Source organism: Lolium rigidum, chromosome 3 (genome assembly GCF_022539505.1).
Source record: "Lolium rigidum isolate FL_2022 chromosome 3, APGP_CSIRO_Lrig_0.1, whole genome shotgun sequence".
Classification (NCBI taxonomy): Eukaryota; Viridiplantae; Streptophyta; class Magnoliopsida; order Poales; family Poaceae; genus Lolium; species Lolium rigidum.
Genome location: NC_061510.1, coordinates 81,325,407 through 81,469,585, shown reverse-complemented (window position 1 = coordinate 81,469,585; position 144,179 = coordinate 81,325,407). Strand labels below are relative to the sequence as shown.

Below are 144,179 nucleotides of genomic sequence, written 5' to 3'. Positions count from 1 at the left end.
GACCTTTTGAGGAAGATATTCAAGACCCCGAGTTGAAAAAAGAAGTCGAGAGTGAAGATGAAGAAGAAGTGGAGGAAGACCCGCGTGAATACCCGCGTGCCACCGTCGCAAGCATCGTGGTGGTGGCGAATCCGTTCAACCCCAAGAGAAGCGCACGGATTAGCACCGAGGAAAGGTTCCACGTCATTTCCTAGCTCCAAGGACATCTCCTCCAGGCATCGACAACCCCTTCCATACTCTAATTCATAACAGTCAAATTGAAAGGATCCCTGATGTCTACGGGAGCTTCTATTCTTGTAGACAGTGTTGGGCCTCCAAGAGCAGAGGTTTGTAGAACAGCAGCAAGTTTCCCTTAAGTGGATCACCCAAGGTTTATCGAACTCAGGGAGGAAGAGGTCAAAGATATCCCTCTCATGCAACCCTGCAACCACAAGGCAAGAAGTCTCTTGTGTCCCCAACACACCTAATAGGTGCAATAGTTCGGCGAAGAGATAGTGAAATACAGGTGGTATGAATGAATATGAGCGAGTAGTAACGGCACCGGAAAATAGCTTGCTGGCGTGTAGTTGATGGTGGTAATATGGTAGCGATAGTAACGCGATAAAACGAGTAAACAAGCAGCGATAGCGATATTTAGGAACAAGGCCTAGGGATCATACTTTCACTAGTGGACACTCTCAACTTTGATCACATAACAGAATAGATAAATGCATACTCTACACTCTTGTTGGATGATGAACACCATTGCGTAGGATTACACGAACCCTCAATGCCGGAGTTAACAAGCTCCACAATTCAATGTTCATATTTAAATAACCTTAGAGTGCATGAAAGATCAACATAACCAAATAGATCACATCAATACCATCATAATGATAATTAACTCCACAATCTACAAGAGATCATGATCATAGCCTACGACAAGAACCACACGGTGCACACACTAGTCACCTTTACACCATGCGGGAGGAATAGACTACTTTAATAACATCACTAGAGTAGCACATAGATGAATTGTGATACAAAACACATTGCAATCATAAAGAGATATAAATAAGCACTTCACTACGCCATTCATACGGTGAATAAGTATTACGTGAAATATAGCCTAAGAGACCCACACGGTGCACACACTAGTCACCTTTACACACGTGGGACAAGGAGTCTCCGGAGATCACATAAGTAAAATCCACTTGACTAACATAATGACATCTAGATTACAAGCATCATCATATGAATCTCAATCATGTAAGGCAGCTCATGAGATTATTGTATTGAAGCACATAGGAGAGAGATTAACCACATAGCTACCGGTACAGCCACGAGCCTCGATGGAGAACTACTCCCTCCTCATGGGAGACAGCAGCGGTGATGAAGATGGCGGTGGTGTTGATGGAGAAGCCTTCTGGGGCACTTCCCCGTCCCGGCGGCGTGCCGGAACAGAGACTCCTGTCCCCCAGATCTTGGCTTTGCGATGGCGGCGGCTCTGGAAGGTTTCTCGTACCGTGGCTTTTTCGTCTCGGGGTTTTAGGTCCAGGGGCTTCTTATAGGCGAAGAGGCGGCGTCAGAGGGTCGAAGAGGCGGCGACACCATAGGGTGGCGCAGGCCACACCCAGGCCGCGCCGGCCTATGGTCTGGTGGGCCTGTGGCCTCCTCTCGGTCCTTCCCGGGTGTTCTGGAAGCTTCGTGGAAAAATAGGATGCTGGGTCTTGATTTCATCCGATTCCGAGAATATTTCCTTACTAGGATTTCTGGAACCAAAAACAGCAGAAAACAGGAACTGGCCCTTCGGCATCTCGTCAATAGGTTAGTTCCGGAAAACGCATAAATATGACATAAAGTATGCATAAAACATGTAGATATCATCAATAATGTGACATGGAACACAAGAAATTATCGATACGTCGGAGACGTATCAGCATCCCCAAGCTTAGTTCCTGCTCGTCCCGAGCAGGTAAACGATAAACAAAGATAATTTATGGAGTGACATGCCATCATAAACTTGATCATATTGTAAACATATGTAATGAATGCAGCGATCAAAACAATGGTAATGACATGAGTAAACAACTGAATCATAAAGCAATGACTTTTCATGAATAGCACTTTCAAGACAGGCATCAATAAGTCTTGCATAAGAGTTAACTCATAAAGCAATAATTTAAAGTAAAGACATTGAAGCAACACAATGGAAAATTAAGTTTCAGCGGTTGCTTTCAACTTGTAACATGTATATCTCATGGATAATTGTCAATGCAAAGCAATATAACAAGTGCAATAAGCAAGTATGTAAGAATCAATGCACAGTTCACACAAGTGTTTGCTTCTTGAGGTGGAGAGAGATAGGTGAACTGACTCAACATAAAAGGTAAAAGAATGGTCCTTCAAAGAGGAAAGCATCGATTGCTATATTTGTGCTAGAGCTTTGGTTTTGAAAACATAAAGAGAGCATAAAAGTAAAATTTTGAGAGGTGTTTGTTGTTGTCAACGAATGGTAGTGGGCACTCTAACTACCTCATCAAGCAGACTTTCAAGAGCGGCTCCCATGAAGGATGTTATCTCTACCAGCAAGGTAGATCATCCCTCTTCTCTTTTGTTTACACATGTACTTTAGTTTAGTTTTTCTTTATTTATGGATGACACTCCTCCCAACCTTTTGCTTACACAAGCCATGGCTAACCAAATCCTCGGGTGCCTTCCAACAATCACATACCATGAAGGAGTGTCTATTTGCAAAATTAAGTTGCTTACCGATGAATCGGAGCAAAACATGTGAAGAGAATTATTAATGCAAGTTAATTAATCGGAGCTGGGAACCCCATTGCCAGCTCTTTTTGCAAAATTATTGGATAAGCGGATGAAGCCACTAGTCCATTGTGAAAGTCTGTCAAAAGTAAATGACAAGATCGAAAGATAAAACACCACATACTTCCTCATGAGCTATAAAACATTGACACAAATCAGAGGTGATAAATTTTGAATTATTTAAAGGTAGCACTCAAGCAATTTACTTTGGAATGGCGGAGAAATACCATGTAGTAGGTAGGTATGGTGGACACAAATGGCATAGTAGTTGGCTCAAGGATTTTGGATGCATGAGAAGTATTCCCTCTCGACACAAGGCTTAGGCTAGCAAGGTTATTTGAAACAAACACAAGGATGAACCGGTGCAGCAAAACTCACATAAAAGACATATTGTAAACATTATAAGACTCTACACCGTCTTCCTTGTTGTTCAAACTCTTTACTAGAAATTATCTAGACCTTAGAGAGACCAATTATGCAAACCAAATTTTAGCAAGCTCTATGTATTTCTTCATTAATGGGTGCAAAGTATATGATGCAAGAGCTTAAACATGAGCACAACAATTGCCAAGTATCAAATTATCCAAGACATTTTACCAATTACTACATGTAGCATTTTCCGTTTCCAACCATATAACAATTAACGAAGCAGTTTCAACCTTCGCCATGAAAATTAAAAGCTAAGAACACATGTGTTCATACGAACCAGCGGAGCGTGTCTCTCTCCCACACAAGCATTTATTCAAACAAAAACAAAAACAAGAAACATACGAGACGCTCCAAGTAAAGTACATAAGATGTGACCGAATAAAAATATAGTTTCAAGAGAAGGAACACGATAATTTGTCGATGAAGAAGGGGATGCCTTGGGCATCCCCAAGCTTAGATGCTTGAGTCTTCTTAAAATATCCAGGGATGAACCACGGGGGCATCCCCAAGCTTAGACTCTTCACTCTTCTTGATCATAGTATATCATCCTCCTCTCTTGACCCTTGAAAACTTCCTCCACACCAAACTCGAAACAAACTCATTAGAGGGTTAGTGCATAATTAAAAATTCACATGTTCAGAGGTGACACAATCATTCTTAACACTTCTGGACATTGCTCAAAGCTACTGGAAGGTAATGGAACAAAGAAATCCATCCAACACAGCGAAAGAGGCAATGCGAAATAAAAGGCAGAATCTGTCAAAACAGAAGTCCGTAAAGATGGATTTTATTGAGGCACAAGACTTGCTCAAATGAAAATGCCCAAATTGAATGAAAGTTGCGTACATATATGAGGATCACTCACGTAAATTGGCATAATTTTCTGAGTTACCTACAGAGAATTAGACCCAGATTCGTGACAGCAAAGAAATCTGTTTACGCGCAGTAATCCAAATCTAGTATCAACCTTGCTATCAACGACTTTACTTGGCACAACAAAACACAAAACTAAAATAAGGAGAGGTTGCTACAGTAGTAAACAACTTCCAAGACACAAATATAAAACAAAGTACTGTAGCAAAATAACACATCGGTTATCTCCCAAGAAGTTCTTTCTTTTTAGCCATTAAGATGGGCTCGACGAGTTTTAATGATGCACTCGCAAGAAATAGTATTCGGAGCAAAAGAGAGCATAAAGAGGCAAATTCAAAACACATTTAAGTCTAACATGCTTCCTATGCATAGGAGTCTTGTAAATAAACAAGTTCATGAAGAGCAAAGTAACAAGCATAGGAAGATAAAACAAGTGTAGCTTCAAAAATTTCAGCATATAGAGAGGCATTTTAGTAACATGAAAATTTCTACAACCATATTTTCCTCTCTCATAATAACTTTCAGTAGCAACATGAGCAAACTCAACAATATAACTATCACATAAAGCATTCTTATCATGAGTCTCATGCATAAAATTATTACATAAGCATAATCAATTTTATTAGTTGTAGTGGGAGCAAATTCAACAAAGTAGCTATCATTATTATTCTCATCAAGTGTAGGAGGCATAGTATAATCACAACAAAATTTACTCTCCATAGTAGGTGGCACCAAAAGACCACTATCATTATAATCATCATAAATAGGAGGCAAAGTATCATCAAAGAAAATTTTCTCCTCAATGCTTGGGGGACTAAAAAGATCATGAAAACCAGCTTCCCCAAGCTTAGAACTTTCTATATCATTATCAACAATGGTGTTCAAAGCGTTCATACTAATATTACTACCAGCATGCAAATAAGATTTCATAGGTTTTTTAATTTTTGCATCAAACAATCCATGTTTTAAATCAGAAAATAGAATAAGAAGCTCATTCTTGTCCATTATGCCAAACTAGTGTAAACAAGAAACAAAAAGATGCAATTGCAGGATCTAAAGGAAATATCTTCGAGTACTTACAACAGCGAAAATAGCTTAGTAGTCGAGATCCGGAGTGTGAGTACCTTTTACCTTTCCTCCCCGGCAACGACGCCAGAAAATAGCTTGATTTCTACGGGAGCTTCTATTCTTGTAGACAGTGTTGGGCCTCCAAGAGCAGAGGTTTGTAGAACAGCAGCAAGTTTCCCTTAAGTGTATCACCCAAGGTTTATCGAACTCAGGGAGGAAGAGGTCAAAGATATCCCTCTCATGCAACCCTGCAACCACAAGGCAAGAAGTCTCTTGTGTCCCCAACACACCTAATAGGTGCACTAGTTCGGCGAAGAGATAGTGAAATACAGGTGGTATGAATGAATATGAGCAGTAGTAACGACACCAGAAAATAGCTTGCTGGCGTGTAGTTGATGGTGGTAATATAGTAGCGATAGTAACGCGATAAAAACGAGTAAACAAGCAGCGATAGCGATATTTAGGAACAAGGCCTAGGGATCATACTTTCACTAGTGGACACTCTCAACTTTGATCACATAACAGAATAGATAAATGCATACTCTACACTCTTGTTGGATGATGAACACCATTGCGTAGGATTACACGAACCCTAATTGCCGGAGTTAACAAGCTCCACAATTCAATGTTCATATTTAAATAACCTTAGAGTGCATGAAAGATCAACATAACCAAATAGATCACATCAATACCATCATAATGATAATTAACTCCACAATCTACAAGAGATCATGATCATAGCCTACGACAAGAACCACACGGTGCACACACTAGTCACCTTTACACCATGCGGGAGGAATAGACTACTTTAATAACATCACTAGAGTAGCACATAGATGAATTGTGATACAAAACACATTGCAATCATAAAGAGATATAAATAAGCACTTCACTACGCCATTCATACGGTGAATAAGTATTCTGTGAAATATAGCCTAAGAGACCCACACGGTGCACACACTAGTCACCTTTACACACGTGGGACAAGGAGTCTCCGGAGATCACATAAGTAAAATCCACTTGACTAGCATAATGACATCTAGATTACAAGCATCATCATATGAATCTCAATCATGTAAGGCAGCTCATGAGATTATTGTATTGAAGCACATAGGAGAGAGATTAACCACATAGCTACCGGTACAGCCCCGAGCCTCGATGGAGAACTACTCCCTCCTCATGGGAGACAGCAGCGGTGATGAAGATGGCGGTGGTGTTGATGGAGAAGCCTTCCGGGGGCACTTCCCCGTCCCGGCGGCGTGCCGAAACAGAGACTCCTGTCCCCCAGATATTGGCTTCGCGATGGCGGCGGCTCTGGAAGGTTTCTCGTACCATGGCTTTTTCGTCTCGAGGTTTTAGGTCCAGGGGCTTCTTATGGCGAAGAGGCGGCGTCAGAGGGTCGAAGGGGCGGCGACACCATAGGGTGGCGCGGGCCTCACCCAGGCCGCGCCGGCCTATGGTCTGGTGGGCCTGTGGCCCCCCTCTGGTCCTTCCCGGGTGTTCTGGAAGCTTCGTGGAAAAATAGGATGCTGGGTCTTGATTTCATCCGATTCCGAGAATATTTCCTTACTAGGATTTACGGAACCAAAAACAACGAAAACGAGAGCCGGCCCTTCAGCATCTCGTCAATAGGTTAGTTCCGGAAAACGCATAAATATGACATAAAGTATGCATAAAACATGTAGATATCATCAATAATGTGACATGGAACACAAGAAATTATCGATACGTCGGAGACGTATCAATCCCCAAGGCAGTATTGCCTAGTAGTTGGGATATGGATCGTTCTAACACTGCAGGAAGGATGAAACCTGAAGCTAAGGAGTGGGGAAACAACTCTAAGAGTTGGGACTCACCGTCTGACATACTTCTTAACCGCGTTGAGCACAACTCGGAGTTGATCCGCAACCTCACTTACGAGATTGATGAGCTAAAGGAGCTTGTTAAGATGCTTATCAAGAATTCACCACCACCACCGAAGGAGTAATTCATCATTGGTATTGGCACCCCTTTGGTTTGTTCCAAGCTTGGGGGGAGTGCCGCGGTATCACATCATCACTATATTTTACCTTTTTACTAGCAAGTAGTGTCATATCATGAGTAGGGAAGTTATCATATAAGATGGTTTGCAGTGTGGAAGTATCTCTCTTTTAGTTGGTTATCTATGTATCCCTTGGTGTGGGTTATCGTTATGAAATATTAATGAGAAGTTTTATCATTTACTTTTTGCACACCTTATTTTAGTTTGCAATTTCTGTTATATGATTGATCTTGTTATTAGTATTGACATCACTTTGGGAGCATCAAGTAAATCTATTTAGTTTTGGCAAACTTAGCATTGGTCAACAGCAACAATACTTTGAGGCTTAAGTAGAAAAGATGGAAATACATGTAGATATATTATTTCATTATCTCTCTTTCTTTTTAGCTAATGAGTTTAGTATTCTGAAGTTAAAATTATTTGTGCTTACAAGGAAGATGCATGATTGTTTCTATCACATGTATATTTGTTTGTTTCCCTCAACTCTTATGCTTGCTAACCAACCTTGCTAGCCAAAGACCTGTACTGAGAGGGAATACTTCTCGTGCATCCAAAACCTTAAACCAAACCTATGCCATGTGTGTCCACCATAACTACCTACTATGTGGTATTTCTCCGCTATTCCAAGTTAATACTTCATGTGCTACCTTTAAACAATTCAAAACTTTATTACTCCTTATTTGTGTCAATGTTTTATAGCTCGTGAGGAAGTATGTGGTGTTTTGTCTTTCAATCTTGTTGGGCAAAGTTTCACCAATGGACTAGTGCCACATCCGCTTATCCAATAATTTTGCAAAAAGAGCTGGCAACGGGGTTCCCAGTCCCAATTAATTAACTTTCATTAATAATTCTCTTCACGTGTTTTGCCCTGATTCATCAGTAAGCAACTTAATTTGCCAATAGACACTCCTCCATGGTATGTGAAATGTTGGAAGGCACCCGAGGATTCGGTTAGCCATGGCTTGTGTAAGCAAAGGTTGGGAGGAGTGTCATCCATAAATAAAACTAAAGTACATGTGTAAACAAAAGAGAAGAGGGATGATCTACCTTTCTGGTAGAGATAACGTCCTTCATGGGAGCCGCTCTTTGAAAGTCTGTTTGACAAGGGGGTTAGAGTGCCCACTACCATTCGTTGACAACAACAAACACCTCTCAAAACTTTATTTGTATGCTCTCTATATGATTTCAAAACTTAAAAAGCTCTAGCACATGATTTAATCCCTGCTTCCCTCTGCGAAGGGCCTATCTTTTACTTTTATGTTGAGTCAGTAAACCTATTCCCCTCTATCTCAAGCAAGCAATTGAGTTGTTGTGATCCAACCATTTATATTGTGATCTATTTAATCATGTCTTTTATTCTTCCTTGTTTAGTACAAATTTTATCTGAATGAATATGACTCTGAAGGTTATCAATGATTATGAGGAGATTGTTATGACTGAGCATGTAAGATCTGCCATATAAGCTCTAGTATAAAGGCTTTGCTCGAAAGATAAGTACAACCTATTAATTGTTCTTTGACCAAGAACGAAGTTTGCCATCACCAATTATGATTTCCTATGCACCTTTATTTGTGATTTCCCTTTACTTGTCTCAAGTTGAGTTATATGAGGAAGTTGTTTACTAGAATGTCTTGTGCAAATTAATAAATGTGATGCTTCTTGTCCGTATTTTATTTATCGACTCTTCACTCCATAAACATGTGGTCTTGTTTACTGAGTTCAGTTTCGCTTAGGGACAAGTGAAGTCTAAGCTTGGGGGGAGTTGATACGTCCATTTTGCATAACTATTTTATATCACAATTTACTATTATTCATTGATATATTTCATATTTAGAGATGATACTTATGTTATTTCACCTATTTTGCATGTTTCATGATTATTAGAGAATTACTCACCGGAGTCAGGATTCTGCTGGAAAAAGCACCGTCAGGATAAAATATTTCCGAAGATCAACAATTGACGGAAAATATACCGAAGCTCCTATTTTCGCAGATGACGGAGCCAGCCAAAAGGGGGAGCCGAGGAGGGCCACCATGGGCCCTCCCCATAGGCCGGCGTGGCCACCAGGCTAGGCGCGCCGCCATGTGGGGAGGGGGCCCACGACCCCCCCTCGGCCATCTCCCCTTCGCGTACTTCATCTCCCGAAAACCCTAAGGCGTAAGGGATCATCGAGAATAGACACAGCCGCCTCTGCGGGGCGGAAAACACCAGAGAGAAAAGAGCTCTCCGGCAGGCTGAAATCTGCCGTGGAAATTCCCTCCCGGAGGGGGAAATCGTCGCCATCGTCACCGCCATCGAGCTGGACTTCATTGGTATCATCATCACCATCATCTCCACTGCCGACACCATCATCTCCAACGCTGCACCTCGTCTCCATTTGTAACATCTAGGGTTGAATCTTGATTATTTCATAGGGGAAACTCTCCCGGTATTGATTACTCCTTGTTATTGATGCTATTGAGTGAAACCATTGAACCAAGGTTTATGTTCAGATTGTTATTCATCATCATATCACCTCTGATCATGTTCCATATGATGTCTTGTGAGTAGTTCGTTTAGTTCTTGATGACATGGGTGAAGTCTAAATCTTAGTAGTGAACTATGTTGAGTAATATTTAATGGTTTGATATTTAAGTTGTGGTGTTATTCTTCTAGTGGTGTCATGTGAACGTCAACTACATGATACTTCACCTTTATGGGCCTAGGGGAATGCATCTTGTATTCGTTTGCTAATTGTGGGGTTGCCGGAGTGACGAGCAACACGAACCCCCGTTGGTATATCGATGCATGAGGGATAGCGGGATCTCGAGTTTAAGGCTCGTGGTTAGATTTATCTTAATTACTTTCTTGTATTTGCGGATGCTTGCAAGGGGTTTAATCACAAGTATGTATTAGTCCTAGGAAGGGCGGTGCATTAGCATAGGTTCACCCACACAACACTTATCAAAACAATGAAGATTAATCAACTATATGAAGCGAAAGCACTAGACTAAATTCCCGTGTGTCCTCAAGAACGTTTGGTCATCATAAGTAAACAAACCGGCTTGTCATTTGTGCTAAAAAGGATTGGGCCACTCGCTGCAATTATTACTCTCGCATTTTACTTACTTGTATATTATTTATCTGCTATATCAAAACCCCCTGAATACTTGTCTGTGAGCATTTACAGTGAATCCTTCATCGAAACTGCTTGTCAACACCTTCTACTCCTCGTTGGGTTCGACACTCGTATTTATCAAAAGTACTACGATACACCCCCTATACTTGTGGGTCATCAGCGCGCCGAAGAACATGATGGCGTCGTTCCTGGGGACGCCGTGCCATTGGCGAAGCTGCTGACATTTTCGCTGAGTCCAGCGAGCCGAGCCTCTGGATAAGGCCAGAAACCATGGGCTCGCTGGTGGCGGTGATGAAGCCCGTTCGGAAATGATCCTCAGGCGGCGCAGCTGCTGGCCCCATGGTGGGCGCCAACTGTCGTCGTGGTGAACAAACAGATTCCATGGGTACACTTATGTTGGGGCAAAATGCACTCCGAGGGATCCGGAGGAGGGGGAGATGAAGATGAAACAAACACAAACACATACGATCTACCCAAGTTCAGGGCCCTCGTGAGGAGGTAACACCCCTACTCCTGCATGTTTGTACTATATGAGCTCAATAAGGAACTATAATGGTCTTATTCTAGCTCTTGGCCAGAGGAAGAATATAAAGTCTAGAGGGAAAAGTGTGATGAAGTATAGAGCTAGTGGGAACCTCCCGCGCAAGGGAGCTTCCCCTCTCCATATATAGTGGAGAGGAGGCTTACAAGAGAAGGAACTAGGTAAAAAAGGGGAATCTTGGCCTACATCAGCAGGTCTTGGATTGTAGCAATGACCCTCAGCCTGTGAAGTCCTTGCCTGTGTCTTCTGTGCGCTGACCTCTGCTGGTCTGCACACTATAGTACCTTCGTCATCTCTGCACCCTGGCTTCAGTTGGAAGCTAGCGGGGCTTCGTCATAAAGTTGATCTTGCATATCTCCTCAATGTCCTGGAGTAACAGGACCAGATCTTTGACCCTGGGACCGGTATATGACCGTTGCCGCTATGCCGGATCACACTATAGTTTTATCCGGACTAAGCCAGAGCTTCTCCTCTTTCCTTCCTGAGACTTTGGCTTAACCTTGATTCATCCGGCTTAGTTCATGCCGACATCTCTTATTCCGGTATACCCCTCCTGGTATACCGGACCGTACAATCCAGGCGACCTTTAATCTGGTCGCCCTTATCTTGATGAATATTAGACTTGTCCAGATTACTTATGTAAACCGGTTTCTAGCCACTTGACTCAGGCATGTTCGCCATACTCTTGACCTACCGGGGGTCATCCCCCTGACATAGCCCATATGCTCTCAAGGTTCCCTCCGGTTAGCCCCTCTCGGGAGTTCCCCCTATACGTCCAGAACATGCCAACGTGCCGTCAACGCATGTGCATGTAGCCGGACGCACCCGGGGGTACAACATTGGATCAAACAACACCCCACCATGCGAGATTACACACAATGTGTTCACACAAAAGTTTTGGAGGCATTCCCTCCCTCTGAGGTTCGATTTCCAGGGAAACCCTAATTTGTTGACCACGCGGTCTACAACATTGACTGGGCAACGGTGGCGTATCCCCAGTGGACTTATGCATCCATTTTAGCTTGGTTAGAACAAGGGGGTATGTGGTGAAAAGGGTCAGCCCATATGTTCTCAAGGTTCCCTTAGGTTACCCCCTCCCGGGAGTCCCCCTATACGTCCAGAACATGCCTACGTGCCGTCAGCGCATGTGCGTGTAGCCTAACGCACCCGGGGGTACAACATTTGATCAAACAACACCCCACCGTGCTAGTGTACACACCATGTGTTCGCACAAAAGTTTTGGTGGAATTCCCTCCCTCTGAGGCTCGATTTCCAGGGAAACCCTAATCTGTTAACCGCGTGGTCTACAACATTGACTGGGAACCAGCGGCGGCTCCCCGGTGGAATTATGCCTCCATTTGAGCTTAGTTAGGCCATGGGGGCATGTGGTGACAGGGATCATGCCTATTTGCTCTCCAGGTTCCCTCTGGTTAGCCCCTCCCGGGAGTTCCCCCCTATACGTCCAGAACATGCATATTTGCCGTCAGCGCATATGCGTGTAGCCGGACGCACCTGATAGAAACCACTCATAATATATAAAATAAGGATCACAAACATATTGAATTTAAAGAAGTAGATACACAATAACGATACACATAATAACTAGACCCACACACGAACCAAAACACTTAAAGAACTAGACCCACACACGAACAAAACACTCAACACTCGGTCGACACACGATGAGCTAGACATCCGGACTCGACACTGCCATTACTCGACAAACACATACTAATCAGTTGTCGAAATTTTCCTCCTTGATTGGGATGACCTCTGAAGCGGTACTTGGGAGGTTTTCCAGCCACCATTCATCATCATGCGACCATGTCGACGCCTCTCCTTTGGCGTACTCCGCTTCATATTCGGCCCTCCTCTCCCGCTTTCCCACCCTCTTCTCTCTCCTCACCGACTGCTTCTCGTTCCAGAATGCGCACGTGGCCTGGACCTTTTCGGGATGGTCTCTGCGCCACTGCGCCATGAACTTCTCGTCCGCCTCGGTGATAGCAATCCGCCGCTGACCATCGATGTACCGCCGCGCTCCCCCCTCTAAGCGAAGTTGCTGCACACGAGCGAGACTCTGGGCGTCCGTCAGAGACCTGACCTCCGGGAAGTTCATTTCGTTGCGCGACCGGGCCAACCTCCACGCCACAACGTCGTATGCGCGGGCAGCAGCCTCCTTCGTGTAGAAGGTGCAGAGCCACACATGCACACCACCGACGGTGATTTCATCCGTGAAATGGCCCGCAAGCCGCTTGCGAATGCCGAGGGAGCCCGTGTTGCTACGACGATGAGGAGCCATCTCAACGGCAGCGGAGCTCAGAGGATTCTGTGGTGGTGTTGGAGGAGAGAAGTGCTGCTGGTGGTGTTGTGTTGGAGGATAAGACATGGCTATATATAGGGCTGCAAGGGGCTGAAACGGTGGGAATACTTGGCGGGAGAGAATGGGCGCGAAAAAAATAGCGGGAAAACATGGCAGGAAATAAAGGGCAGGAGAGAACGAGCGGGAAACCTTTGACGGGAGAAATTAGGCGTGACCGATGGCATTGCCGTCGGCATAGCTTACATGAAATGTGCTGATGGCAATGCCGCGGCACAGGTTAGCGCCGTTCTCCGCTACGGCGGTATTGGCAGCCCCACCGGCCAGAGACTGTGCCGACGACTGCCCTCGGCACAGCCGAGGTTGTGCCGATGGCCTAAACGTACTGGACCGAGGGCTGCCGTCAGCACAACCTCCGATGTGCCGATGGCTGGCTTCGTGGGCCTACGTGGAGATGATCTGTGCCGACTGCCCTGATATTTTACCGTCGGCACAGATCCTGTCCATCGGCACCTTGTGCCGTTCCCGTAGTGTATCTCCACTCCAAATATACTATGTTTTGGAGAACATAGTAATTTCAAAACGTAGGCCATAGTTGATTAATGCTTGTGGCAAAGCTTGCCAAAACGTCTTACAAAGTGATCCTATATATGCGACACACAAGCAAGATATAAACAAATATACAATTTTGGTAGTTTGCAAATTCTGTACGTTAATCAAATGGTAATTTACTAAAGTTAGAGGAACATTATAAAGCATGATGAGAAGTCAAGATTGAACGGCAAGAGGATAACGTAGCTAGATAAGGCAGGCACCGAATACAGATGGGTTAAGTTAGTGTATCTTCCCACCGACTTTATGGATGGATCGATCGGACACTAACTTCCTAGCTTGTTCTCCGAGACCATGCAACTAACGCCTAATGGCATCGTTACTTCGTTAATTATACGATTTGCATGTCCACCGCCACGTACTACTACTTCCCTCGCTCTATATGATCATCCCCACTAAGCGTAGCATCAAGGACTAATGGGGATTATGGGGTACTCATGAAGGTTATTTAATTAAGGCACCACCGTCATTATCCGTCTAATCCTGCGTGATGGGGCGTACTTTTCGTACCCTGTTGACAGTTGCGTTTGTCAAAGCTTATGCTTAGAGCAATTCCAATAGTGTAGCCAGCTGCTAACTATAAACCAAGTGCCATGTTATCTATAGCTAACTTAGAGCCCATATATACAGTAGTGAGCTATAAAGATGTAGTACTTTATCAATGTATGGCCCACCTTTCACTCTCACAAAGTGCCTGGAAGCACGTGCTGTGAAGCTGGCTCTTGCATAAGAGCCCACTCTTCTTCTCTCTCCTCCTCTCTCTCCTCTAACTAAGCAATAATATATTATTTTAATCTTTATAGCCAGCTGACTAGAACTTATTGTACTTACTCTTAATTAGCTAATTAATAATACTCCTGTAGCTACCGTCTACGACAAGCCTTCTTAACAAAGACTCGTGGTTTTGAAGTGGGAATTTGAAATGGAGCATGCACTTTCCTTGTACACACTGCTTGTATTATCTTCATATTTCAATCATTAGAACGAGGGCAGCTTCCGGTTCTTTGCTACCTACTTTCTTTTCCTCAAAAGAAGATATCTTCGGCTTCTATATCGATAGATGCACACAAACATATTTGTGACAAAGTTATCATGCAAAGCTCACAAGGGAAAAAAAGAACAGGGACAAAGTTCGGCAAAATTAAAATATGACACGGTTATGAGGCATAATTTCAGTTACTAGGTTGCCAGGCATACTGGTTGAAACTACCCTTAGTAACCATCTCCAAATAGTTACACCCATAGTGCGGACACCCCATACATGTGTGGGCTGAATAGAAGACCACAAATGGGCCCAATGAGTGGCCTTGAGAACAACCTCCACTATCTGAAGTGTACCTAATACACAAAGCTTGTAATATCATTGGACGTATTACAATCATTAGAACCATGACAACATCAACCTCTTACTCCGGGTGTGCCTGTTAAACTGAGACAGAGGGAGTACTACCAACTCCAAGGTCGTCAAAGGTTTAGTGTGATATAATTGACATACATATTCCTTTGTCCCTGTTGGCTATTGCACCTAGCTATTAACTCTCATTTGTTTCTTATTGTGGTTGTAGTGAAAACCGACATTAATTTTTGCACAGTCATAAAATAAGAGATACTTGTTCAGGAAATGAGAATAAGAAAGCATTCTAGTTATTAGGAGGAAAAAATAGCAATACTCATAAAAACCTCGGTGAGTGCAAGTGGACTACTCCGCATTCATATAACCTCCAAATCCGGGGGAGGAGTACACAATGGGTGATCATTGACTAGCTAGTAGTCCGTTCGTTCATATGAATAAGGAACACACTTTTAAAGGATTAACTTTGTTAAAAAATTGAGCAACTATATTTCAATTGTGTTGCTCAGTATTGATAATTTTTGGTTCATCTTAAACACATTCTATTGATATCAATTTTTTTTGTCAAATAATCCTCATATACTTGGACTACTCTCTGATCAAACTTAAATCTTGATAAGTGTATGCATCGTATTCATAAAAATGGATGGAGTATTCGCGAGGACTATACGTGCAACATCCGAGAAAGTCAGGCGCTTGTCCGTGAAGATTTGCTTGTTCCTCTCCTTTCATATGTCTATATAGAATCTTCCCTTTGCCTGAACAGGCGCCTGGGAGGCTGGGAGCCACCTCCTAGCAGGGGAGCAATTATTTTTAAAAAAGTAAAGTTTTATGATAACTGGCCGTGAGGTACATTTCAGGCTCTTAGTACTATTGTACGAAAAAGATAGAACTCAACGACATCGAGTTTACTAAGTTTTCTATAAAAAATATCTGATTACTTGTTGTGTGAGTGGAAGAGAAAAGTAGATGGCGGCGGAATGGGAACTACACAACAAAAACGGGAGATAGACCTAATGATTCAAAAATTTGCTAGAGAAACTGACACATGCACGTAGGTCATGGAAACATAGGGAGTATAGCACAAGAAATTATGAATATGATTTTGTAGGGAAAATAAATGATGTATTTGGTAGCACTATGTAAGCATGTTAAGTTTTTTTTAGAAGGAAATCATATTGGGGTTATTAGAAAACATGTACTACTTTTAATCAATACAAAATAAAATATATATAAGGGGTAATATGCAAAAAAAATCAATCTCAAAGGTACATGCGGTGCCATATTAGGACCACACCATTGAGTGACAAATTAATTTATTAATACATGACTACACTTTAAGCCTCATCATGAATTAGTGAGTTATTTGGTACCACATGGTTTACAAGTGACCACTGGCATGCATAGTTTTCAATATCACTTACACATAGCTTGAAATTTCTGTTACGAAAGCAAGTGTGTAGGTTAATTATGGAAAATTAATAGTACTGCGAACATTAGGGAAGCATGTGGCTAGAAAGATGAGCAGGACACAACCGAAAGATCGAAGTGGCAGATAGTATATCATGATCAGCATCATTGCAGAGGGGGCCATGGGTCATGCAAGAAACTAACACGCTAATTATTTCTGTGCACGTGAACTTTTGCTACTATGACAACCATGATATATATTAATTATGAGATAACATATACTCCGGTACCATGGACGACATCAGTTGCGCCACGTGTATCGCTGCACCAACCATGTATTATAAAAGTGAAAAAAAGTGTTTTCCAACTTTTAGCGGACAAATAAAATGGTCATTCAGATGCAACCGTGGGCTAATATTGGTGGAAGGATGGCATAGCAGTGCTTGTCTGGCAAAGGGAGGATGAAAAGAAACTCTAAAATACAATGCTCGACAAATGAGGTAGCACTGATAATCAAAAGGAAGCTAGCAAGGAAAGGGCCTGACTTATGTTGGTCCATTAGTGCATCTATTTGCATCATGGCTAGCTGCCTGCTAGCAGTACATAACACTTGACTCATCTTTCTTGCGTACCAAATGTCATGCCATGGAGCCTTAGGTAGGCTGATTGCCCCTCATCTCCACCCACACCCCATTAAAGCAACAAACAAAGTGGCAAATTTAAAACATAGGTCGAGCTTATTTGCAAACACTCATAATTTATATTTCAAAGTTTCAAAATTTTCAAAACAAAATTCTGGATATAGCCAATTGTGTATACTATAATGGTGTAAATCTCAGTGCAAACTACTTCATATTCTAGGCTACACAGAAATGACAAATTTTATAGTGAATAGTGCATATTTCAAGAGTATAAAATTTATTAGATTTTGTTAATTTTGTGTAGCCTATAATACAAATTTGTTCGCATTGAGATTTCACATCATTGTAGATAAATCATTAGCAATCTATAGAATTTTGTTTTGGATTTATGTAAAAATTTGAAATACAAATTTTAAGTGTTAGCTAGAAAATAAAAAGCTACATGTAGCTCGGTCTTCAAAACGCCACACTCAAAACAAAGTTCCTTGTATACAATCTAGTACCACCTCGGTTTTAAAATACAAGGCATATAAATATGTTCAAGAGTTAGATATTGCAAAGTTGACCAAAATACGAAATAAATATCAACATCTACGATATTTAATATGTACACCAACAAACTATTTTTTTTTAGTCATCGATCTATTGATATGAATTTTGTATTCTAGATGCTATATTTTTGTCTATAAATTTGGTCAAACATATAGAATCTTGACCTTTGACTAAAATTGTATGCCATATAGCATTTTATAACGGATGTGGTATTTGGAAAAAAGATGATCAACGTCCCATTAGCTAGATATTAAATGGAATTTTGGTATGCTCGTCATTGAGAAGGGGTGGTGTGAGTCCATGGTGACTAGCTAGGGTTCACTTCTAGGGCTTTGATCGGTGCCATTGCGCTACATGTGTTCACGAGCTTAGAAACAAAGTCACAGTAACGAGAAGGCGGCCTTCAAAAATGTCCTTTTCACTTGAGTAGTGCTCAATCATAGACACATATAAACCACTTTTTTTCTCCAAGACCCTAGGGGAGCTAGAGCTGGCAAGTTACAAACTTTGCACGTGCATGCATGCACCCGGCCAAACCAATTATGTATCCGTTTGGTAATATGCTCACACAGAGCCCACGGTTGTTTTCATGTGTTACAGCTGAAACTTATAGAACTTCTTCTGTATAGGTTTTTACGTAAATTTGTGTACAAACAAATTATGACGTACGTTCTCTCTCTTGTATTTTCTCCACGGGAGAATTAGAATATGTTTAGATAAATCGGTATCTAGACAAAGCCGTGGCACTTATATTGAAACTGGGATAGTATAGTTGTCCATCACAGACTACATGATACATCTCGCACTCACATACGTCCGGGGTGTTGTATCCATGCATGCGTCAAGTGTTGAAAAGCCACCGACTTTTTGGGATCTTAATTTGAGCAGGAATAATAGTGAGCTTATAGCTTGTTTACGTGTTATTTTTTCCTATATTGAAGAGAGCCGTGAAAAAAAATGAGAGGAGTGGCTCTCATGCAAGAGTCAGCTATTACACGTGCTCATAGAAAATTTTTGACTGTGAGAGATGCGTCTCTGATTTTTCATGTGGAAAGTGATGCTTTGTCTCACATCAGTCATGTAATTATATAGTCAGCCCAGTAGATCATATTTAGTTCACAATTATAGGGATTTTTCTGAATCAAGGGGTAGACTAAATTAAGGAGAATTAAGGAGTATATGTAATCTTTTCATCAATATATACAATAATGAATTGTAAAGAAGTACCACTTTACTATGGCCGACATGCGACAACCCACTCTCACAAAGTGTATCATAGCTCGGTGCTAGAAAAAGTACAACTTTATTTATAGCCCACAATCAACTCTCACAAGAGTGTGTTGGAGTCTGTGCTAGAGCTGACTCTTGGCTTACAATCAGATTGTTTTCTCTCTCCTCTCCTCTTCTCTTTCTTCCAACTCAACAAATATATAATATTTAACATTTATAGCTACTCTCTTCGATTCATACTATTTGCCACTAAAATAGATGTATCTATAATTAAAATGTGTATAGATACATACTACCTCCATTTCAAGGAATAAGCCGTCGTCGTATTATGTGCTTTTTGTTTGACCAAGAATTACTTCTAGATAAAGATTGTTTGTATAAAATTAGTATCATTAAAAAGTTCTTTACAATACGAATCCAACGATACTAATTACATATAATATAATCAAGACTTTGTTGCTCAATTTTTATGATTAAAGTTTGTTTTAAAAGACGCGTGCGGTTTATTCTTTGAAACGGAGGTATTATATATTAGTGTCAAGTAATACTACCTCTGTTTCAAAGAATAAGGCGCACACGTATTTCAAGACGAACTTTGACCATCAAAATTGAGCATCAAATCTTGATAATATTATAAGTAATTAGTATCATCGGATTTGTATTGAAATTCACTTTCTAATGATAGTAATTTCATACGAATAACCTTTATATATTTGAAGTAGTTCTTGATCAAACAAAAAGCACGAAAAACGAGGGCGTCTTATTCTTTGAAATGGAGGGAATATGAATTAGAGAAAGTAGCTAAGACTACTCACAATGGAAGTATCATAGGTAGTATCATACATTTCATGCATACAAAATGCTGATGTGGCAGTGCAATTAAGGATGAGGAGTATCATAGGTAGATACCGTATCATAGCACATACTACTAGAAAATTTTAATGTCAAGTAAATCTTGTACATATATTTGCATTGAGATTCTACAAATCAATTAATATAAAAAGACTATGATACTAGTATATGATATCATGCATTATGAAGATAGTAGCATGTAGTAGTACAGAAATTCAATTCGGCTCCCGGGTGCGTATGCTCCCTATACAAAAAAATCATATTTTGATATGTCGAAAAATTCGGACAAAAAATTTTACATGTACATCTCCATAATATATGAATGTTTGTCAAGTTTCACGAAAAACCAATATTTTTTGTGATCTATGTAAAAAGGAGAAAGTTTATCTTGTGAAAAGCATTATTTTTAGCACTGAATTTTGTCTTTTTTACACACGTCACATGATAAGTCGATTTTTTATGAAACGACTTTGTAAGCGCGTAGCACATAAAGATGTACGTGCGGATTTTTTGTTAAATTTTTTTAAAATTTAAAACATGTGCAAGATGCATTTTAAAATATAGGGAGCATATGCACCCATGTTCCAAAACATCACTCCCGTAGTAGTATCATATGCATGATACTTCTATATGATACTATATATGCATTGTGACTAGTCTATTATCATTCTATTGTCCTATCCAGGCAGTCGACTCTACTATAAGTTTTTCTCTTATATATTAGTCATGCATCAAGTCCCGAAAATGCTAGCCCCCGATGTTGTGTCTCCTAGATGCTTGGGCGCTCGTGCAACACACTCGACACCTTGTAAGCAAGGTCCCACAAGAGTACACGTAACCACTCCCTTTCTTTTGCGGAAGTCACACGTAGCAACTTGAAAGCTGAAACTTTTATGGATATGCATGGTTCATCGCGGACACAGATTCACATCAGCATTGCGACACTAGTACACTAGACACGCAAGTCATATTCACGGACCACGACTACCAGCTCCTGAACTCCAAAGTCTCCAATGTTCCAACCAATATGGACAAAAGGATCTACGTGCCCAACAACCCACTTCATCATCGGAACAAGTGTCACGACACAGCGTTTCAACAAAGAGGACCCATGCATACACACATTGACCAACTCACTTGTCCGGCCGTGTGGGCGGCACCGAAAACGGTGGAGCAAAAACATATCCGTTTCTTGGTACAGCGAAGATGATCAAAAGGACGGTAGCTATGCTTTGATATTTCTAAGCTAGCTCCCCCTTTTAATCGCTTTGGAATTTGAAATCGATCGAGTCATTGCAGGCGGCTTAAAAGTTAAAAGATGACCCGTTTGCAGCAGACCGACCAACAGTGTCGTGATTGGGATAAGCTAAGCTAAGCTCAAGATGGTCGTGTAGGGCATCAATGCGCCGGACACTTTTGCCGTTTTTGGCAACAGGTGTAGTTGGTGAGCGGCTAGCTTAGCTAGGAGATGGGAAGCTGATGAGGTCTTTGCAAGGGCTGTCCATGCTTTGTTTAACATGTGTGCATCGACAAGCTTTCGGTTGCTTTGTCCAAAACGGAAACTGTCGTCGTGCCCCCAAAACAATGGGGGGCGGGAGATGATTGATGATTGAAAAACAATGGAAGCATAGTAACGGCACTAAGATAGATAAAATTTTGCATCTCGTTTCTCTATTGTAAAGAACGTATCTCTTTGGTGGTTTTGTGGTTGGTTATAAGTACGTACGTGGAGATCAGGTTCGGACAATATTATGTTAGAGTTCTCTTTTCTAAAGAAAATTAGTTTTATGTTGACGGATGCGCGTTGACATACACAACAGATACCTAGCCGACACTTGTCCTGAAACCCACAACCAGGAAAACACAAAAGTGCGAGAGAATATGGACAATACTTTGCTCCAGTGTTATCTCTCTATCTTTATATTTCATAAAGCAAACTTCCACTAACATTTATTAACGATACTCTATCTCTCCGCCCACAAGCTACCCTCATCATCTACATTTTTGCCATCTAATTGGTCATGGCATCTTTTTTTAGTTGTTTGACTGGTGAGATCATGTCATTTTGTTATGCAATTACACAATTTAAATCATGTGTAGAGCACAAGAAGTAGTTTCATTCATAGTTGTCTCAACAAACCAACTGAGTTTCTCTTGCTACCGTTTTCAGGGATGAAAATCATGTACTCCGCTCAAGATGACGAACTCTATCATGTGTAACCGCTAAAGATATTTGCAAAAAACAAAATGCGGCAACATGCACGACATCTCTTGATGCAATTCATATGCACCATCATTTTCGTTAGGTTGTTGATTTCATCTTATCTACGGCTTCTTTAAATAATTTGCATGCAGTATCGATCAGGTATATTTTGAACCATGGCAACCTTTAGTTGATCAAATGCTCACAAAAAAATATTGATTAAATTTCCACTTTCGACTATTCTAAGCAATTTAATCTTGCATCCTCCTGTTAAACAATTTCATGTTTGAGGCGTCTTATCTACTCTTTAATTTACAGAAATACTTTTTAAAAATATTTTTATTTTTGTACATAAAACCCGTAATACAGCAAAATACCAGTATACTAGTGTGAGACCATAGCCTACAAATTTTCGATCAGTATCTGAGTGCCGTTATAAGTTTTTATTGCATATCCGAAAAGTGGAACTTAACGATGGTGCAATGTAGGGTTAGAGCCTAGCTAGCAGTAATACTGATCCATGATTATTCCTGTAGTAATATGTTATCCTGTCGTGTGGGAGGAAGGCAAAGATGATGAGGAGGGTGCAATCAGCACAACATGACTCATGCATGCATGCACCAAATTAAGTTAGGTTCAAGTTTCCAAACTAATCAGAGCAAAACGATATTGCTACTCCAACTCGCTAGCAGAGGATCAATTTGATTATGCGTTTGCTAAAGCTTTTACCAGCATGTAACCATAGATTTTGAGTTGTTAGTAATCATACTTTATAACTTTCTAATCGGCATAAAGAATCTTTCAACGCATCATGATGATTACTTAATTTATACTGGTTCCAGTTCCTAGATGGATGGATGAAAGTTGAGTCCGAGTCAGAGCCACGTATCCGATATACCTGTCTGTACCTTAGATATATAATGAAATTGGTTTGGGACCTAGCAACTAGTTTAGTGTCCTATATATATGGTTCTCCGAAAGAATTCATCAGCAACAACAAGGCTTGCACTTTAGTTTGTTAGCTAGCAGCCTAGCACGGCTGCATGGTGCATAAAAAGTAAATATCTAATTAACTCCTGCACGATTAGATTAGATTTGCGGTGAGTGCTCAAAAACTAGGAAGCAAACATAGTGGCCTACATGCAATGGTCAATTTCTGCAGACTCGATCGGAATGGGATTGATCTTTGTAAAGGAGAAGAACGAGTGCTATATATCAAACGCCCGACAGGTTGAGAGCTTGACATAACATAACGGTAGAGCATGCGTATGCGAGCCAGGTATTTGACTGGTCAGAGAATTTTCTGGGACATGGACTAGAAGGGGCAGCGCACGTACGTACATTCCTTTTACATCGTTTCTAGATGTTTTTGGCACACATGCAACTGTGTCACTTTATGGTCTTTTTATGGGAAGACAGAGGTTGGTCAAACTGAAATACAGAAAGGGCCAGTGAGAAGCATGCATGCAAGAGGAAATCGCATAGGTGACCGAGTCCTAGAAGCTAGACCATGCGTGCACCGCCAATGGGAGAAGGAATCTCCTTTGCTTGAAGTAGCAGCAAGTAGTTGCATGCAACCGACCCAACCGAAGGAGCAAGCAATAGTAGGCATTTCAAACTAGTCCTTGGACCAGTCCACTCACACAGGCTAGGCCGGCAGAGCGAAGAAAGAGATGGAGATGGCAATGGCCAATGACGGAATGATCGAGTGACAAGGTGCACACATGTGCAAAAGGCGCGGTGGCTGCTGATTAGCTAGGTCTCCATGGAGATGGAGGTGTGGATGGAGATGAGCCAACCACGTCGTGGCTGACCTGGAGGCCACCGTGGTTTGGGTGGGCGTGAGTCGGCTTCAGCCTGCGAGCCGACAGCGGTTGCGACGTACGGTGAATGGCTCGCAGTCAAGGCCAGTACAGTATGATCGAGCGCGCGCTTTGATCATCATGCGCCGGAGGAGACAGGCCCCTGATAGCAACCGATGCGGAGGCGCACGTAGTCGTCGCAATCTTGATTTACGTGAACTAGTGTAATGATCTCGTGTCTATATGCATGTAGCATCGTTGCTTCGATGTTGGATCTTCTAGATCGGAGATCCCGGAAGCCAAGGTGATGGAGAGATCGCCGGTGCGACAGCGGCGACGCTGACGTATATGCTGCTCGATCGTGAGGCGGCGTGAGTCTTTGACCGAGACCAGGCACGACGGGAACGTACGGCGGAGAAGATCGACGCGCTCGCTCGCTCGCGCGCAGGCACGGCGTGCGACGGTGCGTGCCGGGGACGTCGCGCGCGCGGGGGAGGCGAGCGGAACCGTGCACCAGCAGCAGCCTGGGAAGCAATCATGTTGACCGATCCACCCACAGCACACCCGTGCGTGATAGAGGCGGAGCGCGACAGCCCGCGATCGAGGCCCAATCGTATCGTCATCCGACTCGCCACGGTATCGTCATGAGACCGACGCACAGCCCGCGCGGCGCGCCGCGGCGTCACGTAACGGCCCAATAATAATGCCACTACCGCGCGCGGCCGTGGATGCCGTCGCGCGCGGGAGCTGCGACCGGCCGGCGTGGTCAGAGTCCAGGGACGGCGAAAGACGTCGTGATTGGCGATCCAGGGAGCCGGGTCGCCGGGCGGCGCCGTCCGCCCGTCGTTGCGTACCGTGCGCGGCTGCCTGAGCGCACTCCCGGGACGAGCCTCCACTAGCTTAACTAGGCCTTCCACTCTCCACCCCGGCCGGGGCACATAACATTCTCCCGCCTCCGTGTCCGTGGTCGTATCAGATGAGCTATGCCACGATCGACTCATTCTCAGCCGGCGTTTCCCTAGCTAGGTGCAGGCGCCGTCTCTGTTTGTGTACACACACGCGCTGACGCCGGCCGGCACCACGCCGGTGCACTAACCCACTCGGGTTTCGACTGGTTTGAACTCTCCCAACTTACCAGTGTGAACGTCATGTTTGTGCGTTGGTCTCTCAACTCTGCTCCATCTTCTAGCTAACGTGACCAGGTCATCCTTTGCAGCAGCTCAACCCCCACTGCGGTACACATCTCCTCTGCGTCACCAGTGATGAACCAGGTGTACATGTATCACGTGTAGCCGTGTAGCTCGGTTTCTACGTTTTTTCAGCGAATATTATGCAAGCATCTTTTTTTCTTTGAGAATGCTCGCAAGTCGCAAGCATGTGGGAGACGGCGACACGACGCATAAAAGGATCGCAAGTGGGCCGTAAACACGTTTGGTTCCTTGCCCATTTACTGAAACGTGCACATATGTCGATCTGGCCCAAGATATTGGGCTGCCAGCCCAGCGACTCCATGTTAACCTTCCCTGCTAAGCCCAGCCATTTAATCTCCGCAATCCCATTTTACACCTTAGCCCAGCAATAGTGTGTGCGGATCATCTGGATGTAGTTTCAAAATTCATAGCATTTCTCCAAAAAAAAAACACCGTTTTGGCTCTAGTGTTGACGTGGGCATTACCCTTCGGCTAACCGATATTGCCCTACCCTATACGATCTAACTGAAGACCCATGAAGGTATTCCATGGTAAGATGGGCCACTTGGATGTCGCAGCAGAAGATTCCTTGACAGGCAAGACAAGGAAGGAGCCGAACGAGGAAAGTTTAGAGCTAGAATTATTCTAAAACTAGTCGTACTCGGTTAGACCTCTTGAGACCTGGCCCCCTATATAAAGGCCAGGAGAGGGGCTGCCGAGGGACATAATCAATCTTAGCAATCGTAGCCACCAAAAGTCTAGAGCTAGGTCATCATAGCACTTAGCCTCTCGACGAGAACACAGCCAAACCCTTCGGCACCCCATTGTAACCCAATATCTTCATAATCAAGATCGAGACGAGGCGAGGACGTAAGGGTTTTACCTCATCGAGGGCCCCGAACTCGGGTAAATCGCTCTCCCCGCTTGTCTGTAAACCGATGTCTCGTATCAGCTTGCAGGATTCCATCAACCCTAAGCCCCAATCGGAGGGCACTGCCGAGGAGTACCCTCGACAATTGGCGCCGTCTGTGGGAACCCTGTCGGCACAAGATCGGTCATCGGCAGATCCAGCCATGTCATCGGCAGCTTCATCGACACCGTCATCGCCAATTCTGGGAAGCCCGATTCGATTCGGTTCCTACGAATTCACCCCGCATAGCGACTCGTCTCGCTCAACCTTTTCTGATCTACAAGGAAACATGGAGATGACCTTCGGCAGTGTCCACTACAACGTCAACTCGGAAGGCGTCCTTCGGCTGCTAGAACCACTCGCCTCCAGTTCGACAGGTCCAAACGCGTCGTCATCACTCGACACAGTCGGCTGGTCCGACGGACTCAACGAACTCGCCCGCGCCATCGACTCCTCGTTCGACGTCTCCTATGTCGGTTGGATCTAACGGCCCCACATCTTCGGAGATGACCTCGTACTACTGTTTGAACTGCGATACCAGGCACGGGCTAGGATCAAGCGACACACCGTTCATCTGCAATGCCCAGTACTCCTCGGGAGAGGACAGCGTCGACAGCATCGTCCAAGGCACCACCCGAAGGACGGCTGTAAGAGCAAACTTTAAACTCCATGTTTTGTGTGTTTGATGACAACACTTGAGATATCTCACCGTGTGCCTTGAGTATCATTGTTAGATTTGCAAGAGCACGGTGACCTCGCCGGACGCGTCAAGATCGGAAGAGCGAAGCGTAGTTGATAGGTTTTCTGGTTTTGTGTGTGTTTGGCGAGGTAACATGGTTGGAGAGAAAAAGGGAAGAAAACCAGATTTAGACAGGCCGGTACTACCGGTACCTGTAGCGGTAGTACCGCTACCCCTATAGGTACCGCCCTCGGTACCGCTCTGAATCTGCACTGATTTCGTCTCCCAGAACACGTTGCGGTACCCCTGCGGTACACGGGCGGTAGTACCGCTCACGAGCGGTAGTACCGCTCCCGGTACCGCTAGGTACCGTAACCGAAGTTACTGGTCGTACCGCCACAGTACCGCTCCGGTACCGCTTTGGATCCGATAAGGTTTGGACCCTATTGTGGTACCTCAAGCGGTACCTCGTGCGGTAGTACCGCTCTGCGTCCTTTGACCGGATGCGGGAGGATTTCGAACTCAGAGCGGTAGTACCGCTTTCAAGAAGCGGTAGTACCGCTTAGGCCAAATCTGGACATAACGGTTGCATTTGGAGGAGCCTATTTAAGGGCCCCTTCTTCCCCAACTCGTTTTTATCTCTTCCCTCTCTCTCTCCTCCATTGTTGCTGAGCTTAATTCTTGAGGATCTCCCTCCCCATCCAACCAATCTTGCCCAAACTTTGAGGAAGGGTGGAGGAGACCCCGATCTATAGTTCTACCAAGAGAGATTTCACCAATACTAGCTATTCCTTAGTGGATCTTGGTGGTAGGGTTCCTTAGTGGGGCATTGGAGAAGAGTTCCTTTGGTGGAGCCTTGGAGGAGCTTCTTGGTGGAGCCTTGGAGGAGCTTCTTGGTGGAGCATTGGAAGAGTTCCTTTGGTGGAGCATTGGAGATGGGTTCCTATGGTGGAGCATTGGAGATGTGCAGCTATGGAGTCTAGCTTGGTGATGTACTAGCTCCATAGGGTGTTGGGAGCATCCTTGTGTGTGGAGCTCGCCCCAACCTTGTGAAGGAATCACCGCCTCGACCGGTGCCTTAGTGGAAGAGGGAGAGCACCTTCGTGGAGCTCTCTCGAGGAAGAAGGTGAGGCCTTCCTTCGTGGTGTGGCCTTCTAGTCTCTTGTGTGAGACTAGCACCTCCTCAACGCAGACGTACTTCCTTTAGTGGGAGGAACTGCTGGAAACAAACCTCGACTCGCCTCGCGCCCCCGGTTGTCTCGCTCCTTACTCTCATTATCTTGTTGATTCCTTTACTTGTTGCACTTGTCCGATATTCATTGTAGGATCACCCCTATTGCTAAAGTTCACACCTTTACCTTCCGTTGCCTAAAAATTGAAAAAGACTAAAACTTGCCGTAGCGCCATTCACCCCCCCCTCTTGTTCGCTACGATCCATTCAAGTGGTATCAGAGCAAGGTTTTCTTGCTCGGGCTTTACCGCCTAAGAAATGGCCGAACAAGAGGCGGATAAGAATGGGTCACCTTCCCTTGTGCCACCCGCTCCATCATCACCCATCGATTCCACGACGGCTACGTTGGATGACCTCAAGAAATTGGAGTCATCCATCGTTGCCCAAATGAAGCGATGATGATGGAGTTGATGGTACAAAAACCAAACCTTCCACCAAAAGCAAGTGCCGAGGATCCGCCACCAAAAGCTAACACCCTTCCTCTTGTTGATTTTGTCGCGGAAGCGACAAAAGATCTACAAAAGGAAGGGCTTGCGGATACCGGCACTTCAACAAAAGGGAAGGATGATGACACACCGGTATCGGAACGTCTTGGGGGTTATCATGCGGTGCCACCACCAAGTGATTACACCATCAACGTTCCGATACCGATGCCGCATATCTTGTCGCATGGTTCACCACCGTCTCTTGAGTCAAACAACTTTGAGAATTGGCAATTCCTAATGCGTTCACATGTGCGCAGCGCTTCTACCGAGCTTTGGCGTATCATCAAGGAGGGCTATTCACCACGAGATCCCAAGAAATTGACAAGGAGAGATGTGGTGGATGACCAACTCAACGCCACCGCCATCAACATGATTCATATGGCCATCACCCCCAAGGACCGCGCTCATATTCGCTCGCTCAAGACCGCCAAGGAAGCATGGGACAAACTTGAGAAGCTCTTCCTCGGCAATGCAAGCATTCAAAGCTCTCGCTTTGATGAAGTGAACAATATGGCCGACAATTTCGTCATGGTGGAAGGCGAGACCCCCGAAGAAATGTATCGGCGCCTCATCGCTCTTGTCGTGCAAATGCAAGATCTTGGAGCAACGTTTGTGGATGACCATTGGATCAAGCGCAAGTTCTACAACGCTCTCCTCCCTTATGAGGAAGTGAAGTTAACGGCCATCCGCCAAAACGCCTCCTTCCGTGCTATGACATCCGACGAAGTCCTTAGCGAAGTCATCGCTTTGGACATCTCCAAGAACAATGCGGAGGATCTTGTTGCTCGCGCCCACAACTCCCGCAAGCCCAACCTTGCATTTAAGATGAAGGTGCATGAAGCTAGTGAAAGCGATGAGGATCCCGTCGAGTGGGGATCGGAGGATCTCAAGGTCAACTACCATGAGCACATGGCTCTTGCCGCCAAGAAGTTTTGGGATGGTAACATGTCCCGAAACACAAGACCAAGAAGATCACGTGACTCTCCAAGAAGACTCTCCAAGAGCCCAAGAGAAGGGACCAAGAGAAGAACATGCTACAATTGCGGTGACAGGAATCATTTTGTCGCGGATTGTATGTTTGAGAGAAGAGAAGATTATGGTGGAAAGCTTATCCCAAAGGATAGGTACAAGCCACTCTCCAAAGGATTCTCCAAGTTCTCTCCAAGGTCCGATGACGACAAGGTCTCCTCCAACAAGAAGCCTAGAGCCTTCACCATTCGTGAAGAGTACACCTCCGATGAAGATGGGGAGCATGAGGACAAGCGCTCCAACAAGGAAGGAGAGGGAGTGGCCGCCATCGCCATTTCCACTCCCTCCAATTCTCTCTTCGACTCTCCTAATGAGAACCTCGTCACCAACAATGCTCGGTGCCTTATGGAAAAGATATCCACGGAGGACTATGCTTCCGGTGGCGCTAAATGGGTGGTTGATAGTGGATCCACAAGTCATATGACCGGAAGCAAGGATATTGTTGTCGACCTTGCGCCTTCTCTCTCTACCGTTTCATATGGCGACAACACGTGCTCAAAGGTATTGGGTCTTGGCAAGGTGGTGGTAACACCCAAAATCTCACTTGTGAATGTCCTCCTTGTCGAGACCCTTGGTTACAATTTACTCTCCGTTCATCAAATTGCTCGTATGGGTTTATGCACATTCTTTGATGAACATATGGTGGTCCTCTTGTGGAGCAAGACACTCAATGTAGCTTTTGTTGGATATGTAGAGAACGGTTTGTATGTTGTTGATTTCTCCGGAAAGACAACGTCTTCCACTCTTTGCCTATTCGCCAAAGGTGACAAGGGTTGGTTATGGCATCGCCGACTAGCCCATGTCAACATGAGGACTTTGCAAAGTCTCCACAAGGGTGGCCACATTCTCGGACAAAAAGAAGATGTCTCTTTTTGTAAGGATCGTGTTTGTAGGGCTTGCGTACAAGGAAAAATGCATGGAGCTCCTCACAAGGCCAAGACCATCATTTCTACCACAAGATGCTTGGAGCTCTTGCATGTTGATCTCTTCGGTCCACCATCTCATGAAAGTCTTGGAGGAAAGAAGTATTGCCTCGTCATCGTTGATGACTATTCACGCTATTGTTGGGTATTCTTATTCAAGTACAAGAGTGAGACTCAACGGACCATGATGGAGTTTGCCAACCAAGTTCAACGCAAGTACGACAACAAGATCCTCGCAATAAGGAGCGACAATGGAACGGAGTTCAAGAACTACACATTGGATGACTTCCTCGGCGAAGAAGGAATCCAACACCAATACTCCACGCCATATACTCCCCAACAAAATGGGGTCGCCGAAAGGAAGAATCGAACCTTGATCGAAGCCGCTCGAACCATGATGATGGAATACAAGTCCAAATACAATTTTTGGGCGGAAGCTATCTCTACCGCTTGCCATGCTACTAATCGCCTCTACTTTCGCAAAGGTCTCGAGAAGACACCATATGAGATCCTCACCGGAAACAAGCCTAATGTGTCATACTTCAAGGTCTTCGGATGCAAATGCTACATACTTGTCAAGGACACGCGTCTATCCAAGTTTGATTCAAGAGCTCAAGAAGGAATTTTCGTTGGCTATGCTACGGATTCTCACGCCTATAGAGTCTTCAACAAGTCAAGTGGACGTGTTGTAGAATCTTGGGATGTGACGTTCGATGAAGATGATAGATCCTTGGAGGAGCGAACACTAGTAGGAAAACCCTTATAGGCGAAGCTTAGTTCTGTGGCGCACCGTTTTGAGTGCGCCACAGAAACCTATTTTGTGGCGCACAAAGCTCGGTGCGCCACAGAAATAGCTAATTTTGTGGCGCGGCAGCCGACCATGCGCCACAAAAACTTGGCGAGCCCCACAACCTGTCACCCCCAATTATCGGTGTACGTATTTACGTGGCGCACGCGGTGCGCTGCGCCGCGAAGTACTGTTTACGTGGCGTACTTGCTTTGGTGCGCCACGGAGTAGTTGATTACTGTGGCGCACTTATTACGGTGCGCCACGGAGCTAAGGAACTTAGCTATATCATCCCGTGCCCTCCCCGCCCATGCTGTTCACCTCGATCCGTACCGCGCGCCTCTCCCCTCTCCCCTCTCCTCACCGCGCGCCGCCATGGTCGGCGCCATCGCCGTCGCCGTCGCCGCCGCCTTCCTACGCGAGGGCCGCCTGCCGCCACGCTCCTCCCATCCCCGCCACTGCGGCACAAGCTGCCGCTACGGCGAGGAGGGCCGCCGCGAGGAGGGGCCGCCGTCGCGTCAAGGTGGAGGAGCCGCCGCGACCTCCACCCTTGCCGTCGTCGTCGGTGAGCTCCTCCACAAGCTGTTGTTGTCGTCGGTGAGCTCCCTCCCTCTTCCTCCCCTCCCCTCCCTCTTCCTCCCCGCGCGAGCACAACGTGCTCGGCGAAATGCTTCGCTACTGGATGTATTGCTGCTTGTTGCTCTGGATGCATTGCCCCTAATCGTTTTGCTTCATATGGTGTTCATATGCATTGCTACTGCTTGCTAGTGATGCTTATTGGAGTGTTCTATATGTTGTTACGAACCTGTACAATGTGACAATGAAATTGTTACAGAGCCGTACCTGTATATGGTGTTCATATGCATTGCTTGCTGCTGCTAGTGATGCTTATAGAAAGATGTGACAATGAAATTGTCTATGCTTATAGAAATTGGAGTGTTCTATATGCTTATAGAAATTGTCTATGCCTCTCGCCTCTGCCTCTCTGTACTTGTTCTATAAATCCTTGTCCGAACTCTGTACAAGGTAATGCGAACTTGCTCACTTGGTATTGCTTGCTAGTTGGACATTTGGTTGGTTTTGATGCTACTTGGTTCATTTAAATGCATGAAATGCTACTATGGTATGCTACTTGTGGTATCCTTGTGAAGAAAATGATGGATTCTTGTGAGCTTATGGTATGCTACTATGCTACTTGTGGTATCCTGGTTGCCTCCTTAATTGATGCCCTATGATCCAAATTACTATATTATTGGATTGAGTGTTATGGCTACTGCTTGTTTGCTCTCCAAATTACCAAGTGATGAATATATAATCCCTTTGGAGCATCTGCCCCATGCTATATATGTGTATTTGACCATGCTTATGATGGATTTCTTTTAAGGACTCTAGCTAGATTAGAGGGGAAAAGTTGCTTGCTTTGTTGCCTATGATAATGGATCATCAAATGTTTCCCTTTGTCCCTGGTTGCCTCCTTAATTGATGCCTTATGATCCAAATGACCCAAGTCTTGCATGATCCCATTTATCCCTAATGTTGCTTAAGATGAATAAATTCCCTCTAATCACCATTTGGAGATCAAGACTAGTTCTTGATTTCCATTAGCTAGACTCCAATATTAAAAATTTCTCCCAAATATGGAGACAAACATTTTAACATTACCCCAATTGATGCCTTTGTCCCTGGTTTCCTCCTTAATTGATTCCTTATGATCTATTTCTTGTTGGCTTTGATGAAAATAGAGATATCCACGAGTAGGGGATCATGTAAATGAATGCCACTCGTGGTATCCTTTGAAGAAAAAGGATCGTTTCGATGGTTTTAAAAGGCTAGGTGGTGCTAGGTGATTCGGTTGGCTACCAAGACTTGTCTCATCACGGTTAGTTGGGATATGCTATGTGTTGTTGCTTGTTTAGGCATATCTATCACTTACTTGGATTTCTTGGTTCTTGATTGGCCTCTCTTTTGCAGCATCACTTGGTCTATATACCAAGTGATGAATAATCCCTTTGGAGCATCTGCTCCATGCATGCTATGTGTGTTTGTGCATCTTGACTTATGTTCCCTATGATAATGGATCATCAAATGTTTCCCTTTGTCCCTGGTTGCCTCCTTAATTGATGCCTTATGATCCAAATGATCCAAGTCCCTTGCATGATCCCATTTGTCCCTAATGTTGCTTAATTAAGATGAATAAATTCCCTCTAATCACCATTTGGAGATCAAGACTAGTTCTTGATATCCATTACTACTGTCAACACATGTGTTTGCATGTGTGTGTGAAGCTGCTTGTAGTGTCACTTGACTATTCAAGTTTCAATGTTGGTTACTTTTCCTCTAGTGCAAGAAATGGTTGAGCGAGATGTTTATCCACTTGTTGGCCTTTATTCTTGGGTAGCTCAAAGTGTCATGCACTTACTGGATCATCAAATGTTTCCCTTAATTTGTCCCTGGTTGCCTCCTTAATTGATGCCTTATGATCCAAATTACTATATTATTGGATTGAGTGATATGGCTACTTCTTGTTTGCTCTCCAAATGCTATATATGTGTATTTGACCATGCTTATGATGGATTTCTTTTAAGGACTCTAGCTAGATTAGAGGGAAAAAGTTGCTTGCTTTGTTGCCTATGATAATGGATCATCAAATGTTTCCCTTTGTCCCTGGTTGCCTCCTTAATTGATGCCTTATGATCCAAATGACCCAAGTCCCTTGCATGATCCCATTTGTCCCTAATGTTGCTTAAGATGAATAAATTCCCTCTAATCACCATTTTGGAGATCAAGACTAGTTCTTGATTTCCATTAGCTAGACTCCAATATTAAAAATGTCTCCCAAATATGGAGACAAACATTTTAACATTACCCCAAGTGATTTACTTGTCGATGATTAGATGGTTGGTCGATCACTCGTACACTCGGGGGTGGAGCAAGTGAGGCTTGGTGTGATGGCACAAATATCAATATCTTGTGCATCCTACTCGGCCTCACTTACTCCATCTCTGGATGTTAATATTTGTTTCGACCAACAAAGTATGAGGCATTCCATTTAGTTGATACCACTTGGCTCTTTCTTCCATTTTAGTGCCGATGATTAGAATGTTCGGTCAAGCTGTACACTCCGGGTGTCGCTAGTGAGCCTGGTGTGATGGCACAAATATCAATCTCTTGTGCATCCTACTGGCCTCACTAACGCCATCCCGGGATGTTCATATTTGTTTCGACCAACAAAGTATGAGGCATTCCATTTAGTTCATACTAGCTACTTCTTAATTGCATTGGCCTTTCTTCCATTTTAGTGCCGATGATTAGAATGTTTGGTCACCTATACGCCGCAATATACTTTGTAGACGAGCCCCCTTTCCTCGGCCGCCGTTCAGTGAACGAGTCCTTGATGAGACAACAACGCCGACATGCCTCTCCGGCGCAGCACCACTTTTCTTCTCTCGCCGTCCGGTACGTGAACGAGTCCTTAATGCCAAGACGGTGCCAGCCTCCCTAGCATCATGCCGACCCTCGTTGTCGCGCTTCAGGCCGTGTCGATCATGCGCCTGCACTCTTCGCCTTCTTGCCCGGTGAACTAATAGACTAATCGTTGGAATAAGGAAGCCGATGACGGCCGATCGCAATTTAATCTTGCGACCGGCTGTCATCGGTTTCCTTATTCCAACGATCAGCCTATTGGTTCACCGGCAAGAAGGCGAGCTGATGCAGGCGCGGACACACGGCTTGAAGCGCGGCAACTCGGCCCGGCATAATCGCTGAGGCAGGCCGGCACGGTCTTTGCATCAAGGACTCGTTCACTGGACAGCGAGGGACTGGCGTGGTTCTGCGCCGGAGATGCGGATCGGCGTTGTTGTGTCGTCAAGCACCCGTTGACTGAACGCCGACCGGGAAAGGGGCCCTTCTGCAAAGTATTTGTGTTGACCAACAATGTATGAGGCACATATTCTATTTTGTCATTCCATTTGCTTTGAGATTTTCAAAATGCCGATGATTAAAATGTTTGGTCACCGTACACTTGGGGGTGGCGTAAGTGAGCCTGGTAAGATAGCACAAATATCAATCTCTTGTGCATCCTACACGGCCTCGCTTACCCCATCCCTAAATGTTAATATTTGTGTTGACCAACAATGTATGAGGCACTTATTCCATTTTGTCATTCCATTTGCTTTGAGATTTTCAAAATGCCGATGATTAAAATGTTTGGTCACCGTACACTTAGGGGTGGCGTAAGTGAGCTCGGTAAGATAGCACAAATATCAATCTCTTGTGCATCGGACTTGGTCTCATCGACGCCATCTCTAAATGTTAATATTTGTGTTGACCAACAATGTATGAGGCACTTATTCCATTTTGTCATTCCATTTGCTTTGACATTTTCAAAATGCCGATGATTAAAATGTTTGGTCACCGTACACTCGGGGCGGCGTAAGTGAGCTCTGGTAAGATAGCACAAATATCAATCTCTTGTGCATCGGACTTGGTCTCACTTACACCGATCCCACGAATGTTAATATTTGTGTTGACCAACAATGTATGAGGCATTTATTCCATTTCTCTTGTGCATCGGATACTTGTTGGTCTCACTTTCTTCCATTTTCATCATAGTAGGAACTGGATGGAAGGACCCCGATGCAAGCGAGCTCGGTGGGTAGAGATGACGGAGCAAAGGAGGAACCGGATGAAGACTACTTTGTATCTCGAAATTGTGAATTTTGTATGAATTAAGAGTTGTATGCAAAACATTTGACACTTGCCACTATATATGTATCTCGATCGGGCTCTAAGTAATGTGATGATGATGTCTATGTTATATCACGTGCAATGTACATGATATTTATATTATATCTGAATGTTGACTGTATATAACCTGTGTATCTGTATTGTGTATACGTATTGCTGTGTATAAACTGTATATGTATACCAGGCAGCACAAAATCGTGTATAATACAAGCAAATTCGTGGCGCACTAAGAAGCAATTCGTGGCGCACCCTTTTCGTGGCGCACCTAAGAACAAGTGCGCCACGTAAACCTTATTTTTGTGGCGCACAATCAGGTGCGCCACAGAAAGCTTATTTTTGTGGCGACGTTTCTGTGGCGCACCACCCGTGCGCCACAGAATCAAATTTTCGTGCGCCACTGATGAGGCTTTTCCTACTAGTGGAAGTGCTTCTTGTGAGAAAGGAGATGCAATTCCCCCGGATATCATAGGAAGGATGGGTGTTGGCATTCGCCTACCTCAAGAGCTACCCTCTATGAGTACCGGGGAAGGACCAAGTTCCACCCAAGTGGAGCCATCTACACCACAAGGCCAAGCTTCTTCCGTTGATCTAACAAATGCAAGTCATCCTCTACAACAACCTCAAGTTCAACCTCAACCTCAAGATCAACCTCGACATCTACAACAACAATCAAGTCCAAGTTCACCACATCAAGCTCAAGAACAACATACACCGCAAGCTCATCTACCTCAACACTCATCAAGTGACCAAGGTCAAGCTTCAAATTCTTCTCCGAGTGGTTCGGGGACAATCTTCATGGACAATAATATTCCCTATACCCCCGAGCCATCCGGATCTCATGACAAAGTTGCCTCTTCTAACGACAATGGAGGTCAAGGCGAGGACCTAAACCATGATGAAGGCGAAGAGGACTCACAAGAACTATCTCCTTTAGCCGACACTCGCCGTGAAGACCCTACTACAAGACACTTGCGTCTCAAGTCTCATTCCTTGCAAAACATCCTTGGTGATCTAAAGAGAAATGTCACCACTCGGAGGCAACTTGCAAACTTTTGTGCGCACCATGCTTTTGTCTCTAAGGTGGAACCACTCAAAGTAGATGATGCTCTCAACGATCCCGATTGGTTGAATGCTATGCAAGAGGAACTCAACAACTTCAAGAGGAATGATGTATGGACTCTCATGAAGCGACCCGATCATTGCCGCAATGTTATCGGCACCAAGTGGATCTTCAAGAACAAGCAAGATGAAAGTGGCACGGTCATCCGCAACAAAGCAAGATTGGTGGCACAAGGCTATTCTCAAGTCGAAGGCGTGGACTTTGGTAAAACCTTTGCACCCATTGCAAGGCTAGAGTCCATTCGTATCCTTTTGGCCTTTGCCTCACATCATGGCTTTAAGTTGCAACAAATGGATGTTAAGAGTGCTTTTCTTAATGGTCCTCTACATGAGGAAGTGTATGTGAAGCAACCCCCGGGGTTCGAGGACCCCCATTTCCCGGACCATGTCTTCAAGCTCAAAAAGGCCCTATATGGTCTCAAACAAGCTCCTAGAGCTTGGTATGAGCATCTAAAGGAGTTGCTTGAAGACCGTGGTTTCGAAGTGGGGAAAATCGATCCCACTCTTTTTACTAAGAAGGTCAATGGGGAGCTTTTCGTATGCCAACTCTATGTAGATGACATCATTTTTGGCTCTACTAACACAAAATTCAATGATGAGTTTGCTATGTTGATGACAAATAGGTTTGAGATGTCAATGATGGGTGAACTCAAGTACTTTCTTGGGTTCGAGATCAAGCAAATGCGACAAGGCACCTTCATCAATCAAGCGAAGTACCTCCAAGACATGCTCAAGCGCTTTGATATGAAGGGGGCCAAGGGGATTGGAACTCCAATGCAACTCAAGTGCCAACTCACTCTTGACGAGGCCGGCAAGGCTGTGGATACCAAGCTCTACCGTTCGATGATAGGTTCGCTTCTCTACCTTTGTGCCTCTCGCCCGGATATAATGTTAAGCGTTGGTATGTGTGCACGGTTTCAAGCAAGTCCGAAGGAAAGCCACCTTGTGGCGGTCAAAAGGATCTTTCGATATTTAGTTCATACCCCACACTTCGGATTATGGTACCCAAGGGACACGGACTTTGCTTTGATTGGCTTCACCGAATCCGATTGGGTGGGCAACAAGATTGATAGGAAGTCTACCTCCGGAGCATGTCACTTTCTTGGAAGATCTTTGGTGTGTTGGTCCTCGAAGAAGAAAAATTGTGTCTCCGTCTCCACCGCGGAAGCCGAGTATATTGCCGCGGCAAGTAGTTGTGCTCAAATCTTGTGGATGAGGCAAACCTTGCGGGACTATGGACTCGAGTATAGCAAGGTGCCTCTCTTGTGTGACAATGAGAGCGCAATCAAGATCGCCTACAATCCGGTTCTTCATGGCAAGACGAAGCACATTGAGATAAGGAACCACTTCATCCGGGATCACATTGCTCGCGGAGATATTGTACTATCCTACATTAGCACTGATGTCTACGTTCCCCCTCCTTTCCTGTAGACAGTGTTGGGCCTCCAAGAGCAGAGGTTTGTAGAACAGCAGCAAGTTTCCCTTAAGTGGATACCCAAGGTTTATCGAACTCAGGGAGGAAGAGGTCAAAGATATCCCTCTCATGCAACCACTGCAACCACAAAGCAAGAAGTCTCTTGTGTCCCCAACACACCTAATAGGTGCACTAGTTCGGCGAAGAGATAGTGAAATACAAGTGTGGTATGAATAAGTATGAGCAAGTAGCAACGGTGCCGCGAAAAGTGCTTGGCGTGTAGTTGATGGTGGTGGTATTGCGACGAGATAGTAACACATGGATGAGTACGAAGTAAACAAGCGAGTAGTAACTCAGCGAGTAGTAACGCAGCGAAGTAGTAAACAAGCGAGTAGTAACTCAGCAGTATTTAGGAACAAGGCCTAGGGATTACACTTTCACTAGTGGACACTCTCAACATTGATCACATAACAGAACAGATAAATGCATACTCTACACTTTTGTTGGATGATGAACACATTGCGTAGGATTACACGAACCCTCAATGCCGGAGTTAACAAGCTCCACAATAATGCTCATGTTTAAGTAACCTTTAGTGTAAGATAGATCAACGCTACTAAACCAAGTACTAGCATAGCATGCACACTCGTCACCTTCATGCATATGTAGGAGGAATAGATCACATCAATATTATCATAGCAATAGTTAACTCCATCAATCTACAAGAGATCATGATCATAGCATAAACCAAGTACTAACACGGTGCACACATCGTCACCTTTGCACACATGCAGGAGGAATAAAACTACTTTAATAACAAATCACTAGAGTAGCACATGGATAAATTGTGATACAAACATGCTGCAATCATAAAGAGATATAAATAAGCACCTCACTATGCCATTCAATGAGTAAGTATTCTGTGAAATATGGCCTAAGAGACCCACACGGTGCACACACTGTCACCTTTACACACGTGGGACTAGGAGTCTCCGGAGATCACATAGGTAAAACTCACTTGACTAGCATAATGACATCTAGAGTACAAGCATCATCATATAAATCTCAATCATGTAAGGCAGCTCATGAGATTATTGTATTGAAGCACATAGGAGAGAGATGAACCACATAGCTACCGGTACAGCCCCGAGCCTCGATGGAGAACTACTCCCTCCTCATGGGAGCAGCAGCGGTGATGAAGATGGCGGTGGAGATGGCAGCGGTGTCGATGGAGAAGCCTTCCGGGGGCACTTCCCCGCTCCGGCAGGTGCCGGAACAGAGATCCCGTCCCCTGCATCTTGGCTTCGTGATGGCGGCGGCTCTGGCAGGTTTCGTGGGTTTCGTCAATTGCGTATCGGGTTTTCTGATCCAGGGGCTCTTTATAGGCGGAGAGGCGGCGCGGGAAGGTCAAGGGGGGTCCACACCCTAGGGGCGCGCCCCCTTGGCCGCGCCGGGTAGGGTTTGGTGGCCCCGCGCTCCCTTCTCCGATCGGTTCTCGTGTGTTCCGGATGCTTCCGGTGATTCTAAGATCTTTGGCGTTGATTTCGTCCGATTCCGAGAATATTTCGTTACTAGGATTTCTGAAACCAAAAACAGCAGAAAACGAGAACCGGCACTTCGGCATCTTGTTAATAGGTTAGTTCCGTAAAATGCACGAATATGACATAAAGTGTGCATAAAACATGTAGATAACATCAATAATGTGGCATGGAACACAAGAAATTATCGATACGTTGGAGACGTATCAGCATCCCCAAGCTTAGTTCTGCTCGTCCCGAGCAGGTAAAACGATAACAAAGATAATTTCTGGAGTGACATGCCATCATAATCTTGATCATACTATTTGTAGAGTATATGTAGTGAATGCAGCGATCAAAACAATGTATATGACATGGGTAAACAACTGAATCATATAGCAAAGACTTTTCATGAATAGCACTTCAAGACAAGCATCAATAAGTCTTGCATAAGAGTTAACTCATAAAGCAATAATTCAAAGTAAAAGCATTGAAGCAACACAAAAGAAGATTAAGTTTCAGCGGTTGCTTTCAACTTGTAACATGTATATCTCATGGATATTTGTCAATGCAAAGCAATATAACAAATGCAATATGCAAATATGTAAGAATGAATGCACAGTTCACACAAGTGTTTGCTTCTTGAGGTGGAGAGAAATAGGTGAACTGACTCAACAATAAAAGTAAAAGAATGGTCCTTCAAAGAGGAAAGCATCGATTGCTATATTTGTGCTAGAGCTTTGATTTTGAAAACATAAAGAGAGCATAAAAGTAAAGTTTTGAGAGGTGTTTGTTGTTGTCAACGAATGGTAGCGGGTACTCTAACCCCCTTGCCAGACAAACCTTCAAAGAGCGGCTCCCATTTTATTTTATTTTTGGATGGCACTCCTTCCAACCTTTCTTTCACAAACCATGGCTAACCGAATCCTCGGGTGCCCGCCAACAATCTCATACCATGAAGGAGTGCCCTTTTATTTTAGTTTTATTATGATGACACTCCTCCCAACCTTTGCTTACACAAGCCATGGCTAACCGAATCCTTCGGGTGCCGTCCAACAATCACATACCATGGAGGAGTGTCTATTTTTAGTTTGTTAATTTGGGACTCGGGAATCCCATTGCCAGCTCTTTTTGCAAAATTATTGGATAAGCGGATGAAGCCACTAGTCCATTGGTGAAAGTTGCCCAACAAGATTGAAAGATAAACACCACATACTTCCTCATGAGCTATAAAACATTGACACAAATAAGAGGTAATAAATTTTGAATTGTTTAAAGGTAGCACTCAAGCAATTTACTTTGGAATGGCGGAGAAATACCATGTAGTAGGTAGGTATGGTGGACACAAATGGCATAGTGTTGGCTCAAGTATTTGGATGCATGAGAAGTATTCCCTCTCGATACAAGGTTTAGGCTAGCAAGGTTGTTTGAGGCAAACACAAGGATGAACTAGTACAACAAAACTCACATAAAAGACATATTGAAAGCATTATAAGACTCTACACCGTCTTCCTTGTTGTTCAAACTCAATACTAGAAATTATCTAGACCTTAGAGAAACCAAATATGCAAACCAAATTTTAGCATGCTCTATGTATTCTTCACTAATAGGTGCAAAGTATATGATGCAAGAGCTTAAACATGAGCACAACAATTGCCAAGTATCACATTACCCAAGACATTATAGCAATTACTACATGTATCATTTTCCAATTCCAACCATATAACAATTTAACGAAGAGGAAACTTCGCCATGAATATTATGAGCTAAGAACACATGTGTTCATATGAACCAGCGGAGCGTGTCTCTCTCCCACACAAGCATGATGTAATCCAATTTATTCAAACACAAACAAAAACAAAAGCAAACAAACAGACACTCCAAGAAAAAGCACATAAGATGTGATGGAATAAAAATATAGTTTCAGGGGAGGAACCTGATAATGTTGTCGATGAAGAAGGGGATGCCTTGGGCATCCCCAAGCTTAGACGCTTGAGTCTTCTTGATATATGCAGGGGTGAACCACCGGGTGCATCCCCAAGCTTAGAGCTTTCACTCTCCTTGATCGTAGTATATCATCCTCCTCTCTTGACCCTTGAAAACTTCCTCCACACCAAACTCGAAACAACTCATTAGAGGGTTAGTGGACAATAAAAATTAACATGTTCAGAGGTGACACAATCATTCTTAACACTTCTGGACATTGCATAAAGCTACTGGACATCAATGGATCAAAGAAATCATCCAACATAGCAAAAGAGGCAATGCGAAATAAAAGGCAGAATCTGTCAAAACAGAATAGTCCGTAAAGATGGATTTTATTAGGCCACCAGACTTGCTCAAATGAAAATGCTCAAATTGAATGAAAGTTGCGTACATATCTGAGGATCATGCACGTAAATTGGCATAATTTTCTGAGCTTCCTGCAGGGCAGTGGGCTCAGATTCGTGACAGCAAAGAAATCTGGAACTGCGCAGTAATCCAAATCTAGTACTTACTTTTCTATCAACGACTTTACTTGGCACAACAAAACACAAAACTAAGATAAGGAGAGGTTGCTACAGTAGTAAACAACTTCCAAGACACAAATATAAAACAAAGTACTGTAGCAAAATAACACATGGGTTATCTCCCAAGAAGTTCTTTCTTTTTAGCCATTAAGATGGGCTCAGCAGTTTTAATGATGCACTCGCAAAAGATAGTATGTTGAAGCAAAAGAGAGCATCAAGAGGCAAATTCAAAACACATTTAAGTCTAACATGCTTCCTATGCATAGGAATCTTGTAAATAAACAAGTTCATGAAGAGCAAAGTAACAAGCATAGGAAGATAAAACAAGTGTAGCATCAAAAATTTCAGCACATAGAGAGGCATTTTAGTAACATGAAAATTTCTACAACCATATTTTCCTCTCTCATAATAACTTTCAGTAGCATCATGAGCAAAATCAACAATATAACTATCACATAAAGCATTCTTATCATGAGTCTCATGCATAAAATTATTACTCTCCACATAAGCATAGTCAAATTTATTAGTTGTAGTGGGAGCAAATTCAACAAAGTAGCTATCATTATTATTCTCATCAAGTGTAGGAGGCATAGTATAATCACAACAAAATTTACTCTCCATAGTAGGTTGTACCAAAAGACCACTATTATAATCATCACAAATAGGAGGCAAAGTATCATCAACGAAAATTTTCTCCTCAATGCTTGGGGGACTAAAAATATCATGAAAACCAGCTTCCCCAAGCTTAGAACTTTCTATATTATTGTCAACAATGGTGTTCAAAGCGTTCATACTAATATTACTACCAGCATGCAAAGAAGATTTCATAGGTTTTTTAATTTTCGCATCAAACAATCCATGTTTTAAATCAGGAAATAGAATAAGAAGCTCACTCTTGTACATTATGCCAAACTAGTGTAAACAAGAAACAACAAGATGCAATTGCAGGATCTAAAGGAAATAGCTTTGAGCACACACACAACGGCGCCGTGAAAAATACTTTACCCGAGACCGTAGTATGAGAGCCTTTTACCTTTCCTCCCCGGCAACGGCGCCGTGAAAAGTGCTTGATGTCTACGTTCCCCTCCTTTCTCGTAGACAGTGTTGGGCCTCCAAGAGCAGAGGTTTGTAGAACAGCAGCAAGTTTCCCTTAAGTGGATACCCAAGGTTTATCGAACTCGGGGAGGAAGAGGTCAAAGATATCCCTCTCATGCAACCCCGCAACCACAAAGCAAGAAGTCTCTTGTGTCCCCAACACACCTAATAGGTGCACTAGTTCGGCGAAGAGATAGTGAAATACAGGTGGTATGAATAAGTATGAGCAGTAGCAACGGTGCCAGAAAAGTGCTTGGCGTGTAGTTGATGGTGGTGGTATTGCAGCAGTAGTAACACAGTAGTACAGTAAGCAAGCAGTAGTAACTCAGCAGTAGTAACGCAGCAGTAGTAAACAAGCAGTAGTAACTCAGCAGTATTTAGGAACAAGGCCTAGGGATTACACTTTCACTAGTGGACACTCTCAACATTGATCACATAACAGAATAGATAAATGCATACTCTACACTTTTGTTGGATGATGAACACATTGCGTAGGATTACACGAACCCTCAATGCCGGAGTTAACAAGCTCCACAATAATGCTCATGTTTAAGTAACCTTTAGTGTAAGATAGATCAACGCTACTAAACCAAGTACTAGCATAGCATGCACACTCGTCACCTTCATGCATATGTAGGAGGAATAGATCACATCAATATTATCATAGCAATAGTTAACTCCATAATCTACAAGAGATCATGATCATAGCATAAACCAAGTACTAACACGGTGCACGCATCGTCACCTTTGCACACATGCGGGAGGAATAAACTACTTTAATAACAAATCACTAGAGTAGCACATGGATAAATTGTGATACAACATGCTGCAATCATAAAGAGATATAAATAAGCACCTCACTATGCCATTCAATGAGTAAGTATTCTCGTGAAATATGGCCTAAGAGACCCACACGGTGCACACACTCGTCACCTTTACACACGTGGGACTAGGAGTCTCCGGAGATCACATAGGTAAAACTCACTTGACTAGCATAATGACATCTAGATTACAAGCATCATCATATAAATCTCAATCATGTAAGGCAGCTCATGAGATTATTGTATTGAAGCACATAGGAGAGAGATGAACCACATAGCTACCGGTACAGCCCCGAGCCTCGATGGAGAACTACTCCCTCCTCATGGGAGCAGCAGCGGTGATGAAGATGGCGGTGGAGATGGCAGCGGTGTCGATGGAGAAGCCTTCCGGGGCACTTCCCCGCTCCGGCAGGGTGCCGGAACAGAGATCCCGTCCCCCGGATCTTGGCTTCGTGATGGCGGCGGCTCCGGCAGGTTTCGTGGGTTTCGTCAATTGGTATCGGGTTTTCCGATCCAGGGGCTCTTTATAGGCGGAGAGGCGGCGCAGGAAGGTCGAAGGGGGTCCACACCCTAGGGGGCCCCCCTTGGCCGCGCCGGGGTAGTGGTTTGGTGGCCCCTGCGCTCCCTTCTCCGGTCGGTTCTCGTGTGTTCCGGATGCTTCCGGGATTCTAAGATCTTTGGCGTTGATTTCGTCCGATTCCGAGAATATTTCGTTACTAGGATTTCGAAACCAAAAACAGCAGAAAACGAGAACCGGCACTTCGGCATCTTGTTAATAGGTTAGTTCCAGAAAATGCACGAATATGACATAAAGTGTGCATAAAACATGTAGATAACATCAATAATGTGGCATGGAACACAAGAAATTATCGATACGTTGGAGACGTATCAAGCACCAAGGAGCAATTGGCGGACATCTTCACGAAGCCCTTGGATGAGAAGCATTTCATTGAGTTGAGGCATGATCTAAATATCATTGATCCATCGAACTTTGCTTGACCGTCGTGCGCACATACCACTCCTAACCTTTATATCTAGATGAAAGGCATGCATGGACATAGGGGGAGTGCGGTTTAAATCCATTGAGCTATCACTCCCCCGATAATGCATAAAGAAATCCAAAACATTTGCTATTTGTCAATTAAGTGACTTATGAGCTTCATGTTTAGTTGTAGTTCGTGAGTCCTAGATACATCTACGCGACCTCACAACTACTATACTCTTACACAGTGGCTTCGGCCACCAACACTCCCTACTTGAGGGTTTTTCGGTTCTTCGTAACCTTGTTTTGTCTTTCTTCTTTTCTTTCTTCTTCTTGTTTTTGAGAACCTCCTTCAAGCTTGTGTTCTCGTGATTTTTGCAAGCTTGGTTGTATGTTCTTTTTCTCCATCCTTCTAGTTTCGTTACCCTCTTTTTGGTGTTCCGATGCCAAAGGGGGAGAAGTTCCTAGGTGGATGGGGACCTTTGTTGTTTGTAGCCATTTGGTTCTAGTCGCTTATCTTGTCTTGGCTACATCAACAACCCTATGGAGGCATCCTATTGTGAGTTTGGGTATTCACAAGGCTATGGTATGATAATTTCACCCAAATCTCCGTATATCATCTTATGTTGCCTCCATTTTGTGCATGTGCTAGTTGAACATGTCGTATATCTTTGTTGCATATGTGATAGATTTGTAAAAATGAGGGGGAGTGGTGTCTCTACAACTTGTGTACTTGTATTCAAATACATATTCATGATATGCACATGTGTAGGGGGAGCTCCGTCTTGTTTTTGCAAATCTAAAGTATCTCATCATAATATCATATGTTATTGCCAACTCTTGTGTTGTCATCAAACACCAAAAAGGGGGAGATTGTAAGAGCAAACTTTAAACTCCATGTTTTGTGTGTTTGATGACAACACTTGAGATATCTCACCGTGTGCCTTGAGTATCATTGTTAGATTTGCAAGAGCACGGTGACCTCGCCGGACGCGTCAAGATCGGAAGATTGAAGCGTAGTTGATAGGTTTTCTGGTTTTGTGTGTGTTTGGCGAGGTAACATGGTTGGAGAGAAAAAGGGAAGAAAACCAGATTTAGCCAGGCCGGTACTACCGGTGCACCGTAGCGGTAGTACCGCTACCCCTATAGGTACCGCCCTCGGTACCGCCTCCGAGTCCGCACCGATTTCGTCTCCCGAACACGTTGCGGTACCCCTGCAGTGCACAGGGCGGTAGTACCGCTCACGAGCGGTAGTACCGCTCCCGGTACCGCTTAGGTACCGTAACCGAGTTACGGTCCTACCACCCTGGTACCGCTCTGGTACCGCTTTGGATCCAATAAGGTTTGGACCCTATTGTGGTACCTCAAGCGGTACCTCGTGCGGTAGTACCGCTCTGCGTCCTTTGACCAGATCTTGGAGGATTTCGAACTCAGAGCGGTAGTACCGCTTTCAAGAAGCGGTAGTACCGCTTAGGCCAAATCTGGACATAACGGTTGGATTTGGAGGAGCCTATTTAAGGGCCCCTTCTTCCCCAACTCGTTTTTATCTCTTCCCTCTCTCTCTCCTCCATTGTTGCTGAGCTTAATTCTTGAGGATCTCCCTCCCCATCCAACCAATCTTGCCCAAACTTTGAGGAAGGGTGGAGGAGACCCCGATCTATAGTTCTACCAAGAGAGATTTAACCAATACTAGCTATTCCTTAGTGGATCTTGGTGGTAGGGTTCCTTAGTGGGGCATTGGAGAAGAGTTCCTTTGGTGGAGCCTTGGAGGAGCTTCTTGGTGGAGCCTTGGAGGAGCTTCTTGGTGGAGCATTGGAAGAGTTCCTTTGGTGGAGCATTGGAGATGGGTTCCTATGGTGGAGCATTGGAGATGTGCAGCTATGGAGTCTAGCTTGGTGATGCACTAGCTCCATAGGGTGTTGGGAGCATCCTTGTGTGTGGAGCTCGCCCCAACCTTGTGAAGGAATCACCGCCTCGACCGGTGCCTTAGTGGAAGAGGGAGAGCACCTTCGTGGAGCTCTCTCGAGGAAGAAGGTGAGGCCTTCCTTCGTGGTGTGGCCGTCTAGTCTCTTGTGTGAGACTAGCACCTCCTCAACGCAGACGTACTTCCTTTAGTGGGAGGAACTGCGGGAAACAAACCTCCCCGGTTGTCTCGCTCCTTGCTCTCATTATCTTGTTGATTCCTTTACTTGTTGCACTTGTCCGATATTCATTGTAGGATCACCCCTATTGCTAAAGTTCACACATTTACCTTCCGTTGCCTAAAAATTGAAAAAGACTAAAACTTGTCATAGCGCCATTCACCCCCCCTCTTGTTCGCTACGATCCATTCAACGGCACACCACCAGGTTTATGCCGCCAATAACACGGGAAACACAAGGAACAGGGGAGACGGAGATCACACCCCCCGCTCCAGCAGACGAGCAAGTTTTGCAAACAGCGCCAGTAACAACAATAGTGACTACACCATCGCAGAGGAGGGGTGGGCAGCAGCCAAGGCAGCCGTGCTTAACAACACACCGCTCCCCGCAGGAACCTCGGTTGGAACCCTCAACGCTTATCGCTCTATATTGGAGAAAAACCGGGAGCGCCTATCGAAAGAGCAAGCCACCCTCGAGAAACGCCTATCCGCTGCAGACCAATCCAGTGAGCGATGGAGAGGCTCACGAAGAAGTGCCTCTCGAAGCACTCAAGGAGCAGGCAAGCATCGATCAAGGTTATCCAGGCTCTCGGAGGATGACGCCAGAGAAATAACGTCAAATCTGACCAAGTCTTTTATGACCACGGACACCGCGGGCATGTCGTGGCCAAAAACTGTCGCAGGAGCGACCGCCAATCTTGCAGCATACCTTATCAACCAGCGCCCTGAAGGTTCTATGGCCCAGGCTCACCGAGGTGCCTTAGAAAGTCTCGCAATATTGGGAGACAACCTGGTCCCGCGGAAGGAAAAGTCCACGTTACAGGCCAGCGGCTCAAAGCATCATGCGAGAGATGCTCGAGACGAAATCACCCAGAGCAGAATCGGCAAAGCAAGGCGACGACGCGTCGCTAGGGAGGAATATGACAGTGACTCTTCGGATCAGAGCCAGGAATACGACGGCGAGCTAAGGGGGGCCGATTGTTTAAGCTACAAAATCCGCGAGGCGAAGCCACCCAAGAAGTTCAAACCTACCCCTACTAACGCCGCCAAGTACGATGGACAACAGGAGCCGAGGTCCTGGATAGACGACTACTTGCAAACCGTGATTCTGCACAAAGGAAACCAGATAGCAGCAATGCAATGCTTGCAGCTTTACCTGAAGGACTCAGCACGAGATTGGTTAAGAGGCCTGCCGAAGGGTTCCATCAAGTCATGGGACGATTTGGTAGACGCTTTCGTCGCCAATTTCCAAGCAACATAGAAAAAGCCCGTCGGGATTGAGGAATTACGACATTGCCAGGAGAGAGCAGAAGGAATCAATGCGCGCATACATCGGGAGATTCACCAAACTCTTAAACGCCGCCGAAGATGTTTTTTTCGATAGAGCAATCTACGCCTTCAGCGATGGCATCCGACGTGAAAGCTACATAGAGGAGCTCGGGCGCAAGAAACCAAAAACCATAACCAAGTTAATGGAAATCGCCAACAGCTAGGCTGATGGCGAGGACAACGTACGGAAGCCGCGACAGCACAGTGATGACGAAGACGATGACCAGCCGAAGCACGACTCGGGTGGACGAAGAGATCGTCATAAGAAAAGGAAAAAACCGCAGTTACGACGACAGCAACCTAGTAGCCGCAGGATACTCTGATCGGCAGGTTGATCGGTATGACGACAAACGAGACGATCGGCAGGACGGCAATCGGAACAACTCTGGAAACCGTAGTAACTACAAACCACGACCATAGAGGACCCCCAAGCTACCCTACGCTGAACAAATAAACGCTCCTTGCTACCTGCACTCGTACATCGACTCTAAAGACAACAAAACGAAGTCAAGTCACCTGCTCAGAGACTGTAGGCAATTCATTGAGATGCAGGAACTCATGCAACAGCAGCCGCAGCCACCACCACCACCACCCCCACCGCAGCACCAGGTCCAGCAGGCGCAGCCTCATCAACCCAATGAGGCGTTTCCACCACCACGTGGGCAGATGAGCATGATCCATAGGACGGGTGTCTCAAAAAGAGAAATGAAGAAGCTCACCCGAGAAATCAACCTGGCAGAAAGTATTATGGCAAACATCCCTGAGTATGTCGAGTGGTCGTCTCAGAACATAACGTTCAGCCGAGCAGATCACCCGATGACCATACCAAAACCAGGACACGCTGCCTTGGTAGTCGAGGCGCAAGTAGGGGGTTCAAGATGAGCAAAGTCTTCATGGATGGTGGAAGCGGACTAAATCTGATATTCGTCGACACAATCAAAAGTGTGGGGATCACCATGAAAATGTTGGAGGATTCTGACACCTGTTTCCATGGGATTCTCCCTACTTCGCCGGCGTACTCTCTTGACAAAGTTTACCTGAACATCGTCTTCGGCAAACCCGAAAACTTCAGGAAGGAAAAGATCGAGTTTGAAGTCGTGAACTGGGAATCACAGTACCACGCTATACTCGGAAGACCAGCTTATGCCAAGTTCATGGCTGTACCGCATTACGCATACCTCAAGCTGAGAATGTCTGGGAGCAACGGGACAAATGTCACGGTCTATGGAAGTTTTTCACGCTCAGACAATTGTGATCGAGACTTTCAGAGGATTGCCGCAAAGTTCGGATACAAACAGGAAGTCACAGATCTCCGTTCCAAGCCATCGCCACGCGACAATAAGGAAGAAAAGCGCGACAGGGAAACGAAGCAGAAGTCAGCCGACCTTGCCCCAGAAGTATAGGCAGTAAAAGCTTCGGCAGTTGATGACACAGCAGTCATAGGAGAAAGCAAGACACTGGCAATCGCCATCGAGACACCTAGTGAAATCAACGAAGCCTCAAAAACCACTAACGTGGTGGACAAGCCGGAAGATAAGAAGAACCCTTTCCTTGCTTAAAAGTAGATGAATAGCATTCAGTGTTTTCCTTTATTTTCAACAGGGCTCTCTTTCTCTCGCCCTTTAGTCCCGCACTTACCTTATTAATGGGAACTTAAGTTTTGATTTCTTGATAAGCATTGCAGTAATTCAGAGCATTTAAGCCGCATCACCGTGAACCTTGCCTACGCCCCCTAGCAAACGACGGTGCAACGTAGTACGCGGCAAAAGATCGTGCTCCAAAAAAAAGCCTCTTCGAGTGCTAAAGGATGCAATATAAAAAAGGGTGCAAACCTTTCCCTCGGCTAAAGATGCCTCTACGAGCGCCGAAAATAGCAAGAGTTTGTAAATACACATAATACAACCCACGTTCGATATTTCACTTATGGAAATATCAAAGAACAACGGGCTCATCGGCAGAGTTAATGCTCCCGATATATTCGGGAGCTACTATCAAAACATACATCGGTTGAAAGCAAAGTTGCACATACAACGGTTTTAGCAAGACCTGCAACACGAGCTGATCACTCAAATAATTTGCTGACCAACGAATACACATACATCTAAACGAGCAATTAAGATTTGCTCCTTCAAAATTTGCCAACGGCATTAATACGGTAAAAGTACATATACATGTATCTACCAAATAAAAAGTCTCGACTACGCACTCCAAACACTTGGATGAAGTAGCCAAAATATCTATTGACAAAACAAAACTTAACCCTGAATTACCCTTGCGGAGCTTCTCTTTCTTCAGGTACCTTCGAATCCTTTTCAAGCTTGTCGACAATTATATTGGCGGGCAACAATACCTTCGGGTACAGCGTCTCCAAATCGCCAACGGTATTAGCGATAGTCAGCAGATTTGCCGAAGGATAAAGTGCAAGGACAAGGGCAAGTGTAAATCTAGCCCCTGCAAAAACCTGAGCTCGCACCAGGTCTCGAATCTTCTTGGTATTCCCAAACTCAGACATCAGAGTCAGCAGCATAGGAGGGACCGCGTTTAAGGGGAATGATGTCTACGGGTGCTTCTATTCTTGTAGACAGTGTTGGGCCTCCAAGAGCAGAGGTTTGTAGAACAGCAGCAAGTTTCCCTTAAGTGGATCACCCAAGGTTTATCGAACTCAGGGAGGAAGAGGACAAAGATATCCCTCTCAAGCAACCCTGCAATCACGATACAAGAAGTCTCTTGTGTCCCCAACACACCTAATACACTTGTCAGATGTATAGGTGCACTAGTTCGGCGACGAGATAGTGAGATGCAAATGATATGGATGAATATGAGTGGCAATAGCAATCTGAATAAATTATGGCAGCGAGTAAACATGCAACAGAACATTAAACAAACGGAGTTTCGATGTTTGGAAACAAGGCCTAGGGATCATACTTTCACTAGTGGACACTCTCAACATTGATCACATAATAAAACCACTCTACACTCTCTTGTTGGATGATGAACACCACTAATTGAGTAGGGCTACAAGAGCACCTCAATGCCGGAGTTAACAAGCTCCACAACATTCGATGTTCATATTTAAATAACCTTAGAGTGCATGATAGATCATTGCAATTACACCAAGTACTAACATAGCATGCACACTATCACCATCACACTATGAAGGAGGAATAGATCGCATCAATACTACCATAGCAATAATTAACTTCATAATCTACAAGAGATTATGATCATAACCTACACCAAGTACCACACACTGTCACCATTACACCGTGAAGGAGGAATAGACTACTTTAATAACATCACAAGAGTAGAACATAGACTAATAGTGATACAAAACTCATATGAATCTCAATCATGTAAGGCAGCTCATGAGATCATTGTATTGAAGTACATAGGAGAGAGATTAACCACATAGCTACCGGTACAGCCCCGAGCCTCGATGGAGAACTACTCCCTCCTCATGGGAGACAGCAGCGGTGACGAAGATGGCGGTGGTGTCGATGGAGGAGCCTTCCGGGGGCACTTCCCCGTCCCGGCGGCGTGCCGAAACAGAGACTCCTGTCCCCCAGATCTTGGCTTCGCGATGGCGGCGGCTCTGGAAGGTTTCTCGTACCGTGGCTTTTACGTATCGAAGATTTAGGTCAGGGACCTTTAAATAGGCGAAGAGGCGGAGTCGGAGGGCTGATGAGGCGACGACACAGTAGGGGGGCGCGGCCCCCCCTCTGGCCGCGCCAGCCTCTCATCTGGTGGCCCTGTGGCCCCTCTCTGGTGGCTCTCGAGTGTTCTGGAAGCTCCGTGGAATTCTAAGATGCTGGGCGTTGATTTCGTCCGATTCCGAGAATATTTCCTTACTAGGATTTCTGAAACCAATAACAGCAGAAAACAGCAACTGGCCCTTCGGTATCTCGTCAATAGGTTAGTGCCGGAAAACGCATAAAATCATCATAAAGTGTGAACAAAACATGTAGGTATTGTCATAAAACAAGCATGGAACATAAGAAATTATCGATACGTTGGAGACGTATCAGCATCCCCAAGCTTAGTTCCTGCTCGCCCTCGAGTAGGTAAACGATAACAAAGATAATTTCTGAAGTGACATGCTATCATAATCTTGATCATACTATTGTAAAGCATATGAGATGAATGCAGCGATTCGAAGCAATGATGGAGATAATGAGTAAACTAATGAATCATATAGCAAAGACTTTTCATGAATAATACTTTCAATACAAGCATCAATAAGACTTGCATAAGAGTTACTCATAAAGCAATAAATTCAAAGTAAAGGCATTGAAGCAACACAAAGGATGATTAAGTTTCAGCAATTGCTTTCAACTTGTAACATGTATATCTCATGGATAGTTGTCAACATAAAGCAATATAACAAGTGCAATAGGTAAACATGTAAGAATCAATGCACCGAGTTGACACAAGTGTTTGCTTCGGGATAGAAAGAATAGGTAAACTGACTCAACAATAAAGTAAAAGATAGGCCCTTCGCAGAGGGAAGCATTGATTACTATATTTGTGCTAGAGCTTTTCATTTTGAAAACAAGAAAGAATTTTGTCAACGGTAGTAATAAAGCATATGTGTTATGTATAAGATATCTTATAAGTTGCAAGTCTCATGCATAGTATACCAATAGTGCTCGCACCTTGTCCTAATTAGCTTGGATTAACACGGATTATCATTGCATAGCATATGTTTCAACCAAGTGTCACAAAGGGGTACCTCTATGCCGCCTGTACAAAGGTCTAAGGAGAAAGCTCGCATTGGATTTCTGTTATCACCAGAATTTGACCAAGTCAGAGGTGGGCCGCGATCAAGATGGACTTGAAGAATCTACATGGAAGAAATATGTGAATCGGCCTTTATACGCAAATTTTGGGTTAGTTGGCCCGTGTATCTTAATATAGTAGATTATGTATCAGTTTAGCAGTTAGAGTTTTATCCGTGCACGGTTTAGTGCACGCCCACATTAGAAAGTCCCCTGGACTATAAATATGTATCTAGGGTTTATGGAATAAACAACAACCAACGTTCAACACAAACAAATCTCGGCGCATCGCCAACTCCTTCGTCTCGAGGGTTTCTACCGGTAAGCACCATGCTGCCTAGATCGCATCTTGCGATCTAGGCAGCGCAAGCCTATCCCCGTTGTTCATGCGTTGCTCGTGCTGAAGCCTTTTTGATGGCGAGCAACATAGTTATCTTAGATATGTTAGGGTTAGCATTGTTCTTCGTATAATATGCTATCGTAGTGCGACCCTTGCATGTCTAGCCGCCCTTACACCTATCTTAGGTGTAGGGGCGGCACCCCGCTTGATCATTATTTAGTAGATTCGATCCGTTACGGTTGCTCCTTGATTCTTCAAGGATTAGTTTAATATCCGCAATAGTTAGGCCTTACAAAGGGTTGGAGGATCCGGCGGCGTGTAGGGTGTAGTTTGCTAGCCCTAGACGAGGACGTTCCGAGGATCAACCTCGTGTTGGGTTTTAGGCCCTGTCTAGGATCGGCTTACGATCACCGTACGCGAGCGCGAGGCCCAGTCGTGAGTAGGATGATCCGATTATGCGGTGAAAACCCTAAATCGTCGTAGATCATATTAGCTTTATCTTGATCAAGAAGGACCACCATATATTCGTACACCTTGTACGAATCATGGGTGGATCGGCTCTTTGAGCCGATTCACAGGATAACCTGAGAGCCGATCGAGGCTCGTATTTAACGTTTACGTGTGTGCCCTGCAGGAAACTAAGCGAGGCATCATCCACACCTTCCGACCAGGTATAGGTCGGGTGGCACGCCCTTGCGACAGCATCGGGCGCGTGACCAGAAGGCTTTGCGGGCCGTCGCTCAGAGGGACTGGGGCCAGCCGCAGCCCTTAGTTGTTCCCGGCTCTCCTGTGTTGCCAGTCATTGCTCGACGGTGGGTTTCTGACGCCAACACATTCTGGCACGCCCGGTGGGACAATCTTCGACATCCATCGCATCGCCATCTACATCTGAGATGGCGGAAAGCACTCCGGTCAAGTACGAGGATCTGGTCGACGAGCTCAAGAAGAAGCATGACGAGATCAAGACAGTCCTCAAGGCCGAACTCATCGGCTCCTTTGAAAAGACCCGTTCACACGATGTCAAGCTCCATTGGAACACACGTCCGTGGCCTGGCGTCAACATGGTGGATCTCAGCCACTCCATAAGGGAGCCAGAGTTCTCCTTTGGTATCAACATGGCAGGGCTTGCAAGCCGCCATGGCAAAGATGAAGCGGTAGCCACTCCCGTAGCAAGGATAAAGAGGAGGCCGATCCACGCGACCGGCCCCGAGATGACGATAGACGGTACCTAACCGAAGAAGAAGTGAGAAGCATGCGGTACCAACGTCCACTCTCTACACCTCACAACGGATATGGGCAGCAGTATGACCGACGTCGACGCTACGACGTAGATGATGGGAGGTATCGTCGGTTTGATGCAGAGGACAGAGGGTATCGCCAGCATAATAAGAACGACGACAGGTACGATCGTCATGCGAGAGGGAGGTCAAGGGAGCAGGATGACGTGGATAGGCACTGGGACTGCCCCTTCTTCAGACACTGCTGGGATTCAGGAATGAGCCGATTGCCCACAATCGGCAATTGCCCAGAATGCAAACAAAGGAAGAGGGACGCAGCTAACGTGTCCGTGTTCGAACGCCTAGGGCCTCTCCCGCCTCGGAACAGACAGGTTGAGCCTGCTCGGGTAGAAGATCTCGAGGAACTAGAGGACGATGATGAAGAAGACAAGTATCATCGGCCAAGGTGGTGTCCTGATGGGCTCAGCCGTTCCCAGAAGCGAAGGGTTCAGCGACTACGTGGATTGGAGGAAGCTGAAAGGCTATACCTACACACGTTGAGGAAGGCGCGGCCTGACTTGGCCGCTAAAATTCAGCGAACCCTGGACGAAGAAAGTCGGCCACAGAGAAAAGAGTGGCGCCCGAAGCAAAGGAAAGCCGATGACGAGACATCGGCTGGCACAAACATGGTGTTCATCCTTCCAGCGGAGTTTAGTGCTCCAGGATTTGACGAAGCATCAGTGGCACAACTTGACTGCGGCCCACGGCCGGTCATCTTTGAGAAGCCACGAGAAAGAAGCTACAGGCATCTAAAGGCCCTATACTTGCGAGGTTACATCAATGGGCAGCCTGTCAACAAGATGTTGGTGGACACCGGAGCGGCAGTTAACATTATGTCATACTCCATGTTACGTCGGTTAGGACGCTCCAGCTCGGATCTGATCAAGACCAACGTGACACTGAGCGATTTCAACGGACAAGCATCTGACGCACAAGGTGTTCTGAGTGTGGATCTGACCGTGGGGAGGAAAACTGTCCCTATGACGTTCTTCATCGTCGACAGCAAGAGTACCTATGCTGTCCTACCAGGGAGAGATTGGATCCACGCCAACTGTTGCATTCCATCCACGATGCACCAATGCCTAATACAGTGGGATGAAGATGAAGTAGAAGTCGTCCACGCAGATGATTCGGCCGAAATTTCAACGGCTGGCATGAATGTTTGGGAGACATCAGGCCAAGAACCACTCTCGGGCATCAATTTGGACGACTGCGAGCGCATCGACGTGACGAAAAACGGGGTTAGGCTGGTTTTATCCACCGGCCTGACCGTGTAACAAAAGCAACATCGATGAACGGACGTGGCGATGCCGATCCAGACGATCGGCCCCAGGGATTTATGGAGGAACATTGCAAAAAACCTTCATCGAGCAAGCAACGTGGAGGCCGATTCCAGCAATCGGCCAAAATTATCCTCAACGTACGTTTTGTCTGTGTTCGGCGTTGATCCAATAGATGCCTGAAAAGCCGATACCATCAAATTACTTGACAGAATCGGCTCGGGGGGCACCCAGATGGACAAAACACGAGGATATGCAGTAAAAGTGTCTTCCTAATACCCAGCAGTTCAAGATAATCTTTGATGGGTATTGAAGCATGGGGGCCGATACATAAATCGGCCAAATTCAAATTTTTTTAAAACGCAGCCGATGCATAGCCATCGACTCAAGAGGTATAACTGTTATGAGCAGAGTGACCAACGCCAAGAGCAGCCCGGACGTGCAGATCAGGTTAAGGGTGGGTACATCAAATCCGCCAAAGGAAAGAAGCCGATCTAACCTGCAAGGCGCGAGAAGTGGACTGAAGGAGCTCGGGGGGCAGCTCACCCTGAAGGTTCTCTGCTCTGGGGAGCCGATTTTGTTAAAATCGGCTGGCTCTGCGTTATAACTTGGAAGCCTACGGTGGCACGTTTGGCTGGATCACTACTTGTCTCGCCTTGACTAAGGCTCGGGGGGGCAGCTTGCCCTGCAGGACCCTTTGCTATAGGAAGCCGAGTTTGTTGAAATCGGCTGGCTCTGCATCTCAACTAGTTTGAGGGGTGGTTGCTGCAAGAAAACAGAGCAGAATTATAAATATCGCTGCGGACTATCACAAGGGAATTTGTGGACAAGTGATGCCTGTTCTGCAGAAGTGGCAGCTTCGGCTTTCGAGTCGATTCAGCAACCGTCCTAAAGTTTTCCTGAAGGCAAAGGGGATCTGGAAGGGGGAGATTCGGCAGAAAAGTGTCTGAAACCATTTTTCAGGAGTTTGCCGTTAGATCTATCACTACGCTCAGTGACTGCGGATTGGATCTGTTCGATTGGAAGTTTGGGGATCTGTATTTGAGCAGGGTTCGCAAGTTACCGTTTGAGGAGGTCGAAATTTATCGTAAGAAACCGATGCGTTGCCGTCGGTTCTTTGAGCGGTGATCAAATTGACAATCGGCAACATCAGTACGAAGGGAAATCGGCAAAATCGAGGGAAGTTCTTCATGACAAAAGGAATTTTTCATTGATACTAAGATTTCTTACAAAGAGGAGCCGATTGCCCAACAAAAAGGAAACAGATTGTTACCACTAGCCCTATGCTAAGTGGTTTCTGCTCTAAAAGCCGTCGCTGTCCTCGTCATCACCGCCGTAGCCGCCGCCGCTGCTGCTGCTAGTGGGCTCCTCGTTGCTGCTACTGTAACCTCCAGCGGAGGCTTCTTCCTCGTCATCATCATCGTCCTCATCTGACCAAGCCCAGCCACGGATGCGCTTTGGCGGCGGTTCGTCGGAGGAGGTGTCGTCCTCCTGTTCCTTCTTCGTGTCGGAGGAGACATCTTCGTCTTCGTCATCCTCTTCTTCTTCTTTGGTGATGGAGGTGAATTTACCCCGGAAGGGAGGGTCGTCGTCATTACTCTCCGCCGCTAGGTCCCCGTCAATCAGGGATCGGAGGTCATCCTCACCGTCAGTCAGGGGCATGGCGCCGTCTGACCAGACGAGGTCCTCGGGTCGGCCCTCCGGCACGAAATCGAAGTCCCACTCCTGCTCGTCCCAATGCTTGGGGGCGCGTCTATCGTACGCTTCCGTTTGGTCGTGCTCTGGGATCGACTTGCTTGAGGAAGAGGATTGGAGAGAAACGGAAGAGGAGGAAGAGGACGACATTGCCACAGGAGAAGAGGGTTTTTTGGTGCCGACAGCTAGAACAGAGGAAGGGGATGAGGAGGATTGATCAATCGGCACGGTTAAATAATGAGGAGCCTAGTAGAAATTTAATGCCATTGCAGTTTCCGAGGAAGTGATGCTAAAGCTATCAAATTTCGCAGAGGAGTTGAGAAGACAAGGTGTCGTGATGAAAGATGCTGCAACGGTTTTGCTCTGCCACGACATGACCCGACGAAAGAAAGGCATAATGATTTTGGAAATGTCATTTCCAAAACCAGGGGGGCATGTGTTATCACCAGAATTTGACCAAGTCAGAGGTGGGCCGCGATCAAGATGGACTTGAAGAATCTACATGGAAGAAATATGTGAATCGGCCTTTATACGCAAAGTTTGGGTTAGTTGGCCCGTGTATCTTAATATAGTAGATTATGTATCAGTTTAGCGAGTTAGAGTTTTATCCGTGCACGGTTTAGTGCACGCCCACATTAGAAAGTCCCCTGGACTATAAATATGTATCTAGGGTTTATGGAATAAACAACAACCAACGTTCAACACAAACAAATCTCGGCGCATCGCCAACTCCTTCGTCTCGAGGGTTTCTACCGGTAAGCACCATGCTGCCTAGATCGCATCTTGCGATCTAGGCAGCGTAAGCCTATCCCCGTTGTTCATGCGTTGCTCGTGCTGAAGCCTTTTTGATGGCGGGCAACGTAGTTATCTTAGATATGTTAGGGTTAGCATTGTTCTTCATATAATATGCTATCGTAGTGCGACCCTTGCATGTCTAGCCGCCCTTACACCTATCTTAGGTGTAGGGGCGGCACCCCGCTTGATAATTATTTAGTAGATTCGATCCGTTACGGTTGCTCCTTGATTCTTCAAGGATTAGTTTAATATCTGCAATAGTTAGGCCTTACAAAGGGTTGGAGGATCCAGCGGCGTGTAGGGTGTAGTTTGCTAGCCCTAGACAGGAAGTTCCGAGGATCAACCTCGTGTTGGTTTTTAGGCCCTGTCTAGGATCGGCTTACGATCACCGTACGCGAGCGCGAGGCCCAATCGTGAGTAGGATGATCCGATTATGCGGTGAAAACCCTAAATCATCGTAGATCATATTAGCTTTATCTTGATCAAGCATGACCACCATATATTCGGACACCTTGTACGAATCATGGGTGGATCGGCTCTTTGAGCCGATTCACAGGATAACCTGAGAGCCGATCGAGGCTCGTATTTAACGTTTACGTGTGTGCCCCTGCAGGAAACTAAGCGAGGCATCATCCACACCTTCCCGACCGGGTATAGGTCAGGTGGCACGCCCTTGCGACAGCATCGGGCGCGTGACCAGAAGGCTTTGCGGGCCGTCGCTCAGAGGGACTGGGGCCAGCCACAGCCCTTAGTTGTTCCCGGCTCTCCTGTGTTGCCAGTCGTTGCTCGACGGTGGGTTTCTGACGCCAACAATTTCTCGTTTTTGATTATTCTCAACTTAGACATCCATACCGGGACAACATAGACAACAGATAATGGACTCCTCTTTAATGCATAAGAATTCAACAACAGTTAATATTCTCATAAGAGATTGAGGATATATTGTCCAAACTGAAACTTCCACCATGAATCATGGCTTTAGTTGGCGGCCCAATGTTCTTCTCTAACATTATGCATACTCAAACCATTTGATCATGAAAATCTCCCTTACTTCAGACAAGACGAACATGCATAGCAACTCACATGATATTCAACAAAGGTAAAAGTTGGTGGCGTCCCCAGAAACATGGTTACCGCTCAACAAGCAACTTATTAAGAGATAAGACACATAAGTACATATTCTTCACCACGATAGTTTTTAAGGCTATTTTGTCCCATGAGCTATATATTGTGAAGACAAAGAATAGAAATTTTAAAGGTAGCACTCAAGTCATGTACTTTGGAATGGCGGAGAAATACCATGTGGTAGGTAGGTATGGTGGACACAAATGGCATAGTAGTTGGCTCAAGGATTTGGATGCACGAGAAGAATTCCTCTCAATACAAGGCTAGGCTAGCAAGGTTGTTTGAAGCAAACTCAAGTATAAAAGGTGCAGCAAAGCTCACATATGAACATATTGTAACTATTATAAGACTTTATATTGTCTCCTTGTTGTTCAAACACCTTAACCAGAAAATATCTAGACTCTAGAGATCAATCATGCAAACTAAATTTTAACAAGCTCTATGTAGTTATTCATTAATGGGTACAAGGTACATGATGCAAGAGCTTAAACATGATCTATATGAGCACAACAATTGCCAAGTATCACATTATTCAAGACATTAAACCATTTACCACATGCGGCATTTTCCGTTTCCAACCATATAACAATGAATGAAATAGTCCAACTTTCGCAATGAACATTAAAGATAAAGCTAAGAACACATGTGTTCATACGAAACAGCGGAGCGTGTCTCTCTCCCACACAAGCATGAATTTATTCAAACACAAAAAAAAAAAAAGCACACAGACGCTCCAAGTAAAGTACATAAGATGTGACCGAATAAAAATATAGTTTCAAGAGAAGAAACCTGATAATTTGTCGATGAAGAAGGGGATGCCTTGGGCATCCCCAAGCTTAGATGCTTGAGTCTTCTTGAAATATCCAGGGATGAACCACGGGGGCATCCCCAAGCTTAGACTCTTCACTCTTCTTGATCATAGTATATCATCCTCCTCTCTTGACCCTTGAAAACTTCCTCCACACCAAACTCGAAACAAACTCATTAGAGGGTTAGTGCATAATCAAAAATTCACATATTCAGAGGTGACACAATCATTTTTAACACTTTGGACATTGCACAAAGCTACTTGGAAGTTAATGGAACAAAGAAATCCATCCAACACAGCAAAAGAGGCAATGCGAAATAAAAGGCAGAATCTGTCAAAACAGAACAGTCCGTAAAGACGAATTTTAAAGAGGCACCAGACTTGCTCAAATGAAAATGCCCAAATTTAATGAAAGTTGTGTACATATCTGAGGATCACGCACGTAAATTGGCAGATTTTTCTGAGCTGCCTACAGAGAGAGGCAGATCGAAATTTGTGACAGCAAGAAATCTGTTTCTGCGCAGTAATCCAAATCTAGTATTGACTTTACTATCAAAGACTTTACTTGGCACAACAATGCAATAAAATAAAGATAAGGAGAGGTTGCTACAGTAGTAACAACTTCCAAGACTCAAATATAAAACAAAAGTACTGTAGTAAAATAAACACATGGGTTATCTCCCAAGAAGTGCTTTCTTTATAGCCATTAAGATGGGCTCAGCAGTTTTAATGATGCGCTCGCAAGAAATAAGAGTATAAGCAAAAGAGAGCATCAAGAAGCAAATTCAAAACAAATTTAAGCCTAACACGCTTCCTATGCATAGGAATCTTGTAAATAAACAAATTCATGAAGCATGATGCAACAAACATAGAAGGATAAAACAAGTGTAACTTCAAAAATTTCAGCATATAGAGAGGTGTTTTAGTAACATGAAAATTTCTACAACCATATTTTCCTCTCTCATAATAATTTCCAGTAGCATCATGAACAAACTCAACAATATAACTATCACATAAAGCATTCTTATCATGAGTCTCATGCATAAAATAATTACTACTCCCAACATAAGCATAGTCATTCTTATTAATTGTAGTGGGAGAAAATTCAACAAAGTAGCTATCATTATTATTCTCATCATCAAATATAGGAGGCATAGTATAATCATAACAAGCTTTATCCTCCATAGTAGGTGGCAACAAAAGACCACTATCATCATAATCATCATAAATAGGAGGCAAAGTATCATCAAAGAAAATTTTATCCTCAATGCTTGGGGGACTAAAAATATCACACTCATCAAAACAAGCTTCCCCAAGCTTAGAATTTTCCATATCATTAGCAACAATGGTGTTCAAAGCGTTCATACTAATATCATTGCTACTAGCATGCAAATAAGGTTCCATAGGTTTTTTAATTTTCTCATTAAACCATTCATGTCTTGACTCAGGAAATAGTACAAAAAGCTCACAGATATTTTCCATTATGCCTTACTAGTGTAAAACAAGAAACAAAAAGATGCAATTGCAGGATCTAAAGGAAATAGCTTCGAGCACACACACAACGGCGCCAGAAAAGTACTTTACCTGGGACCAGAGTATGAGAGCCTTTTACCTTTCCTCCCGGCAACGGCGCCAGAAAAGTGCTTGATGTCTACGGGTGCTTCTATTCTTGTAGACAGGTGTTGGGCCTCCAAGAGCGAGAGGTTTGTAGAACAGCAGCAAGTTTCCCTTAAGTGGATCACCCAAGGTTTATCGAACTCGGGGAGGAAGAGGACAAAGATATCCCTCTCAAGCAACCCCGCAATCACGATACAAGAAGTCTCTTGTGTCCCCAACACACCTAATACACTTGTCAGATGTATAGGTGCACTAGTTCGGCGAAGAGATAGTGAGATGCAAATGATATGGATGAATATGAGTGGCAATAGCAATCTGAATAAATTATGGCAGCGAGTAAACATGCAACAGAACAGTAAACAAACGGAGTTTCGATGTTTGTAAACAAGGCCTAGGGATCATACTTTCACTAGTGGACACTCTCAACATTGATCACATAATAAAACCACTCTACACTCTCTTGTTGGATGATGAACACCACTAATTGCGTAGGGCTACAAGAGCACCTCAATGCCGGAGTTAACAAGCTCCACAACATTCGATGTTCATATTTAAATAACCTTAGAGTGCATGATAGATCATTGCAATTACACCAAGTACTAACATAGCATGCACACTATCACCATCACACTATGAAGGAGGAATAGATCGCATCAATACTATCATAGCAATAATTAACTTCATAATTATGATCATAACCTACGCCAAGTACTACACGATGCACACACTGTCACCATTACACCGTGAAGGAGGAATAGACTACTTTAATAACATCAGAAGAGTAGCACATAGACTAATAGTGATACAAAACTCATATGAATCTCAATCATGTAAGGCAGCTCATGAGATCATTGTATTGAAGTACATAGGAGAGAGATTAACCACATACCTACCGGTACAGCCCCGAGCCTCGATGGAGAACTACTCCCTCCTCATGGGAGACAGAAGCGGTGATGAAGATGGCGGTGGTGTCGATGGAGGAGCCTTCCGGGGGCACTTCCCCGTCCCGGCGGCGTGCCGGAACAGAGACTCCTGTCCCCCAGATCTTGGCTTCGCGATGGCGGCGGCTCTGGATGGTTTCTCGTACCGTGGCTTTTCCGTATCGAAGATTTAGGTCAGGGACCTTTAAATAGGCGAAGAGGCGGAGTCGGAGGGCTGACGAGGCGACGACACAGTAGGGGGCGCGGCCCCCCTCTGGCCGCGCCAGCCTGTCATCTGGTGGCCCTGTGGCCCCTCTCTGGTGGCTCTCGGGTGTTCTGGAAGCTTCGTGGAATTCTAAGATGTTGGGCGTTGATTTCGTCCGATTCCGAGAATATTTCCTTACTAGGATTTCTGAAACCAAAAATAGCAGAAAACAGCAACTGGCCCTTCGGCATCTCGTCAATAGGTTAGTGCCGGAAAACGCATAAAATCATCATAAAGTGTGAACAAAACATGTAGGTATTGTCATAAAACAAGCATGGAACATAAGAAATTAGCGATACGTTGGAGACGTATCAGGGAACATCGTCCTCCAAATTACCCTCAGGGCATTGTAGCACTTGTCGAAGAAATGGTGGACCCGCTGGACCCGATCTTGAAATTGTGCGACAACCGAAGCCTTCGAGTGTTCCCTCCAGAAAATCTCTTCCGCTGATGACAGCTGGGTCAATGCGTTCACACGCTCGTGAATCCGCTTGTTCTCTTCAGCACGGTTCAGAGCTATGACTAACAAAGGAATCAATGGAAGATCAGGCAATGTGTTTTTGACAAAGAGTAATGAGCACAAGGACCAGGGAACTTACAGTTTAAACTCTCAGTGGCCTTATGCAGTTCAGTAAGAGCATAGCGCTCTACGTCGGCTGCAATCTTGCCCTTCTTCTTGATAATAGCAGCCAACGCATAAGTGCTGCGCAGATCCTTTTCCAACTGCGTGATCTGATCCTTCATATGTTGCATTCGATCATCTTCAGAAAGAGCACCCGAAGAGTCGTCAACAAATGCAGGCACTGGGAATACCTGCAAGGAAAAGTGTCAAAAGCATGACGGATCGCTTCGCATCAGCATCAGAAGGTACTCCCATCGGGAGAAGTGCAGGTGAAAATGTCATAACAAGGGTGTACTAGCAACATTGCTAGCACGGAGTTTTATTACAAACATAAAGTTTTGCGACAGAACATTGTTCCACATCAGCTCAAAGAGAAGTTTGTTACAAAAATCAAAGGGCTTGGGTCTGAGTCGATAAACTAGGGCCAGCCGACGTCTTCCTTGATGAAACCAGCTCAAGGAGCTGGCGTCCACACTTAAGGGCTGACGTTTTGAAGACGCTTAAATCAATGAACCGCCCATCTTGCTCTTTCGGCAGCTCCTTAGACATCTCTTGGATATCGGCCTTGAAGCCATGACCCATCATAAGTTGGAAGGCTAGGAGGGCACCATAGGTACGCGAAGTGCGTTTGAATACCTCGATAACCTCCTTGGTGTCGATCGCTGAAGGCGTCGATCAGCTGCCCCGAGTCTTGTCTTGACTGATCTTGGGGAAGATCATCGAGTGCATCCGCGCCATGGCACGTTTCCCCTTTTCAAGAAGCTCCCGTGTAAGCTGGTGGGAGGCGAGAGTCATCGACACACCGTTTGCCGGAGAGTTGTTTGGAATCTTGTCCAAAGCATTGGCATGGATGTCGGCGGCCTCTGCAAGAGAACGGAACAAAATGAATTACTAACAAAGAATCGAAATCATAACTGCAATAATCGACAGAGAAGCATAAAAGAGATTACCAAGAAAAGCCAACGAAGACTGGCGAAGGAGTTCATCTTTCCCGAGCCTCGGCGGCCAGCCTAGACGCTTCCTCTTCTTTCAGCTTCTCCTTCAGCTTGCCCAGTTCCTCCTTTAGGGAGTCGACCTCTTGGCGAGCTGCGGCGGCTATTTTGAATGCGCCGTCCAACTTTGAGGAAGAAGATTTAACTTCCTTCTGCAGCCAAACCTTGTCTGCCTCCAGGGAAGTAAATTGGGAGGCGAAGGCCTCCAAAGAAGATATAACGCCCCGCAGGTCCTTAAGGAAAGAGGGAAAGTGGATGTTTGACAAAGAATCATTAAACAAGGCACGCTCCAGGAAATTCGCGTTGTAATTGAAAAAGACTTAAAGGTTTTTCTGAAGGAGAGATCGTGGTGGCAGCAGCTGAAGGAACGTCTTTCCCCCTAGAGAGGGAGGAAGCAGTCGATACCTGGGCCACGGGGCCCGCCTTCGGAGCCAAAGCTTCGGAAGCCGCGACGTCCAGCGGAGCAGCGCCAGATTTGACCCTCTTAGGCGGAGGTTCAATGAAAGCTTCGTCACTGTGAAAGGAAATGGCCGATAAGAATAATGAAAGAAATGCGAGTAATAAAAGGCAAAATATGAATTCAGGAAAAAGGCGCTTACATCTCGAAGAGATCATCTTCATCGGCAAAGCCGCTGATTGATCTCTTCACAGGCGAAGCTCTGGTCTCCTCCACAGCTGCATTAACAAAGGTATCACGATCAGCGTCATCATCACGCACTGATCCCGCTGTGTCGCAAGCATCATTGGCTGAGGGAGGAAGATCGGTGTGGGCAGCTTCGGAATCTATCAGATCATCGTGTTTGCTCTCTGGGCCTGTATATTCGGCAGTATGAAGATCAACAGGGACTGAGGAGCCTATTCCCTCAGAAGTATCGTTTGGCGAATCATGCAGGTTTCCAGAAACTATGGGGATCTGTCGAAGAAAAGAACAAATAAGAACAATAGTAATTATGTCGACTAAGTGGAACAGAGTAATAAGAGTATGAGAAGGAAAATTACCTCTGACGATGGATGATCAGCATCAAGAGGAGAATAAGAAGATATCAATGGGATCGAGTCTTCTTGACTAAAGAGAGTAAGGCGACGAACTTCATCAAGCAGCTCCTTTTCCGATAGTTCAGCAATATTTATCCTGGTTTCATCCTTTGGACCCGAATACAACCACATCGGACGAACTCTGGCCATGACTGGTTGGACTCGACGTTTCAAGAACACCGCTGCCACCTCTGTGCCGATCATAGTTTGACCATCGGTTTCTTTGATCCGAAGGAATTTGGCAAATAACTCGCCGGCTGCTACCCTTTCGTCGGGAGAAAGTATGTTCTTCCAAGAATGCCTAGGCTTGGCTTCAAGGACGTCGGCAAAGCAAGGAAGCTGGGACTCGGTTGTTGAGGAATCCTTGACATAAAACCATTTCAGTCTCCATCCTTACACGGATTCTCTCATTGGGAAACTGAAATAGTTAACCTCTGAACGGACAACAAACCCCACTCCTCCGATGAAAAAAGATCCATTACTACTGCTGTATCTCTTTACGAAGAAGATCTTTTTCCACAACCCAAAGTGAGGCTCAATGCCCAAGAACGCCCCGCAGAGGGTGATGAACACAGCAACGTGAAGGATTGAGTTAGGAGTGAGTTGCCACAGTTGGATTTCGTCAGTCCGCAAGAGGCGATGGAGGAATTCGTGGGCAGGAAGCCACACACCCCAATACAAGAATGACAAGAACATCACTGTAAAACCAGCAGGGGGACTGGGCCGAGAAATCGCACCTGGAAGAATCACATTCCCCTCGTCGGAGGAGATTAACCCGAGGCTTCGGGCCCTCTTGTCATCACGCTTTGTGACGGAGGACGCTAGTCAATCTCCAGGTTTAGCTATTGAGCCTGGCGGCGCTGGCGGCGCCGGAGCTGGGGGAGGAGCATCTGGAGTGTTCCTCTTCGGGAGATTCGAGGAGGCTTTGGCGGCGGCGCCGCCGCTCGTGGAACTGGCGGTGGCAGCGAGGTTTTTCTTCTTCACCATTGCGAGATCTGGGGAAGGTCTGAAAAGCGGTGGTGGCGGCGCAGCAGTTGTTAAAAAAGAGGAAGAAGAAGGGTAGGAAGATGCTATGATGAATATGGGAGGAAATCGAAAAGATTTTGTCCTTTGAAGGTTTTAAGAAAGGGAGAACTTGAGGATTGTATGTGCACGCGTCGTTGCTACCAGTTCATTAAGGGGGCCTTTTTCCATTGATGATTGCGGAAATCGAGGAGGCGCCTTGGTAACTCTACGAGAAGGGTGGATATTGCTTTAAAAAAGGGCCAGACAGAGAAAGAATGGGCCCAGCAGGTCGCGTCTTGTCAGTCAAAATCAAAGTGTCAATAACGTCATCCATGACATCATAAGGAACGCCCGGAGTATTCGAAGAAATGCGAAAAGGTATCGGATGATGAACTTGAGTCTATGTACGGATTGAGAGCATCCGCACCTAGACTCGGGGGCTACTTCCATCGGGAGCGTTGGACGCGCACCCGATAAAAAGAAGACTCGAAGGTATTCGTATGAAGAAGCGTTTGAAGAAAAGGATGAAATGTTCAACTCGAGTCTGGATGAAGGTATCTCGAGGGGTAATGAACCGCCCATCTTGCTCTTTCGGCAGCTCCTTAGACATCTCTTCGATATCGGCCTTGAAGCCATGACCCATCATAAGTTGGAAGGCTAGGAGGGCACCATAGGTACGCGAAGTGCGTTTGAATACCTCGATAACCTCCTTGGTGTCGACTGCGAAGGCGTCGATCAGCTGCCCCGGAGTCTTGTCTTGACTCATCTTGGGGAAGATCATCGAGTGCATCCGCGCCATGGCACCTTTCCCCTTTTCAAGAAGCTCCCGTGTAAGCTGGTGGGAGGCGAGAGTCATCGACACACCGTTTGCCGGAGAGTTGTTTGGAATCTTGTCCAAAGCATTGGCAGGGATGTCGGCGGCCTCTGCAAGAGAACGGAACAAAATGAATTACTAACAAAGAATCGAAATCATAACTGCAATAATCGACAGAGAAGCATAAAACAGATTACCAAGCAAAGCCAATGAAGACTGGCGAAGGAGTTCATCTTTTTCAGTCGCCCGAGCCTCGGCGGCCAGCCTAGACGCTTCCTCTTCTTTCAGCTTCTCCTTCAGCTTTCCCAGTTCCTCCTTCGGGGAGTCGACCTCTTGGCGAGCTGCGGCGGCTATTTTGATTGCGCCGTCCAACTTTGAGGAAGAAGATTTAACTTCCTTCTGCAGCCGAACCTTGTCTGCCTCCAGGGAAGTAAATTGGGAGGCGAAGGCCTCCAAAGAAGATATAACGCCCCGCAGGTCCTTAAGGAAAGAGGGAAAGTGGATGTGTGACAAAGAATCATTAAACAAGGCACGCTCCAGGAAATTCGTGTTGTAATTGAAAAAGAATTACAGGTTTTTCTGAAGGGGGGATCGTGGTGGCAGCAGCTGAAGGAACGCCTTTCCCCCTAGAGAGGGAGGAAGCAGTCGATACCAGGGCCGAGGGGTGCGCCTTAGGAGCCGAAGCTTCGGAAGCCGCGACGTCCACCGGAGCAGCGCCAGATTTGACCCTCTTAGGCGGAGGTTCAATGAAACCTTCGTCACTGTGAAAGGAAATGGCCGATAAGAATTATGAAAGAAATGCGAGTAATAAAAGGCAAAATATGAATTCAGGGAAAAAGGCGCTTACATCTCGAAGAGATCATCTTCATCGGCAAAGCCGCCGGTTGATCTCTTCACAGGTGAAGCTCTGGTCTCCTCCACAGCTGCATGAACAAAGGTATCACGATCAGCGTCATCATCACGCACTGATCCCTCTGTGTCGCAAGCATCATTGGCTGAGGGAGGAAGATCGGTGTGGGCAGCTTCGGAATCTATCGGATCATCGTGTTTGCTCTCTAGGCCTGTATACTCGGCAATATGAAGATCAACAGGGACTGAGGAGCCTCTTCCCTCAGAAGTATCGTTTGGCGAATCATGCAGGTTTCCAGAAACTATGGGGATTTGTCGAAGAAAAGAACAAATAAGAACAATATTAATTATGTCGACTAAGTGGAATAGAGTAATAAGAGTATAAGAAGGAAAATTACCTCTGACGGTGGATGATCAGCATCAAGAGGAGAATAAGAAGATATCAATGGGATCGAGTCTTCTTGACTAAAGAGAGTAAGGCGACGAACTTCATCAAGCAGCTCCTTTTCCGATAGTTCAACAATATTTATCCTGGTTTCATCCTTTGGACCCGAATACAACCACATCGGATGAACTCTGGCCATGACTGGTTGGACTCGACATTTCAAGAACACCGCTGCCACCTCTGTGCCGATCAATGTTTGACCATCGGTTTCTTTGATCCGAAGGAATTTGGCAAATAACTCGTCGGCTGCTACCCTTTCGTCGGGAGAAAGTATGTTCTTCCAAGAATGCCTAGGCTTGGCTTCAAGGACGTCGGCAAAGCAAGGAAGCTGGGACTCGGTTGTTGAGGAATCCTTGACATAAAACCATTTCAGTCTCCATCCTTGCACGGATTCTCTCATTGGGAAGCTGAAATAGTTAACCTCTGAACGGACAACAAACCCCACTCCTCCGATGACAAAAGATCCATTACTACTGCTGTATCTCTTTACGAAGAAGATCTTTTTCCACAACCCAAAGTGAGGCTCAATGCCCAAGAACGCCTCGCAGAGGGTGATGAACACAGCAACGTGAAGGATTGAGTTAGGAGTGTGACAAGGGATTAACTTATCAATGCCTACAAGTTGTAGACTAGGGTTTTAGTCGGAAGTAGAGGGCAAGTAGATCTCGAAGGTTTCAGCCGAAAAGTACTCGACGATATGAAAACTAGGGTTTTTGAGACAATGATTCGATCCTTTCTTTGTCCCTCGACTCCCCCTTATATAGGAGGCGGAGCCGAGGGATTCGTGATACATAAGTTTACAGAGTCCGGGAGGGTTTCTAACCTGTCCCGCAAGATTACAAATAATGCTTCCTATTACAAATCTAGCTTTCCTTAATAGTATCTTGGGCTTCCGAATCTTCTTGCTCTTCGGGTTATGGGCCTTCAGTAAACCCTGGGTACCATCTTCGGCAAGCCCATTGGGGATGTCTATGTCAGTAGCCCCCGAGATTTTACTTGAATCGAAGAATCAAGGCAAATCTCCAGCTTTAATCATTCAATAACGTTATTGAATTTATCACATATCCTTCGATATGCAATTATATATTGTACAGGGATGATGGTAGTTGGGGCTAGTTCATCTGACGGATCAGTACTCTAGTGGCAATCCGCAAAAACCTACTTCAAGATCACGTCCCTGGACATGATCTCGGGATACTGGTGTAAACTTTGACAGGTGCCGCTTAAGGTCTTACCATTCTGTCGAGTCCCAGTCATATTTTATCGGGTACCTAACGCGTCCGTTAGGATTTTTCTTCGTATCTGTTGATACGGAAAAAAGTAGCAAACCGACGTCAGAGACAGTGCCACGCCGCTCAGAACGGATCTGGGGTCTTACCTTCGCAAATTTTGTGGCATTCAGAGATTATTCGCAACTTTGGCGCTCTGAGAATATATTGTCGGGTGCTTTTTTGGCTGCTGGAATAGCACATTTTATTGAGTCAACGGATGACTTATTTTGCCTTCCCGATGGGAGTATATGTAGTGTTATTTGTATAACTCGAAATATACTCACTTCTTCTTTCTTTCTTTTTCCTCTCTCTTTTTTTTATAATTTCATCGGGCACGCGAACAGCGTTCCCGATGGGAGTAGCCCCCAAGGCTACAGCCAAGGACTAGTGCTTGGTTGTAGGCTCAACACTCTAATGCCTCATGTCGCTATATTGTCATTCTTTCTCGAATTTTTATATCTATCGGGTGCGCGAACAGCGCTCCCGATGGGAGTAGCCCCCGAGGCTATGAACAAATGCTTGCATTTGATCATAGGCTCTCGCCATTTCTATTTTGTCATAGTCGAATTTTTTCTTTTTTCCAAAGTAGCCCCCGAGCATTTGAGAAAAAACTTGTATTTGATCAAAGGCTCTCGAAATAACCAATAATCTTCTGTTGTCGCCGTTCTTGTGAAGCTTCATAGCCGAGATTTTCTTTTACCAAGGTGACATCATTGCTGACGATAGCCACGACCAATGTATCGGGAAAACGCGAGAACTGCTCTCTCTCTGCCTTGCGGGCCCAGAAACCTCATCAATTTGACACGTCGTGCAAGTGGGGGACACATGTCCTCCGCTTTTCCTAGCGCTCGCGCTGTAACGCCTTCATACTAAAATTACTTTGTTACCCCTATTCCACGTGTACACCATCTATCTCACATTTTCTCCATCCAACGGTGCGCCAATTCACCGTACCTCTATTTATGGTCATCGTCTTCCTCCTTCCACACTTTCGCTCGCGCCGCTCCTTTGCTCTCCTCTACCAAAATCCTCCCTTGCGCCCCATAGTTCTTTGAGCTCCACCACGCTCGCATTGTGCTCATGCACCATTGTTGATGCCACCACGCAGACTCACCAGGCACAATACTCCTGAATCCAAGATGGCTTCCGCGGATCTGGGGAGCGCTGAGTGGGAGAGATCCAAAATCTTTGCCCAAGACATTAACTTGCTGAAGAAACTTGGGATCAGCAAGAAGCCCGACGCGCTACGCTTCCCCAACGAAGAAAGCTATCCAACCCCTCCAATGGAGTATCGGGTCAGTTTCGTTGACCACCTTATCCGCGGCCTCTCTGCCCCCATTCACAATTTTCTTCGGCGGTTGCTTTTCGTGTATGGATTGCAACTTCACCATCTTACTCCCAACTCTATCCTCCATATTTCGATCTTCATCACTCTTTGCGAATCCTTCCTTGGAGTCCAGCCTAACTGGGCTTTATGGAAACACATTTTTCTCTGTCGCCGCAATGGTTACGCCAATGTCGCCTATAACATAGGCGGCGTTGTTATCTGCGTTCGCCACGATGTCGAGTACTTCGATGTCAAATTCCCTGATTCAGTTCAAGGGTGGCGCAAAAAATGGTTGTATATCCACGAGGAAAACCATGGGTCTGTTTAAGACAACATTCCTCCTTTTGATGGTGCCGAAAAAATCTGTCGCTGCCGGTCCTGGGATGCAGAGGCTACCGACGAAGAAAAAGCAGCGACAGAGGCACTGATGACTCGCATCCACGAGCTTCAAAGTACCCATGGCCAAGAATTGTCGGGTATCCAAATCACGGCGTATTTCCTTAGGATTAGAGTGCAGCCTCTGCAAGCTCGCAAAAATCCCCTCTGGAAGTATGCTGGCGACAAAGATGTGGATCGCCTGTCGGTGGATTTGCCGGTCAAGGATTTAGAAAAACTTGTCCGGAAAATCTCCTCCCTCAACAAGAAAGATCTTGTCCCCTCGTCTTGTCGCGTAAAACCGTATAGCGCAACCAACGCGCTCCCTAAGGTGATTTTTGTATGAACTATTTTTTCGACTACGTATTTTTGTTGACATCCTTTGCATAACTTTTTTGTCGACATTCTTCTTTTTGTAGAACCATCCAGATCTTGTTTCTCTTCCTCCCCTTCCTGAAGGTGGAGAGGTCGAAGAACGAGCTGTTGTCACCGACGACAACCAGGGTACTTCTCGCCCTGAGAGTGAAGCCGCGGGTTCTTGAAAATCTGCGGTATCCTCTGAAAAGGAAGTTAAATCCGAGGCTACCGGATCGCCACACTCTCCTCCCCCATCTGTTTCTCCCAAGAACAAGAGAAAAAGGGATGAAGTTGTCGACTCCGGCCCCTCCAAGACCGGCACACCTCCTGCCGAAGAAGTTGTTCCTACTGAAAAAAGGACAACTTTCGACCCTTACACCTATGCTCTTGTCAGCTCGTAAGTTCCTGCCGCTGTTTGTTGTTTGCCATTGATTGTTTTGACTATATTGTTTATTGTCTTGTCGCCTTTTTGTAGTGATGACGAGGATGAAATTCAACCTATTGACGCGACTGCTCGAACGAGTACGTCTCGTACTTTAGTTGTTTATGAAACTCATCCTGATGGGGATGAAACTTCGCCTCCTCAACAAGATGCAGAGCATCCAACTCCAGTTGCAAGCCCCCGAGCCTCTTCACCAAAGAGAGCTAGGGTAGAACCAGCCAAGGAACCTCTCCTGCTGGCTGGTAATTCCACGACTCCTTCATTGGATGATGTAAGTTTTTCACTGTTCTTTTTCCGAACATTTCAGAATTTGTCGACTCCCCTTTGTTTCTTGCGTAAGTCCTGTCGAACTTTTCCTTCCTATATTGACTTTTCTTTTTCTTTTGTTTTCTCTTCAGCCTGTGATGAAGGAGTTTATTCGCCTCGATACCCAATTCGTTGGGTACCGTGATCATGCGAATAAACTTGAAGGTACTATTTTTCCTTGCCCTCTCTGCTGTATATACTCCTTCATTGTTTTGTCGTGACGTCTTACCGTCGTTTATTTTTGCCAGAAACTCTTGCCAAAGCCAACAAACACGCTGACGCTCTTGCTGTTAAGTTAGATCAAAGCGAAACAGCTCGCAAGAAAGCTGAAGCAGATGCTGCCGCTGTCGAAGACCTTCGAAAAAGGCTTCATGACGCGGAAACTTCTGTGAGCGAGCATATAACCGAACAATCTGCTCGCGAAGAAGCAATTATCAGGCGCTTGGAGTCACAGAGTTGTCGCTTTGTCAGTAAGTGCCCAAACTATTTTGATTTCCTTGAACTTGCTTTTCTTTACTTATTTATTGATGAATAAAATTTTGCCTCAGCAGGGAAAACGTGTCAAAAATATGAACTTGAAGATCCTGACAATGATCCCCTTCTTGACGCGCTTTCTCTTCTTGAGATTCATGGAGACGAAGCATGCGAAGGCCTTGCTGAAGCTAGGGCGGGACTGTCGCGGCTTTACCCTTACTTCTTCCCGAAGAAAAAGGAACCCGCGCCTTTTGTTGCTCTCGCCAAATGCTTCAATCCTCAAGAAGATCTTGGGCTCAAACTTCGCCAAGAAGGTTTGAAGGTTGGTGTTGAAGGCACTATTGCCCTGGTTGCTGACAGCCAAAAAAATATCGACTGGACTAGGGTTGGCGACACGCAGGAGATGGAGACCACGAAGTGGCGATCGTTGATCAAGGCTGCAAAGCCAAACTCGAAGAAGATCCTCGCCTATCTTGGATGCAAGCCAACTCCTGCTCCTAGTTCGTCGAAGCCGGAGGTCTAGTAGAGTGCCTTGTCTTCCTTTTTTACTTTGTCTCTTTTGATGTTGTCGCCACAGTAGCTTTGGCGACAACTGCCGTAGTAGTTCTTTAAGGACTCCTTTTGTAATAGCCGTGTAAATATTCCGAAAATCAATGGAAATCTATTTTGCTTGATGATTGATACTGAAATTTTCTTTTCCAGTTGATATTTGATAACTACTCCGCAAATCCTCGTCTTGCCGATACTTTTCTTCCTCCTACTCGAAGAAAACATGTGTCGATGATGACCTTATCAAAGGTTCTTCGGGTAAAGGCTCCACGCAAGACTTGCAAGATCTTCGCCAACAACTTCAGTCCATGAAGAAGCAAATGTTTTTAGCAATGGAGCAGTCTCGAAAATCTTTGGAGAAAGAAAAAATTGCGCTACAACAAGCTCAGGAAGCTATAGCTGCCAAGGAAATGGCGGGTATGTTCCTTAAGCTAATCCTTCTCTCTCTTTTTTTACTTTGCATGTTTTCTGCCTTACTAGTATACTGTCGCCAAATAGGTCCCTTTTTGGATGCTGAGGCCGAAGATCAAAGAGTGGACACAAGATCAAATTTCCTTATTAACTTGGGACTTGATCATGGCGTCCTTTTCTGGGCTACCCCAGAACGTACCAGACAAATTGTGAGATTCCAAGACCGCTCGTGCCAAGTTCGGGAGTTTCTTGAGTTTTGTTCCAACACTTTATCCAAGATTTTCAATGCTATGTTTTCTCGGAATGTTCAACCAAAATCTCTCCGCGAGCTAATGGAGAGATTTAAGGATGCGCAGAAGATCCATGGCTTTGTAAAAGCTCAACTGATAGCTGGTGCTAAGGTTACCCCTATTATGCTTCAAATCTATCAACCCAAACTTGATATGACAAAGGTAGTGGAAATTGTTCATGCTAAGCTAAGGCAACGACGAAGAGGTGTTGACAAAATCAATGCACGGATTACCCCAGTAGCTGAGGAAATAATTGATGACCTTCTTCGGATGGACGCCGACTTTTTTGCAGAAGGCCATTATGCCGATTTTCTTGGTGCCGCTCCCGAAGAAGCTAGAGTAAACATTGACGACCTGTTGGGTCGCAACTGAATTTGTATTTTGTCGATAAGAACTATAACTTTGTTGTATGTATATTGTAAGTTGTATATATATTTTTTTTCCCTCAAGCCCCCGAGCGTCTCGGCGGTGAACTGCTATATTGTTTTTGCGAGGTTAAACCAAGGCAAACAAATTGTAATGAGTATACTATATTTGTGGGTATTAGCCCCCGAGCTTTTGTTCTTTTTTGATTGCTATTTTGTATCTTCTTTTTATTTGGCGAGGTATTTGGTACCAAGGCGAAATATTTTTGCAAGTTAGATTCATCTATATTGTATATATATTGTAACTTCGAGGCGTAAGCCCCCGAGCGTGGCGAAGAAAAAGATGTATGTCTCCACTATCTTTATTATTTTGCAGCACCGCGAGCCCGCCTCATTAAAAACCTTTTCCGGCCCCACTCGGTGCCCCGAAAAAGGAAAAGAGTGCGCCTGAAAACTCGCGGGCGTTTCAGTACATTGTATTTTTACAAGGAGGACTATATTTCGGCACTAAGCGTAGAAACGCCTTAGCTGCGCCACGTTCCAGGGGTTTTTCTCAGGAGCCCCCATCTTCTTGTACTTTATCTTGTACGCTCCTCCTTCGATTACTTCTGTAACGATGTAAGGGCCAAGCCATGGCGACTCGAGTTTTTCAGTATTATTTTGATTGAGTCGCAAAACTATATCTCCAACCTGAAAGGATCTGTAACATCCCAAAAATTTCAAAACAAAACAAATGAATTTCCCTTGTTTCAAATTTTTGGAACCAACAAAAACTTTTATTAAATTAAGATTGATACATAGTGATCTTGTTTAATTCTTGTGCTATTGCCATGATTGATTGTTATAGTAGTTTGAAATAAACTTAAACCCTAAAACTCACCCCTCTTATCACCATCCTAGTTAAAATAAAATAAAAGGAAATTAATTAAGAAAAAGGCATATGTGCTTATGGCTATTCTTATAAAACTCTACCCTAATCTTTTCTACTTTGCATAGAGGTTTGGAAAACCTTCATACACCTTACCAAAGGCTTATCAAATCAAATCCAAGTGTTGTCCAAAGAAATTAAAAAGAAACTAAAAATGCCATAGAGGCATATGAGAGTAAATTAGCAAATTTGTGAATTGGAGAAGATTGACCCTAGGACTTGTTGTGAATGGTTGGATCACTTCCATATACCATTTCAACACTCAACAACACCATTTGGGTCAAGCCAAGTCAAATTTAAAATCAAATGCAACATATGCATAGAGGCATATGTGACACATAGCCATTTCACCAAATTTTGCCCTATGACTTTAAACCTTGACCAAATGATGTGAAACCTTTTCTAAACCTAATCTAATGCTAATTTGACCCTAACCCATGTCCAAGTAAAGCAAGATGAACCCTTTTCAAAAATAATAAAAAGTGACACCTCATCTCTTATGTATTAAGGCCAAATTTGCAAATCTTTGAACAAGACCATTTGAATTGGTTTCAATGATCTTAAAATGTTTCTACACTAATAAGAACCACATTAGAGTCAACCAAAGTCAAAACAAATGGAGAGAAATCACATAGTGAGAGAATCCCCCAACATTCCCTCACATACACTATATGCCAAAATGCAAATCCTTCACCAAAGCCATAATTGCTTGCTCCCTTGCTTCTAAAATACTTCAATATGATAAACTAACACAATTGCATCAATGAAACCAAATTCAAATGGAGAGAATTCAAATGGTGAGATAATTCCAATTTTAACTCACATACACATAACCCAATTTAGCAAATCTTCATATGAGGCCACCATTGCTTGCCCTATGGATTCTAAAACTCTTATATAACTCAAACAAACCCAAATGCATCAAAGAAACCAGAATCAAATCCAAATTTAACTCAAAACCATCTCACATGTGATGATGGTCATTTGGGTAAATTTTAACATGATCCTCTCTTTACCCCTCTGGTTTAATTCTTTACTAAACCAAACTTGGTCAACTATGACCATGTCATCCAAGACCATGTAAAGGTCAACAACTTTCATGTTGACCATCTCTGCTAATGTTGACCAGGTTGACCAGTATGATTTTGACAAGTGGTGATGTTGAAACTATGTGAAGATCATACCCAATTTGGAATCTCACAAACCTTGACCAAATTGACCACCACCCCCACCATTCAATCACATCTATTATATAAATGAACTCCACCAAAAAGAATTGCAAAATTCTAAATTTTTCTTCTTGCGGCCATTTTATCGAACACATGGCAGGCAGCATCTTTGTTTCATGTTACATGCTATTATCCAGAGGATTTTGGCCTAAACCCCTTTCAACTCGTGATGATCACCACCCTCTGCAACCCCTGCATCAAGCCAGGTCCTTGCACCGTTGATTAAAGCGTGGAGAAAACCTAAACTAAGCAATGCCGTGCACCATGCCGGCCATGCTTGCCACTCCTCTCTCTCGGCCTTCCCCTCTCACTTTAACCATGTCACAGAGCTCCCCTAGCACACCAGGACGAAGCCAGTACCAAGCCCTAGCTCTCCAAGCCACAGCATTGGCCGAACCAGACGCGCCCATGCACGCCCAGAAACGTGCCAGGCACGCGGTGACCACGCCCCGACACAACCCTGGACGCCGCAGTACACTACTCGCCAGCACGCCCCCGTCCTCCCCTCGCCTTGCCCTCTTGCACGCGCCATCACCACCCCACCCGTACCCTCCTGGACACGCCCACTGGCTCGCGGAAGCATTGACGCCCACGCCATGATCGCCACCCTGCCGCCACGGTACTGCACGGACGCCATCATCGCCAGCTCGCCTCGGACCCCCTTTAACCGTGCCGTCAAGCTCACTAGCACCCCTCGGATGACCTGCAACGCTACGCGCCCCCTAGATTGCCCCTTCGCGCCCACGGACGGCCATCGCCATGAGCGCACCTCCACAGACACACCACGGCCACCACCGCCCGCTATAAATAGCGCCTCTCGGCTCTCCCTCTCTTCACACAAGTTGCTCTCCTCTCTTCACTGAACCTTCTCCCCCATCCAATTCCACTCCACCTCGCCGGAGTAGCTCGAATCGCGAGCTCGAAGCCGCCGGAGCCCGCGGAAGCTCTGCGACGACTGGAGCCACCCCGAGCCTCGCCGCTGTACCAGGAGCCTCTACGTCCTCGCCAACGACGCCTCGCACCCCTTCCTCGACCGCCGGCGGCCCAGGACGCTCCCCGACCCCCACCCGCCGTCGCCAGCACGCCCTCCTCTCGCCGGAGAAGAAGACGAACCTCGACCGCACGATCATCTCCTAATCCGACGGTCCGAAGTCGAGCATACCGATTCGGTAGTTAAAGGCCACTGACGCGTGGGACCCCATGTCAGGCGGCCCGCGGCGTGGTCAGCGTTAGTTGGGCCGGCCCGATCTGTTTAGTCCGTTAGGCCCGTTTCGTTTTCCCGCGTGGCCCAGTATTTTCAAATTTGGTTTAATCCATTTAGTTCAAATCCAATACTGCTGCACACTTCAAATTTGAATAGTTCAATTTCTACAAACTCAATTTTAGTAAATTTTATATATTCAGAAAGCTTATGTTTTTCCCTAACCAACCCCACTGGATTCAACCTCATATGTGGTGTAGTTTTTGAATAGCAAAAATGACAAAACAGAGACTTTTCTGTATTCAAATAAATCTTAAAAATCAACCACTTTGAATTTTGAAGTGAATCCAATTGCAATAATTCACATTTAACAAACTCTAATTTACTATGTAAAAATATGATATGGGTTCTGTACATGATCATGGGCTAGAATCAAAATATTGGCTATGTAGTCAATACTAGCCCATTTAAACTATATCCAAATTTTAGAATTTAAATCTATGAGGTGTAGCACCTCATTTAAATCATTCTCACAAGTGTTATGAAGTAATTTGTTGACCTCTACTGCATAGGTTCATACTTGCTCACTTGTAGAATTTAAATCAACATAGTATTTAAATTGCATTAGTTATTTAAATCACATGAGATGATGAATCTCATTTAAATCCCTTTTCTCAAATACTAAGTGTGAAGTGTTGACCTTGGTCAACATGGGATCATCCCTGGTTATTTGAGAAGATTAAATCTTAAGAAGATTCAATGAGAGGAAATTATTTCTCCAAACCAAGAGAAACCCTAATTTCAACTTTCAATGAGAGGAAATTATTTTCCTATTATTAAATAAGGAAACCCTAGCTTAATGTGTAAATAGATGTTAAGTAGTGATGCTAGATCATTTGAGTGAGCCATTAAGGCTAATTAAGAGTACTTAAGTATTGTTTGGTGATTGTATCCTCGTATTCGTTTTAGACGCTAGTCACGGAGACTATCAAGAGGAGGAGGTATTCTACCAGGAGGAAGAGCCAGAAAACTTTGATCACCTCACCAATCAAGGCAAGCTAACACTCTTGCAAGGTTCCCTTGTGCAAAGCTCTACAAGAGCAAGGCACCAATTTTTTTACTTTATGCTTAATGCTCCTATTTCCCAGTTTTACTTTACAAGCGTTTCTAAATTTTGTTTATCAAAGTTTACCTTTTTGATTCATGATTCACTTGGTTTAGATATAGAGTAGAACAAGAGCATCAAAGTTAGCCTAGAGCAAGACAAGCTAGTTAGCACCCCTCATGACTAGTTGCTAGTGCTAAACAAATAGAATTGACTACTCTAGATGGGATCATGTGAAATGAAATGACTTTGAAAAACCTTGGAATGATGAGTCATTCTATTGAAAGATTTTGAAGGTGAATATGACTGGTGAATGACTTGGTGAATTTTACAAAAAAACTGATGGTTGGGTTCGGATGCGATACCATTCCAATTTGAAAGTACCCCCACAATACCCAATATGGGTAAGGGCTTAACTAGAAATTTATGTGCTTTAGTATGGGTTCCCTCTAACAAGCGTCATCGGGGTTAGGCCGAGGGCTGCCTCCACAACAAACAAAACGATGCGATATGACGTGGAACGAGGTGAATGTCCGGCCCAAGCCCCGTGCGGTTCCGGGTTGATCGCGGTTTTCACCGGGAGGCCAAGCTCATGGGGAGAGGTGCCTATACTAGAGTATGTAAGTGAAAGGTTATGGTTGGTAGTCCGCATACGGAGTATGGTAAATCGGGGCCGATTAACCCCGACGGATTATTGCAAATATTGTGGCACAAGTGTACGACCTCTGCGAGTGTAGAACTATTCGAATAGCCGTGTCCACGGTTATGGACGGTTGGAAAGGCCATACTTGTTCCGTCATCGGACCATTTTCAAAAATGTGACATATGACTTGGGACTTGAATTTTGAAAGGTGAATGGTGACTTTGAATTGAATCACAACAGAGTTGTGGGAATGACACTAATGTTCCCACTTGAGTTAGTTTAGCAAATGAAGAGTCTTTTCTAAAATGTTTATGAAATAAACTTGGCTTTATGCAAATAAACCTAGAGCTTAGTATCCCCTTACTATAATTGATGGTGCTTACACTAGTATTAGTTTGCGAGTACTTTAAAAGTACTCATGGCTTTGTCCACTGGCTATTCAAATGGCCGGACTATGAAGGTGAACAGCAGATACGAGGAAGATGGACAGCGGGACGTCTACGACAACTAGGATCACTCCCGACGTCAAGCGTTGGCACTGTGGATTAGATAGCCACTACTACTTCGCTTCCGCTATTCGTGATGTTCGTTGATCGATAGATCAACTACTATTGTAATATTGGATCATGTGATCTACCTTTGTAAGACGATTATGTGTTGTAATAAATGATGACTCTATGATATTCAACTATTATGTCTCGCAACAACAATATTCCTGGGATTGCGATGTATGGCATAATAGGCATCTGGACTTAAAAATCCGGGTGTTGACAAGTTGGTATCAGAGCCATTGTTTGACCTTAGGAGACCCTAGTTAGAATGGACGTCCTAAAAACTTAGCTTCCAAAACAAAGAAAGTGAATATTTCTGAAAACTTATTCTCACCCTTATCTTAAGGTCTTTTCAAAAGAATAAATCCATGCTCTACTTTTCTTTATAATTGTACATAAAATTTTGCACACTTGATCACTTCATTAACTTACTCATCCTCATTGCTCACAGATGGAGTACCAATGGGAGTTCTATCAGCTTGGTCGCGGAGGAGACCTAGCATTCGAAAAAGATTTGAAGCAACTAGTGGACTATCTAGAACACCCGTATCCCGAGTTCTTCGGAATACCCCTCAAAACTCAGTTAGGAGAACCACCTCGGTGGGACGTTTCTACTGATCTACGAAGGAAGCTTGATGCCCCGGTATGGGAAACCATCTGGTTTTCTGTAACGGGAAACACTTGGAAGGAAGGACTAGTCAGAGCTATGCAAGAAGCAATTTTCCGTCTGTGCGGACAAAATGAGAACAAGATCAAGAACACTCGCTTCATCCACTACCCAAGACATGACTCCATGGGAAGACCGATGACCATGCCCCCACCACAACCAAAGATGAACCCCTATGAAGCACCTCAGGACTTCAGGCAGTACAAAACCCTCAGGGATTTGGACAACGCCCTCGCCTCTCGCCAAGCACATTACCCATGAAGACGAAGGATTCCACCCTAAAGAGTAGTATCATTTAAGGCACCTTCGTACGTGTGAGTTGTATCAGGATCCCCTTGTATCGTAGAGCGATGAATGGTTCTTCAAACCAACGGTGTGTTAGATTTGTAATATGTGATGCTTGGTATGAATGAAAAAGTGTTGTCGGTGTTACCCTGCAACACTACTCAAAATTTCAATTTGTGAACTTTTAAAAAATTTAACAAAACCAACCATAGAAATTTCCCTCTTATCTTATCATCTACCTAAATATTCAGATGGCCCCACCAACCCGCAACACCACCCAAGATGCCATGATGCAACTACTGCAGACAATGATGGCAGACCGAGAAGCCGAGAGAGCTGAACGCCAAGCAAACATTGCTGCACTGCAACAGATAGCTCAGAACAACCAAGGCCATGGAAACAACGATCACCCTGGATCAAAGCTGAAGAACTTTCAGCACACCAACCCTCCGGTATTCAACAAGACTGAAGAGCCCCTTGATGCTGATGACTGGCTCCAGACCATGGAGAATAACCTCGAAGTTGCGGGAGTTGAAGCCGCAGAAAAAGTGCTGTTTGCCACCCACTACCCGTCGGGACCTGCCGAGCTCGGTGGACAAGTGCCCGTGCAATGAATGCGGGACGGATGATGACACGGGAAGACTTCAAGCTGAAGTTTAGCAAATATCATGTGCCCCAAGGACTGATCAAGAAGATGAGAGACGAGTTCCGTGAACTCAAGCAAGGAAGGATGTCCGTGGTGGAATACCGCGACGGGTTTCTCACTCTGTCAAGGTACGCCCCGGATGAGACCGACACCAACGAGAAGAGGAAGGAAAGATTTCTGAACGGACTGCATGACGAGATGCAAACTGTGTTAGTGAACATTCCGTTCGCTGACTTAGAAGCCCTGGTGGACTCAGCCATACAGATGGAAGGAAAGCTGCATCAAGCCAATGAGAACCGCAAGCGCAGAATGATGAACCAGAATGGACCCCACCATACCCAGAAGTACCGCAACAACTCCTCTGGAGGATTCACCCCCAGAAACAACAGACCACCTGCTCAGACTTATCGCCCCAACTACGCCAACAACAACGGAGGACCCCCGAAGCCCGGAGGCAACAACAACAACAACAACAACAACAGCCACCACAACAACAACAACCCCAACAACAGAAACAACAATGGGAACAACACCAACGTAAACACTGCCCCAATAACTGGAAGCAATACTGCTCCCGTCAACCCCAAGGACAAGTCCACAATCAACTGCTATGAATGTGGAGTTGTGGGCCACTACTCCAATGAGTGCCCCAAGAAGCTTGCCAAGATTGCCGCCAACACCGCTGCACCTGCCCAGCAACAGCGCCGTTTTGCCGGTAGAAGGAACCAGAACAACAACAACGGCCGCCTCTACCACATGACTACCACTGAAGCTCAGGAAGCACCCCAGAACATGCCAAGTATGTCTTCCTGTAAATAAAATGCTCAATCTCTCTTAGGAACCTAACTTTTCTTAAAATCTCGGGACGAGATTTGTTTAAGGGGGAAGGGTTTGTAACATCCCAAAAATTTCAAAACAAAACAAATGAATTTCCCTTGTTTCAAATTTTTGGAACCAACAAAAACTTTTATTAAATTAAGATTGATACATAGTGATCTTGTTTAATTCTTGTGCTATTGCCATGATTGATTGTTATAGTAGTTTGAAATAAACTTAAACCCTAAAACTCACCCCTCTTATCACCATCCTAGTTAAAATAAAATAAAAGGAAATTAATTAAGAAAAAGGCATATGTGCTTATGGCTATTCTTATAAAACTCTACCCTAATCTTTTCTACTTTGCATAGAGGTTTGGAAAACCTTCATACACCTTACCAAAGGCTTATCAAATCAAATCCAAGTGTTGTCCAAAGAAATTAAAAGAAACTAAAAATGCCATAGAGGCATATGAGAGTAAATTAGCAAATTTGTGAATTGGAGAAGATTGACCCTAGGACTTGTTGTGAATGGTTGGATCACTTCCATATACCATTTCAACACTCAACAACACCATTTGGGTCAAGCCAAGTCAAATTTAAAATCAAATGCAACATATGCATAGAGGCATATGTGACACATAGCCATTTCACCAAATTTTGCCCTATGACTTTAAACCTTGACCAAATGATGTGAAACCTTTTCTAAACCTAATCTAATGCTAATTTGACCCTAACCCATGTCCAAGTAAAGCAAGATGAACCCTTTTCAAAAATAATAAAAAGTGACACCTCATCTCTTATGTATTAAGGCCAAATTTGCAAATCTTTGAACAAGACCATTTGAATTGGTTTCAATGATCTTAAAATGTTTCTACACTAATAAGAACCACATTAGAGTCAACCAAAGTCAAAACAAATGGAGAGAAATCACATAGTGAGAGAATCCCCCAACATTCCCTCACATACACTATATGCCAAAATGCAAATCCTTCACCAAAGCCATAATTGCTTGCTCCCTTGCTTCTAAAATACTTCAATATGATAAACTAACACAATTGCATCAATGAAACCAAATTCAAATGGAGAGAATTCAAATGGTGAGATAATTCCAATTTTAACTCACATACACATAACCCAATTTAGCAAATCTTCATATGAGGCCACCATTGCTTGCCCTATGGATTCTAAAACTCTTATATAACTCAAACAAACCCAAATGCATCAAAGAAACCAGAATCAAATCCAAATTTAACTCAAAACCATCTCACATGTGATGATGGTCATTTGGGTAAATTTTAACATGATCCTCTCTTTACCCCTCTGGTTTAATTCTTTACTAAACCAAACTTGGTCAACTATGACCATGTCATCCAAGACCATGTAAAGGTCAACAACTTTCATGTTGACCATCTCGTGCTAATGTTGACCGAGGTTGACCAAGTATGATTTTGACAAGTGGTGATGTTGAAACTATGTGAAGATCATACCCAATTTTGGAATCTCACAAACCTTGACCAAATTGACCACCACCCCCACCATTCAATCACATCTATTATATAAATGAACTCCACCAAAAAGAATTGCAAAATTCTAAATTTTTCTTCTTGCGGCCATTTTATCGAACACATGGCAGGCAGCATCTTTGTTTCATGTTACATGCTATTATCCAGAGGATTTTGGCCTAAACCCCTTTCAACTCGTGATGATCACCACCCTCTGCAACCCCTGCATCAAGCCAGGTCCTTGCACCGTCGATTAAAGCGTGGAGAAAACCTAAACTAAGCAATGCCGTGCACCATGCCGGCCATGCTTGCCACTCCTCTCTCTGGCCTTCCCCTCTCACTTTAACCATGTCACAGAGCTCCCCTAGCACACCAGGACGAAGCCAGTACCAAGCCCTAGCTCTCCAAGCCACAGCATTGGCCGAACCAGACGCGCCCATGCACGCCCAGAAACGTGCCAGGCACGCGGTGACCACGCCCCGACACAACCCTGGACGCCGCAGTACACTACTCGCCAGCACGCCCCCGTCCTCCCCTCGCCTTGCCCTCTTGCACGCGCCATCACCACCCCACCCGTACCCTCCTGGACACGCCCACTGGCTCGCGGAAGCATTGACGCCCACGCCATGATCGCCACCCTGCCGCCACGGTACTGCACGGACGCCATCATCGCCAGCTCGCCTCAGACCCCCTTTAACCGTGCCGTCAAGCTCACTAGCACCCCTCGGATGACTGCAACGCTACGCGCCCCCTAGATTGCCCCTTCGCGCCCTGGACAGCCATCGCCATGAGCGCACCTCCACAGCACACCACGGCCACCACCGCCCGCTATAAATAGCGCCTCTCAGCTCTCCCTCTCTTCACACAAGTTGCTCTCCTCTCTTCACTGAACCTTCTCCCCCATCCAATTCCACTCCACCTCGCCGGAGTAGCTCGAATCGCGAGCTCGAAGCCGCCGGAGCCCGCGGAAGCTCGCGACGACCGGAGCCACCCCGAGCCTCGCCGCCGCTACCGAGAGCCTCTCCGTCCTCGCCAACGACGCCTCGCACCCCTTCCTCGACCGCCGGCGGCCCAGTGACGCTCCCCGACCCCCACCCGCCGTCGCCGGCACGCCCTCCTCTCGCCGGAGAAGAAGACGAACCTCGACCGCACGATCATCTCCTAATCCGACGGTCGCAAGTTACGAGCATACCGATTCGGTAGTTATAACCCACCGACGCGTGGGACCCTCATGTCAGGCGGCCCGCTGGCGTGGTCAGCGTTAGTTGGGCCGGCCTGTGCCGTTTGAGTCCGTTAGGGCCCGTTTCGTTTTCCCGCGTGGCCCAGGTCATTTTCAAATTTGGTTTAATCCATTTAGTTCAAATCCAATACTGCTGCACACTTCAAATTTGAATAGTTCAATTTCTACAAACTCAATTTTAGTAAATTTTATATATTCAGAAAGCTTATGTTTTTCCCTAACCAACCCCACTGGATTCACACCTCATATGTGGTGTAGTTTTTGAATAGCAAAAATGACAAAACAGAGACTTTTCTGTATTCAAATAAATCTTAAAAATCAACCACTTTGAATTTTGAAGTGAATCCAATTGCAATAATTCACATTTAACAAACTCTAATTTACTATGTAAAAATATGATATGGGTTCTGTACATGATCATGGGCTAGAATCAAAATATTGGCTATGTAGTCAATACTAGCCCATTTAAACTATATCCAAATTTTAGAATTTAAATCTATGAGGTGTAGCACCTCATTTAAATCATTCTCACAAGTGTTATGAAGTAATTTGTTGACCTCTACTGCATAGGTTCATACTTGCTCACTTGTAGAATTTAAATCAACATAGTATTTAAATTGCATTAGTTATTTAAATCACATGAGATGATGAATCTCATTTAAATCCCTTTTCTCAAATACTAAGTGTGAAGTGTTGACCTTGGTCAACATGGGATCATCCCTGGTTATTTGAGAAGATTAAATCTTAAGAAGATTCAATGAGAGGAAATTATTTCTCCAAACCAAGAGAAACCCTAATTTCAACTTTCAATGAGAGGAAATTATTTTCCTATTATTAAATAAGGAAACCCTAGCTTAATGTGTAAATAGATGTTAAGTAGTGATGCTAGATCATTTGAGTGAGCCATTAAGGCTAATTAAGAGTACTTAAGTATTGTTTGGTGATTGTATCCTCGTATTCGTTTTTAGACGCTAGTACCGGAGACTATCAAGAGGAGGAGGTATTCTACCAGGAGGAAGAGCCAGAAAACTTTGATCACCTCACCAATCAAGGCAAGCTAACACTCTTGCAAGGTTCCCTTGTGCAAAGCTCTACAAGAGCAAGGCACCAATTTTTTTACTTTATGCTTAATGCTCCTATTTCCCAGCTTTTACTTTACAAGCGTTTCTAAATTTTGTTTATCAAAGTTTACCTTTTTGATTCATGATTCACTTGGTTTAGATATAGAGTAGAACAAGAGCATCAAAGTTAGCCTAGAGCAAGACAAGCTAGTTAGCACCCCTCATGACTAGTTGCTAGTGCTAAACAAATAGAATTGACTACTCTAGATGGGATCATGTGAAATGAAATGACTTTGAAAAACCTTGGAATGATGAGTCATTCTATTGAAAGATTTTGAAGGTGAATATGACTGGTGAATGACTTGGTGAATTTTACAAAAAACCGATGGTTGGGTTCGGATGCGATACCATTCCAATTTGAAAGTACCCCCACAATACCCAATATGGGTAAGGGCTTAACTAGAAATTTATGTGCTTTAGTATGGGTTCCCTCTAACAAGCGTCATCGGGGTTAGGCCGAGGGCTGCCTCCACAACAAACAAAACGATGCGATATGACGTGGAACGAGGTGAATGTCCGGCCCAAGCCCCGTGCGGTTCCCGGTTGATCGCGGTTTTCACCGGGAGGCCAAGCTCATGGGGAGAGGTGCCTATACTAGAGTATGTAAGTGAAAGGTTATGGTTGGTAGTCCGCATACGGAGTATGGTAAATCAGGGCCGCTTAACCCCGACGGATTATTGCAAATATTGTGGCACAAGTGTACGACCTCTCGCAGAGTGTAGAACTATTCGAATAGCCGTGTCCACGGTTATGGACGGTTGGAAAGGCCATACTGTTCCGTCATCGACCATTTTCAAAAATGTGACATATGACTTGGGACTTGAATTTTGAAAGGTGAATGGTGACTTTGAATTGAATCACAACAGAGTTGTGGGAATGACACTAATGTTCCCACTTGAGTTAGTTTAGCAAATGAAGAGTCTTTTCTAAAATGTTTATGAAATAAACTTGGCTTTATGCAAATAAACCTAGAGCTTAGTATCCCCTTACTATAATTGATGGTGCTTACACTAGTATTAGTTTGCGAGTACTTTAAAAGTACTCATGGCTTTGTCCCCGGCTATTCAAATGGCCGGACTATGAAGGTGAACAGCAGTACGAGGAAGATGGACAGCAGGACGTCTACGACAACTAGGATCACTCCTGACGTCAAGCGTTGGCCTGTGGATTAGATAGCCACTACTACTTCGCTTCCGCTATTCGTGATGTTCGTTGATCGATAGATCAACTACTATTGTAATATTGGATCATGTGATCTACCTTTGTAAGACGATTATGTGTTGTAATAAATGATGACTCTATGATATTCAACTATTATGTCTCGCAACAACAATATTCCTGGGATTGCGATGTATGGCATAATAGGCATCTGGACTTAAAAATCCGGGTGTTGACAGGATCTTGGTCGCAAACGTCGACTGTGGTAATTTTTCAAGTCTTGCTGATACTCTGGCTTCGTCCAATGCGTCGACATCGTCTTCCAATGCTTTTCTAGAAGCTTCTTCATCATACTCCGTGACTCTTGGGGAATCATGCTCTATCTCTATTGGCAATACTGCCTCAGCTCCATGAACCAGAAAAAACGGAGTCTCCTGTGTCGCCGTGTTTGGTGTTGTTCGGATACTCCATAACACACTTGGCAGCTCCTCTGGCCAAGTATGTCGAGCTTTTTCCAATGGTCCTAACAAGCGTTTCTTGATACCATTGCAAATGATACCATTGGCTTTCTCGACTTGGCCGTTGGTTTGCGGATGCGCAACTGAAGCGAAGTGCAATTTGATGCCCACCTCTGCACAGTATGCCTTGAATTCCTTGGATGTGAAGTTACTGCCATTGTCCGTGACGATGCTATGAGGTACTCCAAATCGAAAAACAATGCTTTTCACGAACTTTATTGTTGATGATGCGTCTGGTGAATTTATCGGCTTCGCTTCTATCCACTTGGTGAACTTGTCGACAGAGACGAGCATATACTCGTATCCTCCTGGCGAGGCCTTGTGTAACTTTCCCACCATATCGAGGCCCCATTGAGCAAAGGGCCAAGACAATGGTATTGGTATCAGCTCTGCTGCCGGAGAATGAGGTTTTGCGGCAAATCTCTCGCACGCGTCACAAGTTCGTACTATCTCCTTCGCGTCCTCGATTGCTGTCAACCAGTAGAATCTAGCTCGGAAAACCTTGGTGGCAATAGCTCGACTGCTCGCGTGATGACCGCATATTCCCTCGTTTACATCCTTCAAGATTATCCTTCCTTCTTCGGGTGTAACACACCTTTGTAACACACCCGAAATACTTCGTTTGTACAGCTCCCCTTTGACCACCGTAAAACTTTGGATCGTCTAATAACTCGCCTTGCTTCAACTGGGTCGTCGGGTATTGTTTTCCTTAGGATATATGATATGTATGCTTGCATCCATGGAATTTGCACCATCAATACTAGATCTTGTTCCTATTCTTCTTCTGGTATCTCTTACGCAGCCCCTGAAGATTTTTCATCTTTCTCCTTCTTCTTTGATTTCTTCGGCTTTGTAGATCTCTCTGTTATCTCCTCCCAGAACACGCCTGGAGGAATCGCGAGACACTGCGATCCGATATTTGCAAGAACATCGGCTTCATCATTGCTTAGCCTGCTGATGTGATTTACCTCGCACCCGTCAAATAGTTTCTCCAGCTCGTTATACACTTCCTTGTATGCCACCATGCTATCATTGACTGCATCACATTGGTTCATGACTTGTTGAGCCACCAATTGTGAGTCGCCAAAGATTTTTAGTCAAGTCGCACCACAAGCCTTCGCCATCTTCATCCCGTGTATAAGAGCTTCGTATTCTGCCTCGTTGTTAGACGCGTTTGGGAACGTCATCCGTAAGACATACTTTAATTTGTCGCCTTCAGGTGATATGAGTATCACGCCTGATCTAGCTCCCTCTAACCTCTTGGATCCATCAAAGTTCATAGTCCAAGTTCTCGATAAATGCGGGGTCCTGCATTTTGCAGCTCCATCCACTATGCGATGAAATCTGGCAGAATTTGCGACTTTATTGCTTTTCTTTTTTCATACGTGATGTCCCGAGGAGAAAGTTCTATTCCCCAAAGGGAGACACGACTTGTAGCTTCTGGATATATTGGATAGAGGTGCCTCGTTGACCACTATTATCGGATGCACCGAAAATAGTGCCGCAGTTTTCTTGCGGTTGTAAACACTCCGTATGCTAGTTTCTGTACTGCGGGTACCGTTGTTTTGAAGGCGATAAAACTTCACTGATGAAATATACCGGTCTCTGCACACCATGGAGTTTTCCTTCTTCTTCTCTTTCGACAACTAGCACCGTGCTGACCACCTGGGGTGTAGCCGCAATGTATAACAGGAGGGGTTCCTTCTCTTTTGGCGCCACCAAGATTGGTGGTGTCGAAATTGTGCGTTTAAGATCCTCGAAAGCTTTATCTGCCTCTTCGTTCCACTGGAACTTCTCTCCTTGTTTAATTAGGGCGTTGAACGGTAGCGCCTTTTCTCCCAACCTGGCGACGAATCTGTTTAAAGCTGCGACTCGCCCAGTTAACTGATGTATTTCTTTCAACTTTGTTGGCTTTCTCATGTTACGATAGCTTGGATTTTTCGGGATTAGCTTCAATCCCTCTTGCTGAGACTAGGAACCCGAGAAGTTCTCCTGCAGGGACGCCGAAAGAACACTTCGTCGGATTCAGCTTGAGACAAAACTTGTCGAGGTTGTCGAAGGTTTCCTTCAAGTCCTCGATTAACGTTGCCCCCTTTTTTGATGTTATGACGACATCGTCAATGTATACTTGTACGTTTTTACCAATCTGTGTTGCTAAGCACTTCTGCATCATCCGTTGATATGTTGCTCCCGCGTTTTTCAAACCAGAGGGAATTGTTCTATAGCAAAACACGCCGTAAGGTGTAATGAACGCTGTTTTAACCTCATCCTCTTCTTTTAATCTGATCTGTTTATAACCAGAGTATGCATCCAGGAAGGAAAGACGTTCACATCCTGCCGTGGAGTCGATGATTTGATCGATCCTTGGGAGGGGAAAGTGATCCTTTGGACAGTGTTTGTTTAGACACGTAAAGTCGACACACATGCGAAGGACTTTAGTGTTTTTCTTCGGGACCAGCACTCGGGTTTGCTACCCATGTGGCCTCCGTATGCAGCTCCTTAATGAAACCAGCTTCTCTTAGTCGATCAATTTCTGACAAAGATAGCTTTGCCGTTTGGCTCCGAAAACGCCTCGAGAGGTTGCTTGATTGGTCTCGCTATTGGATCCAAGTTTAGGTGGTGCTCGGCATGTTCCCTGGGTACTCCTGGCATGTCAGCTGGACACCATGCGAAGATTTTCCAGTGCTCACGGAGAAACTCGACGAGCGCGCTTTCCTATGCAAGGTCCATATCTGTCGCGATGGACGTTGTTTTCTTTGGGTCTGTCGGGTGAATCTGTACCTCCTTGGAATCCTTAATAGTGTTGAAAGTTGGCTCCCTGAGTGGCCTTCCTGCGTATGGCAACACATCATAATCAGTTGTGAGCCTTGACGCCATATATTCTGCTTGCATCCCGAAAGTTTCTGACAGTTGGTGAAAATCCTTGTCGCATTTATCAGCTAACGCGAAACTGCCTTTGACTGTAATTGGTCCTTTGGGTCCAGGTAACCTCCACAACAGGTACGTGTAATGTGGTACCGCCATAAACCTGGCATATGCTGGTCGTCCCAACAAGGCGTGATATTGCGACGGAAAATCCACGACTTGAAACTCCAGCTTCTCTATCCTGTAATTTTCTCGGGTCCCAAACTGAACGTCGAGATTGATCTTTCCCAATGGATAATTCGGCTTCTCTGGTGTAATCCCATGGAAACATGTATCCGTAGGTTTTAAATTTGCCAGGGATATGTTCATCTTCCTTAATGTATCTGCATACATAAGGTTTAAACTGCTGCCTCCATCTATAAATACTCGAGATACATCGAATCCCGCGATCACCGCTGGTAGAATAAGTGTTGACTGTCCTGGTCGAGGAACTTGCTGCGGGTGATCCGCAATTGTGAAACCAATATCTTGTCCCGACCAATTTAGGTACTCTTTCGTCGGTGGAGGCATCTTCTCTGCCATGAACACTTGTCGTGAGATTACTTTCTGCTGCCTGTTAGAAGGCCTAGCTTTCTGAATCATCAAAACCGCGCCATTGGAGTTAGGGTCAACATATGGAGGTGGCTGTGGTGCTGCCGCTATTCTGAGTTGGTGTCGATTTTCGTCCATAATCGCGGGAGGAGGTGGTAGATGGATCTCACTCCTGGGCCCTTGGGGGTTTCTATTTGTTGCTTGAGCATTAGCGAACCCTGCAACCCTCAACATTGCTTGGAAATTGCGACAATCCTTCTGCAGATGTCCTGATTGCCTCTTCCCATTATTTTCGAGATAAAAATGCATCTGACATGGCCCGTTCATCATATCTTCGGGAGATACAAAAGGTCTTTGAAACCTTGATCCGCTATTTTGCCTGTTATTCCGAGAGTCATCTCTATTGTCGCCTTGCTGCTCATTACTCCTTTGATAATCATCTCTATTGTTTCCTCCATTGTTTTCCCGAAACCCAGCCGATATTTGGCCAGGGGCATCGTAACTCGAAAATTGTCGAACAAATCCTCGCCTATTTTGAAAATTTCGATTACGGTCCTCCTCTGGTGACCTGTGTCATTTATTATGTACAACATCTTCACCATCTGCCCATATGTTTGCTATTTCCATTAATGCTGATATTGTCCTTGGGTTGGTTCTTTCCAAGTCCTCCACAAAATCTCCTCGTCGAACTCCTGCTACGAACGCATCTATCGTTCTTTCGTCAGATATATTTTCTGCCGAGTTTTTAATGATGTTCCACCTTTGGATGTACTTCCTCATTGATTCATCATGCTTTTGTCGACATGATCTCAACTCCTCTAGTGTCGCAGGCTTTTTGCAGGTTGATCGGAAGTTCTTGACAAACACGTCCTCGAAACTTTCCCAGCTGTCGATAGAACCTGGGGGAAGCTTCTTTATCCAAGATATTGCGGCTCCACTCATGTGTACTTGGATGCTCTGCATTGTTGTTGCTCTGGTTCCACCTATCAGTTTCACCGTCTAGAGGTAGTCGACTAGCCAATCTTCTGGATCTTGTAGGCCGTCAAATTTTTTGAAGTTATCGGGTAATTTAAACCCTGAAGGAACTCGAGTTTTTCGGACCCTCCTCGTAAAGCATGGCAGTCCACACATATCCTCGTCATCTATATCTGGTGAGTACCGATGTTCCCTTCTACTTTGTCGTGCTCTATCCACCCGTGCTTGTGCTGCTGTGTCTCTTGCTCCACTTGTTCTCTTGGGAACTGGTGCTGCTGCAGCAGGTCGTGGACTATTTTGCCTTGCTGATCCTTCGGGAGGCGTTGTTACAAACACCGTTCCCATGGCCCCGACTCCTGCCATAGCCATATTGTACAATGCTTCTCGTGGATCTCCGGGAGGTGGCTTGGATGCGAGGATGAATGCTTGCGTTGCCATATATCCTGCTTCCGGTGTTTTGGGAATAATATTCCCCCTCGTGTCGATTGACATAAAAGACATGTCGAGGTTTTGAACTAGGTGTTCTCTCTCTGCTTCGGGTATATTTTGCAGCCGGGATCTTGCTCTCCTTCGAGCTTCTCTATGACTATCTCCCGAAGTTCCTGAATGTCGGCTTAGCTCTGCCCTTTGCCTGCTTGATGCAGATGCTGCTTCCTGCCTCCTGTCCAACTCGATTTTCTGTTTCTCGAGCTCTCTCCTGGTACGTGCGAGTCTATATTGATAAGCTTGTAGCTCCTTAGGTGTCACCATAATCGTCATTGGTTCTGTACCATCAATAGCTCTTGCGACTCGATCCCACACTGCCTGCGGAAATTGCACCATCTCTCGTGTTCCTGGTCCGATATATTTTGTCCCCAAACCTCGCGTGAGATCTGCGGGATCGACATACGGATTTCCCGCATCGTCGAAAGCCTCTGACGTCGCTGGTTCTGGCCGGCTTGGTTCTCCAATTGCGTAGATCTGATGATATTTTGGATTCTGAACTTTGTCGGGTTTGGTGACACCATCATAGAGATTGGTGAAGACCTTTCCAACAGTGATGGATCTGTCGATGAAGTTGAAGCTGTCGATGTCGCTCGAGTCGTCGCTTATATAGGAGTCCGCAGATGACTCGAAAGACATGTCGCTGAAGATCTTGGCTAGTTTTTCACTTGCCCTGGAGCTGATGAAGCGTGGCGATGAAGTTTTCTCGTCGCCTGACTCGATTGATGATGCTGAACTTGAAAAATCGGGATCGACCGTTGATAATCCCGATGAGATCAGAATTTCGAGACGATACACTCCTTCTTTCTCGATGCGGAAGTGGAACTTTCCAAACGTCATCTCCATGGGCTCCTCCAGATACGCATATGCATCCAAACGGGAGGGCGGGTGAGGAACAAAACCGACTAGATCAGTTTCGATCTGTTTACCTCTGTCCAAAGCGTTGCTTGCAGTTGACGTAGTCGACGATCTTGAACGTGCCATCGAGATCAGATCCTTGACTCCTCTAATTCCCACAGACGGCGCCAATTGACAAGGGATTAACTTATCAATGCCTACAAGTTGTAGACTAAGGTTTTAGTCGGAAGTAGAGGGCAAGTAGATCTCGAAGGTTTCAGCCGAAAAGTACTCGACGATATGAAAACTAGGGTTTTTGAGACAATGATTCGATCCTTTCTTTGTCCCTCGACTCCCCCTTATATAGGAGGCGGAGCCGAGGGATTCGTGATACATAAGTTTACAGAGTCCGGGAGGGTTTCTAACCCGTCCCGCAAGATTACAAATAATGCTTCCTATTACAAATCTAGCTTTCCTTAATAGTATCTTGGGCTTCCGAATCTTCTTGCTCTTCGGGTTATGGGCCTTCAGTAAACCCTGGGTACCATCTTCGGCAAGCCCATTGGGGATGCCTATGTCAGAGTGAGTTGCCACAGTTGGATTTCGTAAGTCCGCAAGAGACGATGGAGGAATTCGTGGGCAGGAAGCGACAGACCCCGATACAAGAACGACAAGAACATCACGGTAAAACCAGCAGGTGGACTGGGCCGAGAAATCGCACCTGGAAGAATCACATTCCCCTCGTCGGAGGAGATTAACCCGAGGCTTCGGGCCCTCTTCTCATCACGCTTCGTGACGGAGGACGCTAGCCAATCTCCAGGTTTAGCTATCGAGCCTGGCGGCGCTGGCGGCGCCGGAGCTGGGGGAGGAGCATCTGGAGTGTTCCTCTTTGGGAGATTCGAGGAGGCTTTGGCGGCGGCGCCGCCGCTCGTGGAACTGACGGCGGCAGCGAGGTTTTTCTTCTTCACCATTGCGAGATCTCGGGAAGGTCTGAAAAGCGGTGGTGGCGGCGCAGCAGTTGCGAAAAAGAGAGGAAGAAGAAGGGCAGGAAGATGCTATGATGAATATGGGAGGAAATCGAAAAGATTTTGTCCTTTGAAGGTTTTAAGAAAGGGAGAACTTGAGGATTGCATGGGCACGCGTCATTGCTACCAGTTCATTAAGGGGGCCTTTTTCCATTGATGATTGCGGAAATCGAGGAGACGCCTTGGTAACTGTACGAGAAGGGCGGATATTGCTTAAAAAAGGGCCAGACAGAGAAAGAATGGGCCCAGCAGGTCGCATCTTGTCAGTCAAAATCAAAGTGTTAATAACGTCATCCATGACGTCATAAGGAACGCCCGGAGTATTCAAAGAAATGCGAAAAGGTATCGGATGATGAACTTGAGTCTATGTACGGATTGAGAGCATCCGCACCTAGACTCGGGGGCTACTCCCATCGGGAGCGTTGGACGCGCACCCGATAAAAAGAGGACTCGAAGGTATTCGTATGAAGAAGTGTTTGAAGAAAAGGATGAAATGTTCAACTCGAGTCTGCACCCGGTTGCAAGCGCCCGCGTCCAGACTCGGGGGCTACTCCCATCGGGACCGCTGGACGCGCACCCGACAGAACTTTTTTGCACTCCAGGATCATGCCCGGGGACTTGATTCTGTGTAGGGTAACGTTGTTTTGCCATCGGTAGTTAACCAGCAAAAGCTGGGCACGTTACTCGTTATCCCTTACGCGCGAACAATATATCAGATGACCTATGAAGACTTGCAGAAAAACTTCGGCAGAGCAAAACGTTCGAGTGGTACAACTTGAGTCTACGCACGGATTGCAAGCATCCGTACCTAGACTCGGGGGCTACTCCCATCAGGAGCGCTGGACGCGCACCCGACATAAGAAGATGATGCTGATTCAAGATGAACAAGAACAATCAAGGAGAAGAACATTAAGAGGAAGCATGCTTCAGTCTCTACCCAAACTATTTTCGGCTAGACACTCGGGGGCTACTAACGTGGGCATTACCCTTCGGGTAACCGATATTGCACTACCCTATACGATCTAACTGAAGGCCCATGAAGGTATTCGATGGCAAGATGGGCCACTTGGATGTCGCAGCAGAAGATTCCTTGACAGGCAAGACAAGGAAGGAGCCGAACGAGGAAAGTTTAGAGCTAGAATTATTGTAAAACTAGTCGTACTCGGTTAGACCTCTTGAGACCTGGCCCCCTATATAAAGGCCAGGAGAGGGGCTGCCGAGGGACACAATCAACTTAGCAATCTTAGCCACCAAAAGTCTAGAGCTAGCTCATCATAGCACTTAGCCTCTCGACGAGAACACAGTCGAACCCTTCGGCACCCCATTGTAACCCAATATCTTCATAATCAAGATCAGACAGGCAGGACGTAAGGGTTTTACCTCATCGAGGGCCCCGAACCTGGGTAAATCGCTCTCCCCGCTTGTCTGTAAACCGATGTCTCGTATCAGCTGGATTCCATCAACCCTAAACCCCAATCGGAGGGCATTGCCGAGGAGTACCCTCGAGAAGTGTATTGAGTGGGTTTCCTTCCTATTTTTTATCAGAATTCCCTAGGACCCACTGTTATTTTTATTAAGGATTTGCTAGTTCTCAGCTAGATGAGAACTAACTTCGTGCTCAGTCAAGTTCTACACTATTTGATTTGCATCATGATTCGTCCTAGTCATAATTTGTAACATGAGTGGGTTGGGAGTTCAAGACCTTGAGGTCAAAAACTCAGCCTTACTAGGTAAATGATTGTTCAAGCTACTTACAAAGGATGGGGTATGGTAGACTCTCATTAAGAGAAAGTACACTGGGGAGAAAGCGGTATACCAAATCCTCTGGAAACCAGGGGATTCGCATTTTTGGGTCGGCCTTATGGGTTAAAAAATGTTCTTCCAATATGGTACTTTTTCAATTGAGGATGGATCGCAGGTACGGTTCTAGGAGGACTCTTGGCTAGGGAATAGGCCTCTTTCAAAACAATACTCGACATTATATAGCATTGTTCGTCGCAAAAGTGATACCATTATCTTAGTAATTGCGACCTCACCCCCGTTAGTGATGTTTAGCCGAGATTTATATGGTCAGAGACTAGTTGCATGGAATGCCTTACTTCATCGTTTGAAACCCATTCAACTTTCTGTAGGCTCCGATGAATTTCGTTGGAACTTGTACCCTAATGGGAAATTTTTTGTAAGTTCACTACACAATGCAATTATCCAACCTGATATACGAGTTGAAAAGAACAAAAAGATTTGGAAGATGAAAATACCACTAAAAATTAAGATTTTTGGTTGCTATTTACGTCGAGGGGTGATCCTAACCAAAGACAATCTTGCTAGAAGTAGTTAGTGTGTGTTCTATCATCATAATGATACGAATAAACACTTATTCTTCCAGTGTCGTTTTGGCAGATCTATATGGTCATGCATGCAAGTAGCATATGATATGTATCCCCCAACTTGTCTTGCCAATATTTTTGGAAATTGGCTTCATGGTATTGATCATGGGTTTAGAATGCTTATTAGGGGTGGGTGCGTTTGCCGTCGTATGTTCGCTATGTCTATGTAGAAATGACAATTTTTTAATGATATAATGTGTTCTCTCTTGCAGGTTATTTATAGATGCACCGGTACTCTCTGTTTGTGGTCTACGATGTAAAAGGTCGAGAACCGTGGCCTATTTATGGAGATCTGTACACGGATGGAGGCTACGGCGAGGGATACTTTTTTTCCAACATAGGTGGTAGCATAATCAACGAATTTGGTCACCTAGTCCCCCTTAGGCGTTTTTACAATTGCTCAAGATTGATATGTAATTCGCCTTTTGTTTTTTCTTGAGACTCGAAAACGGCTACGTGCATCCTAACTATGCATAGGACAGGTGTAATTGCTTCACAAAATTAATAAATCTCCCATTATCGAAAAAAAAAGTTGTAGCATGAGTTGCAACTGAAATTTGATGATATCATTTGACTGAGAACAAAGTTAGTTCTCGGTCGACTGAAAAATAATCACACCCTTTTATTAAGACCCATTACACTACTTTTTATCAGAACTTATGTGCGTTTTGGACTTAGTTTTCAAATCATTTATCTGAATGATATAAATGATATACTTTCAATACATATTAACTAGCCATAGATTTCTATTGTGATTTTTTCAAATTACTTATCATTTAAGTGCAGTTAAAATAAATGCTAAATTCTTCCTTTTGAACTTCATTAATTTATAATTCTCTTGTTTTACTAGAATTTTTTAAACAATTAAAAATCTACTAAGTAAACTAGGAAGTGGTAGTTTTTCCCTAAATAAATTATTTCTAGTTTAAGGTCTATAGGTTGGCTCTTTTGTGTATCGACTTTGTTTTTGGTGTAATTTCTTTTCGAAAAACTAGTAATTGTTCATTTTATTTTATTTTTATTCTTTTCACCTTTCCCTTCACGGTACTTGTACACTATAAATCAAGCCAAATATTTTCACATGTACTCGACAGCAATTAATTGTCCATTCCCAACCCCGAGAGTACGCATGCAATGATTAGGACGGTGCCATCGCCTGTCAGTGCCGGACCTACCGCATGTAGGATCGACATATACCACCCCCCTCCACCACTCACACACACACTGGCATGGGTATACCTTATTGGGAGTACGGCTTTTGTAACCCTGGTACATATTCAAGAGGAAGCCCACCAAGTTACAGTTCTGGAAGCATCCGATGTCCAGGAAGCAAAGCATGTCGGGTAAGGAAAGGTGCATCAAAGGAGCCGACATAAACACTTGTAAACCGAGCCGAACTAGACTCCGGAAACTAGCCTCCTGTATAAAGGCTAGGAGGAGCCAGCGGGAGGGATCATAGAATCATTGTTGTAACCCTATATTTACTCTAGTATTATGGTGAATTTGCCTCATAATCATTATATTGTCGGACCACCTTGCTTTTCTGACCAGCTGACGAAACCACTAGTGCACCTCTTTCCCTAAAACCCTAAGTCCATATCCATGGACATTGCCGAGGTTACCCCTCGTCGCACACACACAAGCACACTCCCACGCGATCTTGCATGATCTGTGCGTGACTTGCCATCTATCTCTCAGTGATGGCCCATGACTCTTTGTAGGTTTCCCCCGCATCATTAACATCAGGTCGTTTTGTCCACTGATGACCCACAAGTATAGGGGATCGCAACAGTCTTCGCGGGAAGTAAAACCCAATTTATTGATTCGACACAAGGGGAGACAAAGAATACTTGAAAGCCTTAACGAATGAGTTGTCAATTCAGCCGCACTGGAAACAGACTTGCTCGCAAGAGTTTATCAAGTAGTAACAGCTTTATAGCAAGAGCAGTGGTGAAATATCAGCAGCAGAGTAACAAAGATAGCAGTAGTGATTATAGTAAACAAGCAGGATTAAAATATTGTAGGCACAGGGATGGATGAACGGGCGTTGCATGGATGAGAGAAACTCATGTAACAATCAAATCAGTGGCATTTGCAGATAATAATAAAACGGTATCCAAGTACTAATCAATCAATAGGCATGTGTTCCATATATAGTCGTACGTGCTCGCAATGAGAAACTTGCACAACATCTTTTGTCCTACCAGCCGGTGGCAGACCGGCCTCTAGGGAATCTACTGGAAATTAAGGCACTCCTTTTAATAGAGCACCGGAGCAAAGCATTAACACTCCGTGAACACATGTGATCCTCATATCACCGCCATCCCCTTCGGTTGTCCCAATTTCCGTCACTTTGGGGCCTCGGGTTCCGGACAGCAATACGTCTATACAACTTGCAGGTAAGATCATAAAGCAATGAATATCATAATGAATTGATAACATGTTCAGATCTGAGATCATGGCACTCGGCCCTAGTGACAAGCATTAAGCATAACAAGTTGCAACAATATCATAAAAGTACCAATTACGGACATTAGGCACTATGCCCTAACAATCTTATGCTATTACATGACCAATCTCATCCAATCCCTACCATCCCCTTCAGCCTACAGCGGGGGAATTACTCACACATGGATGGGGGAAACATGGCTGGTCGATGGAGAGGCGTCGGTGGTGATGATGGCGATGATCTCCTCCAATTCCCCGTCCCGCGGAGTGTCGAACGGAGTTTCTGGTCCCGAGACGGAGTTTCGCGACGGTGGCGGCGTACTGGATGGTTTCTGGCGATTTCGACTAACTCCCCGTGCGTTTTTAGGTCGAAGGCAATAAGTAGTCCGAAGGAGGGCGTCGGGGGCCAGACGAGGCCGCCACACACTAGGGCCGCGCGCCCCCCTCCTGGGCCGCGCCGGCCTAGTGTGTGGGGCCCTCGGGCCCCCACCTGGCTTGCCCTTCTGGCTCCGTCAATATTCTGGAAAAATAGGACCTTTCGCATAAATTCCGAGGATTTTCCTGAAAGTTGGATTTATGCACAAAAACGAGACACCAGAGCAATTCTGTTGAAAACAGCGTTAGTCCGTGTTAGTTGTATCCAAAATATACAAATTAGAGGCAAAACAATAGCAAAAGTGTTCGGGAAAGTAGATACGTTTTGGACGTATCAACTCCCCCCAAGCTTAGCTTATTGCTTGTCCTCAAGCAATTCAGCTTAACAACCGAGTGCGATAAAAGAACTTTCACGAACACATTTGTTCATATGATGTAAATATTCTCATGATATGGCAAGTACTTAAGCAATTCATAACAGGTACATGCAAATAAAATCATCTAATAGCTACGTCAATCATGGAAAAGGTACCAACAAATTAATAATGAGCATCATGAATCATGTCTATCAAGCAGGATTGCAATGTTCATAGAGTGATATGATAAAGTGGTATCTCGCTTGCCCGTATTTGTACAAAGAAACATAAATGCTTGGGCACCTTTGAAGTTCATGGGAAGACTGTAAGTAGAGATTATCAAAGATAAAAGCATCAAAGTTATACCACAGTTAATCACATTTTGGGACAAGCATATTATACTAAGAATGACAGTTGTGCTCTCAAGAAAGTGCTCAAAGAAAGGATGGAGACTCAATGTAAAAGTAAAAGATTGACCCTTCGCAGAGGGAAGCAGGGATTAACATGTGCTAGAGCTTTTCATTTGTAAAACAAGAATAAAATTATTTTGAGAGGTGTTTGTTGTTGTCAACGAATGATAATGGGTACTCTAACTACCTCGTCAACCAGACTTTGAAGAGCGACTCCCTTGAAGGACGTTATCTCTACCAGCAAGGTAAATCATCCCTCTTCTCTTTTGTTTACACACGTACTTTAGTTTTATTATGGATGACACTCCCGCCAACCTTTGCTTACACAAGCCATGGCTAACCGAATCCTCGGGTGCCTTCCATCAATCACATACCATGGAGGAGTGTCTATTTGTAATTTAAGTTGCTTACTGATAAATCAGGGCAAAACATGTGAAGAGAATTATTAATGAAAGTTGATTAATTGGGGTCGGGAACCCCGTTGCCGCCTCTTTTTGCAAAATTATTGGATAAGCGGATGTGCCACTAGTCCATTATGAAAGTCTGTCAGGAGTAAATGACAAGATTGAAAGATAAACACCACATATTTCCTCATGAGCTATAAAACATTGACACAAATTGAGAAGCATTTCGAAGGTTTAAAGGTAGCACATGAGAATTTACTTGGAATGGTTTGAAATGCCATGCATAGGTATTTATGGTGGACACTCTGGAATAACTTGGTTTTCAGGTGTTTGGAAGCACGAGCAGCGTTCCCGCTCAGTACAATTGAAGGCTAGCAATAGACTGGGAAGCGACAATCAAGAGAGCATTAACTGTCATAATCATGATTGGGACAAAATAAATTAATGGAGGCATAAAAGTAATACAAGAACTCTGAGGTAAAATAAATCATCGAGGCTTAATTGACTTTTGTTCAGTCATATGCATGCGTGAGCATGTGCCAAGTTGATTCAAGTGAATTATTCAGAGGAGGATACCACAATGTCATATCTATCTATGAATAAAACAATGCAAGCAAATATTTATGACATGCTACTCATATTAATAAATTGGAGCTAATCATGAGAGATCATGAACTACTAGACTTTCTTAAGTGACATATACCTCACATGAACCAACTAAGCATGCTCACATGGATGAGTATATGTACAAAAATGAAAACAAATAGAGTTCATACCAGCCTCTCACCACAATCGGATTGTCGTAGATCGTCATTATTGCCTTTTCACTTATGTAGCTTGAATAATTGGAAATGAAAACCACGCTCCAGCCACCGAAGACCATTGAACTCATAATGAACTTTACAAAACCAAAGAAGAACAACAAATATTTTTGGTGTTTTCGAATTAGAAACAAGAAAAAAAGGAAACGAGCAAACAAAGCAAAATCTTTTTGGGTTTTCTTATAGCAAACCAACGATAGCACACAAAGCAAAATAAAAGCAAGGAACCAAGATAAACAAAAGGAGAAGAGAAATAACAGAAATATTTTTTGTCTTTTGTGTTTTAGGAAAGAAACAAAGCAAAAACAAGAAAATGAAAACTAAAAGAAACACAGAAAAGCAAGATGGCAGAAATCTGCCAAAACTTGGCAGCAGTTCAGTAATCGATTTTTAAGAAAATCTTACGCTGATCAGCTCGAAAAGTGTTCAACTAATGAAAGTTAGATAACAACCTGAGGAACATGCACAAAAATTGGCAGCTCAAAATAATGTCCTGGCTGTGCACACGATTTTTTTTAGTAACAGTCCAGAATCTGTTTTCCGGCAGCACTTCCCCAAATATCATCTTCCTCTTATTAGAAAACCACTCTAAGAAACCAAGCAAGTATGTACAAGTATCCAGCAACCATAATATGCAAAGAATGAGTGATGCCGGTATACCTCCCCCCAAGCTTAGGCTTTTGGCCTAAGTGGAGATCAACCCCAGCGAGGGTCTGGGTTCCACGCCGGTGGATCATACATGGCGTGGTCATAATAAGGTCCCGATGCAGAAGAAAAGCGTGGAGGCTCCTCATGCCCAGCTTGTTGATGCGAAGAACTTGCTGCATCGGATGACGAATCAAGGTGTTCCTCGGCCTCCTCCGTGTTGTCTCTTGCACGATGGCCTCCTCCCTCTATGTATGCATTTAGTGCACCTTCCGTGATCGACCAATCCTCCCCGGAATCAAGGTTAAATAGAACAAAGTGTAGCAATCCTACTAGTTTTTCAGTTTTCTTAGTTATTCTCCAAGTTTTCTTGTAAAATGTAATCCTGTAAGACAGGTTGCTCAAATTGGATGAGTCAGAAACAAATTCATGCTTGATCATGGAGACTATGTCAAGTTTCTCTATGGGAAGCTGAATATCAAGATGGTGAGGTTCTACAACATGCATAGCTAATAAACGGGAGGCGATGAGACCTCCACAAATTCCGCCCTTCTCACCGATAGTAGCAAGTCTATAGGCTATCAAAGCACCCAAATTATAGGTCTTTTTACCTTGCAATGCAGCAGCTAGAAAAGCTAAATCATGGATAGATAATTTACTTGCATTCTTTCTAGCAAGAACGCACTTGGTAATGAAATAGGCAAAGTAGCGAATAGCTGGGAGTCGAATGCTACTGATTTTACCACCATCCTCTGAGAAACTTCTTCCATGACAAATCATCTTGAAAAGGTCCAAGAACTCTTGCGGAGATCCCCTTATCTTCTCGCATGATCCCCATTGCGGCACTCTAATTGCTACACAAAAATCATTGAATGGCAAGTTGACAGTTTTATTATAAATTTTGTACCGAACCATGGGATTAGATCGCGACCAATTGAATTCAAAATCCTGCACTACATACATAGTCAATTTTGCATATTGGCATGGTTCACCAACAACAAAATCATCCAACCCTGCACGAGAGATTAGACTTTGAACATCTTGCAAGATTCCCGCACTTCTCATAAAATCCACGCACGGGTAGTAAGCGGGGTATACTCCTTCTTCGCGGTGAACTCTCATGACCTCGTTGCACCTCCAATTCTTGTTGGTTGAATTGGTGCCTACTCCCTTCCATTTTCTGAAATTTTTCAACAAACATTATAAAATTTGATTTGGTGACATATAATTGAGGGAAACTACCATAGGAACTTGCTAGAGTACTAATCATGCATCAAAACTAGTTTCTACCACTTAGAACAAGCATGCAAGCTCACTAATCATGTTTCCTACAGCAGCAAAATATTCAAGATATACTCCACCAAACAAAATTCTACTTGGATAATCGGAGGAGTCACATACCGGAGAGCAAATGTGCCAAATTTCAGACAGAAATCTGGGCCGAGCAAAGAGATCGAGAAATCTGGAGCTCTTGAGCAAAAACGCGAGTGAGAGGAACCTGGTGCGAGTTTTTTCGGGAGAGAGAAGAGAGTGGGAGGAAGAGATGATGTAGTGGGGCAAGGAGGGGCCCACACGCTAGGGTGGCGCGCCCTCCTTGGTCGCGCCGGCCTGTGGGGTGCCACCTCGGGTGCCCCACCGGTCATCCCCGTGTGTTCCCGTGTGCCTCGTCGAAAAATAGGACCAATGGTATAATTTTTGCGAATTTTTGAAAACTTTGAAAAATGCACATTTCTAGGTGTAAATTTTATTATTACTGGGCAGAAAAAGATTTTGAAATCTCTAATTAACTAAAGAACTTTGCAAAACAAAAGTGCTACAGCAAGTAAATCAAGTGGAGGAAGAAAGAGATGTTCTTTAGTTCCTCTATGCATATAAAATGAATTTGTTACCAAGGTTGATCAAGTCTTGGCAGCAAATAAATTTTACATAGCATATGAAGAAATAAACCTCAAATCAATCATGTTACCTTGTATTGTATTGATATGGATCCAATCACAAGAGTTTGATATTCTTCTTTAGGCTCATATATAGGACAATCAATGGTTCCCACTTTGATAGTTCTCACATTAGAAATTGTATTAACTCCACATGCTTTCTCAATCCTCTTGGGAAAATAAACGGTATGCTCCTTGTCATCGACATTGAAAGTAACTTTTCCTTTATTGCAATCAATAACATCCCCTGCGGTGTTAAGAAAAGGTCTCCCAAGAATAATAGACATATTATCATCTTCAGGCATTTCCAACACAACAAAATCAGTTAATATCAAGCAATTATTAGTAACTTGAACAGGAACATCCTCACATATACCAACAGGAATAGCGAGAGATTTATCAGCCATTTGCAAAGATATATCGCTCGGTATCAACTTATCTAAATAAAGTCTCTTATAAAGGGAGAAAGGCATAACACTAACACCCGCTCCCAAATCACATAGAGCAGTTCTAACATAATTATTCTTAATAGAATAAGGAATAGTCGGTATACCTGGGTCGCCAAGCTTCTTTGGAACCTTACCATTAAAAGAGTAATTAGCAAGCATAGTGGAAATCTCCTCATTAGGAATTTTCCTTTTGTTAGAGACAATATCTTTCATGTACTTTGACTAAGGAGGCAATTTAATAGCATCAGTCAAAGGTATTTGCAGGAATAAAGGTTTCATCCAATCACAGAATTTGTTATAGTGTTCTTCTTCCTTTGATTTTAGTTTCTTAGCAGGAAAAGGCATTTGCTTTTGAACCCAAGGTTCCCTTTCACTACCATGTTTCTTAGCAATAAAATCTTCTTTAGTATACTTTTTATTTTTAGCATGCTTTTCGTGTTCTTCTTCAACCTCTGCTTTATCGAAGCATCATTCTTATCATTATCTTTATCATGTTCATTACCACTTTCAGCTTCAAGCATCGAAATAGAAATACTATTAGGATCATTAACAGTGCTCGGAGGATTCTACAACGGCTTTATGTTTCTTTTTCTTTTTCTTAGATGGAGCACTAGTTTCGGCTCGTTGAGAATCTTGTTCAACTCTTTTGGGATGCCCTTCGAGATATAGAGGATCCTGGGTAGAAACACCTGCCTCTAGTTGTTACTTCATAAGCATGCTTTTCTTTAGAATTATCTTTTAACAAGTCATTTTGCACTTTAGTGAGTTGATCAATTTGAGTTTGAACCATTTGAAAATGTTTAACAAGCATCTTAACATCATTGGAGGTTCTCTCCACAATACCATGCAATTCACCAATAGCTCGAGAATTTTCCATTAAATGATTCTCTACTCTCATATTGAAATTATTTTGCTTAACAATATAATTATCAAACTCATCTAAGCATTGAGCAGGAGGTTTTGAATACGGAATATCTTCTCTAGTAAAGCGTTCAAGAGAGTATACCTCAATCATGGATGAAGGGGGAGTGATCTTACATGAATCTTCTATGGGAGGTAAATTCTTCACATCTTCGGATTTAATACCCTTCTCTTTAAGAGATTTCTTGGCTTCCCTCATATCTTCATCATTTAATTTAATCATACCCCTCTTCTTCAATATCGGTGTCGGGGTTGGTTCGTGTGTAGACCAATCATCATGATTCCAGCCTATTCTCGCCAATAATTCTTCAAGCATCGTCCGGAGTTCTTTTCCGAAAACACAACCAAGCACAACTATCCAGGTATGCCCTAGACTCAATAGTTAGTCCACTATAAAATATATCAAGTAAATCATGCTTTTCCAAATCATGGTCAGGCCGAGCTCTAATAAGAGAGAAAAATCTAGCCCAAGCCTCGTGCAATTTCTCTCCATCTTCCCGATCAAAATTATAAATTCTCTCGCAAAGCAATATGTTGAGCACTAGCAGGAAAGTATTTCCGGAAGAAAACATCAAGCAATTCTTTTGGACTATTAATAGAATCAGGTGGCAAACTATTATACCAAGTTTTAGCATCATCCTTTAATGAGAAAGGGAAAATTTTAGCAACGAAATAAGTACGCTTCTTAACATCATCAGAAAACAAGCTACTCATAGTAGATAGCTCAATCATGTGTTCTACAACACTTTCTTTTTCAGTACCACAAAAAGGTGTTTTCTCCACAATAGATATATGAGACAAATCAAGAGAAAAATCATAATCTTTATCCTTAATGTTTATAGGAGATGTGGCAAATTTAGGATCGGGAGACAGTTTATATCTAACGAGTATGTTGTGCAAGCAACTTTTTAATTTTTCTTGCATCAGTAGTAGCATTGCATTTATCAATAAAATCATCATCAAGTTCTACATAATCTTCATCAAGATCATCACTAGAGTATTCAACGAGACTCGTGTGAATTAACGAGTGTAGCAAGCATTTTCATTAGGAGTTTCAAGCATTTTCAATTTGTCTAGACCTAGGAATTGTAGCATCTAGAAAAGATCCCAATGAACCACTATCATCAAGCACAGCAGAAGCATCATCAATATTATAAGAATTTTCAGATCTAGCAGAGGTACCAGCATGTGAAGCATGTGGTGGTGAAACAAGTTTATCAATCACAGATGGTGAATCAAGAGCAGCAGAGGTACTCAGAGTTGTACCTTTTCTTGTAGTGGATGGTAATATGGCGACTTTAGGATCGCGAGGTTTACCCATGATGGAGGATTTGCAACGAACAATATCAATCCAAGTGAACTTAAAAATAAAGCTATGCTCCCCGGCAACGGCGCCAGAAAATAGTCTTGATGACCCACAAGTATAGGGGATCGCAACAGTCTTCGCGGGAAGTAAAACCCAATTTATTGATTCGACACAAGGGGAGACAAAGAATACTTGAAAGCCTTAACAGATGGAGTTTTCAATTCAGCTGCACTGGAAACGGACTTGCTCGCAAGAGTTTATCAAGAGGTAACAGCTTTATAGCAAGTAGCAGTGGTGAAATATCAGCGAACAGAGTAACAAAGACAGCAGTAGTGATTATAGTAAACAGCAGGATTGAAATACTGTAGGCACAGGGATGGATGAACGGGCGTTGCATGGATGAGAGAAACTCATGTAACAATCAAATCAGGGCATTTGCAGATAATAATAAAACGGTATCCAAGTACTAATCAATCAATATGCATGTGTTCCATATATAGTCGTACGTGCTCGCAATGAGAAACTTGCACAACATCTTTTGTCCTATCAGCCGGTGGCAGCCGGGCCTCTAGGGAATCTACTCGGAAATTAAGGCACTCCTTTTAATAGAGCACCGGAGCAAAGCATTAACACTCCGTGAACACATGTGATCCTCATATCACCGCCATCCCCTTCGGTTGTCCCAATTTCGTCACTTTGGGGCCTCGGGTTCCGGACAGCAATACGTGTATACAACTTGCAGGTAAGATCATAAAGCAATGAATATCATAATGAATTGATAACATGTTCAGATCTGAGATCATGGCACTCGGGCCCTAGTGACAAGCATTAAGCATAACAAGTTGCAACAATATCATAAAAGTACCAATTACTGGACACTAGGCACTATGCCCTAACAATCTTATGCTATTACATGACCAATCTCATCCAATCCCTACCATCCCCTTCAGCCTACAGCGGGGGAATTACTCACACATGGATGGGGGAAACATGGCTAGTCGATGGAGAGGCGTCGGTGGTGATGATGGCGATGATCTCTTCCAATTCCCCGTCCCGGCGGAGTGCGACAAGGGAGTTTCTGGTCCCGAGACGGAGTTTCGCGACGGTGGCGGCGTACTGGATGGTTTCTGGCGATTTCGACTAACTCCCCGTGCGTTTTTAGGTTGAAGGCAATAAGTAGTCCGAAGGAGGGCGTCGGGGGCCAGCCGAGGCCGCCACACACTAGGGCCGCGCGCCCCCCTCCTGGGCCGCGCCGGCCTAGTGTGTGGGGCCCTCGGGCCCCCACCTGGCTTGCCCTTCTGGCTCCGTCAATATTCTGGAAAAATAGGACCTTTCGCATAAATTCCGAGGATTTTCCTGAAAGTTGGATTTCGCACAAAAACGAGACACCGGAGCAATTCTGCTGAAAACAGCGTTTGTCCGTGTTAGTTGTATCCAAAATATACAAATTAGAGGCAAAACAATAGCAAAAGTGTTCGGGAAAGTAGATACATTTTGGACGTATCATCCACCATGAGTGGATACAACCACTGGCCAGAGGTTGTCTTTCTGCGTCGGGTGGAGCTTCGTGCAAACCGAGTTGAGCTCTCCTAGACATGGCTATACATGGATCCTTGCGGTAAGGTCGTTTCCTAGGTCAGGTCGACACGTAGAACCGGATCCCACAGACCTAATCCATACCCAAGCGGGCGAAAGGTGGTGCCCAGAACCATGTGAGGGGATGAGCCTGACCTCCATCGATTACAAGCCATGGAAGATCACCAATCAATAAATCCTCAGGAGTTTCATATAATTAAAACTAATCAAATCTAATACCCTGATAATGTTTTTCCGCCACCGCTTAAAGACCTTTCGGCACCTTATAACCCTAACCACCATATATATAAGAGGAAAGAGGGATGCCAAATAGGTAAGGAGACATACGCTCGCAACATGTTCAGCTAACATCATCTTCTACCTCCACCCACCATAGGATAAATGGATCCATACTCAAGATCATCCGAACGTAGTAGAGACAACCAAAGCATGCAGCACATAGAAAGTAGGATTTTTACATGACATTTTAACGTCCGGGATCTCAACCTATATAAATTTGTGTCTCCAGTGTGCTGCCATTCCGATCTTTGACTCTGACCCATCCAAACAAAATATACCATCATAAAATATCTTGAAAGTTTGCGCGCTAGATAGGGGTTCCATGTTTTGGACCGAGGATCGGGATGACCAATGAAGGACGGATGAGTTCATCATCGGCGTGGATGAAGTCATTGAAATCTCAACCCCTTATGTTGTCACCACACAGTGGTTGGGGAAACTCACCCAACCACTGCTACCGCCCGCCACTCGGGTATGGTGAAACACTCATTGAAGCAAGTGGTGGAGGGCCTAGTCTCGACCTCAACCTCGAATCGGTCCCTTTGAGCTCTGAGCAACACCTTTTTGTTGCGACGGAGAGCTCCATCAACGATCACGAACGTGACACCAACCGCAAAAACAAGGAACATGGGACTAGATCGTGCAAAAGGGAGCTCTTCACCGAGAACATCATGTGGAATAGAGCGGGGGACTCCAAGAACAATCTCCCCAACACCAATACCATCGTTGGCCATGTGTCCCTGCGGCCTTCTTAGACAGGCGAATCTAAAAGGATGAGATGTCGCCTAGAGGAGGGTGAATATGCATTTTTTAAAACTATTACGGATTTGGCTTTTAGGAATACGAAATTAAACTAACGTTTATTTTACAAGCACAAAACCTAAATATGCTAGGCTCGACTAAGTGCAACAACAACTAAAGTTAAGCAAGATAGGCACAAGATATAAGAACACAATTGATAGCAAGATATAAGTACTTCAAGCACGATGGCTATCACAAGGACAGTAAACTCGGGTATAGAGATAACCGACGCACACGGAGATAAAGATGTATTCCCGTGTTCCCCTACACAAGGTGAGGTACGTCACGTTGGAGATATGCGGGCTACCACGAAGGTCTCCCGAACGCCACGAAGGCTCACATTCTTCTCCAAGCCAATACCACGAAGGACAAAGGCATTTCACTTATGTCTATCTTTTCCTCCACTCCAGAGATGGACTCCACAAACACTTCACAATATCCACGAAGGAGAAGCCCGGGCCTCTTCACGATCTTCAACGAAGAGGTCATCGGAGCACAAGCCGCCAAACCAACTAGGAGGTCACCCCTCCAAGAGTAACAAGCTCACGGTCTCTCACTCAAACTAATCATATTGGAGAGCTCAACACTATGCAAGGATGCAAAGCAAGAATACCAAGAAAAGTTCTCGAATCCTTCTCTCTCAAATCCCACCAAATCAACAAATGCGATGGAGGAACTAGAGAGGAAGAACAATTGTGGAACCAATGACTCGAAGATCTAGATCCCAAGAGTTTCACTCACTTGAATGGATTAGTGGAGGTTGTAGATCTAGATCTCCTCTTTCAAATCCCTCAAAAGATGCAAGAATCATAGGAGGGAAGGGAGAGGAAGCAAGCTATAGAGTTCAAATATGGTGGTAAAAAACATGCTCAAAAACCTTAGAAACAATGGGGAAGAAGGCCCCTTTTACACCCCTTCAAGAAAAGTTACCGTTTGAGAAAAAAAGTCAGGCCACCCGGCGCCGAGTCCGGCGGGACCGACCAGGATGCCGACCTACCCGCCACAGAGCCTGGCGGTCCGACCAGGGTGTCGGATGGTCCAGACCCCCCCCCCCCCCTAGAACGTCACCCGGCAGCTGCAACCGGCATGTTGACCTACCCAGTCCTGGACCCGGCAGGCCGACTTATACGCCGACCAACTTGGAACTGTACCCGGCGGTGCCAACCTGTACATCGGATGCTGCTGGCAAAAAAAACCGCCCTTACGAAAAACGCGATAACTTTTGCACCCGAACTCCAATTTTGATGATCTTGGGCTTGTTATAATCACGACAACGACCTCTACAACATTATTAATAGAAACATCATAGTAAAACCATGGAGTAAGAACAACAATGTGAAAGGTTTTACCTATCTATATAAGGCAAACCGGTAGAACCTCCAAATATGATAACGCAATAAAAGATGCATACAAATTCCATTTTCGATGAACTTGAGCTTGTTGTAAAGCTAGAAACAAGATAAAGAACGTAAAACAAAGAAACACAAAGAAGCAACAAAAATATAGGGCTGAAAAGTATGCAAATAATTGAGCTCCCTAAGACGATGTGTAGCGACCTCAGCTTTTAAGGTGCAGATCCATGTGCTTATTTGTGCTAGTCCGTGGATCAATCGCTAACGCACAGAGTACAAAATGTAATATCAAGAAACAAAGGTCTGTATTACATCGTTTGCTCTAGAATTTACACCATGGATTACAAGTTGCATAGCACAAGGCTAGCATATCATCAGAGTTTTACAACGAACAAACATATACAGCATGGAATCATCCGTCTTCATGTGCCACAGACGAGCATGTTGAGGATAGACTCGTAACCCTAATCACTGTAACTCACTCGTCTATCAAAATATCTGCAACAGGTAAAGTTATAGCCAAAAACATTTGGTCAATACTTTGAATGTATTGGCAACATGACACTATAGTGGACTCGAATGACAACCTAACACTTAAGTGTACATATGGCTGGTGGAGTTCAGGCATATTTGCATAACGCAAGTTTTCTCCTATCCTTTGTAAAACATTTTCTGTCATTACTAAAGATCTAGATTTCGTTGGTAAACCCCGAGAAATCCTGAAAACCACCGGTAACCCCGGTGAATCCTTCATGAACTTGGAAACCATCGGTATACCCCGATGAATCCTGGAAGCCACGGGTAAACCCCGGTGAATCCTTCATGATCACCAATCATGTTGCATCAAATTTTTAGTTAAGAAAGTGGGAAGATGAGACTTTCGAACATGTGCCTTGTCAGTTCGCTCAAATTGTCCGTAACCGGGGATGCGGCTAAGTACTTAGATTTACACTATGCAGAGGTTGTACATATTTACCCACATGAACTAGTCTGTTCTTCTTCTATGATGCACATTTTTCTCAAATGGACAGACGTCGACTAGGATGAGACTTTTCCGAAGTGATCCCCCAGACCTTTCTCTATGAAACCGTACGAACCTACCAACACTACATCATTTGTCACGTAGGATCCAGGTTCACCCAACATACTCGGTCAAGCCAAAGCCCATAATAGCATGTGGCTGTTCGGAAAGCTAATGAGCAAGGTTGTCTATTATCTCTTTGTTCCTGAGTGGCCGTCCACAAGTGCGATACACCTGGAGGTTCAGAGGTTCGACGACATGACCCCAGGGAACCACTCAACATAACCCATGCAATGCCACTTTCCACCCAGGTAGTTCATTGAATTTAGTTGTTTTTCCATAACCACTACTAAAACAATTTTATAGTATAGCTAAGCATCAACTAAATTCAATGGAGACAAAAATATAGTCAGGTGGAAGTAGCTAACTACCGGGATTACAAAAGAAAAGCATATACCCAAGACATACTACTCCCTCCAATCCCAATTAATTGACTCCACTTTATCTAGATACGGATGTATGTAGATGCTTTGGTGAACTAGATACATCCATATCTAGACAAAGTGAAGTCAATTAATTTGGATCGGAGGGAGTACAAAAATTTCTACGGTGCATAGATAAAAACTGGGACAGTTGTGAATGGTGTGTCACTTACCTTTTTGGTAGTCGAAGAGGGTTGATGGTGCTCCAGGTACGGCGCCAGACAATCTTGTTGGCAGTTGTGGAAGCGGTTGGGAAACCCCAAGAGAAAGGTGTGATGAGCACATCAGCAAGTTTTCCTCAATAAAAAACCAAGGTTTAATCAGCCAGTAGGAGAAAGGAGTGACTTCTGAAGGTGTTGCTGGCTGACTCTTGGCAGGGCGCACTACCAGCGTCAGCAACAACGTGGAACCTGCACACAACACAATCGCAATACTTTGCCCCAACTCACAGTGAGGTTGTCAATCTCACTAGTTTTGTTGAAGCAAAGGATTAAATGTATCGAGTAGAAGGAGATGCTTGCAGTAATTAAAGAGAACAGAGCTTGCAGAAAGTAAACAGAGCAGGATGATTGTATCAGTGTAAAAGAAAAAGGACCGGGTTCACAGTTCACTAGTGGTGTCTCTCCATAAAGATAAATAGCATGTTGGGTGAACAAATTACAGCTGGGCAATTAACAGAATAGAGATCATACATAGCAAGACGATTACTATGAGATTCGTTTGGGCATTACAACATAATACATAGACCGTAATCCAGCTGCGTCTATGACTAATAATCCACCTTCCAGTTAGGTCCGCACCCCTTTCAGTATTAAGTTGCAAGCAACAGATAATTGCATTAAGCATTGTGTGTAAAGTATACAATAGAATTACCCTCGGATAAAACATTGTTTTTTCTCCCTAGTAGCAACAACACATCTACAATCTTAGAAGTTATTGGCACTCTTCCAGAAATACTTCCTCTTGGAGTCACAAGTATCCACTTGGCCAGAGTATCTACTAGCAACGGAGAGCATGCAAGATCACAAATAACATATGACATCAATATCAACCATACTATTCAATATTCATCAGATCCCATCAAACACAACATGTAGTATTACATAAAGATGATCTTGATCATGATATGCAGCTCACAAGATCTAAACATGACGCACAAATTGGAGAAGACAACCATCTAGCTACTGCTATGGACCCATAGTCCAGGGATGAACTACTCACGCATCACTTCGGAGGCGGGCATGGCGATGTAGATGCCTCCAGCGATGATTTCCCCCTCCGGAAGGGTGTCGGGAAGGACTTCAGAACCCTCCCGAGATGGGTTCTGCAATGGTAGTCGCGGCGGAACTTTTCGTGGATGGAGACTCGGGTCTCTGGGATTTTTCCGAGATCGTGAATAAATAGGCGGAAGGGCGAGGTCGGTGGACGCCAGGGGGCCCACACCACCCCTTGGCGCGGCCAAGGGTGGGCCACGCCAAGGGCTGGCGTGGCCGCCCTGCTGCGCCTCTTCATCCCCCCTTCAGTCTCTGGCATCGTTACGGTAAAATATTGATGATGGCTTTTGTTTCGTCCAATTCCGAGAATATTTCCTGTACAACTTTTCTGAAACCAAAAACAACAGAAAACAAGGAATTGGCACTGTGGCATCTTGTCAATAGGTTAGTGCCAGAAAATGTATAAAAGTGTAACGAAGTGCAAGTAAAACAAGTAGAATTGGTGTAAGACAAGCATGGAGCATAAAAAATTATAGATACGTTTGCGACGTATCAAACATCCCCAAGCTTAACTCCTGCTCGTCCTCGAGTAGGTAAGTGATAACAAAAAATAATTTTTGTGTTGACATGCAACTATCACAATCTTGATCAAGCTTTTGTAAAGCATTGTAAACAGGGATCAAAGTACTATAAACATAGGGATAGATATAATTCTAATAATAGAACTTAACAACTATGTTATAACATGAGAAGTAACTCAAACAAAAGATCATGAATAATTATGCAATGAAAGCAACTGTTTGTTTATGAGCATATAGAAAACATAGCAAAGTGGTATTCATCTTATCCTTTATGGAATAGCAAAACATAAATGCTAGGGCACCTTTAAAGTTTAGAGGATGATTAGATACAAGTAATTTAAGAACAAGCAATAGCATAATCATGAATCAATCAATAAATCTTGGGACTATGCACATTATACTCAGAATGACAACTATGCTCTCTTAGTGGTGCATAAAGAAAGAAGATGAAGACTCAACATAAAAGGAAAAGAAATGTCATTCAAAGAAGCAAGTAAGGATCAACAATTTTTATAAAGCCTTCAAAAAGGTATGATACTTATTAGCTTTGAGCTCTCATTACCCCTATCATAGGCATCTTGAATGGTTAAAGTTAATGTGAGTGCACAAGTGAGTCATATGCTTGACAAATCATAAGCTGAAAATCTCATGCCCCTTGAATACGAGTACCTACACCTCATGCTACTCAACATAGGTCCCAAATAAGTTTTTGTCATTGTAAGTATACATGTATCATAAAGAAAGCAGCAGGAGTACCTCTTGTCCCATGATATGGAAGTACTCTTTCAAATAAGTGCAATGTTGAAAGCGTGCCTCATGAAAGCATGGTTGTGCTAACTGCCAACTTACAATTTGTGAGCATATAATCAATATAAGTATAAACCTTTTGCTTGCAAACATGGGAGAAAGATGTACAAAACTTTGTGGCTACACACACACTCCTAATGGCCAATTCATTGCTAGGTCTATCACAACACCTGAAATAACTCCTGAAAGCTTTGAAATAAGTCATGTTCTATTAAACCTCATAGCTAAAAAACAATTGGGGAAGTGCTAGTGAGGATACCTCCATGCACTTGCATGACTTCTGTAAAATTTGTGACATGCAAAAAAATTAAAATGTGAAAAATGACATTGTCAAACTGAAATTATTCCCATTTTCAATTAGAGGCAAATCTAATGAATGGTTATTATCACTACCTACTGCTAGCATAAATTCTTGGGATGACCTCAAAGTAGCTTTTATAAACAAAGATTATCCACATGTTAAAATCCTACAAAACAGAAATATTATCCTATCATTTAGGCAAAATGACAATGGACATGTAGCAACATCTTGGGAAAGAATTAAAAAATTCTTAGAACTTGCCCATCACATGGAGTAAATGAATCGACAATCCTACACTCTTTTTACAATGGGTTAAACTCTATGTCAAGAAGCGTGATAGACTCTGATGTGGGGGTGCTTTTATGAGTAAAATTGTACCTGAAGCCAAAACCATCCTAGAAAACATGCTACACAACCATAGTCAATGGCATACTGAAAGAGCACCAGACCCATCTAGGAAAGTAAACTCTATTGAAGAAGTAGATCTTGTATCCAATAAAATAGATGCAATATTTGCCTACATATCAAAACAAAACATTGGTAATGGTCCCCTATAAGAACTAGTTGAAAAAACACCAATGAAAGTGTAGACGTCAACTACATAAGCAATTTTGGTAACAATGGATATGGAAACAACTACTACAATAACTCATATGGTGATAACTACAACAACTCATATGGCAGGCCACGATATGTTCTTAACAAATACACTAGTGGTAATAATAACTACAGTGATTTAGAAAAAAACAATTAGATCTTTTACATCAACACAAAATGAACTAAATAAAGAAATTCATAGCTAAGTTTGAAAGACAAGATGCTTTAAATGTAAAAGTGGACCTTCTAACACAAGAAGTTATGTCTTCTAAAAACTTCATCCAACCCCAAAAGAACCACGAGGAAACTATTAAATATATGCAAGAAGTAATAAACAAGTCTTGGAAGACCCTTAATATGATGGAAGAAAAGGAAACCACTATGCTTGAAACATCAATGATCACAAATGATAAACAAATATAAGAGCTTAAATGCTAAGTGAAACAAAAGAACCTCTACTTGACCTTGATAAATGCAGGTTGTATGGATTTATCAATATCCTACAAAAGTTTTCTAATGACCCATCCATTAATGTTCATCAAGGAGGTTTTGGCTCCTAGATAGCAAACTATGTAATCAAAGAAAAGATAGAAATATATAATATTGAAGCCATGATACCACCAAAGTTTGGATGTTTGACTCGCCAAAATATTAATCACTATTGGCAAAGATACCCATCATGCTATTTTAGATCTTGGATCTGGTGTCGCTGTTTTATCAAAATAATTATATGATTTACTAGAACTCAAAACTATGGAAAAAAAATCTTCAATAGAATTTTTGCTTGATAATGACTTAACCACGCATGCTTGAGGAAAAGTAAATGATATAATTACATATGCTGGAAGTGCTAAGCAGCGTAAATTAAAGGTTTTTTTTTCTAGTTACTTTTTTAAACGAGGCAAGACTTGCCATTTTCTAGTTACATTTAGATTAACCAGAGGAAAAAAGGATTGGTGTTGAGACACCATCTTTCTTTACTGTATCACTGTGCCATGTTGAATGGACAGAAAAGGTTCCAGTGGAACAAGTTGCATGATTCAACAAATGGCAAGTGGAGCTCTTTGATTCCTTCGTAAGTAAATCTAATTGTAAACTCAGCGGTCCTATTTTTATATTTTTGCGATAACAGTCTCCTTTCCAAGATTCAACTATGATATCCTGACAACTCTAAAGATTAATCTCCTCGATTGTTTACTTCCATTTGAGCCATTTGGTTCAGCTGTACATTTTACAATAAAAATAAGGTAAGATCCGAATGCAATGTGCCAACGAGATGGTCCTGCCAGCCGTAGGTGCTTAGTAGCACAAGTTGACGCAAGCATGATTTCTCAAATACTGACACCTCAAAGTTTATAACTGATCGTCTAATAAGCTGAAAAGGCACTTAATCATAGTATTTGCATGTGGTTGTAGTCTGGGTAACTGATCCAAGTTGCCTAGTGGAGTAATTTGTTGATGCTGGCAATCCAGTGGTGTACTAGACATGCTAAAAAGGCCTAGAAAAAACGAGGGTGTACGACGATGCCGAACTTTCAGGTTGTATTGCTGATCAAGTTGGCCATGTTCGTCTATAAATGTAGTCAACTGCATTCCTATGTAGTGATTAGGCCATGTGGTTTTGGTTTATAAGCAATATAAAATTACAATAAGCCACTAAATCTAGGGAAAATATTTGCATCGCAATCTTATATGCAGCCAAGTTGCTCCTGGCAGCAATGTTAGCCAGCCGAAAGGTGCCATCAAAGCTTATACTTCCAGTATGTCTTATGTTTAATATCGAGCAAACATTAAGACGATGATGCAGTTCCTAATGACCACATGATTTAGTTTCAATACCATCGGTACGGTGCGAAACTCTGGATACGAAGATGATGCAACTTATAGAAGTCGAAATCACAATGATACCTGAATGAAAAGACAATATGAAATGCACCAGGATGTAAGCATGCAGATGAAAATTTTACAAGGTTAGGTGCCCAGTACTCCTCAATATCGAATGAATGAAAAGAACACCGTTCTTGAAAGTATAACTTGACATGCACCAAAAGTGTAAGCATGGAGATGAAAATATTTACAAAGTCAGGTACCCACTCCCATACATCAATTTTGTTGTTGCCTCACCTGACATGGCACCTGCATCAGATTTGCTGGCTTTTTCATGTGGATCAAACCACATTGTATTCCAAGTTGCGCGACAAAGTGCTATTTAATCTAGTAGTAGCTTAACGCCTTAACCTCGTTAATGGGGCCAAGACAAAACAACTAGTCATTTGTCCTCTTCCTTTGCCCTCCTCAGGTTTGGACTTTCCAGCCAGTTGGTCCGGAACAGTTGTCTTGTGTTCGCACTTTGATTTGAAGTCTCATTCTTGGGATTTGCATTGCTTGTGTAATCCAAAAGCTTGCAGTTTCAGTATAAAGAATACATCGCCAATATCGCATGGATCTGCTAGACAATTGCAGAAAAGGGATACGGTATTGGTATGCACACTAGTGGAGTTCATAGAATTGTACTCAACAACTACGTACACACATCCTTCCAGAAATGTCGCCATCGCTTCAACCTACTCTGCACAAGGTCTATCAGCAGACGAGCACATCCTTCCAGAACTGCGCACACGTACGGGTTCAGTTGAACCACCAATCCATGCATGTAAGAACTGCCTTGACTTGGTTCCAACTTGCAAGCTGCCGTACTTTCGAGTGAAACAGACTTCGTCAGGCGACCATGCACGCACACTTTCTGTCTGTGTGTCACTTTCATCGAACCTACTGAATCTTCAGACAGGTCTTGTTGAGGTATGCGATAGGATTGTTTAGAACCTGGTCTCGGATCACAAATCCTGGAGCGGAATAAAGATAGCAGGAGATCGTCGGAGATCGCAGCTGTGATGTCAACACAAGAGTAGGCACTGCACTGGAGAGAAAAGGCGTTGAAAACAAAACGAAACGCGTACGGTGTGTGCGGAAGCCAAACGTGCAAGTACCTTGACCTTATCTGCGGATGCATGGGGCACGTGTACGCCTTCTTCTGAGCAGCAACAGCCGGAAGTTCACACCGCTATATATATGCTTGTATGTAAGCACGACAGGAAAGTCAAGAAGAGAGCAGCCGAGAAGAGAACAGAACCTAGAGCAGGTATGTCTTCGCCAGAAGTTCTACTTCTCTAAGCTTGGTGTTCCCATGTGCTTATCATTGTCTTGCTCTTCGTGTGTGTACAGTGATGGAGCAACCAAACCAATGGCTAACACCGACGGTAAGAACATGAACCAATGTCCCCTTTTGGCCTCTGAAAGTTCAGATGATTCGAACTGACTGTATCATTCTCGCAATGCCATGTCAGGAACAAGAGGAGCTTGATTACATGTACCAGCAGCAAGAAGGGGGGCACGTAACCGGCCTAGAGCAGCAGTTCGCAGAGCCACCGTTACCCGACCATCAAGAGCAGTACTACACACCTCCAATGGCAGCCCCGTCGTTTCATCCATCGCGCAGCTCCAATTTCCCGACCTTTGGGGGCTCGTCATCATTGCCCAACCTGCCGTTCGGAGCGGCGACGGTGAAGAACGAGCAGGGGCAGCCGTCCCCGCCGCCGCTGTCGTCGAACTTCCTCTCCTTCGGCGCCGGACAGGCTAGCACGCTGAACTTCTCCGGTGGTGCCTGGCAGCCGGACGGCATCGAATTGACGATGCAGGTGCAGGAGCCGGAGAGGCGTAGCAGGGCGCCGGGAAACGCGCAGGAGCACGTCATCGCTGAGCGCAAGCGGCGGGAGAAGCTGCAGCAGCAGTTCGTGTCCTTGGCCACCATCGTCCCTGGCCTCAAGAAGGTCCGTGATGAGACAACATGGCTGCATTTTTATGTGATCAGAGACCAGGTGCCGACTAACCATCTCCCGGTTTTTTCAGACAGACAAGATCTCCCTGCTGGGGGGCACCATCGAGTACGTGAAGCAGCTGGAGGAGAAGGTGAAGGCCCTGGAGGAGCAGGGCGCGCGGAGGTCGTCAGAGTCCACCGTCTTCGAGAGCAAATGCTCCATATCCGCCGCCAACAGTGACGGGGCAGGCCCCAGCGGGAGTGGCACCGGTGACGGTGATGGCGAGTACCCGAGCCCGGCTGTTGAGGCCAGCATCCGGGGAAACACGGTGCTGCTGAAAATCTGCTGCAAAGAAAGGAGAGGTGTGCTGGTGATGGTCCTGTCCGAGCTCGAGACCCAGGGTCTCTCCATCATAAACACCAACGTCGTACCGTTCACCGACTCCTGCCTCAACATCACCATTACGGCGAAGGCAAGACCTCTCTTCTCTGGCTTTACATTCTGCAAGCAAGGTTACAAACGGATAAACTACGTCTATAATGTATGATCGGAGGATTAACATCTTTCAGTTTTGTGCAGATCGAAGAGGGTTTTCCGTCTGCGGGTGAGCTCGTGAAGAACCTGACCATGGCTCTCAGAAGTTTCAACTAAAAGTAGAATGGAAGCGATTGTACAAATGACAAATGATTGATTAGGCCTTTTCCCCTTCTCTTATATCATGAACAAGACTTTCTGCATTCTAGGGAAAAGTAAATTAACATTTTGGATTTGGGCACATATCGATTTCTATTAGTGTTGTGTGTGCAGTCTGTACCATTTCAGGCTACTACTAATTAATGTGACTAACCAGGTTACTCCTCTGATTCCATGTTCGTACTCTACTCTAGCAGGTCTAACGAAGCAAAACTTCTGGAAGGGCCACAGCTTAAAGATTAAAGAATTTGAATAACTTTGATAAAAACCAAAATAGAAATTGAACCCATGATATGAACAAGGTGAACACACACTTCCCAACATCTCGAAGGGTTCAAAGCAAAGTGCACACACTTCACAAACTTGGTTTGAAGCCTTCGTAAACATTCCACTAAGAATCCATAATCAAATACAGATAAACAAAAAAGAGACCATTGTTCCCTGATAAAACTCTTGAGCTACACCTTCAGACCTCCTCATTTGATCCATCCTCCATGTTCAAGACTTGTAGTTGCTACGGAATCAGGCTGTTAATCCTGCACAAGATTCCAGGTTGTAAAATTGAGCATGTTAGTTCAGCGATGGTTGAGAGTTGAGACAGTAAAATATTTTTTTTCTGAAGTATACTACAGTTCCCAAAACACATTGAAGAGTAAATCCCTTTGCAATACGCAAAGGAATCTATCTAAACTTGCTTCTTTTGCTTTATTCCTGCTTGCATATGAATAATCAGAAGAAGTCCTTACAAGCATTTAATAGTCCAAACTCAGTCTGACCGCAACCTAAAGAAAAGTACTTAACCAAAATGAAGTTGTCAACTGTACTAATAAAAAAGTAGGATCTATTTACGAACATGAAGTGAAAATGTAATAACTCTCAAACATATTCAGACAAGTAGTGACTAGTGAGTGGTATAGAGCTGAAGACTATTGCTCGATAACATCGTTTGCAACTGAAGGGAATAAAACAGAAGGCGTACTGGACTTAGTATTAATGGGTATCTTTAGAAATGAATATGCAAATGAAAACACAAGCAAGCATTTGTTGAAAGCTATAAAACTGTAGACAGTGCAGTTTACTGGTATCCCAAAATAACAGTGCCCTATTCATTCTCATCTTCAGAATATGAAAACTGAAAATTTTATCTGATGGCCCAAAATGGAGAACACTATGATACCTTGTCTAGATTTCATCAAGCACCTTCAACTTGAAGGCATGCCTTGTCGCGTATTAAAGAAGAAGGCCAGGGCATAATGTAGGGATGTATATGACCATCAGATCTCCTCTGAAAGAGTATGTCAAAGACCGATGTCTCCAGGTCTAAAGAAAAGAACCAGCAAGGAACCATACCATCCCGAAAGGTCTCAAAGGTAGAGAAGTAGACAAATCCATCGACAACAGCCACAACCTTGAGTCTAGCATGTTCCTCCAGTGTACCCCCGGTCTGCTCAACAATATTCTGTAACCCAATCACCTGGGTATTCACCCATTTCTCGATTCCGTCATCATCAGAAGTTTTCCGGAGCCAAATGTGGAGTTCGAATCCAAGCGTAACAACGATACAGAGCCCCCCATCCTTGGTCTTGCCAACCATAAACATGTGAGTTTGTCCTTCCAAGTAGGGCGGCAGATCCATCTTGGAGAAGTGCAGTGTGGTGGTGTTGAGCACGAGCATGGCTGCTTCTTCCGCGTATATCCAGTAGACGAACCCATTCACCGTCTCACCAACGGTAAGCCAGTGTTGGTCGGCAGGCTGCGGCGTGGTCACAGCTTCGAACCAGGGGAACACCTGCCAGGCCCTGGTGTCCGAGGAGAAGGCCGCAGCGCGCACCCGCGACTCGTCGTAACAGGCGTAGATTACGCGGAACACCCCGTCGTCCTCTTGAGGGGAGATGATGTGGTAATCAAGGAAGTTGTAGAAGCCGCGGAAGCCATCGTAGAAGTCGACCGGCGGCGGGGGTATGAGATCCAGGGCCTGCGTGAGCGGGTTGTAAGCGACGACCTGCCCTGTGGTGCAGTTGTCGAGGATCAGGTAGCCGTCGTGGCAGTCGTCTATGACCCAGCCGGGGCTGTGGTCGTCGTCGTCCAGGAGGCCCGTGAGGAAGAAGTCGGCGCGGCGGACGGCGGCCCGCAGGTCCGGGTCGGAGTGGCGGCGGAGGGGCGCGAAGGCGGGGATGCCTGCGCCGTCGGGGTCGAAGTAGAGGCCGAGGAGCGGGGGCGGGTGGAGCGCGCGGAAGCGGCGGCGGAAGGCGGCGGACGAGCGGACGGCGTGGAGGAAGGTGCGGCAGGCGAAAGCGGCGCGGACGAGGCTCGGCAGGGAGGGGAGGAGGAGGAGTATCTCGAGGAGGAGGTCTTCGCCGAGAGCGAATAAGGTCGTAGGAGCGGGTTCCGCCGGCGGCGGCGGCGGCGGTTCTTGCCGGGAGACCATGCTAGGCGACGGAATCCAAACCCAAGGTAGGCAAACCCTATTCACCGGTTTGTGTGCGCTGTAGTTAGAGCATCTCCAGCCGCCTCCCCCAAAGCGTCCCCCAAACCGCGCCAGATTGAGCGTTTGGGGGACGTGTTTCGTTCGTGTCGCCTTTGGGGATGTCGCTCCCCAGTCGCGTCCCCCAAACAAAATTTCGGAAATTTTAAACTTAACGAGATTCGACTAAGATTCGTCCAAACTTATACAGATTCGAACGAAATTTGACTAAATTTAAACTAAACCTAATCTAGAACCACTTGCGGCGGCGGAGGCGTCGTAGCATCTGCTTGGAAGTTGTACATGTCGTCGGTGACGACCTCCTGCTTGATGCGCTCGTCGACGGGCTCGTCGACGGGCTCGTCCTTCACCGCGCCGCTTGGTCCTGCCTCGCCGTCTTCGGTGAGGTCCACCAGCGGCTTGCCGGAGTCGCGTATGGACAAGGCGATCGCCGCGTCGAGGTCGCCCCTCCAGGCGTCCTTGTCGTTCATGAACGCCAAGAACGCTGCCCGCAGACCTGGGCAGTCCTCGGGGTCGTCGGCTGCCGGCGATGAGCCGCCGCCGCCGCTCGTACTCCGCCGGCGGCCGCCGCTTGCGACGGCTCCTCCGGCTCCTCCTTCACCTCCGGCTTCGGGATGAGGAGGGCGCCGCCGCGCCTCCCTTGCTGCCGCCGGCTGCCGCTGCCACTGCCGCCACGCCTCGTGTTGACGGGCGTCGCCGGCTCCTCCTTCACCTCCCGTTTGGGGACGGTGTAGGGCGCCGACCGGTACGACGAGGACGGCGTCGATCGCGCCGATCCTGAGGAAGAAGAGTGCGAGGAGGACGAGTACGTCGTCCTCCTCGGCTGCCATTGAGGAGACGGCGGTGGTGACGACGGCATCTCCAACCTTGGAGCGCCGTTGCGGATGCCGCAGATGACGTTCTCGAGGGTGCGCCCCGGAACGCCCCGAGCACCGGCGCGGCCGTCCTTGTTCCGGCTTGTTGGGGCCGCCGACGAGCCCTTCGGTGCTATACATCTCGACGTCGTACTTCGCCTTGAAGTACGTCGTCCACCAGGCGTCGCTGTTGTCGGCCGCCCACGTCGGATCCAACCGCTCCTCGGCGGTGAGTTGAGCACGCCGGGCCTTGATGGCGTCCCTCCATTGATCCGTGCGCGGCTTCGGCGGCGGCTGGACGCCAATGCCATTCACGGCCATCTTCCAGCCGCCGCCGCTGCGGCGCCGCATGTCCGGCGGGACCGGATACCGGGCGTGGTACGGCGCCCACGCCTCCGGCACGGTGAGGCTGCCGCGGCCGGAGCCGTTCGCCGCGGCGATCTTGCGGGAGGACGAGCTCGACATTTTTGGAGCGGCGAGGAGAAGATCCGGGAGGGAGGCGGCGGGGACGAGAAGGTTTGTGAGCGAGTGAGAACCGCAGGGCGTCTTTAAACAGCGGCGGCAGCGGGTGGTTGCACGCAATAACGCCGGCGCGGACGGCCACGCGGCCATGCACGACGAGACGCGTCCCTGCGTCGCCTGGGAAAACAGGGACGTCATTAACGTCGCTTGACCAAAGGTAGGCGACGAGGTTTTAGGCTTCCGAGCCGCTGACGCGTCGGGCCCGCGTCGGTTCGCCTCGCTTTTCGTTGTGTCCGGCGTGCCCGGTGCGTCCCCTGTGGGACGGGGACGGGCTCGGGGCGCCGGACACCGTATCGGGGCGCGCCGGACAAAAATGGGCTTTGGGGAACGCGGCTGGAACGCATTTTTTGTCCGGCGCGCCCCAAAGCCCTTTGGGGACGCTTTGGGGGACGCGGCTGGAGATGCTCTTAGAGCATCTCTAACAGATCCCGTCTTTTTCGGAACCGAATAAACAGAGTTCAGTCTCCCGGAAAATGAATTGAGAGCGTATTTGGCACGGCGCAGAACAGAAATTGTAAATCCAAACCGAAACTCGCGAAAATCAAACGCCGAGGGAAATCGATTTTCGTGATTGCAGGCGATTTCATCCGATCAAGCTTAATTCGTTCATAATTCACAATTAATAGTGGCAAAATACAACCGCATTGGACCTAAATTACGTACTACGGACCTAATTAGACTATAAATTAAGCTTCCCGGAGACTATGCTGTCACCGGGCGTCGGTGGAGGGTTTTTGGTCGCCGGCGATTGCTACGCGACGACGAGGGCCGCCAGCTGGATAGCCGCCGCGCCGGAGGCGCTCCCGCAGAGCAGAGGCGGTCCGTCTGCATCATCGTCATCGCCGCTCAGGGGCAACGGCGGCGGCGGCGGTCTGCACGCGCCTGCAGCGAGGGCTCCTCTGCTTCTCCAGCCGCCTCCGCAGCCGCAGCCGCCTCGGTGCGCGCTTCAAGGCGGCGCGCCATTAGGTCCGGCCACTTGCGGCCGGCCCGCTTCCATGCGGCGTCGGAGCGCGACCGCCTGCCGCGCCCCGTCTCCGCCCGTACGCCCGGCGGACGGCGACTTGCCCTTCCGGTGCCGGATCGTACGCCGCCCCTACCCACGCGTCTGAAACGCGTCATGTCGGACGGCGGGGTGGTGGCCGTAGCGGCGGAGCGGCATCCGAGCGACCGGGATTGCTCGTCGGAGCGGCGGTGGACTACGGCGGCGGGAGAGGAGCGGTGTCGGGGGGAAGACCCCGGGTAGGGCAAAGGACTGCTTGCAGCCGGCTCAAGGCCGGCTGGCCCGCGGCAAAGGCCGGCTGAGGAGCAGCCGGCTGGAGCCGTGGCCGGCTGCCTTGGGAGCCGGCTGGCTCAAAGTCTACGCTGGTCTGGCCATGGCCGTCTGCGCTATGGCTGGGCCGGCTTATACACGCCATATCCGGCTTGGTTTATACCTCCCCTGACCGGCTCGAAGCTGGTGAGCCTTGCAGGAGAAGGAACTGGAAGGGCGATCCGGCTGCTAAAGTCCACGATGATCTCACCTTCCCTAAAGTAAGGCGCACTGTGGAGCAACAGTGCCCCCCCCCCCCCCGTCGGACAGGCCATCATGGCCTGGGCTGCGCCACGCTGCTACAGGCCATCGATGGCGACAAGACACCTCCTCCATGCCGCTGACCTCGGCAAACGGATGGGACGGGCCTCAACGCCTCATTAGCCATCCTATGGCATATGCCGTGACGATACCACGACATTTGGCGCCCACCGTGGGGCCTTTAGCGTCTGCGGCCGGTGTCTTCATCCGGACGGGCCTCACCATCACCACCGGCGAGCGAGTCGCTTCAGGCTTGATCTGGAGATTCGGCCATTCCCAGCCGGCGGCAGCATCATCGCCTTCGGCGCCCACGACGTCTACGTCGCCACCGTCGCACCGCCACGCTACCTGTGGCAGGTGCTGCGCTGCGCAAGCCCTCCTCCTGGAGCCGGCGCCAGCGGCAACCTCACCAACCCCTGCACCGTGCAAGAGGTCATGACCACCGCGGAGGAGAACGTGGACAAAACCACGCGAGTCCGTGGCCCCGCCTTGGAGCGCTACGGCGCAGGCGGCGCATCCGGCTCGGGCCCAAAGGAGCCCCAGCCACCATCCCGGCTGGACGAAGTCCGGGCAAAGTTGAGCTCCCCGCTCAAAGTAGGCGGCCCCCCCACCACCATCGAGGCGGATCTGGAGGCGCACCGCCGGCTCCTCCTCACGCATGCTGAAGAGCTGGCCACTGCCAAGCGCCAGCTGGAAATCACCCAGCGCGAGTAAAACCGCGCCCACGGCCTAACACCAGGCGGCGACAACCCCAGCCGAGCCGGCCAGATTCACCGGAGGGGAGGCGGCTTAGGCGCCGAGATCGACCGCGACGGCGCGGAAGCACCGGCTCCGTCCACGGAGCTGCCCTTCTACAACACCCCCGACAAGAACATGCTCGCGGCTGAGGCCGCCGCAGAAGAACTGTGCCACCTTGAAGGCGAAGAGTTACGCCGCCAGACGAGGCGGGTGACTGAACTGCTGCACGCGGCCACCGAGCAGGCGAAGAACCCCAGGTACGCCCATGCTCCCAGAGCTTCTCACGCTCGTGGTGCCGCAGGCAACGGCAGGGATGGCCCCAGGGACACGGCCGAATCCGCCTCCCCAGCACCAAGCCCGCACCGGGACTCCCGGGCCACACACGCAAGTTCCAGCCGGACGAGCCGGCTGCCGAGCGGCCACAGGGGTCGCAGCCGGCCTCCACCAAGCCGAAACCAGGAGCAAGACTCCGAGCAGCCGGCGCAGAGACACCCGCACCGGCCGGCCCCAGAGGCAAGCGGCCACCACCAGCCGACACACTCCCGGCTGGGCCCACGCATCGAGCCGGCAGACGCCAGAGACCGCCTCGACCGGCTGGTCGAATCCCGCATCGCGGAAGAAGAAGGGCCAGCCGGCCCAAAGTGCTTCGGGCCGCGGATCCTGAACGAGCCCATGATCGACGGCTTTCAGCTCCCGCGCGACAGCCCCAAGTACGACGGCACCGCCAAGCCGGAGGACTGGCTGCTGGATTACTCCACCGCAGTCGGCATCGCCAAAGGCAACAAGCGCTGGGGCGTGCGCTACTCCCCCCTGATGCTGCTCGGCTCCGCCCGCACATGGCTCAACAACCTCCCAGCCGGCAGCATCAACGGCTGGCTGGACTTCGAGGAAGCCTTCGTCAGCAACTTCACCGGCACCTACCGCCGGCCGGGTCGCCCCGAGCAGCTGGAAATGTGCAAGCAGGGCCCGGACGAGACGGATCGCGCGTACCTGACGCGCTGGTGCGAGATGCGCAACTCCTGCGAGGGTGTGCACGAGATCCAGGCCATCAGCTTCTTCATGGGCAGCTGCCGGCCCAACACCATGCTGTGGCACAAGCTGCGCCGCAGTGAGCCCAAGAAGATGGCTGCCTTGATGGCCATTGCCGACAAATACGCGCTGGCTGAGGAAGCCGGCAAGGCTCCGGCTGAAGCTTCGCCGGCTCCGTCCAGGCGGGACAACCACAAACCGGCCGAGAACAAGCCGGCTGAGGGCGCCTCCCACAGCAGCCGGTGGGACAACTACCGCGGCAAGCGGCACAGCGACCAGCCGGACCGCCGGACCGCCGGTACGGTTCTGCCCACGTGGCAGCCGTGTCGGATCATGCGGCGGCTGGCGGCAGCCGGCGCCAGAAACAGGACCGGCCCTGGAAGCCGAAGTTCACCTTCGAGCAGATGCTCGACGTGTCGTGCAAGTACCACAGCGGCAAGAACCCCTCCAACCACACCACCCGCGAGTGTCACTTCACGAAGCGGCTGACAAGCGGCGAACCGCTCCCGCCTCCACCCCTGCCACGACCAGCCGGCGGGCCGGGTGGCCGAGCCGGCGCAGAGAACGCCAACCTCGAGCACCACGTGGCTAACCAAGTGCACCATGGCCATGTCCGGTACCTGGCCGAGGACGCCACCTACATCGTCTTCACCACCGAGCCCGAGGACAAAACGAGCCAGCAGCGCCGTTCCCTCGAGGTAAACGCGGTCATGCCGCCAGTCCCCCAGTACCTAAACTGGTCAGAGCAGGCCATCACTTTTGATCGCCGCGACACACCGGCTGTCCTGCCAAAGCCGGGCAGCTACGCCATGGTCCTCGACCCCACCATTGGCACAAGCCGGCGCAGCGTGCGATTCTCGCGCGTCCTCATCGACGGCGGTAGCAGCATCAACATCCTCTACCGCGACACCGCCCGCAAGCTGGGCATCCAGGAGGCCGAGTTGCGCCCCACCCCTACCGTCTTCCATGGCATCGTGCCAGGCCAGTGCTGCCAGCCGATTGGCCGGATCACGCTGGAGGTCATGTTCGGCAAGCCGGACCACTTCCGCACCGAGAAGGTCGAGTTCGAGGTGGTCGACCTGGCCAGCCCCTACCGCGCGCTCCTGGGCCGGCAGTCCCTGACCAAGTTCATGGCGGTGCCCCACTATGGGTACCTGAAGATGAAGCTGCCGGGCCCAAAAGGGGTCATCACCGTAGCCGGCGACTATCGCCGCTCCATGGAGTGCGCCATGCAGAGCTCCAAGATGGCTCAGACGCTGGTCATCGCTGCCGAGAAGCAGCTCATCCACAACGCCGTCACCCTGGCCAAAGCCGCGCAGTCGGATATGCCGGCTGTGGGCAACCCGGCTGGGACGACTCACTTCCAGCCGGCCAACAACACCAAGCAGATCCTGCTGGACCCGGCGCAGCCGGACAAGTACGTCACCATCGGTGCCGGCTTGAACAGCAAATAGGAAAGCGAGCTCACTAGCTTCCTCCGTGAGAATCGGGACATCTTCGCATGGTCTCCAAGGGACATGCCGGGTGTGCCGAGGGAGTTGGCTGAGCACCACCTCCACGTCAGGCCAGAGGCCAGACCGGTGAAGCAACCCCTTCGCCGCTTCGCCGAAGAAAGAAGGAAGGCCATCGGTGAAGAAATCGCTCGGCCTCTCGCAGCTGGCTTCATCATGGAAGTACTGCACCCGGACTAGTTGGCGAACCCAGTCCTGGTCCTGAAGAAGAACGGCTCCTGGCGCATGTGTATCGACTACACCAGCCTGAACAAGGCGTGCTCGAAGGACCCCATCCCCCTGCCGCGCATAGATCAAGTCATAGATTCGACTACCGGCTGTGAACTGTTGTCTTTTTTAGATGCCTATTCAGGCTACCACCAGATTCCTTTGAATCCGGCTGATCAAATAAAGACTTCGTTCATTACCCCGTACGGGGCTTATTGCTATACGACTATGCCATTCGGCTTGAAAAATGCAGGCGCCACCTACCAAAGGTGCATGCAAAAATGCTTACAAGAGCAAATCGGCAGAAATTTTCACGCATATGTGGATGATGTCGTTGTAAAAACCAAGGTAAAGCACACCCTCCTTGATGACCTGAGAGAGACCTTCACCAATCTGCGAAGATTCCGGATGAAGCTCAACCCGGCCAAATGCACCTTCGGCGTGCCAGCCGGCCAACTCCTTGGCTACCTCGTCTCTCAGCGAGGGATTGAAGCCAACCCGGAGAATATCAGTGCCCTGGAGAAGATGGAACTGCCGCAGTGCCTCAAGGACGTCCAGAAGTTCACAGGTTGCCTGGCCTCCTTGAGTGTAATATCCCAGGTATTGGGGTTACAAAAATAGAGGAAACAGATGTGTGCATTGCATTCATGCATAGAAAATCTGGGGAATTTTCGCGCTTTAAAGTAAAACAGTCACAGTAACTGAAATTGCACTTGACCTTGGTGGAATTGAAGTAGCTCATCAAGTCAAGCACTACAAACCTCAATGTGACTTTGCTAAAACCTTGTTTTGGGAAGAGATGATTTGATCTAAGGGGTTAGATCAAATGGAACTAATAATCAACACAACAACACTTTACTCAATGATCAATTGCTTGATCTTATAACAGGTTGTAATATGGTAATCCTTGCGTTAACATAGGAACATCCATTTAATTGGAAATCCTGTCACAATAAAATTGGAGAAACTATTCTTCACTTATCTTCTCCATGTCTTAAACTAATCCATGCACTTATCCTAAACCCTATGATATTCATTCTACCTTAATCTTGGAAACAAGACAAGGGGATCAACTCTCAAAATAGATATCCTTCTCTATTCTATATTATTATACATTAAACCTAGAGAGGTGAGAGTTCTATAATGATTATTAAAGAAGCAATTGAAAACCCTAAGCTAAAACCTTGAATATATATCCACGTATTCAATCATCACTTTGAAGAGAAACCCTAGAATAAACCATTCCTTTACAAGAGAGCTCAAGTTATGGTGTTACACTCAAGTTAATGAGGCAACACTTAGACTTGGGGAAGAGAACTGTCTGTATAACAAGATGATAATATCAACATTGTTTAAGTAAAACCCCAACAGAATATCACAGGCATTCTCCAGAAATTCAATTCGGCTCCCGGGTGCATATGCTCCCTATACCAAGAAATTATGTTTCGAAATGTCGAAAAATTTTGAAAAAAAATTCTACATGTACATCTCCATAATATACGTGTGTTTGCCAAGTTTCGTGAGGAATCGATACTTTTTGTGGTCTATGTAAAAAAGGGAAATTTTGTCTTCTGAAAAGCCTTATTTTAAGCATTGATTTTTGTCTTTTTTACACACGCCACACAACAAGTCGATTTTTCATGAAACGACTTTGTGAGCGTGTAGCACGTGAAGATGTATATGCGAATTTTTCGTTTCAACTTTTTTAAAATTTTAAAATATGTGTAACATGCATTTCAAAATAAAGGGAGCATATGCTCCCATGTGCCAAAACACCGCTCCCAGGCATTCTCCTGGGATATAAATTATTGAGGCAACCAAAGTAGTCCCATCCAAGAAAGTAAAATAGAAGTGCTATACCTTAATTGATCAAGACAATGCTTGATCATGGAAGTGAGAAACCCATTTAATGAGAAATATCTTAGGAAGCCAAACTTTGATCATTATAAACTGTGTTAAACCCTAAGAACTTTTGGTAAAGATATTAAGAACAAGTTGAACATGCCTAATCCATGATCATGCTCTTGAGGTATGTGAGGATAAGTTAAACCCTACTAGGATAAGTATATCCCATTTCCACATGAAATTATAGGGAGATCACTATTAATCAAATACAGAGCTTATATCTCAAGCTTAACTTATGAATCACTTGGTGATCATATGTAGAATCCTACCACATCTACATTCCACTTATTCTTCACCTAAGAAACGTAAGAAAACCTTAGAGTCAAACTCCATACTTAATATAGTGAGAAACCATCCATTCATATGACCAAAGTTAACTATAAAAAGAACTATAACCCATATAGTTACTTTAATGATAAATTGAGGATAATAATAGAAGTTAATTGGTAGAAGATAAAAACCAATTCTCAAATCCTTAGTGATTAGGGAAGCACATAAAATATGAAGCAAGTAACCATATTACCATGGTTAGGGGAGATTAAGCCCTAGCCAATGCAAAATGGTGTTATCCCATATCTACAACCTAGAATTGTATCTCAACCTAGATTGTGTATCACTTGGGTGATCACAATTAAAACCTAGGCCATATCTGAGAGTTAAACCCTTTGCCAATAGGTGAATATGATTAGAACCTAGAATTTCTCACTAGCTACACCATATGATTAAACCCATGGTGGTGATCAACCACTTGTATTTGTAGCCAAGACCCAACCATGAGGAGAGTAATACCTACTCTAGGTATTCCAAGGTGCTATTAAAATTTAATACTAGTATTAACCTTGGAATAGGAATTATAACAAAACCTACAAGACTTTAACAAGCAAGTGCTCACATAAAATTATATGCAAGTGACAAAATCCTCAAATAGAAACCAAGCCCTAATAACAACCTCTGAAATACTTTGAGTTCAAAGTATCAACTCTAATCATTCCAAAGGATTTGATTCATAAGAAAAAGGAATTTAAAGAACACATAGATTCATGGCTAGATTTAAATTTAAAGAGAAACCACAAGGAGATAAATAAAATCATGCATTACACATCTGTCTTGGGCAATAAAATAATGCAATGACAATTGTATTCAAATCCTAATATAAATTGTCAAATACCTGCAAAACAGTAAAAGAGTTAAAATATGAATTCAAATCAGATTCAAATAGAAAATATAAAACAGTAAAATAGAAAAAGCAAAAAGAGGAAAAATAGAGAGAGGCTTACCTGGCCGTGCAGCCCGTAGAGAAGCCCACCATCTCAGCCCAGTAGCCAGCCCAGCCCAGACCAATACCGATTCAACTCACCTGGGCGTCTTCTTTCTCCTACTCCGCATGGACGCCACCGAGACACCGTGATGGAGTTCGCCGGCCACCTCACCCTCGTCGATCAGGACGAGTTCGGACGCCAGAGACCAAGCCAGAGCTGCTCATAATCCCTCCCGCGTCGACCTTATCCAGTATTGCTAAGATTCGTGCCCGAATCAAGTAGCAACACCGTCGAGCATCCCGGCCAGTCGCCGCCGTCGTGCCGCCACCTCAATGAACGCCTAGAGCTATAAATAGGCCGAGAAGATCTCCGTGAATTCCTTGTTCTTCGAAGCCACTCCACTCTCCCTCAAACCTTCTCAATCTCTCGCCATTCTCACTTACTGGTCGCTGGAGTCGAGGAAGGATCTGACGACTGGAGCCGCCCCAGCACCCGTGCGGAGGACCTGGAGATGCGCCTCGACGCGTAGATCATGTGTGCGGAAGCACGAATCCAGGGGAGCTGGGAGGCGTGCGAATTTTGGCGTTCCCTTTCGCTCAGGTTCATCGGAAAGTTTGATCCGGCCGTCGTCTCCGACCACCGTCATCGCTGCCACCCACCTGGGTAGACTCGGGGTAAGATTGCGCGTCTGTAGCATCTTTTATCTCGTCATTTAATCAACCGTAGATCAATCTAGCAACTTGGCCGGCGAGCGCCGCCGCAGTAAGGTTCGCCGGAGTCTCTCCGGTGACCATTTCTTGGCGGCGAGACCACCATCGTGCTTGCATGTCAAGACGCGTCGAAAGGAACCACCCGACCGTCCTCCCGTGGTCTAAATCATCATCACCGTCGTCCGCTGACCCGGCCGGCGGTGGTTGACCGGCGAGGCCAACGTGGCCATGGGCCTGTTCCCCATTTGACTTGGTCGCTGTCCGCGTGGCAGCCGACGTGGACCGAGGCCCACCTGTCTGTCCCTAGGGGTAACACCCCAACCGGTACATTTAATATTTAGGATATTTCCAAATCACAGAAAAATGCTGCAACTTCAAATAATTATAGAAAATTCATTTTAACTCGGAAAAATATAAATGAGATACCAAAATTCTTATAAAAATAAACTCTATCCAATAAAAATATAATATGGAATTTTTATTTTTAATAAAAATTTAATTGTTTTAAACTTAATAATTAAGCCTTTTCTTTTATTCTTAATTGAATTAAAAATTCAATAATTAGAAAAGAATTATAAAATAAATAAAACCAGTAAAGTAAATATAGAAAACATTAAAACTAATTTTCTTTATGTGGAACTTATTAAGTCTTTATTATTAGGAATTAAACCCTCATTAATAATTATCTTAATTATTAATTGTTCAAAAATAATAAAATGTCAAATGCAATATTAACTTTATTTCAAAGTCATTAATAACTTCAACTTTAACATGAAGTTATTAATCATAGAACTATATGTTAATTAGGAAACCCTAATTCCTTATTGTATGATATTACAATCATATCATTCCATGTGAAACCTAAAACCCTAAATTCAATTAGGAACCCTAGCTCCATTAATCAATATGAACTCTAAATTGTTTCTAAACCTAAACCCTAGGTTAGAACATGTGATCATAATACTTTGCTTTCAATTCATAGAACTATAATTAGCAATTAAATGTTTGCCATGCCACATAGAATTTAGGAGCCCTATAATTTAGAATTCCATTTATGCATACCTATCCAACCTAGTTGATCAAATGGGTCAACCAAATCTAAACCCTAGCTCCTATCCTTAGAATTGTCAATCTGAATTATCCATGCTTAGCATCACACCATTGTGATGAACCCTAATGGCAAATATGCCAATTTTGTGCATCCTATACCATACACACTAAACCTTATCAATGTTAGATAATTATCAAACATCCTATTTAGGACCCAACCATTCTTTACTTAGGGAATTAAATAAAAAACCTAAACCACCTCAACCCTAATTGATATACTTCTTATTATTTAAGAAGTATGTTCTTCAAAAGTTATTCTTTTGAAGTAAATAAAGAATCATCATCAACCCTGCCTATAAGGACCTATAAACCCTAGCTAGCTATCACCAACAAGATGAACCAATCTTGATAGCAACCTTGTATAAGTAATTGCTTAGGATGCCTAGGTTTAACTCAACCTTACAAGCCCTAGGTGTCGATGAATCCAACATTGTTGTGATCCATCTACTACTTACTCCGTAAGCAATGGAAACCATAGTAAACCATAGAACCCCACAACCCTAATTATCATACCTGTTCTTTATTAAAGAACATGTTCTTCAAAAGTTATTCTTTTGAAGTATATGATAATTAATCATTAACCATGCCATGTAGTGTTAAAACCAACCATTATTCATTACATGTTAAGATTATACCAAATGTTATAGTTATATGCTATTAATATTATTGTTATTATATATTGCAGCACCTGTTCATAATACCATGTAACCACACCTGAATAAGAACCTTGTTTGTGAACCACTCTAAAAGTGCAACACACCTAAACAAATCATTTCAATTCATTAATCCTAAATCATCGGGGTTAGGTCACGCTTAGAGCGATTGCATCTCATACTTATGCATTATTGCATTCTTGCCAATCTTTTAAACATCGTCCTTACCGGGCGATGATGCTATTTCAGAATTTGGAGTTATTGCGTATCGAAGACCTTATCTGCATAATCTTGCAGTCAAGAAAGGCAAGTTCATCGCTTGCTCATGTCATTTGAGTATTTTTACCAAATTACTTGCAAAGTACTATGTTTATCACTATTGCATAAAAAAGCAAAAATCACAATTTTCATAACTATGAATATGACTATGTGGTGGGCAATGGAACCATGGATTGTGTTGATATGGTGGAGGTTCCATTGCAAGGGTTTATATCCATCTAGGATTAAACAACAAATGTCGTCCAGTGATTCTTGTGCCGTAATACCCGTGTTAACCATAAGATCTGGAGTGGGACAGAATAGTCAATTGTATTTCCACCTCTTGTACATCAACGGATGCGCTTTACCGTAGACCCTTGATCCAAGAGAGGACAAGTGGTAGGGTGGGGTCCCGTTTAAGTCCCCACGGTCATTGCGGTCTATGATGGGTTGCATCTCCCGGCGAAGGAGTTCATGGTAGAGACCTGAACTGGTCGGGGGCCGTCCTTAATTGGTATAAGAGCACCGGCGAGGACCCAGGGTCGGAGTTTGCATCAACGGGTGGGTGTATGAGGTAGCGGAGGAATATGATTGGCTATGACCTTATACCGGGACTCACACCAAAGGAAGTGTGTACGAGACCTATAGACTCGGTTGGCACCAAGGTTAAGATCTCTTATGGGTAAAGCAACACACCTCTGCAGAGTGTAATGAATCGTGACCTGTCACTCTCTGTTCCGGGTTTGGAACTGCGAACGCTGCCGGAAAGGAACTCCATGAAGTTCTAGTAAACCGGTGAAGGCTGACGGACATAGTTCTTCTGAATAAAAGCAACCTTTTGAAGAAATGGTTATGAAAACCTACATTGGTATTAGACTTTCTGGTCTGATGTTGTAGCTAGTGCATCAAACACCTCTTTCCTATAATGAACTTGTTGAGTACGCTCGTACTCATACCACTCTTAAATCCCCTGCTTAGATATGGAGGCATCGAAGGAGGATCTACAGTGCAACTCAAAGACCGAGGAGTCAACAACTACTTCAAGGGACAAGAACCTGTCAGAAGAGTCAAACACCACATCCAACAAGGATAAAACCTAGCTTAGCAATATAAAGGAATTAACTTCCTAAACCTAGCTCCTATTTAGCTAGAATCTATTCATAGCCTCTGTAGCTAGTTAAATACTCTACAAATAGAGTTCGTGATAAGACTAGACTACGAGTCGTTCTTCTGGAGTTTATTTGCAGTTTTACCTCATTGTAAAGTAGGAGGTCTGTGATGATCTTATGTAACAGAATAAATGTTGTAATTCTATAGACATGCCTTGGACCCGCATATGTTTCTGTTGTACCACTCTGAGCGATATAATACTAGTGGAACGGTGTTTCATTGGTGTTATATCAGACTTGCATACTACACCATGCAGTGGTATGCCGGGTCTCCACAGTTGGTATCAGAGCAAATGCTTTGACCCTAGGATTAAAACCCTTTAAAGGAGACCGATAGGATTGGTAGTGTCTATAGGAAGTTGTCTTAGATGAACCAAATATTTTTATGACTTGAGATGGATATTCACTTGAGAATAATCCTGACACACTTGAGTCAACATTTCTTACCTATATTTCCTAAGAATGTTAACTAGCTAATCTCAAATTATGTAGGATACTCTTAAGACCCTAAAATAATTATGAGTAGACCACAGTTGGTATACAATACATGGTAGTCCAAAGAGAGGATACAACCATAAGGAAGATATCCTAGTGGAAGATGTGTACCAACATATGTTATGATTAAGTAAGAGTTATCCAGACCTGTAATAGGAGTTATATCAATTGATAAAGATAATTAAGATATCCTATTAGAAGATGTAAACCAATACAAGTAATAAGTAAGTAAAATTATCTAGACATGTGAAACAATTGATAGTAAGTGATAACTATAAGTTATTTAAGATAGTATAGACCATGATGAGTCAATCATGGGAAGTAAGGAAGAGAAATAGAAATAAAACATGACTACTTACTAATTAGAGATAGTAATCATATATGATTCATCTGAGAATCATTATGTGATGGAATAGAACATCATAAACATTTAGGAGAAGAACAATAAGAAGCCGGACAATAGTGTCGAAATGTGTTCCAAAAAAATATGGGAAGTGTGCCAAGCACATCTTGACCATAGTCTTACGATAGAATCACTTGGAAGTATAGGAGCTATATTCCAAGAGTTATGTGTTTAGAGTAGCCATGCTAGAACCTAGACATATCATGTGAGATAGTCCTCAACAAAATGGAAGTTAAGTAGTATTTCCAGAGAAAATTAGGTTAACCTTAACTATCCTAGACCACTTTGTGTCAAGTTTATCTCATTGCAATTGTGCAATTAAGGTAAAGGTTGAGACGAATAGCAGACTTCCATATATTCGTGCTAAGTATAACGATACAAACCTATCTTATGTGGTGTTATATACTACGCATCAGAGCCTGATGTTTAGAGATGTCTTACTCAACTAGTATATTCAGGCTTATGATGGTGTGTATTATAAGCACAAAGCTGGATTTTCTTGGATTTTATTGAATTTTCATTGATTGACTAGATCCATACATGAAGTTTGACTTTGATATGCAAATGCATGTTGCAATATCAAGTTCTTACTTGGTGCTATAGATCTAGAGGGTAATGGTATTCGTGTGAGGAAGTGACGAATTCTGGAAGATTCCGAAGATTAGATAAAGGTTCATTAGAAGAAAGGAGTAAAGTTGTGGGAAGCAACCACAATATTCAGAAGGAAGTACCAATCAAAACTCATGCTTTACTTCAACAGAGGAGTACTTTAGTACATGAGAAGCATGAAGGTAAGAAATATGGTGATTATGGTGAAGCTGAAGCAGATCCATAGTCAACATAGAAGAGGGAATGCATGGGAAATCACTTAGGATACTATATTCATAGTGTCGCCTAGTGGTTTTCTTGCAAAATAAACCCTTAATGAAGGAAGGTGATATATGAAATCATAGCAGACATAAGAAGACCATAGTCGATATCAGAAGACCACAATTGGTATAATATCAATACTGCGAGATAAAGTAGAAGATGTCTCGTTCAGTTGATTAGAACCTATAATAGAATTCATTTTTAGATATCAAATAGCCACAGTTGGTACAAATAGTCCACGATTTAATTAGTTGTAACAAAAGTTTGTGAACAAATAAAAATCTTGTCAGCCAAATAGCTAGATCTATAAACATTTAGTCAAAGGATTCACATTGGATGTCCACAATTGAGTGGATACACCACAAAGTTTCTTCGCAAAACCTTAGAGGAATATAAATTATAAACAAGACCTATACCAATATTCTAATCATAAGTCCAATAGTCGGAAGAAAAGGAGTTGAAGACCATAAGAAAACTCTAAGGGGTAGAGTAAAGATTGAGTTGGATGTACAATAACTCAATACTTCGAGCATAATAGAAGAAGAAGGTCTGAACGGAGAGGAAGTTCGATCTTATTTTCATAAGATTGTTGAACAATACCTTTAGAAGAAGGTCAGACCAGAAGCCGAAGTTCATACCTCGAGGACGTAAGAAGGGGATTATAACTTGAGCAAGTGAGTAATATTTACTCAGAAGTACGATAGCTCAAGTCAGCTAAGTTTAATGAAGTTGGACGAAGAAAATACCATAGACCAAATAAAGCTCAAGATGGCCAAAGACCGAAGAAGATTGAACACATCAATACCAAAGACTAATAGAATGATTCCTTTCATGGAACCTAAATACCCCAAAACAGTTATAGGTATCAACTATAAACCATGATTGGATGGACTAAATGAGTCTAATCCATTCTTAGGGAAATAAACCATCATGATCATTCCCATGGTAAGTACCTTACTAAGTACCAATATTGAAGTTTTGGTAGTAAGGGAAAAACAAAGACCTATTTTATCAAATAGGAGAATGTTATCCAATTAGTCCACAATAAAGACTGTCAGGACAAGAAGGAGTCTTAATCATTGAATCTTCAATGAGAAAGGAAACAAGCTTATAGAGTTGGAAGAAATCCATGAATCAAAGTTAGAAGCCATGATTTAGAGACAAAACCTAATGGATTCCAGGAAGAATCTGGACAAGGGATATATTCCATTATATCCAGTAAGATCAATACGGAGTTCGAGAAAAGTTGTAGTCTGGACAAGTCAGATCCACGCTCCGAAACATGAGAGAGATCAAACTTCGAGGACGAAGTTTAGTTTAAGGGGTAGAGACTGTAATATCCCAGGTATTGGGGTTACAAAAAATAGAGGAAACAGATGTGTGCATTGCATTCATGCATAGAAAATGCGGGGAATTTTCGCGCTTTAAAGTAAAACAGTCACAGTAACTGAAGTTGCACTTGACCTTGGTGGAATTGAAGTAGCTCATCAAGTCAAGCACTACAAACCTCAATGTGACTTTGCTAAAACCTTGTTTTGGGAAGAGATGATTTGATCTAAGGGGTTAGATCAAATGGAACTAATAATCAACACAACAACACTTTACTCAATGATCAATTGCTTGATCTTATAACAGGTTGTAATATGGTAATCCTTGCCTTAACATAGGAACATCCATTTAATTGGAAATCAAGTCACAATAAAATTGGAGAAACTATTCTTCACTTATCTTCTCCATGTCTTAAACTAATCCATGCACTTATCCTAAACCCTATGATATTCATTCTACCTTAATCTTGGAAACAAGACAAGGGGATCAACTCTCAAAATAGATATCCTTCTCTATTCTATATTATTATACATTAAACCTAGAGAGGTGAGAGTTCTATAATGATTATTAAAGAAGCAATTGAAAACCCTAAGCTAAAACCTTGAATATATATCCACGTATTCAATCATCACTTTGAAGAGAAACCCTAGAATAAACCATTCCTTTACAAGAGAGCTCAAGTTATGGTGTTACACTCAAGTTAATGAGGCAACACTTAGACTTGGGGAAGAGAACTATCTGTATAACAAGATGATAATATCAACATTGTTTAAGTAAAACCCCAACAGAATATCACAGGCATTCTCCTGGGATATAAATTATTGAGGCAACCAAAGTAGTCCCATCCAAGAAAGTAAAATAGAAGTGCTATACCTTAATTGATCAAGACAATGCTTGATCATGGAAGTGAGAAACCCATTTAATGAGAAATATCTTAGGAAGCCAAACTTTGATCATTATAAACTGTGTAATGATCATAAACCCTAAGAACTTTAGGTAAAGATATTAAGAACAAGTTGAACATGCCTAATCCATTATCATGCTCTTGAGGTATGTGAGGATAAGTTAAACCCTACTAGGATAAGTATATCCCATTTCCACATGAAATTATAGGGAGATCACTATTAATCAAATACAGGCTTATATCTCAAGCTTAACTTATGAATCACTTGGTGATCATATGTAGAATCCTACCACATCTACATTCCACTTATTCTTCACCTAAGAAACGTAAGAAAACCTTAGAGTCAAACTCCATACTTAATATAGTGAGAAACCATCCATTCATATGACCAAAGTTAACTATAAAAAGAACTATAACCCATATAGTTACTTTAATGATAAATTGAGGATAATAATAGAAGTTAATTGGTAGAAGATAAAAACCAATTCTCAAATCCTTAGTGATTAGGGAAGCACATAAAATATGAAGCAAGTAACCATATTACCATGGTTAGGGGAGATTAAGCCCTAGCCAATGCAAAATGGTGTTATCCCATATCTACAACCTAGAATTGTATCTCAACCTAGATTGTGTATCACTTGGGTGATCACAATTAAAACCTAGGCCATATCTGAGAGTTAAACCCTTTGCCAATAGGTGAATATGATTAGAACCTAGAATTTCTCACTAGCTACACCATATAATTAAACCCATGGTGGTGATCAACCACTTGTATTTGTAGCCAAGACCCAACCATGAGGAGAGTAATACCTACTCTAGGTATTCCAAGGTGCTATTAAAATTTAATACTAGTATTAACCTTGGAATAGGAATTATAACAAAACCTACAAGACTTTAACAAGCAAGTGCTCACATAAAATTATATGCAAGTGACAAAATCCTCAAATAGAAACCAAGCCCTAATAACAACCTCTGAAATACTTTGAGTTCAAAGTATCAACTCTAATCATTCCAAAGGATTTGATTCATAAGAAAAAGGAATTTTAAAGAACACATAGATTCATGGCTAGATTTAAATTTAAAGAGAAACCACAAGGAGATAAATAAAATCATGCATTACACATCTGTCTTGGGCAATAAAATAATGCAATGACAATTGTATTCAAATCCTAATATAAATTGTCAAATACCTGCAAAACAGAAAAGAGTTAAAATATGAATTCAAATCAGATTCAAATAGAAAATATAAAACAGAAAATAGAAAAAGCAAAAAGAGGAAAAATAGAGAGAGGCTTACCTGGCCGTGCAGCCCGTAGAGAAGCCCACCATCTCAGCCCAGTAGCCAGCCCAGCCCAGACCAATACCGATTCAACTCACCTGGGCGTCTTCTTTCTCCTTCTCCGCATGGACGCCACCGAGACACCGTGATGGAGTTCGCCGGCCACCTCACCGTCGTCGATCAGGACGAGTTCGGACGCCAGAGACCAAGCCAGAGCTGCTCATAATCCCTCCCGCGTCCACCTTATCCAGTATCGATAAGATTCGTGCCCGAATCAAGTAGCAACACCGTCGAGCATCCCGGCCAGTCGCCGCCGTCGTGCCGCCACCTCAACGAACGCCTAGAGCTATAAATAGGCCGAGAAGATCTCCGTGAATTCCTTGTTCTTCGAAGCCACTCCACTCTCCCTCAAACCTTCTCCATCTCTCGCCATTCTCACTTACTGGTCGCTGGAGTCGAGGAAGGATCCGACGACTGGAGCCGCCCCAGCACCCGTGCGGAGGACCTGGAGATGCGCCTCGACGCGTAGATCATGTGTGCGGAAGCACGAATCCAGGGGAGCCGGGAGGCGTGCGAATTTTGGCGTTCCCTTTCGCTCAGGTTCACCGGAAAGTTTGATCCGGCCGTCGTCTCCGACCACCGTCATCGCTGCCACCCACCTGGGTAGACTCGGGGTAAGATTGCGCGTCTGTAGCATCTTTTATCTCGTCATTTAATCAACCGTAGCTCAATCTAGCAACTTGGCCGGCGAGCGCCGCCGCAGTAAGGTTCGCCGGAGTCTCTCCGGTGACCATTTCTTGGCGGCGAGACCACCATCGTGCTCTGCATGTCAAGACGCGTCGAAAGGAACCACCCGACCGTCCTCCCGTGGTCTAAATCATCATCACCGTCGTCCGCTGACCCGGCCGGCGGTGGTTGACCGGCGAGGCCAACGTGGCCATGGGCCTGTTCCCCATT

The 144,179-nt window shown here is 44.8% G+C and overlaps 2 protein-coding genes across 2 annotated transcripts; one reads left to right on the top strand and one right to left on the bottom strand.

The window, feature by feature from the left end:
• Positions 1 to 120,678: 120,678 nt before the first annotated feature.
• On the top strand, positions 120,679 to 121,816 carry LOC124695103 (transcription factor bHLH18-like). The gene is made up of 3 exons (XM_047227991.1): positions 120,679 to 120,711; positions 120,799 to 121,281; positions 121,361 to 121,816. The coding sequence occupies exons 1-3, from the start codon at positions 120,679 to 120,681 to the stop codon at positions 121,814 to 121,816; spliced, it is 972 nt and encodes a 323-aa protein (XP_047083947.1).
• Positions 121,817 to 122,401: 585 nt separating this feature from the next.
• Positions 122,402 to 124,390, bottom strand: LOC124695102. Its single transcript, XM_047227990.1, has 2 exons — positions 123,140 to 124,390; positions 122,402 to 122,498 (listed from the first exon to the last, which is right to left on the bottom strand). The coding sequence occupies exon 1, from the start codon at positions 124,388 to 124,390 to the stop codon at positions 123,155 to 123,157; it is 1,236 nt and encodes a 411-aa protein (XP_047083946.1). The 3' UTR covers positions 122,402 to 122,498; positions 123,140 to 123,154.
• Between the last annotated feature and the right edge of the window lie 19,789 nt (positions 124,391 to 144,179).

Bases quoted from the DNA above. Each gene is read 5' to 3' on its own strand.
- LOC124695102 (XM_047227990.1), bottom strand. From the start codon at position 124,390: ATGGTCTCCCGGCAAGAACCGCCGCCGCCGCCGCCGGCGGAACCCGCT.
- LOC124695103 (XM_047227991.1), top strand. From the start codon at position 120,679: ATGGAGCAACCAAACCAATGGCTAACACCGACG. The intron at 120,712-120,798 runs GTAAGAACATGA...ATGCCATGTCAG, and splicing joins ACCAATGGCTAACACCGACG to GAACAAGAGGAGCTTGATTA. The intron at 121,282-121,360 runs GTCCGTGATGAG...CGGTTTTTTCAG, and splicing joins TCGTCCCTGGCCTCAAGAAG to ACAGACAAGATCTCCCTGCT.